The sequence below is a fragment of the Astatotilapia calliptera genome, chromosome 6 (assembly GCF_900246225.1).
Source record: "Astatotilapia calliptera chromosome 6, fAstCal1.2, whole genome shotgun sequence".
NCBI classification, from domain to species: domain Eukaryota; kingdom Metazoa; phylum Chordata; class Actinopteri; order Cichliformes; family Cichlidae; genus Astatotilapia; species Astatotilapia calliptera.
The window spans coordinates 11,998,909-12,143,087 of NC_039307.1; the positions used below are offsets into that span (position 1 = coordinate 11,998,909).

Here is a 144,179-nt window from a genome sequence, read left to right on the forward strand (position 1 = left end):
GTACAGCCAAACTAATCAAATTATCTCAACAAAAATATTTTAGAGCAATTATGTTTGGTTTTACCGTGCTCAATATATTTATTAGTCCACCTGTGATTAAAACAAAGCAAAAATGTTTAAAAATATATTGAAAAATATACATGGATAATAATTAATGCAAATAATAATTTCATGTTTTATACCGAACTTTAGACTTGATTAATTTGTGTGCAGGTTCAATGTTCAACCATTAAAAACTGTTTCTGATCATAAATCCAAGTAAATGACTATTTGGCCACTTAATAAAAATAAATGTGTTTTAGTAGTATTAAAAATGTGATTTTGTACCTGATGGATACCTTGAAGCTACAGCTGTGTCATAAACCTTAGATTAGATCTTGGTCTAATAAATGTGATAAGCACTGTATACTGGCAATGTAAACTGATAGATTTGATCTTAAAACATCTTTGAAAAGCTACATTCATGAAAGAAGAGAGATGTATTTACAAAAAGAAAAGCCCGTGTATATTCTCACACCCGATTGTGTTCCGTCACAACACTTGTCTGTGTCTAATCCTTAATTTCAACACCAAATTAATCTAACTTAAGAAGGAAACCTAATCCACGGCCGCTGTAGATTCAGACACAGGGCACAGTAGACATGTGGTCAGCAACTGTAGCAACAAGGTCGGTGTCTGGCACACATTACACAGCCCTTACACCTGTGTTATATTTTCTTTTTGATAGCAATGATCCTGAATTACTTTGTGCCAGGGGAGCTCCCGCATGTCACCCATGCATGGCTGCCATTCCAGTGTAACATCACCTTGCTCTGGCAGCGCATTTAAAAGGTTGTGACCTCTTGAGATCAAGTCTTAGATCCCTCTTGTAATACTGCAGACCTCCAGAGCATCTCGGTCCACGGCGTTCGCCAGCACTCGCGTGGTATCTTACGTCAGAGTGCTTTCCCCTTTGAAAGCAGAGCACCAGGAGCTTTGTCCTCCACTTCATGACTCCACTTCTGTTGTTAGTCGTGATCTAAAACAGAAATATATTTCTGGCCTGAAGTTGGTGTGTGGGGGTGACTGCTAAGAGAAATCAAACAGGAATAAATTTTGACTTTCTCCAGCCATGACAGGTTTTCTGTATTTAAGAGCCAGTGCCTCTAAATCTAATTCACACTCTTGGCATAAACAATTGGAAAATAACAACCATTTATCCCACCTCATCCAGAACAGTTATTCCCTCTTAAATGTCCACAGCTGTAATAAAAACACCTGCTTATACCTCACCTCATTGTCAGCACAGCTCATCCGCCTGTCCCCCCTCACCCCGTGGATGCAGATGTGTCACATATTAACAACTCTGCATGCTCTCTGTCACCACGTCAGCTGACATACGTCAAAAAGCGTCACACGTACCTACCCACACTGACGTTCTCATTCCACCAATAGAAAAGCATGATCTGCTCTCCTCTCACACAGGTGTAAACAGCAAAGACAGCAAGTAAAATTCAAATCCATCCCATCCTCATTAAGCTTTACTTGGTTTATTTGCAGGATTCTCTCACGCCACTCTGGGTCAGGGACGAGAGCCTGCCCCAAGTGGAGGAGTTTAAGTATCTCGGGGAGTGGTTCATGAGTGATGGGAGAAGGGAGCGGGAGATCGACAGACGGATTGGTGCAGCGGCTGCAGTGATGCGGAGCCTGGTGAAGAGAGAGCTGAATGTAAAAGTAAAGCTCTCAATTTACCGGTCAGTCTACGCCCCCATCCTCACCTATGGTCACGAGCTGTGGGTAGTGACCAAAAGAACGAGATCGCGAATACAAGCGATGGAAATGGGTTTCCTCCAAAGGGCGGCCTCTCCCTTAGTGATAGGGTGAGAAGTTCGGCCATCCGGGAGGGGCTCAGAGTAGAGCCGCTGCTCCTCCACATTGAAAGGAGCCAGTTGAGGTGGTTCGATCGGGCATCTGACAAGGATGCCTCCTGGGCGCCTCCTGGGCGAGGTTTTCCAGGCATGTCCAACCGGGAGGAGGCCCCGGGGCAGACCCAGGACACGCTGGAGAGATTATATCTCTTGGCTGGCCTGGGAACGCCTTGGTGTTCCCCCGGATAAGCTGGCGGAGGTGGCTGGGGAGAGGGAGGTCTGGGCTTCTCTGCTTGGGCTGCTGCCCAAGAAAATGCTGCGGAAGAAAATGGATGGTTGGATTAATAAATGAGCCAGCATGAATAGCCAGATGCATGAATCTGCTGATGTCAACTTTATTCATATAAAATACTGACATGTTTATAAGCCAAAAACTTTGTGCAGCTTTGAATTTCATTTTTAATTAACAGATTAATCATCAGACCAGCACCACCTCTCGCCCGGCATCAAGCTTCTTCTCATAGTCAAACAATAAACACCATATCCTTTCAAGCCATCTGCTCACCCCTCTGCTCCCTGCTATCAAAATATGGAGTACAGTAATAGACAGATAATACCAGCTCCCATAATCAAGCTCCTTATCATAGAAAAGGCATAAAGCTGTCCGGGTATTTTTTCAGTCAAGTTAATTTGTTGTGTAACAGGTGCTTATTAACTGCAGTGGAGAGAGGAGGAGGGGGGAACCATGTGAAAAGATTGGCTCTGTCCTTGCACTTCATGGTGGTCCATCTGCCATGTAGGCCCAACACTCTGACTGCTTATTCCTCCCGGCCGCTCCAAAGTCATCCGTCTGTTTTAAGCGCCTGTCAGCTGATCAGTCAGTCTGTCATCTGTCTATTTGTCTCACTGTTTTTCCCATCACAGACATGTGATTGTGGTCTGTGTTAAAGGTCCTACATAAACATGTAACTGATCCAAAGCCTGACCTGAAGCCCCTGGACGTTGTGGTGAGAGATGAATTGCAGAAGGGTTAGAGACTTTTGCTCTCCGAAGGAGAAAAGAAAACTAATTTATTAGATCCCAGTAAGCACAGTGAGTATATCCTGCTACAAATTGTAAAAATAAATCTGGCTTTGTGTACATTCACAAAATCCTAAGTTATGGAAGTCCTGGACCAACATTTGTAATGCGGTAACTCTGCAAATGGATTTTTTGGATGGATCTTGGGATAAAGTGCAGATAATATAGCTACCAGCTACAACACCTCATTTGGCACATTGAGTTAATTAAATATCTCTGAGTAAGTTTACAAGTTTAGAATAAATAAAACACAAATACTAGTGAAATCTCCTACATACCTTTCTAATATATGTATGTATTAGATAGGTATGTAAACATGCTATAATTCTAAGGAGCTACTATGTAAACCCAAATTTCCCAATTTTCCTAATGTTGTAAATGCAGCCACATCCAACTTTTTTTAAATATTTTATTTTATAAATTTACTAAATGTACTGCTTCTTCTTTTTTTCAAAACATTTAATTTTTTTTATTTTATTAATATTTTTTTTTATGTTAGCTGATGATTTGAAATGGGTAGCTGACTTCCTTGATCTTAACCACGGGTAACTTATGTTGATTTTTGTTCTGCAACAATCAACTTGAACAGCTACTCAGCAAGCAGGGACGGATCTGATGGACTTTCACACAGGTGTGCGCATGCGCCTTTACCTGTTTCTCTGCAAACGAGAAGGTAAGGAAAAAAAGAGCTTATGTTCAGGCCCATATAGTCGTTTGAACAACTAACCTAACACTGTATCAGGCTTTAGTTTCATGCCTGTAACTTTGCGCATGTGTGCTACATGACTAATTAGCTACATGGCTAATGGCTAATGTATTGTTACAGGTGCAGCCACACCTCGAAAACCCCAAAGGTTTGTACTTATACTCTGGATAACTTTGCTTTTGAACATTTTGGCCAAGATTATAATTAGACTGGCACTTGTTATATAAAGTCACAGGTTTGCCGTATAAGGTTGGTGGTGGGGTTAACAGGGTAACCTGGGATCTGCCCCTGATGTTAACTGAAGCGAATAAACAAAGCACACTGTTGGCAAAATGTGAAATCCTAAACGCGGGATAATATATCTCTCACTCAGCAATAACAAAAAAAGAGAGATGGTTTTGTTAGTGACAAGGCAGCTTTAGATTTTTTAAGTCATCAGACAACAGCTGCCACTCACTCAAAGGATGGGATGTTGAGCCAGCAAAGGAATTTAAATGGTGACTGCTGCTACATGTCCAGCGGTGCCTCAAGTGGGTTGCACAAGGAAAATAACTGCATAATAGTATTAATTTTAAAAAGTCAAATCTGTTTAAGTACAAGTATATTCTAAACATTCAATGAATTATTAAATGATTATATTTATCAGTTTTTCAATATAATTTAATCATTTTCATCCAATTAAAATGAACATTGATACATTATTTGTAATTCCAAAGCCAGTGTGAGACATTGACCATCTGCCTAATCAGTAACTCTTCCACCTGTTGCCTTCATCAGTAAGAAAGCTGTAGTACTGATGTAATACTCTGGTTCAGATGAATTTAACAGTCTTCACAGCCTGCAACATAATGCATCCTGATGCAAAATATGGTAAAAAGAACAAAGGAGCGTGGAAGACTCCAGAATCCACTCTGGCTGCAATCCGGTGGATACAGCAGTGTGTACAGGTAAGACCATTTAAACGGACAGCATTTATAGAATGACTGTTAAAAGTCAGCAAGTGTCAATAATGTTAATGTGGGTTAGTAATACACCGAGTGCTAATATAACAGCTTTAAGATGCATTTGTAGATATTATTACGTGTTTTACCGTCTTTATGGTGCTAGCTTAAAGTTACGGTGTAAACGTTAGCTTATATTGGAGTAAAGCTGTTACTGGTTAAACGACGTTAGCACAGAAATATTAGCTTCTGTCATGACTGTAGGGCTGCCACAAACGATTATTTTGATAGTCGACTAGTCACCGATTATTTATGCGATTAGTCGACTAATCAGATCATCATCATCATCCAAAATAAACAAAAAGTCCTTCAAAAATAAAATGCAGCAACCATCACTGGACGTAAAACTACAGCTTATTGCACCAGCAGCATCTGCTCTTATATAACTATCATTAGCTTACAGCTTTAAGCTTTTAAGGTGCTAACTAAAAATAAAGACAAGATGATAGTTTATTCAATTTTAATGAAATTTGCAGATTGTTTCGGTAAAGTTTAATAAACTCCTTGCTATCTAAAATATAACAGGACACCGGAGTATATTCTCCAGCATCTCACACTTCTGATAATCAGCTGTCTGCTTGACATTTATTCAGCTGTGTAAAAACTATAACTTTAATCTCAGCCAAACCGATTTACTCAGGAACAAATAAAATACAAAAAAAAAAAAAAAAAAAGCCAAACAACAACATTTTTAATTTATCTAAGTGACTCATATATATTTAATAATTATGATTATTATAAGAAATATCAAACATTTAAGTGGATTTTCTGTTACACATATCGTGTTAGCCCTGCAATAAACTGGCAGCCTGTCTTTGTCCTGTATCAGCTGGGATAGGCTTCATCCTCCCGCAATCCTGAATTGGATACATTGTATTCCAATTATGTAATCTGATCATTTACAAACTCAAGGTATCTAATCAAAATGTAAGTAATAATTATAAAATGGGAAAGCAGAAATAAGTGTGACATAAATGTAAATGTGTGAGCTGACATAGAGGACAGCTACATGCAGTCTGAAAAACCTTTGTTGTCAAGTTTGCAGGTCTATCAGCACGAGACATTCTTACATAGAAGAGACATTAAAGTCTCTAACTCAGTGAAGCATTATTGGTCCCGTCTGTTTGGATAAATATAGTAAGCTGATGTATGTCCATTTATTGACACATTTTCTTAAGTGCTTATCCAGCTCAGGATCACAGTGGAGCTGCAGCTGGATATGTTCACTAAATAAACCTTACAAAAGTTAACAATAAACCTGCATCCATGTACGTTGTTGTCCACAGGATGAGAAAATCAAACTGGAAGACTGTGGAACATGTTAATAAATGTTTGTGTGTTTATGCCTGTGTCTTTCACAGGAGGCGCTGGAAGGTTTCCCTAATAGTTCCTGGTGAATCAAAGCAGAACCATAAAGGTTGCTGGACTGCATGATGGCCTTACCCCTGAGCAGTCATCCTGTTAAAGGAGGAACCAGTTAGAAGCTGTTTTCAAAGTAGCTGAGCAGATTTCATCTCAAGTAAGCAATTAACTGTTTGTTTATCTGTTCTGCCACTTAAAGAGCATTTAAGGACGTCGTTTGAGTGTCCAGCTGAATTAATTCTACTGGCTCTCATGGTCATTTGTTATTATAGACATATTTTTCATGTTCATCCAGCTATTTAGTAAATTCTATCTATTTAGTAATATCCGTCAGCTATAAAATGTAATATAAATATAAAAATATCTTAATATCTCCTGCCCTTTATGTTTTAATGATGTAAGTCTGTTATCGTGTTACATTAGCATTCCTCACATATCAATGAGATGCTGTACAGTACAATCCTACTGATGCAGCAGAGGGATAACGACGGCTATTCAACATCGTTACACGACACATTCGAGCTGCATGACGCAGACAAAGTGACTAAATCATCTTTTTTGTGGTTTATTGTCTTCAAACCAGAAGACAAAGCTGATGGCAGAAGTGTTAACTTGAGTCACTGATCATTTACAGTATTACAGAGTCTGGCAGTCTTTGCATGATGCACACTACACTGTAAGTTTCTAGCTGACTCTCAGGTGTGACAGGTGTGCCAGCAGGAAAGAGTAATAATAACCTGCATCCTGAGGTTTGTCATGCAGGATTAAAGGAGCCAGGCTTTGTTCACACAGCTAGGATTGTATTTTACACTGACCCTGGGTCAGTATAAGTATCATACAGTTTAAACGAAGCACTGAAACTTGCACATATTTATTACAGATGCACTGAAGCTAATCGAGATATTTGCTGTCAGTCTGTGGCTGCGATTAAACACTTTACTGGAAACTTTATTAACTAGTAACTTCATCAGTCATGACAGAAGCTAATATTTCTGTGCTAACATCGTTTAACCAGTAACAGCTTTACTCCAATATAAGCTAACGTTTACACCGTAACTTTAAGCTAGCACCATAAAGACGGTAAAACACGTAATAATATCTACAAATGCATCTTAAAGCTGTTATATTAGCACTCGGTGTATTACTAACCCACATTAACATTATTGACACTCGCTGACTTTTAACAGTCATTCTATAAATGCTGTCCGTTTAAATGGTCTTACCTGTACACACTGCTGTATCCACCGGATTGCAGCCAGAGTGGATTCTGGAGTCTTCCACGCTCCTGTTAGTGATCCTCCATCTGGATGGATGAGAACAACCTTCTGAACAATCTAGCAGGAGATGGCCCATATCTATGGGACTGATTTCTGCTAATAACGCTCATTGTATGGACTGATAACAGCCGAAGCGGGTGATTAAAGTCACCCAGTAGCTAGCTGTGCCATTACCCAGCATACATCACTCCCTCCATAAATGCAATAAACCATACAAAAGTATCGTTCTACCTGTTTTTCAGGTAGTTGTTTACATTATATAATTTATTGTGTTCAGTATACGTCACTACAAAGTGATTTCGGAAATATATAAATATACGGACAACAGGCTCTTCCGCGGCAATCTCTTCAATCGGAGGACCCTTCACGTCAATTCCTGACGCGAGGGGGGTACCCTGCGCGTCCATAAGTGCAGCAGAGGGAGCCACACATTTGACGAGTTGGGAGTGAGAACGTGTTGTCTAGGAAACTAAAATCTTTGGCTTTTGAAGGGATTATGGTTGCAGAGCTGAAACTTAAAGAAAGTGCAGATCATAAGCTTGTGTTGATTTAGAAAAACTTGTACTGTTGGAGGAGGCAGGTGGTTCAGTGTGCAGTGCTATGTGGAGGAACACCTGTTAAATATTGTCTAATCAGCCTCCCCTATTTATGTAGTAGCACAGTGGGAGCAGAGAGGAGAAGTGGTGAGTGAGGCTGGTGAGAGGACAGTGGGCAGAGCACTGTGAAAAATGCATAAAAACACATTGCGCGCTGCACAACCGTGTCTGCATCTGATGTTGACATCCCATGGCGGTTCTCACCAACTCGTTTCCGCATTACCAGGCAAAAGATAATAACTGCTAGTTAGGACCCTGAACCCAATTACCCTCAATTAGACTAAATCAGTTGTGGCTTTAAAAGTGCTTAAAAAAAACCTAGATTGCATTAGGTAGTAACTAAGTTACTAGTTAGCAAAACCTGTTACACCTGCCCAAATCACCAGCTTGAATAAAGTAATTCTTTTGACTTTTGAAGATTTTTCAGATTTCTTAGCATTTTGTCGAAATCTGCGTGAGTCTTTACTTCAGTTATGTTTGAATATACAAGTAATAATTATGGATACAAATACCGAGAGGTTTTTCCTGTCAGGGTTTTTCTTGGAGTGTGTTTATTTACATGGCACCAGTTGGCCTGGCAGGCAGTCAGACAGACCTTTACCACTGCTGGCTTGCTGCTGGATGCCCACACTAAGACTCTGTGGAACCAAATTTCACCAAAGTGACCTATGATCCTACCTGAAGGTCAGGCGTGTAGCATGCTTCAGGTGGGTGAATGCTGTTTTAATAGATTGCTGTGATCAGCACAACTTTTCAGTCTTTAGCTTAACCTGAATTGCTGACAAATCAGGAGCGGTCTCTTGTAGTAATTTGAAAGATTCAGGTATTCATTTTTGCTAAATATTCAGCATTATTTTGCGTTTCCTTTCCCAGAGATTGCTTATAAATACAACATGGGGAACATTTTTCATGACTTTAATGTTATGGCCTGATCTATGCCTTTTCAGTTGTGGCTAGCTGCTTGTGCCCGCTATGAGGTTGACAGACTCCTGAAGGTCAAATTCTCATGATTCATTAAGTGTATGAAGAAATTTTGCTGATTAATATTCAGAATTACTACCGTTACTAATGATGCTCGTTCAGTTTATTAGTAAAGATGATGAAAGGTGTTATTCATATTTCTGGTGGTACGTGTGCGTATCCAAATCAATTTTCACTTGGACAGAATTTGGAAAAGTACACTTAGCACATAGGTGCAAGTTAAGTGCAGTTTTAGTCAGTTTGTATTTACTTTGTATTTGTTTGTACAATTACAATAAGCAGCACCATTTAATTAAGTCAAGGCTTGACACTTACTCACTGCCAGGCACTTTAGGGGCTCCTCAGGTCTATAAAATGTTCACAAACACTCTCTGGATCACAGCTGTTTAAAGCTTCTCAGGTTTAGACCTCAGACCCCATGCAGCTTCCACCAATGGTGTTAGTGTCATTCAGGTCTATAAAACATTAAGCTGTTTATAAACTTGCCTCTGCTTTTGGCTATTTAAAAGACATCTTTTTATGTCCCGTACATACCAGTAACACTGAGAGATAGTGATCGTGCTGTTGTGTGTCACAGTATAAATTTAGTTCAACAATAAAATAATGCAAGCGCCGTCCTGCCACGAACAAAGGAATTTACAAGCTGTTGTCAGTGATCGTTGCAGGCTCATTCCTTTTTTAAGCTCGTTTTATGAGGTCATATGTTCTTTGGGTCTCCGGCCAAATGTTGATGACTGATTATAACTTCTAGCCACAAGGGCACCAGCATCTAAACTGTGAGTTCATCCCTTTTTGAAGTCTTTTTAGATGAAAGTGCCTGTAGTCTCTTAACATTTTTGTGTGCATGTGTTTATGAATGACCTGGATTTGTAAGCTGAGCAGCTTCAGTGCTTAAAAAACTCTCCTGCTATACCTTTATGACCTTTAATTAGGCAGCAACTGTTCTTCACTTGGGAAAAATACAAAGCCTTCCGTGGCTGTGTGAGTTGGGGGGAAAAATTGGGGGGAAAACGTTAATCCGTTGAATCCCAGATAGTCACAAATAATTTAAAAAGATATCTTAAACAGCTTCAGTCCAAACCACGATTAGCACTAATGCCCTCTGTGTTTGTGTTTGCTATTTGTGCTAGCTGGGGTGCACACAGTCAAAGAGATCTGCTGAAATAGATACGTTCTTCTCATGCAACGGCTGTAAGCACATTGGACCTTCAGTGTGCATGTGTGTGTGCCACATGTGGCAGCGAATGAATTTGTGAGCGCTTACTTGTCGCATACTATAGCCGGCTCACATCTGAGTGCAGAGGTCTCGCTGTAATGAGGTCAAAGGTAGAGCAACAGAATGAATTTAATTAAGAGTCTAAGTCTACTTAATGGCTTCACACATGTCGTCTTAAATCCTCTGCAAAATAAGCATTCCCGTCTTTACGGGAATGCTCGGCTCCACAGAGACATTCTCAGCTGCACTGGGAGAATTTTCTGAAAACTGATCGCTTGGAAAGGGAGTTGCTTCTTACTTAGCACAGTATTACTTGGGTATTTCGCAAATGGTATGGATGCATATGGTTGTCTTTGTTTCACTACATTATTGTGTCACAAAACTTAATGGTGATATTGATACGGAGAAGTTGTGGTGCCATTACATTTTCCATCCAGGGAGATTTCTACAAAGGCTAAACCACATGCCTGTTCCATTTATCCCTGTAAAACTAGAGACGCTCTTAGTTTTCTCATGACTGCATGCATGATTAAATATACTGCTCTGGTTTCAAATCTGCACGTAGAAGTTTGGGGACACATGCTGAAAGGTTAACCTCAGAGTTGTCCCTCATGTCTTAAACTCTGGTGCCTCAAGTGTGTTGAGGCATCCAGTCATTTCTTTACATTTTGCTAGGAAAATGAGAAATAGGTGCAGTGATTTATTGAAATGTATAGATATACACTATAAAAAAAAAAGTTTGCACAATTCTCACAAGCTTGAAAGTCAGTGTTTGGCCACTTTTATTCTTCAACACAGTCTGAACTCTCTTAGGCAAGAGTTCTTACTTCAGAAACAGTTCTCCAGGTTTCTTGAAGCTCTTCTTTGGATGTTGGCTGTCTTTTGTTTTTTCCGTTTTCTGTCAAAATGATCCAACACTGCTTCATTGACTAATCCATGACTGATAGTGTTCCACTGAGTGTTATTACTTCATGGACAGTGTTTTTGTGGACAAAGTCATATACTGAAAAATATCATTGCTGGTCAGATTACACGGTGGATTTAACTCTGACAGTACTTTTCCGTGTTCCTAATTCCATCAATTTTGACAAGATCCCCAAAGCCAGCGACTGAAATACGGCCCCAAACCATGACAGTGCCTCAGTCATCTTTCACAGATGGCTGTAGATACTCATCATTGTACCTCTCTGGTTTCATCACTCCATAAGACGTGCTGCCACTGATTTTCAGTTCGGTTCATGTGTTATTTTGCGTAGCTGGATATATTGTAACTATATATAATAGCTCTTTGTAAATCACATTGGTGTAGCATTGAGGATTATTTTGTAGATTCAACTAAAGAAACTGAAACAAATTGTATGTCTTTGTGACAGGCTGCTAGTAACAAAGCTAAATTGTCTGCTGTGTGTAGATAGACACTGGTTGATCCCTTGAGTTAGGTGCTTTTTTATGTTTGAATGACTGACAGGTCAGTAGGTCAAAGTGGTGTAACAGATATAAACACTTTAGTCTGAAAATGATCAGGTACAAGGACCGGACTGAAAATGATTGAAGACGGAAAAAGATTGTAATTATCTGAATATACAAAAACTGGGAACATGTAAAAAACATTTAATAAGTAACAAATGTGTCCAGAGACAGTTTGGCTTCCTTAACCGCTCTGACTGGTTGGTCATATATCGCTGTCCATTTGCCATTTTTACCCTGTAAGTGCTGTGACGTTGTGACTTGGACAGCACTTTGTCACTGATTAGGTCTTTGCGAGGCCTCTTGTTGTCACTCATTATCATCAAAAACCACTTTTCATCACTCGGCTTTCCAACCACAGCTGGCCACATTGAATATGACAGATCACTTGTCACTGTCGTCTCAGTTCACATGACGGTGCTAAAGTTAGCTCCTGTATTGGTGAATTGTGGGAAATGTGGTTTTATGCCACACATTTAGATGGATATATTCTGATTCCTTTCACCTCACATAGTCATTAAAACCAGAGTGCATTTTTGTATAAACAGTACACAGAGACTCAGATGGATAAAAGTGAAGTACTTTCACATGTAGGCGAAAAGTGATAAGCTATCAGCCGTATGTAGGTATTAGTTTTATAAACAGCATTCCCTAAACTGCTCCAGCTGCAGTTTAGTGGCTCTTTGGGTGTAAGTTAAAGTGCCCAACTTAATGTTTTAATGTGACTACATGTAAAACAAAGTCATAGCAATTAGCCTTTATTTTTTCTGTATTTCTAATATTGTTGTTCTGTTGTGTATAATTCTCTTGAGATAAAATTGCCTTGATGTATCACAACTGGAATAAATAAGAGAAAAAAGGAACAAAAATATGTTCATTAATCATTTTGTAATGAAAATAAAACTGGCTGTCAAGTCTTTGTTATTGTTTTGTTTTGTTTTTTGAAAGATTCAATACAGAATCAATACAGTTTAAATGTATTTCACCTCTCTTAACTGCCACGCTTATCATTGAGCCATCCAGGCACACACCATTATAGAAACCACTTCATGCTACAGTGGTATCTGCTTTCTCACAGCGCCAAAAATAAGTGTGGGGGATTGTTATGTAGAGTTGTCACATGCATATATACACTCACGCTTGCTTGCACACACGCAACGCATAGCGATAGTTTCCTGGCGGTTGTCGGCAAGGTGTGTCAGATATTTTCCAATTTTGCCATTCATCATTCAAGCAGTCAGTGCGAAGATGGAGAGAATGTGGCATCTCGTGGATGATTAGGAATTGCCTCCTGCTTTTCTGTGACTTGAATTTGATTGCTTGACTGTTTCTGTGCACTACAATTATTTACCATAAACGGCTGATCAGTCACGAGCAGCTTCCTTGAACAACCACGAGTGTAGCGGGTCTGTTTACATTTTAGAGTAACAGCTTAGCCGCAAGCTCCAGCTCCTTATTTTTTTCCTCCAGTTTTCATTGTGTACAAGTAGATTTATTAGGGCAAATCCAGATGAGCTATGAAACTCTAATCCACTTGTAAAAGCATATTGTGAAAGTTTTTCAATTATTTTATAAATTTAGGTTTCAAGACTTTGCTGAAAATCTTTGTTTCGTGATCAATCGGATAAAATAGCAGCTATATCAAGATGATATGTTTGTCTATGGGGAGACATGGTTTAGGTTTCTTTAAACAAACATCATCTCTCAGATTCTCTGACTCGTTTCTTGGAAACTTTTTTCTAGGTTTGTCTTCATAACTTAAATCCCCCTGCAAAATTACACTTTCCTTTGCAATCTAAATAAATACCCAAAAATCCAACCGTGCAGCACGTACAAGACCCGGAGGATTGATGTGTTGTCACTCTGTATGAGCCTTTTCTTAATGGTGATTTATTATCAAGCACACCCTACTTTCTGGCTGACAGATGTGAAACCTCAGCCTGTCTGACCATTGCAAAATGTTAATAATCTGACACTGTGTTCCAGGCCTAGAGACTGGATCTCTCCAATGATTCAGCAGCTAAATTGATCCCGACACCTACTGAGTGACTGATGGCATTCCCAGAACCGCAGTGCATGCCTTCATCAGCCAGACTATGCAAGCGTGCGTGTGTCTGTGTTTCTGTGTCAGTGTAGAGGTGATAATCAGCGGTGGCTGGAGAGACCTTCTCGTCCCTGTTGTTGTACTGCATGGAGCTGTCCTGGGCAGGGACTCCCTTTTAGTCTATTTAACTCACACCCCCCTTATGCGGTCCCCTGAGCCCACCTCTTCTGTTATTCCCTCTTTAACTTCACTCAGTCATCCTCCTGTTTCTCTTTGAACAGGCGCTACACTGATTTCCCCATCTCTTGCCCCTGGAGAGAATACAGGAAGTGAAGGGAAGTCTTGGAAGTGTATGTAGCATAGTTTATAGGGAAAGACAGTTGGATAGCCAAGGGTAAAGGGGGCTTTGCTGCCTTTGCTGCTGTCGATCAGGAGTAGCTGAGCAGCAGAGACCCCGCTGAAGTGCTCAGCCCCCAGTCTCTTCCTGCCTGTTGGTATTTCTGTGGCCGTTCAGTGAAGAGAAAGAAAAAAAAAAGACAAAGAAAAGCAGGCTGGAGAAAGTTGCCCTATCAAGATCTGGTGTCTTTGGTCTGAGGTGGTTACTTCTGAGGGGGGTGACTGGAAGGGTGTAAAGGCTGGGGGTGGTGCTAGGGAGTTTGTTTTGCCATGCAGAACGTTTGGGATCGGACAAGCAGCGTTGACAGTGACAAAACAGGTCATATAATAATGCTGGGAAAAGGACAAAGCAGTGGATACCCCCCTGAGACAACAAGCAACACCTTACAGAGGTAAGCGCAAAATCTGTAAACCGCAGAATCAGGATACAGTACAAACACATGCCAGGTGCTCACGTGGCTCTATGAAAAAAAGTCCACAGCACGTTTTTGCAGTGGTATCATGAATATCCTGAAAAAAAAGTTGTGATGTTGGAAAAATGTCTGCATCTGTCCTGTAAGGTCTTCTTGCATGAAATCGAATTTGATAACCTTAAATACGGCTATCTATAATGTGTCTTAGTGAATATTACTACAGTACTGAGGATTTTATACTCACCACATATATAAAAAAAAAAACAATATGCAACAATATAACAAAGTGCTTATTAAAATTTATTTAAAAAATATCTGCACTTTAAAGAGGCTCTAAGGTTCTTTTTTTGGAAAAAGCAATATAAAATTAAATAAAAGGGAAATTGTACAGTCAGCAGGTTTATCTGAATATACTGAGCTAACACATTTTCCCCTTTAAACATATCCAGGATTCATATTAAAAAGCAGAAATGCTGACTGAAAATAAACTATCGGCCTTGCTGTGATTTTTTTTTCCGCTGCTCATTCAAATCTGTGGTTGTCTTGTTCAAAATATTAGATGTGTTGAAAACAATCCCACTGTTTTTAACGTCACACGTTTGCTGCTGCTTCTTAAATTGGAATAAATTATATTTTGTAAACTACTTAACCTTTTAAAACCAAAACAATTAATTTAGGAAAATTAGCTGTTTTCAACATGTACTTTGTACCTAAGATCACTAAATTCAGTTGATAAACATATCCATTAAATTTAGAAAATTAGATGTAATTTGTAAGCCAAACAATGTGAAGTCACTGAAAGGTCTTATATTAAATTTGTCAGCAACACAGTATCACTGAGCTCAAGCTCTGCAACCCTACAATAAAACTGTAAAACGTATGTGATCATTTCTGTAACAAATCTTGATTATATTGATTATATTTTGTATTTATTGATGATTTTTCTTTGAATTACTGTACAGTGTGTGAGGAGACAACTGAGCAATTTGTCTTTAAATATTAATATGAATTGGTGGAAACGTTTATTGGGCAGAGAGTTTCTACTGAATGAATACATGAAAATTGTTGTGTGTGATAGTATCAGTAGCTACATTTTATTTGGTTAATTGCAAATCAGCAAAGTAAAAGAGTTCGATAGCACTTTAATGGACTTCCATTCTGCTGTTTATTTAAGATCGTCATTCAGTTAAGGATTTGTCGCCCTGCTTGCTGCCATCATCAAAACAAACAAAAACCCAACATGTAGTCAGACTGTGCAGCCTTAGAACGACTTTTTCTCGAGACTTATTAGTTACCTAAAAAGTATTGTTGGATAACCTGGAGAATCAAGAGCTGAGATAAATTATTAAAGGAAAAGTGTTTAAGGGAAATAAAGTCTAAATATTCCAAAACCAGAAACAAGCAACGGTAGGATTGTACAAATGTTCAAATTTAATAGATCATTATGCGCTTTCTTAAACATCGACCTGAGTGTTTTCAGTTACACTGTGACACGCTGAGGTCTTCTTGTCTTAAGTGCTATAAACATTTTCTTAATTCTCAAATATTCAGCCCAGGCATGGATATCATTCATTTAAACATGTCAGAAAAAATCTTTCAGATATAATAATCTGAATTTTGTTAGTTATGAGGAATTTGTACATTTGTACATAAGGCAAACTTTTAGCTCAGATATTTTTTCAGACTAAAATAAAATACACGATTTTTTACTTTTAGCTCTGGAAATGTCTGAACATGTAAAATAATAATAATAATTTTTTTTTTTTTTAATGGAGCAAATAGATTTTCCAGCGCTTAGTGAGTCTATGTGCAGGGTTTTCTCACTTGCAGTGACTGTTACGCATTCGAACTGCTGTGCAAACCTCTGCCAAACAAGAAAAGTTAGGGCTCAACAAAAACAAAAAAAATTCTGCCAGACTTTCTATGTTTCTGCATCACACGAATAAAGCTGTACAAAAAATAAACATGAAAAAAGCAACAATAGGAATGTACAATTATGTACTAAGATCATTATAATGCAGCAAATAAATATGTGCAGTAAGAAAAAGTATCTGCTCTTTGGGTAGTAGACTGTAACAAGATTGGTGAGACTTTTTGTTGTTGTTGTTGTTAAAAGCTGTCACCCCTTTAAGAAAAGAGCCATTTTAGCTGCTTTCTTAAACACCTACCAGGGTCTTTTCAGTTGTAATGTGACAGATTATCCCAGATATAAGACAGATATAAGGAATTAGTTCCATCAGGAAGCTTTTTCTTTTTCATATCACCACAGGCTACAATAAAATAAATGAATTTTCCAGAGCCTAACATGTCCACGTATGCAGTTTTCTGACTTGCCGTGAATGTATACGGACCACTGTGCAAACATCTGCACAATTAATAAGGAAACTGTAAAGTTGTAACATGTCGTTACAAAATCATTCAGCCAGAATTTAGGACAGGACCGAAGGATCCGGGTGACCAGACTGCATGTTTGTGGTGGTTTAGTGGTGAGTAGCCTGTGACGGATTGTCCTGTAACAGATCAGTTGAGCATGCTTGACATGCTTTGTCACACCATCTATGCATTAGCATTCATACCTTCCCTTATTTTGCCATTTCACTTTCCTCATCTTATGACTCTTTCCCACCTGCCACGGCTCTATATCACTGTGACAGCGCGTCACAGAGGGGAAAGTTCAGTGTCTGAGCGAATTTTACCTTGTACCACAGACCGTGCGGCTCCGCATCGGAAGTTGATATGTGAAAATGCAGCAGGAAAGTTAAAAGCCGGTGTTCTTCTATCGATGTGCTGATACTTTTCTTCAGTGCTGTGAAAGCCACATTTCAGAACAAAACAGAACAAAACTCAAAGGCATTACATGTTGTAATACGTTACGGTCTAAAACTCAGCTTTGTAAAGAACAACTTTGTCTTTAATGAAGTAGTGAATATATTGCATTTGATTTTTGGGTTAGTTGTAAAAGCATTTGCGTTTGGGAGTATCCATGGATTTATAAATAAAGCTATAATCATGTACTTATATTTATATAATATTTATTTGTTTGTTCACTGTAAATCAAAACAGCAATGATATAGTTTATTTTATGCTCCTCTTCTATTTAACGTTACATTGGTACATAGTTAAGCTCATCAGGACAGAGAATGTTCTGCATTGATAAACATGTACAATTATAATATTTATGTGTTTTGTTTTATTCGTCGACTGATCTGTGATCTTTTTTTGCCTGTCTAAATGTCTGTGTTCTCAAAACTTTTAATGTAATAAATAGCTTTCAGTGGAGGCAGTGTAAGTGTAAGAGGGGAGCCAATTGAGTTGAAGGACCATTTTGCCATGTGTAACCACGCTCGAGCCTTAGGGAAAGTATATAGCCACAGCTGTCGAAAGCAAAATATTGAAAATAACTATGTTGTGGTTCAGGGAAACAGAAGCATCCTCCAAAAATCCTCTGGAGATCTAGTTTTTGAAAATGAAGTTTCACAGATATTTACTCTTTCGGGCTGTCCCCCTCTGGTGACGTGTTGTTAACATCCTTTTTCTGTTGTTTAAATCTCATAGATTTTAAGCCATTAAACACAGATGTCTGAAAATTGACAACAATAGAAAACTATTGATGTGTTTTATCAAAGCAAATTCGCATCCTTTAGTTTGCTGCCAAGTGTGTCATGTTTAAAAGCGCTCTTTGCACCGAGTCGTTAACTTGAAGTTTCAATCATCCCTGCAATCCCCTGCAAGGTCATTAACGGGAGCTAATTTAGACTTTCGCACACTTTAAATGGATCTGGCCAAATGGCCGTCTGGACAGAGAAGTGTTGAGTGATTGGTGTGGTCGCTTTGCAGATCTGTGATTGTGCGGGATCCCTTTGAAACCCGTGATGTTGGTTGGCACAAGGCTGAGCAAATAAAAAATACAGAGTAGTTAATTTTTTTTTATGTTTTAAAATAACATTTGATACTAAAATACAGTCATCACTGTCCCCTCCAATAGATCTTGTCTCTCCTTAAGAAGACAGAAAAGTTGACAAAACAGATTAATTACGCTCGTCCTTCATTTTTTACCAGGAAGATTTGTCCTTTCTGTTGCTTACAGAAAATCTTAATTTCTAGTGTCACCTATTTGTGTCACGGGACCATCTACCTCCCCCACCAACACCTCAAGCATGTGTTCACTGCCTTGTTGACACGTGGCAGCAACTGTGGCTAATCCTGATGTTAAATGGTTGACAGTTGCACCGGAGAAAGTCTTCGTAGGTACAATGGCCGTGCTGGTGTCCACTTTCAGCCAAGTGTAGGTGCATCCTGTAATTGGATCATTAAATTAGGCTGAGGATGTTACCACAAAATGCACCATTAATATCAGCCCACGGCACAACAAAGAAGTTTCATTCTCTATAATGTTAACATAGCCTTTGTGACTTGTACATAAAGATCAGTGTCTCTAATGCAGAGTAATAAAGCATAACAGTAAAAACAAACACGTAACAGTTTATTTGGCTGGGCTTTACCTAATTTAAATGATTTTTAAGCTTGAGTACACCTTTTCTAAAGCTCTGCAATATTTCACTTAATTCGGCACACATTCTCTTACAGCACAAGCCATTGCCAAAACTATTAAATGCATATTCTTCAAGCTAACAGTCTGTGAAAAGGCCTTAGAAAAACATTGTTACAAGCAGGATTTGTGACATGCCACAATGGTGAAAGAAAGTTTAGGTGGTGGCAGACTCCAGCAGTATGCTGTAGCTTTAATGGCTGAACCAAACAGTAGATCCAAAGGCTAAATAAAAGACTCACAGAGCAAAAATCCAAAAATTCAGACAAGGAAGATTTACAGGAAATTTCGAAACAAGTCACAAGAAAATACTGGAAATTGCTGAGATAGTCTGACAGGAAACAGATGGCAGCATGGCTGTATAAAGAGTAATTAAGTCAAGGGAAACAGGTGTTGGGGGCAAACAGAAACCAAAGGAACACGTACAATAAACTGGTAGAAAGTTTCAAAATAAAACAGGAAATGATCATACGGAGTCTGTGCTGGTTGTGACAGTAAATTCATGTCTGTGGTTCTTCTCCTGCAGCACATGGGGTTATGTCCTGGTGGGAAAGGGTTTATAGGCGTTGAGTTGGTAGACTTAGCAAGGCTAACTATTTGGAACAATGGGAGTGGTCAGAGTTAAAGGGGTTTAAATGTCTTTACAAATGGTATCCACATTAAAAGACAGCAATGATAAAAGAGCATTGTCAAATATCTGCATCTGTATATATTTACCAATGAGATTTGCACGCAACTTAGACGGGCTTGAGAGGGATACACCACTTAATCCCGAAATCATCACAGTTTCAGTTTGGTTCTGGTGTCTCTATAAATGAAGCGGTAATATGACGCCGATGCTGTGATGGTCTTCTTAGCTGATGCAGAAAAAAATCACAGACGCAGCTCGAACAATATTAATAAAATGAGAGGCGGTAATTGTTTGTGACGTTTGATTGCAGTTGCTTGGATTCATCAGTAACACAGTATCAGCTGCACATTACTGAGAATCACACAGACTTTTGCTCTTTCAATGGATGGACTGTAATTCTAGCACCATGAGCACAAAACTGAGAAAGATTAGCAGGATCGCTCAGAGAGACAGTCATACTGTTAGGATGGTTACAGTTTGTTCAGCGTAGAGCTTAAAGTATCCAGTAGCTGTTTGAGATTTTTACTTTTTTTTTTTTTAAATTTGTGACTATTTCTTCTTGAAAATTATTTAGTTACAGTTACATAGCATAGCATGAACCTTTTGAGCAGTTGATCCTAGCTCTAATTACAAGAGGCAATCAGTTGTCTTTGGGATCAGCTCTTCATCACTACCTTTCCAGCTCTTAATGCTTAAATATATGAGCTGGCAGAGTTTAAAGGTCTCGATGTGAACACAATCTAAATTTAAAGGGTTGTTCATTTGAAACGGATGAAGTGTACTTCCCAGCGGGGGCTGCAACATTCTTTTTTTCGGATAAATTCTTCAACGTGTTTGTAAGATTTGCTCCGTGCATGTGAACAGTGACTGCTTTTATATGTTTGTGATGGTGCCTTTGTTGGGCCTGGGATAATATTTCACTATCCTAATATAAATAAGCCTTTGTCCATTTCCAAAAAACAAAAATGGGAAGATTATGTGAAAAGTTTAGTAAGGACACATTCTCGTCATGATCCACTGGCAGCTCATCAAACACTAAACTGGGCACTTTTTATTTAACGCTGACTATATGGCTTGTTTTCCATCTTTATGAGTCCTTGCATAATCACTGTTATTAAATAAACTATGCATTTTTTTATCAAACCATCTGCTGCTGGACTAGACATTCCTCCTTGTTATAACAAATTATGTTGGGACAACAGCTCTGCTGCTCTTCTGCAGATGTGGGGGTTGCATCATCAAAGTATTGAATACATTTTTTGTATCTTATGTCCGTGACAGTAATCAAATAACTTTAGTTTTTCATAATTTTGTATTTTGTTGTTCAGGTAGCGCGTAGGTAGTGTGCTGCATGTAAGCTTGGGTACGTGGGCACTTTGCTTGAATTGAGCATAATTAAACCCCACATTGGATTCAATGAGTCATAAATGAGTCAGATACTGTTTTAAGGTTTTGTCAATACTGCTGCTGCTATGCTATTTTCTTCTGACAAGGCTAACGCGAGTAGGAGGCCTCTGCTGCTTGTTGTCAATCAGTCGTTTAGTGGTATTTGTTCAAGATATAGTAAAGTGAGGGAAGAGGGAGGATTAAAGGCTAATGCCACAAGCATAGTTCATTTTTTGACGCTCTATGTAGTGTATAAAAACTCGACTGACAAATTTGCTGCTATCCAAAACCAGCAGTCAGAAAGTTTAATACCGAATGTGAAAGTTTTTCACAAAGTTAGACGATTTTACTATTAATGCTGAGCACAATATTGATTTGTTTTCAACTTTTCTCACATGTAGGGCCTTGACGGATAAAGAAGTCCCTGTCAAGTTAGCAGAGAGCTTTTCTGTTTGCAGAGGCATGCATGATTGGTGCTTACAGTAACCTGTTTTGCAGGTGGCAAAATTAATATTTTGGCTTTAGTAGTTAAAATGAACATTTACAGGATTTGTCAGCCAGTTATAGCACTGTTCAGCTGCAGTAAAAGCCTTCACTGCAAAATATTCGAAATGTCTAAAATCTTGGGAATTAAAATGAATAAGTTTGTCTTTCTCAGCCTTTAAAGCTGTAGTTTAACCTGGGAGTAAACTATTTTTCGAACCAGGAAAGGTCTGAATAGACTGGCTCTTCTGATTGTCCTAATTAATATAAATAAATGTCACCCTGCAGTGCAGCTACTGTATGTCAGACTTCAGTGCAAGGTCACACATTGCACACACACAGTTAGAGGAAGCAGCTCAGTTCTGAATTGGGAGAATGTACTGAATGCATGTTGCCCTACAGGTTTAACAGAAGGAGAGTACGGGTGTTTAAGTGACACATAAACCCACACAGTATCACACAGCCACTCTGCTTTGCTCTGTTAGGCCGGCATCAACAGCTGAGGCCAGTGGAGATTGTAGCACGTGTGCTCACCCCAAAGGCATCTTCCTTTCATCCACATAGTGAGCAGGCCAGAATCCAGGAAATCAAATTCTCTGTATACTTGTCATGCACAGGTGGAGCTCGCACACACATACACAGACAATACCTGCAGATAAGAACTTTATTTGTTGATTTATCTTTGTTCTATATGAGGACAGTTTTTTTTAAACGTTATGTCACATGTGCACACCAAGATTATGTCACTATGTCGTCCGTGGGTTTGCCAAGACAATCTAATCCTTTGTGAAGTGTACTTTAAAGACATACATACATTTAATCTCCATTTCATATATTTTAAAGAGATTTTATATCATATTTTGCTTGTTACAATCCCAGATATATCAATTTGTTTAGGTGTTGTTTATCTGTTTCGTTGTGTCTACGCACTTGGTGTGTGGGTGTATTTTTGTTATTTTATGTGTTAGCGTGCTTTTGCTTATGCTGTGTGACTATGTACTACTGTAGCTCATTATATACTTGTCATTATAGAGCAAAGTAATCTGGCACAACATATTACCAGCAATGGATTTGTTATTGCATGGTGCTAATGTCTGCTAATGCAGTCTCTTTGTATCGTGAAAAAGAGCACCGCTGAAAGATAAATAGGCGGCGTTGGGCGTAGACTGTTCTGTTATGTTAAGGATTTAGCCTAACCTTGTGCTTACGATTTAAAATTAGTTGGTTATGTAAATTAAAAGAGCTAGTCTATTACTGGTTGTTGAATTTGGACTTGAATTCTGTCAGTATCTGGGTAGGGATAAGCAAGTGGCCCCCGTCCCATTACCCGGGGTTTGGCTATGTATAGGTCCTTAATAGCAGAAATACCACACTCAGCTTCTCTGCGTTAAAAGAAGGGCTGCTCAGTAGAGAACACCATGGCAAGCAGAAGGAAGGCAAAAGGTGATAAATACCTTTGTATAATTATTTATAATCACCATATAAATGAACTGCGTGTGAAATTGGATTCATTCATCTTGACCGTCACAGGCAGTGGAGCGGTGCCTGATTGTTTTTGCTGGCTTTTTTTCCATCCAGGGACATGTTTACATGTCTGGCTGACCACAGAAAGTCCCCACAGAAAGTCAGGTGGTCTAGGCTTAAGTGGTTTTTAATGGTTAATATGATCCAAAGCGTACTAATAACTTTGTCAGGTTTTGGTTATGTATATAGTGAAGATGCTCTGTGTTTATAAGGTTATATGTCTCCCTAATTTCTAAACCAGTGATAGATATTTGGAAATAAATCTATTCAGTACTGATTTTAATGATTAATAGACAAAAACACTCAGTTGGTCTGCAGATATAGCAATATAACTGCTTTTTGAAGAAAGCCATCTGTTTGTGATTAGCTGGTATTCATGCTGGAGGTTTCTTCCTGCTAAAGGGGAGTTTTTCCTTCCCACTGTCGCCAAAGTGCTTGCTCACAGGGGGTCATATGATTGTTGGGTTTTACTCTGTATGTATTATTGAAGGGTCTACCTTACAATATAAAGCACCTTGAGGCGACTGTTTTTGTTATTTGGCGCTGTATACATAAAATTGAATTGAATTGAATTGAAGTTTAAAAACTGTAAAAGCTGATATGTTATCAAACCTCATTTGACCAAATTCAGGATTTTATATCAAAATTTAGCTTTTTCTTTTGTAACTAGTAGTTTGAACTAGTTCATGACCAACGTACTTTGGAAGCTACAGCTCAAAGTCTTTTCAGCATTTCTGACTATCACCATGTTTCCTTGAACTGTTGACATATTTTCTAATAGTGAAAAGCATTCAAACTAATGGAAGTCTGGAAACTATAACTCAGTTCAATTCAGTTTTATTTATATAGTGAAAAATCACAAGTCACAAGGTCCTTTTTGCTGTAAGGTACAAAAAGGAGTGCAGTATTTCATTCATAGAGACATGTTTGGACATTAGACCTGTTTACCTGTCTTTATGTTTATATATCTGCCCTTGTTTGCTGAATTTCACACAGAAGTTTTGGTGTAGGCAATTTGTGGCTCTTTGTATTGCCTTTACATCTCCAACTGAACATTTTAGTGTATTCAGATAAAGTTCTCTGAACATTTTTGATTATTAATGTCACTACTAATCTAGTTCCGTTCTCAAAAGTCCAGAAAATACAAAACAAACTTGTACAAAAAAACTTTCTCATTACAATTCACTCTATCTTTGTATTTTACCATGTGTTTTACCAAATGACAGGACTTTCATCTGTAAGGCAGCTCAACACTGTTCACACTCTTTTGACTATATGTGGAAATGAGTGACAGCCTGAAGAAGCTTGATGATTTGTGGTGGAATTAAGATAGAGTTGGACATTTAATAGGGTTGGCTCATGTTGCTTTTTGACCCATTTCTATTTGTTTCACCCTCACGAGGGGCGCGAGAAAGTTGGGCTGAGGGAGTAGATGACAGAAGCTGTTCTCAGTGTGGCACGTTCAGACCCTGGGATATGTGGAGGACACCAGGTGGGCAATATATAAATTATCAGACATGCCAGGAGAGAGGACTCTTATAGTTAGAGCTAATATACAACTTTACAACTCAGCAATTGTAATTGTAGATACAGTCTGCACAAATGTTAATGGGGAAATGCCTGATATCCACTCTGGAGTTTGGCATAGCAGGTGAACAGAACAGCTGATAGAGTATATATGTTGAGAACAGGTTGCTGTGTCAAGAAAAATGATGAATGCTCTTGTGTGGAAATGGAGGCAAATGAAAGATATCTTGCAATAAATACAGGACTTTGCTTATAACCCGTTTGGGAGAATAATGAAGTTTAGTGGAGTAGTTGTAAAATGGAGCCCTGAAGATGATATAAGGATTAAATAAATTTAACTCATTTGGACAAAAGCCATATTCAAATTTAAATAATTAAACAGTGTTTGATAAACTCTCCATCACAGAATAGCTTACTGTTTGAGTTTGTGTGTGGCTGAACTGCAGCCAACAAACAGGCCTCCAATGTTTCTGTGAGAGAGTGAGTAAGCACACGTTATCTGTTTATTATTATCTGTTTAGTAACATCATTACATAAATATTGTGTAGTACTATTAGATTATCTATAATACTGTCACAATTTAATTTAATGGGTAGATCTTTTATTTCATTATGACATAATGTTCAGTAAACATTCAATTCTTTTCTGTTAAAGATGTCTATGAATGATTTAATAAAAACATAACTAACTAAAGAAAAGTGTCCCTAATCCTATAGTTGTAATCAGATCACTTTTAACACATAAACCTTTACATTAAACCCAACATCACAGCTAGTTTGGAGTAGTTCTGGAGTACTTAGTATTACATATACTCAGTACTTATATGTATAAATATTAAGCAGTGGAGTTCTACAAAAAAGTATTTTTTGACTTTATAAGAGGCCAGTAAAGACTATAAAGTTTCTGTGACCACTTTTAATATTTAAGCTCCTCACAACTTTATTAATTATTGTCTTTCATCTTAAAATTAAAGGCTACACATGTTTAATGGGTTAACTTGACAACATCAGCACTCTAATTTATCCTTTTTTCAATTATTTTTTATTTTCCTGGAGATTAAAGTCACTTTTTGCCTCCCTTAACTTTAAATAGTGAAATTTCAACAATAAATCAAGATGCCTGAGCTACATTTACGCATTAAAATAACCCCACTTAAGTCACTTGGTAATTTGTCTACATATTGGAATGGGAGTGTTTCCCATGAGACCACATTACTACTAGTGAGAACCACTTTATCTGCCATCTAGCCCCCTTTGTGTTATCTTTCATGTAAGCATCAGAAGCATGGCACTTTGCCAGACTCTCAGCACCAGACCAGTAAATAAATATTACTTAAACATTTTATACAATTTAAAAACTCAAAGAAGAAGTATATGTATACTATTATCCTAAATATAAAACCATCCAAGCTTTTGGACAAAATTGAAAAAATCAGAAAAATTGTTTCTACACTCTGTAAAATAACATCGGAAATAACATTATGTATGCTACCAAGAAATGCTGAAGTCTTTCAGGCCCTTACACCAAGCTTTGAAAAGTTTTTGTCTTGAAGTGAAGTGGAAATGATGGCACTGCTGAGGGGACAGTACAAGTAATGATGTGTTCACACCAAATGTGAAGAGAAGTTTTGCCTTAGTTTATTCCCATGAGTACAGCTGCATGACTTGAAGTTTTTGAAACAAGAAATAATCACCCCTAAAAGCCAACGAGGAGTACCACTGAAAGCTAGAACCAAGTGGGATGATCGTGGCTCAAGAGTCGACAGTTTGTCTTGTAATTGGAAGGTTGCCGGTTCGAGCCCCGGCTTGGTCAGTCTCGGTTGTTGTGTCCTTGGGCAAGACACTTCACCCGTTACCTACTGGTGGTGGTCAGAGGGCCCGGTAGCGCCAGCGTCCGGCAGCCTCTCCTCTGTCAGTGCCCCTCAGGGCAGCTGTGGCTACAATGTAGCTTGCCATCACCAGTGTGTGAATGGGTGGATGACTGAATGTAGTGTAAAGCGCTTTGGGGTCCTTAGGGACTAAGTAAAGCGCTATACAAATACAGGCCATTTACCAAGTTGCAGTAACATATTTTCAGAAGTTACCATAACTTCCTGCAATTTTGCCCATATTACTCCAGGCACCATACTTGAGCTCAGTGTGTGATTGTGTATGAGGAAACTCCAATCCGATGGTTTTTCACATATTAACTATTTTAACTATCTTAACTACTTGCACTGGCCGGCACAGTTGAATAGTGTTTGCATGTAATCACACCACAAGACAAGGTACCTTCATGTTTGTTGTAAATGCACAATACATCTGCTAACTGTTAAGGATAAGTGTCTTGCTTAAGAGCATCCAAGTGGGGTAGTAAGCAACGGTATTTCTTTTATGTTACCACATACATTTTATACTGCAGGACTATATATCATCACATAAACTTTAAAATCTGTGTATATAAATTTCTGAGGAGGAGAATGCCAGTTCAGAAGCATTATATGGTAAGCTTTAACAATGTGATGCAGAAGCATGAATGACCATCATCCAGATGACCTCTTTTTAGGGGAAGACTTTGCTTATTTAAGCAAGATAGTACCGTCATAACAAAAAAAACAACAACAAAAAAAACAACAAAACAAAACAAAAAAAAACCACAAAAAAAAACAAAAGCTTAGCTGTGGAATCGGTAAATCAGAATGCTAAACTGGCCTGAAGTTCATTTCTGACATGCATCAGCGCGTTATGTTGCAAAAAATGCATGAGGCCCAAACTGTGGAGCAGATCCTTAATCAGTCACCCAAGAAAGGGAAAACATGTTGAAAACTACTGCAGCTGTGCTCCTCAGGTTCAAAATGCATACAGTGTGTTTGAACAAGGCTTAATCTTTCACCAGGATAAATGGCTCCTTTTCCAACTGTTGAAAATATGCTCCTGGCATCAAATTCAATATTAGGATAAATTTCCTCATCGTACATGTTTTTGCACTGTGTTCAGACAGATATAGAGTATACCATCCATACCACTCAATGCGAGGATTATGGCACGGCTGCTCCACATTTTTGGTAATTACCGACGTTTTTTATTCGTTTTTTATTCATTTTTTAATATTGCTGTCATGGTTTATCCACCAGTATTTGCATGCTTTCTCAAATGATATAAAAATGTGCATAAAAGTGGGAATTTAGCTCTGATTTTCAAGGGCTGTAGTTTAAATTATTTGCCTGTCATTAATTTTGCTCTTTTGTATTTTCAACAGAATCTTTTTTGGTATTGAGGTTTTACCTCTACTTTATAATTCTCTCTTAATTGTAAGAGTTTGATCAATTATAAAACTTCAGCCTTCTCTTCAAGTTAAGTCCTACTGATTGTCCCAAAGTGTGGAGCAGCAGGCATTCAGGACTCACAGTATTTTTGGTGTAGTGTTGAGTCACGGAGAGGTTTTGGGGCCTGGAATGAGTCACTGCCCTGTCTATCCGCACAGACCTTACATAACACTAAAACAGTCTTTTTTTTAAATACTCAACTTGGCAAACTAGGTCAGGTCATCGTCATTGTGTTGATGTAACATCTAACTTTTCTTCTTTTTTTTATCGGTGTGGGTAGCATTATTAAAAGGCTTTGAGCTCTTTAGCTTTAATAAGATGCTACTTTGTAGTTCATCTGTCGTTATAATATGTAGGTTAATGACAAATGAGTAGCTGAAAGCAAAAAGATCATCTTCATTTTGTCATTACACTTGACTCATCACTGCTATGTAACTCTTTGTACACATTCTTTTGTGCCATCATCTTATCACCTTTTTAGAAGCACATTTGTGTGTATGTAGATTGACTCACCCACACTAGGTTTAATTACAGCATAGATCTTTGATCACGCCTCTTCTTTACCCTCATCTGAAAGGTTGGCATAATGTTTTTGTATGTTTTCATTTCTTTAGCTTTGCTCTTGGTTTGAAACTTTGTTTGAGGGTGGTGTAAGATGGAGTCTTATTCCAGTCCACTCAACTCTGTGTAAGACCGATGGCTGTCATTGTGGGCGTTAGAGAAGACAGGGTATGATCGAGTGGTGATGGTGAGGTAGAATTGCAGCTTGGGTTTTTAATTTCTTTATCTTATTTCCTTTAAAATCAAAAATAATTAACCACATTCACAGTTTTAACACAGACAAAGTTTGTGGCTCTTCCTAGAAAATTTGCTAACTCCTTTTTGTGTAATGGCAACTTTGCTTTCAGGTGTTTACAATGTCCAACAATTACTCCACAGTGCTGTGTCCAAGGCAGAAACAATCATACGTCAGGCTGCTATTTCTGGCGTCTGCTATCATCCGCTCTCCATCCCCTATCACCGACTGACAGACAGGGATGATAAAGAGATGTCTGTGTGGATGTCTGGGATGGGGGAGGGAGGTGGCAGTGGTGGTGATGGGAGGTAAACAGTGGCTAAAGCACAGAACAGCCCCAAACAGGAAGAAATAATGAGATGGGGGTGTAGCTACATAGCAAGCAGGAGTTTGAGGAAGGGATTAGAAATCAAGCATGCTAATGGGCAGCCTAAAATATCCAGTGTCATAAGGGGGAGGTGACCTGGAAGATTTTTGCTTGTCACCACAAGGTCAGCATCCATGCCAAAGAGCTTCCTGCCAATTAACTTCCCAGCTAATCAATTGCACCACAGGGAGGTGGGAGAGGTGGTGGGTTGACATAATAATGGCACTTCTCCTTTTAATTTGTTCTCTCTGTTTTTCATTTGTCTGAGAAACACGGACTGTCAGCGCAGTGCACGAGGAAAAAAAAAAGTTACTCTGGTGTTTTTGTGTGTGGGTCTGGAACAGCTCAGACACAGCTGTCAGTGACTCATCAGTGTGAAGATAGCAGGGCAGTAACCTTCCTGACTCCCTGTGGTGTGTGTGGATTTTCCTGTTCCCCTTCACAGGCGGTAAACTGAAGACAAAACTCCCTCAGTCCGCTGAGGCGTTGTGTTCTCAGTAAAAACCTCTCTGGTTTATATGTATCTTTGTGTGTGTATGTTACACATAATTTCTAACTGCAGTGTGCTGCAATGCAGGCATGCTTTTTCATGTATATTTCTATGAGGGTTCTCTTGAAATGATGGTAACATTTTTTTTAAGTTGAAAACACACAGAGAGAAAGCTCCTAGTAGGGCTTAACAGCATATGGTACATTTATTTAAAATTGACCTGCTGTTTTTGTATTTATCACATATTTATCCCTGGAATTGAGCTGCAGGTTGGTGGAGCCTCTTACGTAATCATGTGTCTGAGCCAAGCGGTTTCAGCTACTCTTGCTTTAAGGACGCCTTTTTTCGGTTTTCAGATTGACTGCCATTCGTAAACAAAAATGTTTTGTGAACTATATTCCGGGCACAACCATATTAAAGAGACGGGCTTTGATATTGTACCGATCCAAGAGCATTATTTGAAACTTTGGTAATGTGAAATATTACAGAAAATAAGGAAAAGCATTAAAAATTTAATTTGAAGTTTCTGAAAGTTATTGTATATTGTGGCAAAACAATGTTTGCACGAACCCAGTAGACATTTCATAGTAATTTTTTTCATTAGTCCTCCCAGAGCTGTTTCTACCAGACTAAGTTTACAGTAGTTTTTGTAGCCTCGTGGCATCTCAGATTGTTTTTGCATTGCAGTTATCGTACCGTATGGTGCTAACCACACACAGACTACCTCAATAACTGCTGCTGATCGAGGCGCATCATCAGCCTTATGCTATCAGATCGTTTTGCATTCAAAAATACAGAGATGCGACTTTCTGTACATGCAACTGTATATTGTGCAAATCTGTGAACATATTAAGTCAGTCTTTGTAATATGACTATAATTCTCTGCTCCATGACTAATGTGTCAGTTTGTAAACACAATTTTTTGTTATTCAATATATGTGTAGACATATGTGTGTGTGTGCGCATAGCAGTTTTTTCAGAATTTCACACTGAAGCTTGTCACAGATGCTGTGTGGATTTTTTTGTCTTTGACTTTGATTTAGTTTATGCAACTGAAAGGAAAGACGTGTCTCAGCGCTGTGTATTTGTAGCTATAAAATGATAAAGTACAAGATGAGTAGTCTTAGTTTATCGCTTGAGTTTTATTAGTATGTATTACTCCAATGACTAAGCTCTGCAGAGAAATCCCTCGATGGTCATTACTCCAGGGCATAGCCAACCCATTCTGTCCACTGGCTTTGAGGGGGATTTCTCACTTACACTGGGACGACTGTCTCTTCTTTCCCCTTCGGTTCGTTTGTCGTTTTAGGGTTTCTGCAGAGCAGCTGTTGGAAAAGGTGGTAAAATCGCTTGCTTTCCCTTTTTAGGCTCATTTCTACTAATGGTTCTTTGAGCAGCCTGAGATGCCAGCAGTTTCCTGAGATGAGATATATTGAGCCATATGGCAGCAATGGCCTCTCTATCACTGTCAGCTTTGTGTTATGTCCACCGCTGTTTTACTTTTAGGGTAAAACAGTATGACTGGCTGTTTTATCCTTCTGTCGTCTTCACTTTAACTCTCATTTTTATTGCTGTGCCATGTGGTTTGTGTCTTGACTGTATTTCAATATCACAATGAGACAACCGTGTTAAGCCAATTTTATTGGTAAAATAAAAGGTGACTGAACCATTACTCAACATGCAGTTTAGACTATATGAGCTACAAATAGCTAATAAATTACTATTAATAAAACATGAAATTCATAGCAGATTATCCCTCTTTTTGCATGAGACCAATATTTCCAGTGAAAGAGAGAAAACAAGAAAAATGTCTATGTGTGCAATCACTTTCAATGTCTTTTGTTGAATTCGACTCCCAACCCACCCATAGCAAGTGAAGCTATTGAATTACCTTGTATTTAAAATACTAGTAAATGCCCATACTGTTGGAAAAATGATATATTTAATCACACTGTGAGAAGTAAAAGTGGTAGTAGATGTTTAATTGCTTAAATTTTGGGCAGTTTTAGCCCATTTGTAGGTAGTTTGTAGGCATTTATCATTCAAATTGGACAAATGAGATGCTAATGTAGTGATCTTAAAGTAGTGGGTGCTTTAAAAGCATTCATTTTAGCCAATTGCTATGTTCTTGTCAGGCAACACAATGAATTCATTTTATAGTACGTTTAATTCCACATTTATGGATGTAAATTATAGATGTTGTTGCTACCAAGTAAAAATGATACGAAGCTTTTATAATGTGTTATTGGTGCATGAGTGCTAAAACAGGTTTCTTTAGTCTGTTGCTAGGCAGTTGCAACAGTTTCTGATACAGATAAGAATCTTCAGGGATTGTAGCTCATCCTTTGTACCAAGTTTAGTTGTTGAACTCCTGATTGTGTATGAGGACTGTCGCAGACAGACAGAGATTTTGCATATTGCAATACGATCAATACTCGTAGCTCTCCCACCCATTTTGTTTGTGGGCGATTGTGGCTCAAGAGTTGGGAGTTCGCCTTGTAATCGGAAGCTTGCCGGTTCGAGCCCCAGCTTGGACAGTCTCGGTCGTTGTGTCCTTGGGCAAGACACTTCACCCGTTGCCTAGTGCGCCCCAGGGTGGCTGTGGCTACAATGTAGCTTGCTATCGCCAGTGTGTGAATGTGTGTGTGAATGGGTGGATGACTGGATATGTAAAGCGCTTTGGGGTCCTTAGGGACTAGTAAAGCGCTATATAAATACAGGCCATTTACCATTTTTTACCATTTATTTGATCTTTGTCCAGTTTTGTGCAGTCACCTTCCTGCAGGGAATCCTGTGCATGCTTCACTTGGTTTGCAGTGGTTTACTGAATTACATTGCTGGTTGGACTATTTATCGGCTCTAAAGGAATTTATTGAATCATTAATGGTGCATTTCAGCTTAGTTTGAAAAGATGCAATTTTATAAGGTAGGTCAGGAAACACTGTGGCTTGCATTAGTGCTACTCAGGGGTAGATGGAGTAATTTTAAAAGATGATGGGAGGTGAGAAAGGAGCTGCACTGCCATTGGCTGAGAGGTCAGAGACTGGGATGACACAGCTGGGTGCAATTGATATTTGTGAGGCTGGCAGAAGTGACAGATGGCAAAATGCAATGCTGGCTTTGGAAGGAGATGGAGGAGAGTGGGAGTGAGGTAAGACCGTGGAGAGAGGGTGAAAGGAAGGAAAGAGAGAAGGAATGAAGGAGGGGTTGTAGGAATCATCGCTACATCACGTTGCGCACCAATATAGCTCTGATGTTGCTGACCACAGTCAGGAACGACTAAACTTACGTGTTCCTTACTGTACCCCGCAGTTACACATCAACAGAAGTAATCAGTAAGCTTGTGGACATGTTAAGCTTTATTTTGATGTTTACACTGGGAATTTCACAAAGAAACATGAATGTGGTACGGCACAGCAGCTTCCAGTGAAAAGTAAATTTACTGTCTACACCCAGACAGCAGCTATAAATAACTATTTCAGAGCAGCAGAAAAAATGGCTGGTAAAGCTCAGCTGTCAAAGCCAACACACACCCCCATTCCTCATATTACTTCACCTCTGAGTCTTGTGACAGTTCCTGTGCTTGAATTCCCACATTACAAATATTTTACTAATCCAGTTTAGACAGGATTAACTCGCCAAGAAGAAAAAAAATACTATTTGGGCTGACTGTATTTCTTACATAGTATATATCTTTATTTTAATTAAGGGAAATGGATCATTTTTTGTCTAACTGGTGCTAGTTTATGGAGTTTAGACTTTCCCTATGAGGTTGCCTTCCTTCTTTTCGCCAGCAGCAGCTCTGACAGCCAGCTGGATCGCTGATGTCACTCTGTCCAAAGCTGACTCACCTGGCCCTCAGCACTCAGCACCCAGTTTGACACTCAGTGTTAGCAGATCCCAGGTAACCGAAGGGCTTTTCTTAGCTCTTGTCAGCACTGCTGAATCAAAACTAACCACAGAACATCCGATAGACTAGAAAAAATGGACAAGTGTTGATAAAAGTTTGGCATTACAATTCATGGGTTACTTGTCATAGGTTTTTTTTTGTAAATTTAGTGAATAGCGAGCACATTTTTTGTCATCAGTTGGCTAGTAAAAAATTTTTTGCATTCGCTTTAAGCAGGTGTCCCTTTAAAGTCCTTAAGTGGGCACCATGCCATGGGGGCTTTGACAACTAATTGCGGATTTCCTGCTAGGAAACATATTTTTTGGAGGGCTCTTAAAAGTCCACAGTTGGGAGACAGCTGTCAAGTAAGACTTTTGACCTGCATGTTTCTCCACGACTCCAGTATCCTACCAGCCTGTGCTTGAAACAAGATCACCTTCAGCTACCGTGTGCATGTGAGAACTAACTCTCTTAACGTGTAGTTGCATATCTCCTGTTCACTTTTGGTGTAAGTCATTGATTTAAAGGTTTGTTTGTTGCTGATTATCCTGGGCGGGGTGCATGCGATTGAAGTTGCCCCACAAACTTTAGTTTACATTTTAATATGACTTCATAAAACCCTGTGACTGATCCCCTGCATAAATCTTACCATTTTACAAGCATCACCAGAGAAACATGGTATGGATCAAAGTGATGCCTTTGAGTGGATGTGTCAGCTTTACGGGGGTTGCGATGGGCCAGACCCTATGTCTCTGTGGCCGAGATACCTCACCCGTCGCTAGAAACCTATAAATCAGGAACTACCGTCTGTGCCAAATGTGGATGAAAGCAAGCTGACCCCGCTTCCTAGCACATATCTCACCATGTGACCGTCTTTCGTTGCTTGATAGGCTGCAGCTATGTGTCTCATTTGTTGAAAAGTTAAATTAAGGTTCTGGAGTGTCAGTAACGATTTTTGCCCTATTAGGAAGAGCAGAGGTTACACGTGCTCCTCTTGATTAGTGTCTTGAGTCATGCATTCAGCAGTATCCACGTATACGCATCTCTCCACATTCTGTCTGCATGTCACATCTGTGCAAGGGATTGGAAAGCCTTTGTTTCCCATTCCAAGGCTACCATACCACCATCATGGCATTTCATTATGAGGCACACTTTCTAAATCACTGCCTGCAAATGTAAACACTGTATGTCATATTCTAGGAACCTGGTAAGGACCTGTTAATTAAAATGAAAAGAGTGCCCTCATATGGCAAAATGATGAATCCTTATCAGACCACCTGGGGCTACATATGTTGATATGTGGCACCACCTAGTGGACAGCAGAAATAGTTTTTTGTAAGGAACCTACCTTGTAGGTCTTTTTACTTTTTGTATGGACAAAAATAATGTCTCTTTTTAGTCAAAATGTTGTAAATTATTACATTTTATGGTAAAGATTGTGTGTAAGTGGAATTAGGCAAAAAAGATGACAACCCTGTCGGTTGGTACAGTCATCAGGAAATTAATACAAGTCAGTGAAGCAGTAGAGACATGATTTAATGTGGATCTAATCCTAAACTGCTAAAGAAATTTCTAATCAGTAAAACAAAAAAATAGAAGTGACAAAAAACATAATTAACGTTTTGATAATATGCAGAATAAACATTACTTTTGCATTTTAATGGAATTAAAATCGTCTGTGAATAGAGGAATAACATAAATACCATTCACAACCTTTTGTGTGATACTTCAGGCTTTTCCGTGTACTTTCAGCTACAGTTTTTAAAAAGTCTGATTTTCTAAGTTGTACCACACTTTAAGAAAACAGCATTACAAGACATTGCAGCTGCAAGTACTTACAGAAAACGTTCTGAAGCTAAATCAAAAACTAAAGGAGACAAAATAAAATCTATGTTTAGTATAATTATCAGTTTGCTTTCTTTCTTCACTAACACACAATTTGTTTTTGCATTAGTCTGCTGGATCCAGTCAGAAAATGCAGTTGATTTAAATGTGTTAGAAAACAGTACTTGAAAGATATTCTGCAACTTTATTTTGGTGAATTTTAATAATAATAATAATACGTTTACTACTACCGGTATTAAAAAAATAATTGTTTTTTTTTTTCTTGATAGTCACAAAGTATGGCAGTCAAACAAGCAGCTTGTTCTCTCCCTGCCATCTGGTTGTGACGCTAACAGATGGAGTGACTATAAATCTCTCAAACTGAAGGCTCCTTGGGAGTTGAATGCATGTATGCTTAAGTAAAGATTTTATTTGCAGCTGTAAAAAAAATGTACTGACAGCACTTTACATAAAACCCCAATAAAAAAAAAGTAGGCTTACATATATTATGTATGTATGTATTATATATGTATTTTAATGTATATGTTTTTTGTAAATTTTATTTTATCTACAGTAGGCTGGAGTATAGTGTCGTGTTTTAAACATGTGTTTTGCCTGACAAGCGATCAGGGGAGGACACAGAAATCTCTTTGTGGTTCAGTCAGGAAAAGAATCTAATGTGAAAATCTGTCAAATCAAATGTACATGACTACCCGTGGTGACTTCTTATGAAATAGGAAGCGAACAAAATGCATTATGTAATTCTAATGATCTGGTTTTAACTACATGAATGCATAACAACACAAAAAAACAAAAAACAAAACAAAAAACCTCCCAAAAGTAAATCAAAAGACAAATGTTGTGAAAGTTTTATTTTTTGTACATGCCCAGACAGCACATTTGTAAAGTGAAAACTTATATATAATTTTTTAAAATGTGCTTAAATATGTATCATTTTTTATAAATAGAGTTAAGTTGTATAAATATAAAAACAAATTGCAATATTATAGTCATGTAGCTGTAATGATGAACAACAAATAATTATTATTTTGTTTTATTTACATCATAAAATAAAAAAGACAACTTTTATTGTAGAAATGTAAATGTATTCAATTTTTTCAGTGTTAATAAATCTTACAACAACAGCTTTTCTGATTGCCGTGAGTTTCACGCATACTTCACTTGTTTTCCTGGTATCTTTTGGAGAAAGCAGAAATTAGAGACAAGTCTTTTCCAATGAGGTGTTTTTTAGGCAAAACTAATTTTTCGTATGTGCACATTATGCCTTGATCCTTCCCCATATTTCAAGAAGCTAATGTTTTTATTGTTAAAATCACACCATATGCATACCCTTCAGATTGGAGGTATTTGAATATGCATCTTTTTTGATTTATCAAATGTTTTGTTTGGGTTTTTTTTGGGGTTTTTTACATCCGTGTTTTGCGTCGCAAAACTTCCTGATTGTGGGTTTGCTGGTGCGAAACACGTACGAGGTAGTTGGTTGGTAGTCTTGTGACAGCTTTTACTGTTTTTTGTGACTTTGAACCTGACACTTGACTCCACACCAAACTTTACAGCTGCTATTGTGGAGGCAACAGATTCAGGATTGCACTGCATTACCCAAATGCCTTCTCTGTAAATACTTTCTCCTCCTGTGTGCTGGTCTGCCCTGTCCTCACACACACATGCCAACCACTTGTGACTTTTCATCACACGCGTCTCTGCCTCTGCCTGTCCCGTTAACACAGGGAAGTAGCGTCACTCACGCTGGGGTAAAGACCTCTAGCAGTGATGTTATGTTAGTGTACATGTGCTAGCATTAGTCAACATGTTAGTGGACAAAGATGCCGTCTCAGCTGCTGGGCAAAGGTCAGATTATTAAGAAGCAGTGCAGAATTTAGCGTCAGAGGTGTAACTCGGACCTTCACTGCCTAACTTTTCAAGGTTTGTGCATTTCTTCCAATACGTCAAGGTTTGCTTGTCAGTTTTGGCTCGTTGGGTGTATAGCATCAAGTGTTGTCAGCTGCACGGAAGCAGGATTTATAGCTAATCGTGAAGATGCAACTGTTTTGGACAATGTTGCATTTTGCTGGATGTTTTACTGGACTCAGCGGATGACTATTCTTGAACCAAACTGGACCTGAACCCTTCCTCTAATTTGTTACTTCCTCCGATGAGGCTTTGTAGACAGACCAGATCAACGCTCAAGTTTTTGACTATGATGCTGTCTTGCGAGTTTTGCAGAGAGAATGTGGTTGTTGTAGTTTGACATGTCCCCCAAACGACTGTGTTATTATTGTTTTTAAAATAGAACAGGAAGCAACTATCAGTCAAAGTTGCTTGGCAGCTGTTTTTGGCTGATTTTTATGAATCTGCTGCTTTACGTATGCTTCTCATAATACAGTATGCACGAATGAAGTTTCAACTGGACATTAGGATGTGGTCTTGTATTTGTATAATGCTTTGTTGAGCTGAATTTAAAAGGAATCAGCGCTCCAGGTGCAGAATAGAGCTTATCTGACTGCTTTCTGAATAAGGAAATAGATGGGTGTTTTTTCTTTTAACATTCATATGAATTTTTCACTGAAATAATTAGAAATAATTAGATTCTTGAACTACAGTGAAAATATGGGGGAGGACATCATAATGCACAACGTATGTGCCCCTGTCCACGGGGGGGGGGGGGATTTTCTTAATAAAATGGATTTGTATTGTTTTGGTTATTGGCATTTTATATTGGTTTATGTTATTAGAAACATCATATTTTCTGTTGTTAAGGAATGTATTTTCATTTGATTTTAAAATATGCTGATGACACTCAGCCTTTAACCTCTTTTTATTGTCCTTTTTTTTCTTTAGCAAAAAGGTCACTATGAGTCTTTATTATGTTTTTGTGACAGCTTATGGTTCCCTATCAGAAAAAAATGAATAAGTGAGCATGCATAGTTAGCAGCAAATTAACTTGTAAATGATGCCATATGAGAAAGTAGACATTCTTGTTTGATACCATCTGCCATCACTTTGCTCCGTAAGTTTATAAACAGCCGTAATTCTGATGTATATTCTCTCTAATTATGTATTTTTAAAATTAAACCTTGTGGGACGAAATAGAAACCTGTACATGTATTTATGTAGCTAAGAACACATGAAGCTATTCTGAAGACTGAGCTAATGCTGTCTGCTATGAATCTGTACTGCGACTCTGACTGTGAGAGGCTGTTTTCAGCGCGTCACTCAGAGCAGGGAACTGTAACAAATACACACCAAAAAACACACTGGCACACCACCTGAAACAAAATAAGAACACATTACGGCAGATGATTCAAATATATTCTATATTTGAATATTCAAATATAGAATAGAAAAGAATAGAATAGCCCTTTATTTTCAAAATAAAAATAAAACAAATTGTGGGACTGGGGGCGCTGTGCAGCTGCATACGTGCCGCCATCTTACATTTATATAATGTATAATATCAATATTATATTTGTATTTCATACACGTGTGATGTTTTTATATATGATTTGCAACAGTTTTCTCTTTTGGATACTATAGTACCAGAGTGTGTTAGGATTGAAAATTGCACAGGCATGTTTCAAATCTAAGCTCTCTAGTCCATTTGAAAAGTTCGATAAATTGGTTATTTTAAACAGAAATGCATGTTTTTGTTTGTTTTTCTGTTTTGAATGATTTGTCTTCAGATTAGATTTGTTTGTCACTTTATAACTTCCTATTTACGTTTCCTGTCCATTCCTGTAGTTATTAAATATTCTTGATATTCTTTTCCACTTTTCAATTAAATATAGAAAGTCACATTGAATGTTTATTCTATCTATCTATCTATCTATCTATCTATCTATCTATCTATCTATCTATCTATCTATCTATCTATCTATCTATCTATCTATCTATCTATCTATCTATCTATCTATCTATCTATCTATCTATCTATCTATCTATGAGAAAGCTACAGAAACATATATGTATACATACATAGTGTTAAACCCTTCCCTTCCACAACTGGTTGAGGTTATTTTGACGCCTATATTCCCTATCGTCATAACAAGATTAGTTTGAAGTGTCTGGCACACTGTGCCAGGAGCCCAAGAGTCCATATTAGCCTATTAAGGACACTGTGTATCATGATGGCAGAGGGCAACTCTAGTATTTATAGCTTTGAGTCATAAGCTGGAATGGTGTAAGTGTATCTCTCCATCAGCATGCTTATTCACTTAAGAAGAACTGGGAGCTGTGAATTGTCCAGGATGAGCAAAATATCATACGCACAGGTATTATAACTCCACAGACTGTACTGGATTACTTTGCTTTGTATATGTTGCAAATACATAAATTATTTATTAACAAAGTTCCAAAGAGCTTTACAGACAAAGAACAATAAAAACTGTTGACTAAATTAGGGTAATAAGCCAAAACACTGAGTATGACCAATTATTGGAAACAGAAAGTTCTGCTGATGAACTAACTCATTGTGATGTACCACTTTGGACACATAATAAGTTAAATGAATGCTTTATTATCAGATTTGATTGAACTAGTATTTTTTTATGATTTGATGGTGTTATACATCAGCCATTACTCTTATACTGTAGAAAATACACAACCTTTAATACAATATTTCAATACAAAGTGTACTACAATATTCTCAAAGTCCAAAACAAACTCACGATGTTTCATTTGGAGAGGTGGGATTTTAGGACCACAGTATATACAGCAAGATGATTTATGGCTCACTTGAAGTGTGAGTGATGGATATGATATGACAAGTTTATGATGTGGCGATGTAGTCACAAGACCATATCACAACTGAAGAAGCCAACAGGATGACAGACATGAAGGTGATAATCCTCTGCAAGATTCTGTTTCATAAATTAATATTTGAAAATGCCTTTTGACTTTTGTTTGTTTAGAACAACCAAAATCCATTTTATAATCTCTCACTTCTTAGGCACAGTACTACCTTTTATGAAAAAATTGCAAATAATCCAGATTCAAATGCTTCATAATTCAAATGGACCTACACAGTATAAACATTGCCACTAAACATTCAAATGCTGTCGCTTATTTGTCTCTGACAGAGTATTTGCACAAATATTGAAGCAGTGGCCAGGCAGGCCGGTGTCAAGGGCTTAACATAGATAATGTGATGAATAGTCAAGTCGACTAAGTTTAGCTCTCGTGTAAGAGCATTCATCAGAAACTGAAAAGGCTGGCTAGTGAAACAGGGTCATGGCACCTGTGGGTTGTGTTGTTCTATTACAACAGTTTGTGTTGTGTTGTTGTGTCTGTAAATAAATAGCTCAGGTGCTAACTTTCCAACATCTTTGTCAAAATTAAATGGAATTTATGTTTTACATGGATGAATAATGTTAAATCAAATATTAATATGCAAATATTACGATTAAAAATCATACAGGACTTAATTTTCCTACAGCTCATTTCAATGTTTGTGTTTTGTACTTGCGTTTGAACTCTGGCTATCCAAACTTTGATTTTTCTTGCTTTTCCCAGTGCTTTTTCTTTGCATTGTGATGCTATAATATCAGGAGGTGGAACATCATTTACATAAGTAATCAGCTGATTGAGGTCTACAAAGCCACACTGCAAGATCCCAAATCCTCAATGAGTTAAAGATAATACCCTGTGAATGCAAGGCTGCGGCCAAGATGGAGAGTAAGATCTAGAAAGTCTAATCTCTTTCTTCAGTTTATTTCTTATAGCAGACAAAATTGAGATGATAGCTGCACTGACTAAGACCCAGAGGGACATTGGGATTGTAGGATCACGTGCTTTACTGAGATAGTTTTGCAGGAAAATCTTCCAAACTCATACTCAGCAGTTTTCAGATCTAACAGGCACACAGAGGCAGACTGGCAAGAGGAAATGTGTGAGGATTGCAGTACTTGTGATGTAGGATTAACAGATGATGTTATTCTAGACATGTTAATGTGAACTGCTTGCTGCGAGGCTCCAATCGTGTGATTGGTCAAGGGAGTTCACATGTGTTGCTGCTGCTTACATCCCGTTTAGGGCAGATTGAGAATGTGAACGCATAAGTTGTATTCAAACGGACAATACCTAACTTCTTTAGGAGACACTCATGATACACACTGAGCTCGCTTCATATGCTGTGAGTAGGATATCACAGGTTGCTAATGGAGGTCTGCAGAGACCTTTTAAGGGTTTTTCTGTGTTCTGTGAGCATGAACATGAAATGAGCTCCCAGGTTAACTGCAAAATGGAGCAAACTGACTTATGTGGGGACAACACAATCAGTACCAAGACAGTGTGATTTTTAGACTTTATCAGCTCTTTATCACCTGTAAAAGCTGCTAAATATGAAGAATTGAGCCTTCAGAAATTGACAAAGAGACATGACAGGGAGATTTTCAGGAGATGTGCAGATGTGTCAGTACACGTGGCCATCGTCATGGGAATACCTCAGTGGATTGTCTTCTTACCTTTCTGTTTCATCCTTGCACCTTGGACTTAATTAAAGAATACATGACATTTCCTGTGCTGTCAACAATGGACTGGAGATGTGTTAGTATTGACCATACTGGATCAAATATATGCTGCTTTAGATGGATATAACATTGCTTTAATTATGCTAGTATATGTGCCATAGAGATGTAATAAACTTTCAAAAGGTTTCAAAATTAAATTGATGAACAGGTCTTAACAGGTTAAAACATAGTGTCTGTGTCCATATGCACACTGATTAGCCACAATGTTTATACTGTGTAGGTCCTGAAAAACAACTGTGACCCGTTGGGGTATGGAAATGAACCTGGCAGGAGACCTGATAGTTTTAGGTTGGGACCTTTGGGAATTATGTTTGATTTAAGACATTGTTTCAATGCATAAGCAGATGGGAATCTGCTTATCAGAAGCAAAATGCTGTGTAATTACATTGTTTGGTTTGCCATAATCCCAGCAGCAATGACAACAGGCTAATGGCAGTGCTAAACTCTCATTTTCTGGTTTATTGCTTGTGAGATTTTCCATGTGTGCAGATATTAGCTGTGGGGCACTTAAGTGTGTAAAAATTTAAAGCTGAAACTTTGAAACTTTAAATCAGCCAATATCAGCAAGAAAAGGAAAACTGTGAAGTATCTGATAAATCTTTCTTTGTAATGCCAGCGATATATGGTATTAGTTAGTGTAATGAAAGCTAATCAGAAATTAGCTGCCGGTGGGCATTAAGCCAAGCACAATATCAGTGCTTATTAAGCTGTTGCAAAGGACTGTGCAAACTGTGCAAAATGTGTCATTATTTGGTATCAGTACACAACATTTGCAAATCAAATTTTTAAAAAAAATGCTCTGTACACAAGACCCTGTGTGATGCAAACTGTAGAGAATTGGTTGTTACTTATATATAGGTGTGGGAAACAATATGTGTACACATATCAATCCAGGCTCAGGGGGTTGGGAAGCGCATCTGTAACCGGAAGGTCGCTGGTTCGATCCTCGTACTCTCTGCCCTGGTCGTTGTGTCCTTGGGCAAGACACTTCACCTACCGCCTACTGGTGTGGGCCAGAGAGGCCGATGGCGCGATATGGCAGCCTCGCTTCTGTCAGTCTGCCCCAGGGCAGCTGTGGCTACAACCGTAGCTTGCCTCCACCAGTGTGTGAATGTGAGAGCGAATGAATAGTGGCATTGTAAAGCGCTTTGGGTGCCTTGAAAAGTGCTATATAAATCCAATCCATTATTATTATTATTATTATTATTATTATTATTATTATTATTATTATTATTATATTGAGCCAGTATTGTTATCAGAGTAATACTAGCAAGATTGAATCGATGGTTTAGTGAAAGCTGTGTTTTATTTTGTGAACTAAATATTCTGGAAAGTAAAAAATGCTTTAGTGATATTTAAAATGTGTTCAGAATTTGCAAACTGGTGATGATTGATGTCATAAATCATGACACAGCTCTCTGCTCTACATAAGCTGCTTTTTAAGTTAAAAGTATATATATTGGTTTTTGGTATTAGCAAAACTCACTGTGTCTTTACTTGGTATTGGATTGCTACCAAACCTTGCAGTATTGCAAATCACTAGTAAATAATTATGAAGCTATAAAAGAAAATGGTCTGAAAATATCATACAAATCACAGTATTGGCCACATATTTTATTAGAAATGAAAAACATGTGTAATGTGTAATTGACACTTTACAGACAGTTGTAGACTAAATCCACCATTTTTAATGAAGAACAGAGCAAAGATCTGTTCTGTAGCCTATAAGTATCAGTTAAATTTGCCCAAATCTTCAGAAACAGGCTTAGAATCATAGGCAAGGTTAATAGATTAGATCTTTGAGGTTCCTGAAAAACATCTGTGATCTTTTGTACCCTGCAGCATCACTTCGGGACCTTTGGACGGTGTTGACAATAAGGGTCTCCAGTTGGGTGTCCAGCTCCCAGGCAGTTCGCAGACAGGTCCTCAGCAGCAAAACCAGCAGCTCCTCTTGACTCCAGCCAGCCTCCAACTCGCTCAGCTCCAGGCCCAGCTTACCCTCCATCGCCTGAAACTGGCTCAGGAAGGCAACACAGCTGCTGCGGCCACTGTTCTCAATCAGGTTCTCTCCAATGTCAACATGTCTCAGCCCTTGTTTAATCAGTTACGGACTTCAACTATGGTTGGAAGTCAACAGAGTGCCTTCCCCACAGGAGTGCTAGGTTTCCCCTCTTCAAATTCAGCCTTGGGAGCCTTGGTCAGTGGGGGATTCAACCAAAATTCAGGCACTGTTAGGCTGAACCATCCTTGTGGAGGAGACGCGATGGGTCAACAGGGCAATGAGTATGGGAAAAAGTCTGGGTCGACTTACCCCTCTGACACAGACAGACGACTTCAGTACAACTTATCTGGAGGGACATCTGCAGCATCAGCCACTGCTGGTAACGGGCTGTCCACAGTTATCAATACTCAGGCAAATAACATGACCAATGTTGGTCTTCAGCGAGATTTCTATAGACAGGATATGCAAGTACAACAAGCTGGGTTTAGTGAGCAGAAAATGAACATTTTTAACTCAATGGGACATAAAGAGCAATGGCAAGGTCAAACCAACTTGTCTCACACCGGTATGGTGGATGTGGGTTCTAATCCTCCCCCTGCGTGGACACCAGCTGGACAGCCGGCTCGGCCTAGGACTGAACTATATAACCCAGAGGAGCCAACCCATGATACGAAGTTAAACTGCAATAGTGCAGCAGTTTCCTCTTTTGGTTCAAGTGGCATGCAGGCTTTAGGACTCTACCAGCACCTGCACGGAAAAGAGGAAGCTTTATCGTCAGGTACCAGGACACTTCAGCCTTATCAAGTCAATGATTACCATGCTGTTACACCCACTCAGCTGCCACACCAGTGTAGCATTTGTGACAAGAAGGTCTACAACCTAAAGGTGAGCAAATTGATGAGTGTAAATCTTAGCACGTGACCATTATATGAATCTATGCATTTGTATATTTGAAACAGGAACAGAACAAAGTTAGTTTTCTTGAACTAAAACACAAGTTTGTGTGTTGCTTGAAGGATTTTACAAAATTTAAACAAGTCCTGACTTTCTGAATGAGCATTAAGCAGATATTAAGAATAGCTAATATACAGTAGTTAAGTATTTTTGTTCGATGGCCTCTAAGTCCATGATGGTGTCTCTTTAATTGGTTTCAGCCATGAGGTTATACAAGGGGTAGCTAAGAGCCACTAAGGGAGGGCAAGTATTGGGCTTCCTGTGTCTAAGCTGTTTGAGTCTACATGTTCAGACAGTGTTTATGTGTGTACGTGTGTTTAGGACTGGGAACAGCACGTGAAGGGAAAGCTACACCTCCAGAATCGAATGTTGTATGCAAATGACAGGTGAGTCATTTACAACTCCAAAAATTCACTGCACACAGTCTAAATTAGACTATCATTGATGACTGAGGACGTTCAGTAAGCCTCTGTGTTGATGTGATTTGTTGTGGTTTTTGTTTTGCTGAGTTTCAGACTTTTTACACAGCTTTAAAACGATGTCGATCAATTCAGAGCAAACCTCTTTTAGCAGTTGGAAATATGTTAGTTTCCTTTTCCTTACTTCTTATGCAGCTGTCTTAATCTTTCTCTGAATATGAGCTCTGTCATAAGATATGAGCGAGCAAGGCAGGGGAGAGGCAGCTAAAATCAGCCGTCTCTGATTGTTGCAGTTCAGCGGTGGTATCAGCTGGAGCTACTCACTATGCTGTCAGCAGGCCTTCTGATGGAGGTCTGAACCCCGCAGGAACGAACCACATAGTCTGTTCTGCTGCGAGTCAAGGTAGGATAACCCACCACCAACACCACCAGCTGTGTATCTCCTTACATTAGCACAAAGTGTAAAACATCAGTCTTAACTCCTGCTGTAAGAGTGATATTTTACTCATCACTTGATTATGAGAAACGGGGTATTTTTAGGACATGAGGCAGCATGTTTTTATAGTTGAACACTTCTTATTTTAACACATTGAAGTGCTGCGTGCAGTTAGCGTGAAGTGTTTTGAAGTCCTAAAACAGTGCTGCACCGTGCCAAGTCATCTTTTTTTGTACATGCTGGAGGAGTAGCAGTAAACACAACAAAGCCGAAGACTTCTACGCGCTGCTTTTCTGACAAACTCTCTTGATCCTATTATATATGCTTCATGCATTCACTTATGTATAATTACTAACTACAAACTGCCAACAAGCCCATACAGCATTAATATATATTAATTACCTAACACAATTTTTATTGGATGAGTAATCTGTTAGAAGATCTCTGTCTCAGTATTGTATTCCCATTGCTTGGAAGGGTGGTGAAGAAATGTCTTTAAATAAAATGGAAACAATGTGTTTTGAGCTACCCAAGACTGGGTAGCTGTTTGAACTATGCTAGTACTGTGTGCCAATTTCCAATAGTTCTGAGGTCATTCCATCATAGTTACAGCTCCTATGGCACATTCAACTGATTTTAAATTTAGACAATCTTCTCTTTAGGGTTTAAATAAATCTGAAGCTAACATTTGGATATCTATTGTGGAGGCACTCTGCACTTAAGATTAAACCATCTGGTTTAAATAGTTTTGGAGCTAAAATCCAAGTGATTGGATGGTCCCTTATGAGCAAGTATTTACACAACAATGGGAAACAAGAGCTCTCGTGTAGCAAAAAGAGGCCTCTGGCAGAACCAGGCTCAGGGAAGTTCAGCCATCTGCTGCAACTGGCTCAAGCATGAGGGGAAAGAGACAAGAAAACATAATCACCACGAGTTAGCTAGGACTAATGCCTGCACGATTCTCACATCGGCCAAAATGGCAGAAATCTGCTTAATCAGACACCATGTGAATGTTGTGGTGCAGAGAAAACTGCAGAATGAAGACTCATCAAACATTTTCATTCTCAGCTGCATCTCCATCTGTAATATCTATAAAGCTACAGGGCTTGTGTGAAAATGGGTTATGCAAATGAAACTGCAACTACATCTGCATCACAGTGGAGCATCATTACTGTTTCCCAGATGTTTCTCAAGAGTGACGTGTTTAGCAAAGCCTTTTCTTCCAGCTAGGTGCTGGTTGGGGCAAAAAAAGACTTTGAACAAAGAGGAAATTAAGAAAAAGCAACAATAAAAAAATATATTAAACATTTTGAACAAAATATTTAACAGTTTGAAAATGTACTTTACTAAAGCAAAGTTCTTCCCTCGCACTGGGTTTACTGTTTCAGGACAGTTGTAAGTTCCCATATCAAATTGTTTCCACAGATGTATCCTCAGGAGCCAGTATGTCATACTTGCCAGCTACAGCCATGAAGACTTACCCCACGCCAGACACAGGATTTGCCTCACACCAGCCAGAGTCAAAGGTCAGACAAATGTTTGGGTTTTTTGGATTGGATACATGGTTCTTTGTTAGAGCTTGCCCAGAGCACATAAATCAAATTTTAAGATAAGTTGGAAAAAATGCTAGTGACAAAGAAGCAGCTGAAATTCTTGATTTTTCACTCCCTATAAAAAAAAAAATATATAATTCAAATTTGATTTTTTAAATTACATTTGAACATCCAACAGTATGTTCAAAGGGCTCTTATACCTTTGACATGATCTCTTCATTTAGTTTTTCTGAGCATTTATTCTGCTACACTTCTTTCATGTGACATTTAAACATCAAGAAAGAGTGAATAAGTAAGAATCAACACCAAATGTGTGCTGCTTATTGAATGGACTCAGTTCACCTTGTTGACAGACGCTCAGGCCCAACACCAAGTTTCATGTTAGCGCTCTTCCACTGAACTTTAATAGTTAGAAGACTACTTCCAAATCTATCAAGCGCATGAATTACGAAAGCCCTAGGTTTAAAAAAGAGCACAACAGCAATAAATACAAATACATACATAGGAACATTTATCCAGATTTACTCAAGAATACATTTATATTTTAAGAATAAGAGATTTTTTGTAATTGCTTGAACACTTTTTCTTTTACTTCTGTTTTCTGGTTATGCACCCTAATATGTAAAGACACTTAGATTTAACCTCCTGATGACACTGAAGGATTCAAACATAATTAATATTAGCAATGTAGAGGGTTACCAAATGGGTTGCAAAAGCAAAAACTAATCCTAACACTGATTTTAAAGTATTTCTAAGAGTATAGATGAAGGATAGTTGTCCTAACTGTGGTCCTGCAGTGAGTTTGCCTGAGCTAAAGAGCCTGTGTTTGACTGGGGTTAAAAAAACAGCAGCTGTTGATAGGCGTCCATCATGAAGACAGGTCTCTTGAAAAGCACAGTGCAGATGATGAGTGAAGAGAAAGGACACCAAAATTAGACCCAGCAAACGTTCGGGAAGCCTACACTTATGACTAGCATGCAGCTTTCAACAGTCTGCGGGCATCAACACACACCCAGTGCATGGATATGTATTAATATGGTTACACAAACACACTATACAGACTCGTGTGCTCTATACTTTATTTTAGCTTCAGTTTTTTATAATGCATAAAGCATGGCATTCAACTTGTTAGATTATATTTTCTCACTTTCTATAATTTCCCTTAAATTTTGAAGTTAAATTTGTAACTTTAAATTAAAGTTAATTTGTGACAAATTCAAAGTCAAATTCAAAGACAAGACAGGCCGATCCAGAGATGGATGCCTTAATGTTTAAACTAGATTCCTTCGCCGCTAAAGCCGCTGTTTGTTCTTTGTTGCCAGGGTAACTGTATAACAGAATGCTGAAGTAAGTGATGGAAAAAGCCGTGTGCGTCTTTGGTTGGTTTTTGACAAAGGATTTGATTTTATTAGCGTGGAAGTATTTATAGGGTGTGCTACATGAGCTAATGTTGGTTGCAATAAACACACACCTGTCCAAGCCTAACATGTGAGGTTTTATTGTTTTTAAAGCCCTGCGAGATCCCAGGGATCACACAAATGCACACACGCATACAAGTTTTGATATTCTGTGTCATTTTTAGTGTAACAGCAATTTAGTTGTTAGATATGCACAGAAAAAAATTAAAAAGTTACATAAATTGTTTTCATTAATTTCACTTAACTAAATAAAAAAAATTGTGGTTGCAGTTAACTGAAATAAAAAATAAAAACTACACTTTAGTAAGTGAATAAAAATTTTGAAAAGCGCTTTTCACAGGCAAGAGTCACAAAACCAAAATGCAAAAGTGCACCATTTTACCATATTAAGGCAAAAACTACAATAAAAACTAAGCATTTAGAAGTAACACAAATTAAGCTGATATGGTCGCTTTAAAAGCAAACGGGAATTAAACTGAAATGTGAGTAAAGTTTAATTAAAAATAAAAAATAAAAACTACAGTAACTCAGATACAAACCAGACTAAAAGGAAAAAAAAATTACCAGTATAAAGATGAAAGCTATTTTCAGCTGCTCTATATTCAAAAGGGGATTTAGGTACCACCAAATGTTGGATCTGACACTTTTTCACCAAAGTCCCTCCAGACACAGCCCCATCCAAGGCTCAAACCAGGGATCTTTTGCTTGTGAGGGAATTTGTAAACCACTACACTGTGAAGATACCACAACATATAATAATGTGGGTTCATACATACATTAGAAGCATGCACAACTTTTGTTCTTCTGCACTGCAGTGTCAGCTGTCCAGCCTGAAGTAACACAGTAGCTTCTTTCGACAGAACTCGAACAGAGATAAACACAGGATTACAGCTAACCGCTGCATGGAGCACAGACCTAAAGACCCTAGGGCCACACCCCCCAGGCAGCAGTGTTAAGTTTCAGACTGGTGAGAGACTGGTAAAGTGATCTGAGGAATCGGCTTGTGAGCACTCTGCGTAGGAACGTGGGGAGAAACTGTGAAACCAAACTGACCGTCTTGCAGCATGAACCCTGATTTGTAAAAAAAAGCAGACGTATCCTCAGAAGAGATTCCACTGCAATTTACTGAACACATTGCAAAGCTATATTTTTAGGACTGTTTCCTTTCGCTGAATTGTAAGAAACTGTAAGAAACTCGCAAGGGTTTAATTAAACAATTTCAGTCAGCGTTGATTGCCAGTTCAGTTAAAAGATTATTTGAAGTCCTTCCATTCCTGTTCTTTATGTATTTGTGCATTTTAATTGTTGATAATTAAGTTTTAGTGAACACTGAACATTACCAAAGGTCTTCTGTCATTTATTCAAATTATTTTTTTTAAATAAATAAACCACATTAAGGAGGTCCAGGCTGTGTGTAAAGTGTCTCCTTGTGAGTAGTCAACGACACGGCATAACTCTGCACTTCTGGTTTGCGGACCACGGAAACGGCTACTGTTCAAAGCCTGAGCCAACCTTGAAAGTGATCTTAATGCTGTGGTCAAACTGTCTGGCCTATCAGACACAGGCCTGACTTTTACAGGTCACACATTTGTGACTAAAGCAAGCAGCGACTGAGCCTCTTGTTCTCACTAATATCCCAGGGACATAAACAGCCTATTCCTGGATCTGTTTATTGAGCCCATCCTGAACTGACCTTTATGTGTTCTGGTGGTGGAACTGGCATGTGGCTGTTAATAGAATTATCATAATTGCATCTGAAGTTGTTAATGTCACTGTGCTGGCCAGAAACTATTAAGTTATAATATCTTTTTTTTTTTTTTTTAATAGCATTATCAAATGTTTTTTTTGTTGTTGTCTAAAATATAGTCACATGGCACATGTTGTGTTTGGGCTTTTTGTGTATGCACAGAATATGCACCAAACTGACATGTAAATTTTAAAGGTTACTTTTTACGAAGACTTATATACACTCTAGATTCAAGCAAAGTAAAGTCTTTGTTATTGTTGGGCTTTTCTTGGACAAAATTAAAAATGCTCCGGGTCGAATCGAGACCCCGGTCTGGCTAACACATGGAACTGTCGGTCAGGTTTGTCAACCAGAGACACAGAAAGAAGAGGAGGGGTGCTGGAAAAGTTGCAGTTGCAGCACAGTGGTTGCAGAATTAAGACTCTGTGATATAACAAGTTGAATTTATAACTGCTTTCTGCAGTGATGTCAAAGGAACATGACGGCATGTCACCAGCTAGTCTGATGGTGAATATAGCGCTTCGTATTTGCAAGATGCAATACGCAGGATTCACTCTTCTCCGTCACAGTAAAGAAGGTGCATAAGAGTTGCAGGTATCTGTATTATCAATTACAATATATCTTATGTGGTTTTAATACTAAAGTTTTACGTGTTATAAAACTCTATTTGATGGGTTTATCAAACTCTAAGTATGTGAGAATTACTAAAGGAAGCACTTTAGCTTCCACTTGTCTTCCTTCTCCAGCTTTATACCGGAGAGAGCACGTTCTCACAGCCTTATCAGCCACTCTCTAAGTCCTCATTCCCACAGCCCCAGTTTTACATCAATGCAGCCCAAAGCACCCAAGGGGCACCATGCAGGGGTCCAGAGACAGGCTCCAATGGTCTCCATCCCCAACGACGATCGTGGGAGTGGTCGTCACACTTAAAAAGGGTGAGGATGAAAGACAGAGAGATGATCCATGGAGGAATGGGAGCAGCGTGGAAGATGATTGACCTAATGCTGGACATTACAGAGCATACAATAAAGCCCTGTGGGACACCAGATGATCGAAATAAGGGATTCGATTTATAACGACATAGGATTTTATAGCATCTATTTGTTTATACAAAAAAAATAGTATAACCTCATCTGTATTGTTCCTGGAGTCTAGTTTCTAGTGTTTTTCCATAACAAAAGAGGGTATTGTGCCTCTGTATTACCCCCTCTCAGGTCAGATTTAAAAAAGGAATTACAAGTGGGTGCTGAGCAGTGCAGGTCACAATACTTGACAGCCTGGAGAGATGTGTGTGTCTGGGCCTAGTAAACTGACATGTCTCTAATGCCAAAAAATAACAAAATGTAATTTTTACTGCTGGATGGCTCCCAAGGATCTATTAATAAATGCGCTAAGGTGGGCTGTATGAAGGAGGGAAATTTACACATTGTTTGTTTGTTAGTGTCTTAGCAGTCTTAGACTCATTTTACACAGTATGCATGATTTTCATATACTGCAGAGATTGACACAGAGTTTTGAAGATATGTTTTTTGTTATCAGCCAAAATTAGATGATAGGATCGATAACAATTCCTACGCCTAGCTTCACATAATTCCGGAAGGAAGGAAAAAAAACTTCTTGCTAAGATTTGTCAAAGGGGAAATTAAAGCTATGAAATGTCATGTGATATCTTTTATATTTACCTTTGAGACGCTGGGTAACTGAATTCCATGGCTGACACCTGTCTTCAGTGTCTGCATTCTGCATTTGGGAAGTCGTGTGCTCATTGTGGGACACACTAAAATTGACACATAAACACAGCTCTCTGTATCCTGGTCATGGTTACAAGTGCTGCAAATAGAATAAAGCTATTTTAAAGTTTGACGATCTAAATAAAGATCAGATAAAGTATTTAAAGTTGCTCAAAGATTGCATTTTTGTTTCATATTTGCAGCCATTTCCGATCAGAAACACCTCCGTCGGTCGAGTCGTCCACATATGCAACCTCCCTGAGGGCAGCTGCACAGAGACTGATGTCATCAACCTGGGAATACCCTTTGGCAAAGTTACCAATTACATTCTCATGCGATCTACACATCAGGTAAAACAAAATGATTATTTATCAGTGAATAGTAACTTGTTGTTCATGTTTATCAGAAACTGTTTAGGTCTCAATTACATGTCTATATAAAAAGAAAACTATACTTTTGGCCATTGCTCATTCAGATCAGTACATTCTTTGTTACATTAGTATAAAAAGGTAACTTCTGTGCTTAAAATGTGCACCATGCAGGACACATGGTTACAGTTTTCTTTATTTTAGCATTTATTGATTGATTGCAGCTGCTTGTCATACATACAGTTGACCGCTGGGGTTTTAATACCTGTGGCAGGGTGTTTAATTATACCCCGAACTTAACTTTAAAATATATGAAGCATCTTGCTATGTTTGCACAGATTTCTTTAGTGGTTACCGCCAGAAAAGTTGCGGATTGGATGATTACCTTTATATGGAGCACATGTGTAAAATTTCAATGATCTTTTTTTTTCTTTTTTATTATCTGCATCTTCTTTTCTGCCACGGCTGTTATATGATACCAAACACTTAGTCATAACTTACTGGCTGTTTAACTACCAGTACTTGACAGCTCACTTAGGCTCCAGGGTTTCGTTTAACAGACCTGCAGCATTCATATCACCCCTATCAAATTTAAAGCATTCACTCTAAAATCACTGTATTAGTTGCAAAGATTAAAGAAAATGTTTCAGTGAATTATTACGTTAATGAAATACGATACTGGAGGATGATGATGTTCAGATTTTCTTCCATCTACTCTGTCATCTGAAACGTATATATGTTTGAGAAGATTAGCCCTGAAAAAAGAACCTCTCGTAACAGGGTTCATGTTTATTGCAACTTTCTAACATTGTATTCCTCCATCAGGCCTTTCTAGAAATGGCATATGTGGAGGCAGCTCATGCCATGGTTCAGTACTACCAACTTACTCCAGCTATGATTAACAACCAAAAACTTCTAATACGAATGTCTAAGAGGTACAAGGAGCTGCAACTCAAGGTAAAACTAAAGAGAAACATTTTCAAAAATCAGTTATACACTCTGTTGGGCATTTACTAAACCCATAAGTCTTTTTAATTTAGAAACCAGGTAAAGATGTTCAATCAATCATCCAGGATATTACCTCACAGCGGGAAAGGGATGAGATGCAACAACATGAACAGTAAGAAAACTCAAATGTTTGTTTTCATGCAGCAGACTTCTTTGAGTTGCTAATGGGGAAAATGCAATCTCAAAAACGTGCATCTTCTCTTCCTAGCTTTGTACCAGAGCGAGCACGTTCTCGCAGCCCTATCAGCCACTCTCTAAGTCCTCATTCCCACAGCCCCAGTTTTACATCATGCAGCTCAGCCCACAGCCCCCAAGGGCCACCATGCAGGGGTCTGGAGAGAGGCTCAAACGGTATGGGCCCCCACCGGGGCTCATGGGAGTGGTCGTCACACTTAAGAAGGGGTGAGGATGAAAGGGAGAGGGATGATCCGTGGAGGAATGGGGGCAGCGTGGATGATGATCGACCTAATGGTGGACGGGCGCCTGACCGTCGAAAGACCTACCAAAAATCCTTAGATCATCTTAGTTTCAGATCTACAGATGAGCGAGGAGGTGGAGGAGAAGGGATGAGGGGCAGAGACTGGCACCCACGAGGAAGCCCTCAAGGCTCATCCTATAATTCGTACAGGAACATCGAAGAGGATTTCTACAAGGAACAAGTGTACAAATCAGACAAGCCGCTCAGACCTCCATACCAGCGACATGACACAAAGCCAAAGAGGAGGGATGGTGATGACTACCACTCTAGGTCCAGGCATTCAGAATTTGAGATGGCTGATCAGACACTTTGCAGAACACCTGAAAATAAGAGGCAGAGTTCACCAGGCAGGGGCAGGAGTAAGAAAACAAGCAGGAGGTACACGGCTGCAGAGAAAAAAGAGAAAGAAAATGCTACTGAAAATACTGTGAGTAACTTCTGTAAATGTACATTGTTTATTTACATCTGCCAAATATTTCTTGTAACTAAAGAGATTGAATTTTTCAGGACCGCGAGTCAAAAGAAAAATCAGTTTCACCTCAGCGAATCAGTAAGACAAAAGAAACTAATGAAGGTGGTAAAGACAGGGACGCTGTAAGTAAACATGATGTTTATGACACCTTATAAGCTCTGGTTCCAGCTGGAAGTAGGGTATTAAAAACAATTTTCTTGACCCGTTTTCTTAGGAGAAGGATCGGGAAAGTTGTGACGACACAGATGAAGAGTGTTGGTATCCTAAGAACATGGAGGAACTGGTCACTGTAGATGAAGTGGGAGGAGAAGATGATTCCATTATTGAGCCAGACCTTTCTGAGCTGGAAGAGTTTGCATCCTGCCCCAAAGACTCAGCAGGGGAGCCATCAGTAGAGGAGTCTATATTGCCGTCTTCCTCATCCTTGGAGGTGCAGCCAACATCTAATGAGAAATCTCCAGAGACTGAAAAGTCTTGTGGGGATGCTGGAGACCAGGCAGCAACAACTGTAACTGAGAAACAAGAGACTGTTACGACTTCAGCCAAACCAGAAGAACAGAAAACGAATCCAGTGACTTCTGAGTTACCAGTTGCTAACCTTAGTGAATTCCCCAGTGAGGAGTTTAAAGCTGCATTGAAGGAGACATGCTTTGAAGGTAGTGAAATAGCCAACAACGGGCCACCAGGAGAGACTATGGAAAATCACATCTGTGTATTAGAGGACAGCAAGACCCCAGAAGTAGGACAGGTCATGGAAGTAGTCAATAATGGAGTGCAACACCAGGATGATGTTCATAAAAAAGGTACTGCTTACAAGAGAACATTAATGTTCATTAAAAAAACAAACAAGTGTAGCTGTTAAGCTTATTTTGTTAAACTTATACAGTTTTGTTAATCATTTGTTGGACAAAAGCATCTAGCTAGTGTGAGACCTGTAAAATTATTCCTCTTTCTGTACCTCATTAGAATAAGTCACCAATATGGTTATAAATGTAATTAGAGCTACGTGATGGGTAACCTGAGAAGATTTTTTCTACAAGTGTTTTATTTAGTTGTCTTAACCCAGATACAAAAAACAAAACAAGAAGTAAGTACGTTTCTTTCTCATAACTCATATGCCTTTCATAGACTTTGAGGCCCGCTCACCATCTCGTGAACAAGATAGAGCTGTCAGTGAACACGGCATTCCTTTGGGTAAGCATAACACAGTTTTGTTACCATGTTACTGTTACTGTTGAACTGATAAAATCACTGAAAGCGAGCGGTTCTCATTCTAAAGTTTTTCCAATAATTCGGAATAAAGTCCACAACCTAAAAAAGTCACCAGTAGAAGACTGGATGTCTGGGTAGATAACCCACTAAGTTACAGCAGTATCAAATGAAAAGTAACACCTTTTTTCTAATCTAGTCTAGACTTCTTACGTGTGACATTCTGATTAAATTAAAAAAAAAAAAATCTGCTGCTCAGATAAAACACACAACAGGGTATGGTCAGCTTCAAATGCATTTGCACTACTGGAAATACTTTAGGTTTAGGTGAGGGAGCCTGCACAGAGCACGCAGGAGAAAGGATTTTGTACTATTGAGCTGGCAATTTAAAAATTGTTTACCATCAGATTTCATTGCATTAGAAATTCACAAGCTCACACACACCTCCTCTGCTCCTAACGAGTTTGTTAATAATTAACAACCTCATTCTGATCAACTGCACAATTGTTTGTAAAAGATTTACATTTAATTTAACCTGGTTGTATGTTAGAGGCCAGTTAACACCCGTTGCTGTTAAAAAAATGTATATCCTGATGGTCAGAGAATAAGGTTTGAAACAGAAGTCTCAGCGTGCATCCTCATGCTTTTGTCTGCTCTCAGTTCTGAAAATTCTTTAGTCCATATATTTCAAAGCAGTGTGCTTAAAACCTGCTTATCACAGCTATATTTATTCATTATCGTGGACAAAAGCTGCGGGAGTCTTGAGCCCATAATCTTAGTCCCAAAGATAAAGTATTATCTTTTTCACCATTAGTAAGGGCACTGACAATCTGTTGCATTAGCACTCTAATTGCCTGGAACTGCTTGGCTACTTGCTGACCTATTTCTGTGAGCAGGTTGTGAAATGCACCCCTGAGGGATCAGTATTTATATTATCATTAGAGCTAGAATGACGCAGCCAAAGCACATGGCCAGTTTTCAGCCTGCGGTGCAGAGACTTACTGTACAAAAGCCCTGGAGTGGCACAACAACAACAGAGCTCAGTGCACAGTGCACACACACAAGCATTGTGCAGCTATTTCTGTTGCATGTGTGTCCAGAAAAAAACCGTGTGCATAAACACCAATGGAATACTGATAAGTCTTCTGATTGTTTCCATCTTGTTCGTTTTTTACCAGCCTGAAAGTGAAAATAGGTGTGTGTGGTGGATGTGTTTTCAATTCAGCTTGGCTCCTGTTAGTTTCCAGCTTTTAAATTTAGTTTTTTTTTTAGCCTTTTTCTTATTTGTAATAAATGTGGATCATTGTGGGACCCAGTCAGAAACAAATTTACAAAGGTTTCTGAGTCACTGTGTAACAAAGCCTCAAACAACCATTTAGAACATTCTTAATACATTTAGCTTTTAGTTATTTAAGAGCACATTATCATTGCGCTTATGTTTTATATATGTCCAGCAATCATTTTATTCCCGCTAACTAAAAGTGTTGTTGTTGTTTTTTTTAGTTGTTTTGGTTATAAATAATTCTTAAGAGCTTGAAAAGAAGGCGACTGGACTTCTTTTAAAGTCCAGAACTGAAGAAGCCTCATGGATGAGAGGTGAAACATCTTCAAAAAACTTAAAGGAGTCTAGTCACCTTCTCTGCAAGCTCTTAAGATTACAGATGACTGAGAACCTATACAGTTATGTTATACATAATTAATCCTGGTATTAAAAATAGGGCTTTGCCGTGTCTTTGAGTCTGAAATGAATGCAGTGGGCAGACTATAAGAACTCACTGCCAGCAGGGTATGATCGCTTTTATTGTTAGATAATATAATCCCATTCTTTCAATTGAATTTAACCGCACAAAATCAGATTGTGATTTTATTACATTACCCTTTGGAAATCTATCATCGAATGTCCAGTAGAGTTATATTGGACATTAAACAGCTGTTGCCTTGCCAGCTCCATTCAGTCTGCGTGATGTCTGATTGTGCCCATGTGCAAATAGCTCAGATAATTGCCCGATGGAGTCAGAACAAATGATTAGATGTCACGTGTCCTGCTCCATACACTTGATCCAGGTTCTCCCTCGGCTAAATCAAACAAATAGATTCCCCTGACATTGTTCATGACGGAAAACTACTTTAGTTTCTGGGTTTTGTTTATTATAAGACATTTTGCAATGAGAGTGTAAAGTTCCTTAATCCCACTGAATTCATAGTTGTTTACAACTGACATACAGAATATTCAAGCAACTGTTAAGGTCTCCACGTACCCCATCACTCCCAGTGTGCTTTATTCAGTGCTCATTGGTCCAACCATGTTTAATTTTTAACCAAGCCTCTGTTTACCTTCAGCTACAACCCATCTGGTGCCCTTAAATCTGTTACTATAACCTATGCAGACGGGGGGAAATAGAACAAATATTAGAAAGCAGAAAAAAACAAAACACGTCTGGACAAGATACATTTGGATTAAAAGACAATAAATTTTAAAACCTTGTGATGTTTGTTAGAATAAAGAATACTATGTATTTTCTATGGAGAAAAAGAAAAGAAAGGATGATGGAGACTATGAGTTGAAAGAAGTCAGTACAGGAAAAAAACATTTACAATTAAAGTTAGTTCAAAGTTAATTTGGTATCAGGGCACCCGGGGGAGAGAGAAGAAAATGTGTAATCTGAGACCAGCAGCATGATGGTTTCAGTCAGCCGCAAAACCCACGAGCCAGTCCCAGTAGAGTAGTTAATTTACGTTTTATAACTGACCTTCTATAATTGTTTTTTTTTTTATTATCTAGAAAAAATGTATGCAAATTTGTAGAATGACTCAAATTAGTGGGATGAGGCTTGACTGTGGTTCTGGATCAAAATCCTTCTAAAAAAGGTTTCATTATTAAATACCATGCGAGTCTCGTCTTTTGACAAGGATTAAATTGTAATTCTTGTTTTCGCTCTCTCATAGGAGTGGAGTTTGTTGTGCCAAGAACCGGCTTCTACTGTAAACTCTGCGGACTTTTCTACACCAGTGAGGAAACTGCAAAGACCACTCACTGCCGCAGCACCGTCCATTACAGGAACCTACAGGTACAAACTGCGAGACGGCACACACCTCCATTCTTTTATCCAGTCTTTGAGAAATTAATTATATGAACACATCAAGCCTTTATGGCGGGAGATAGTGTATCTGACATAAACCCGTGTGTGCTGGCATTCCCGCATGCCCATATAAAGTCGATCTGTGTGACGCACACTCCTTACTGAGGGATTCATTAGGCCACATCAACTGTGGCCTTAACGAAAGATTACACCAGCTGTTTTCAGCCTAGAGAGTAATCTCTTTGTTCCACAGTCAGCACGTGCATATTATATTAATTTGCCTTGCTTTTGTCACATGAGGATAAAACTTATTTTTCTTTTCTTTTTTTATTAAGTAGGATTCTGTTCTCCAAACAGGATTGCAATGATAAAAATGACTTATCTTTATATTTTAATTCAGCACTAACCCCACTGCAGAGGCTGTGTTACCTATCAATGCATGGAGCAAATGATTCATTCAGACTCCATTGCTCTCAGAAAGATGTTCTTCACAAAATTTAGTTTGGAAGACATAACAGATATTAAATGATCAGATAGCACAAAGACACTTTTGGCAATAAATAACTCTTTTGTCTCTTTTGTTTTCTTTTGTTATTGTTTATTGAGAGAAAATTTGCTAATTCGAGTTCCTGAAATGTGAGGATTTACTTTTCTAATGGGCGTTTGTGGCTTGACAAATCGTTGAACCCATTTTCTAAGTCTTTCTAAGTTTCTAAGTTCATTTCATAACAGCTCAAATTTAAATGACAAAAAAAAGTTTTTAACAAAATCAATGGATCGTAATCGTAAATTGAAATCGAACATAAATATACAGCTTGCTGTCACGTCCTAACGCGCACACATACGCACGAACATAGGCATCGCATGTAAACTTGCGACTGTATTAGGTTTCCCGTTATTGGCCAGTCAGCACCGACCCATCTTACATTTCCCTCGTCCTTTGCAGCACAGCTGAAGCGAGGTCGGGGAGCGTGTTTCCTTCACATTTGATGCATTACATTCCAAGGAGGAAAAAAACAGTTTTAAACAGTTGTGCTGTCTGTCAAAGCTCTGTGTGTTTAGCAGTTTGTTTTGTTTGATTTTGTTTTGATTCTTGTTTTACTCTTCTCATCTCGAGACAGTACAAAATAAATGATTTAAGCCATCGTGCTGACACTTCTCAGAATGAGGCTGGATTTTTATATCAGCATTTAGATTACTTTAATTTTACTGAGTATAATGTGTCTCTTCCTGGGATTATATCGATCAATTGTGAAGTGCTTTCCTGTGAAGGGTGTCTGAAGAAAAACCAAAGCATGGATGGGTTTTAGGGCGCTGAGGGATGTTCTGGAGCAAGACCGACTTATGAGACGGCTAGCACACAACTTGCAGGTATTAAGCAGGTATCTGCTTTGATTTCTTTTTAACAGAAATACCTTTCCCAGCTGGCAGAGGTCAGTCTATCGAGCATGCTGACCGAACCTCCAGCTGCACAGTGACGATACTTCGACCTCTCACCTGCTCCAAAACGAACATCAGAGGAAGGATTTCCTAAACGATCCTAAAGCACGGATAATGCCATACATGGAACATGCGGACAAATACAAGAATGCTGATGTTTATGGGAGAGCAATGTTTGAATGGCGCAGGCAATAGAGGCTTTCAGGTTTGTACATACATGAAGTGAAATGTATAGTAAGGTTTTAAAATTTAACTTCAATTTTATCATTTTTCTTACAGTTTACTTTAATGGTTTGTGTGAAATGAAATTAAGTTATATTGTTGGAATAAAAGTGCATTTACATTTATCTTAAATTATCTAGAAAAAAGTCTTTTACAGTTTGTGTTTTGAATTTTGTCTCGTCATCACTGAAACAACTGGGACAGACTTAGGTCTGCTAAATTACTTGAATATGTTGGGTATTAAGTTTATGATTTTTTTTTTGTTACAGAGCCTGAGAGCTATGTGTATTTAAGAAAACTGGACAATAACAACAAAAAAACCCAAAAAGCATTTGTGGCATTTGTTTTTTTCACTTGTGACATCATCAGTGAGGATGTTTTCTTCATCTGCTTGTGTTTTATCTTCTCGTACGTCTTTGTGACGTGAGCTCTCAGGGCCACTGTGTTTTTTCCCCCCCTCGGTTTAAAAACTGAGGCAGATTCTCAGGTTTATTGTTCTTGTTAAACAAATTTCACTGTATAAATAATAAAATTAACATTTTTATTTATATCTAAGGCTGTTTTTGTTTTGTTTTTTCCCTTTCCCCCCCACATGCGATTGTGAACTTCAGTATCCGTCAGGGAAAACTATACGTCCTTTAGATTAATAATGTTTCAGTGATACAAAAGATCTTTATTTTCTCTTTTATGTTGAATGTAATTCATAGGACAATCCCAGTCATATTTGCCAAGACATGTAATGCCTTAGATATGAAACTTCAACTGGACCATGTGTTTAACTTAAACATGAACTGTTTCATGTTACGACAATTTGTTACGGAGGGATTATCAAGCTCACACTCTGTTTTTGTATACTGTGAATACTGATCCTGTGACTTCAGCAATATAGTATTATTTTTCTTTGACAGACTTCTTGACTTTTTGATGGAAAACACTTGAATAAACCATGTGAATGTCTCAAATTAGCCATCTTCCTTTCTTGAACAAAAAACAGATTCGATCATTTTGCTTTAGCAGCTTTTTTGTGTGTAATAACCTTGAAAGGCAGCGCTGTGAAAGAGCTCCACCAAGTGTTGAGGCAAAAAAAACCCCCACTACATCCATGTAATTCTGCAATAAATCTACTGCTGTAAACAGAAATGTAAAACCCAGAGAAAGTTTTTAAATGCAGATGCGTGTTTTTTATTTCATCATTATTTGTTTACTGTGATAAATTTGAATCTGCTGGTTACTCACAATATGCAAAAATCCGGATCGCACTACAAAAACTGGAAATGCTGTCAATTGCAAAAATCCTTTTGAGTGACCTTATAATGAAAATGTTGTAATGATAATTTAAGTTTGTTCATACATGAGGTTTTCAGAATTTTAGTTATTCACTTAAAATACCAATTTTAAAAATGGAAGATTGGCCATGTACCCCACTTTTCAACTACATGTATTTTTTTTATAACGTTTAGTGAAATTATCATTACATTAAATTAAGTATAATATTGCCATGGTGGAAAAAAATCTGTTTTTAATATCAATTAAACATCAGTTGTCCCAATGTAACTGGTGTTAACATACAAAACGTTTTTGTTAAAGTAATGCATCATCCCTTTATATCAATAGGTCTGGAACTAGAAACTGGAAGTGAGATATACAGTACGTAATAAATTTATTAGACCACCTGACATGAAAAAAAAACCAACAATAAAAAACATAACACATTTTTTGAAAGCTGTCACAGTCTTGTTTAAAACTAAAAATTATATTGGTATTTATTAGCCATATAAAATGAATTCATGTTTCTACACTCAAATCTTAGCCAGAACAAGTATAACATTCAATCACTTAAACCAATTTTTATGTTCAGAAATGAAAGTAAGGAATTATAAATGTGAATTATAAAGTCTGGTGGCCACATTTTGCAGACTCTCCAATACTGACTGTAACTTGGATAGCCTCCTCCTTTCTGAAGCCTCTGTCAGACAGTCAAGCTCCACACCCACAACGGTACTGGCATTCGGATTAGTGTACTGAATCTGTTATTTTTCCACCACACTCAGTGTAATGCCCTAGCACACAACAGCAAAGAGCATGGTACTGTCCAGCACAAACTCATAAAAGATCCTGAACAGCTGTAGGGGAGACCGGGGATAGTTGTAACATTTTTGACATTTCTGTCTGTAAATTGAAGCTCTTTTAAGGTAGTGGATTCAAAATGTAATGCAAAGTATTTACATGTCTCTGCTATTAAATAATGCAGCTATTTTCTCTGCAGCACAATTACCCATTGCATGGTATGGTCTCAAACACAAAGAGTGAAATGTTACAATTAACCCCATAGTCTGGGTTAGTTGTAACACATCCTGGGGTAAAATGTAACACAATGAAATAAGGGTACTAACAAAACATTAACATGTAATCTTTGTTTATTCAACACATGAATGCACTTACATCCATTTATGTAGCTATGTGTGTGTGTGTGACAGAATGCAGAAATCTAGCTTTTGAACATATTCCAACCCCCCAAAAAAGAAATATTATGGAATTTTCTGCAACTGAATATTTCATTAATTTTGGTTGGTCTTCCTTGAGTTTGGCCTCATTGGCTCAGTGGGCATTATAACTTACAACTCTTGCACCAATTTTGAACATAACAATGAAGCTGAAAAAATGTAGTTGTTCACCAGCATCGCAATTCCATTACTTTTTATCATGGCTTACCTTGGTGTGGTTTGCAAAGTGCTTCAGAAAGATGAGGGAATCTGTTTCTTGCACCCATCCTGACTTATTTCCACTACCAGTACTTCCTACTGGTCCATCTCTGACACAGTGGTCTGCATAATGTGGGAACACAAACAGTGGAGGAATTGTGTTGCCAATGGCATTAACCGCATATACAAATGCGACCAGTGAACCTCTCTCTGCTGATGTCGTTGCCCCAACTTGTTTAATATAAGTTAAAGTAATAGTGTGGCAAGTTGTAACATCTGCATTATTGTTACAACTAACCCAGACTGTTGCTGTTACAACTGACCCAGACTCCTATAGCCATGAACTAGCTAACATTACAGCCAACGGCTAAAACATTAGCACTAAAGACTTACACAGAATATATCCCCATAGACATACAAATAACATAATTTAAGTTTGATGAGTTTAACTGCAAAGCAGATAATGCTATCACAAATTGAAATAAAGTAGAAAAACTTACTTTTTGGCATACAAATTACTTTTTTTCATGTTAAATTGTCTGTGTTTGACAAAATGTGCTGATTTTTCACGTGTGATAGCAGAACTGAATTGGGCATGCACAGGATGAGTTACATCATTTGAAACTTAGCCCTGATTGGAGAAATTGGAAGTGTTACAACTGACCCACGTTACAACTATCCCCGGTCTCCCCTAAAAGGAGCTCAGTCATCTCTGAAAATAGAAACAGAGGCCTTCTGTGTTTTTGATGAAGTCCAGTTTATTGTCATGAACACCAAAGTATTTGTAATCATCTACTTTCTCCACACAGACCCAGTGGATGAAAATAAGGGTCACTGGTGTTCGTGGCTACCTCATCCACAACCACTTTTTAGTGTTTAGTGTTTGCCACATTAAGATGCAGATGGTTTTACTCACTCCTTGTGACCAAGTTGTCCACCACAGCCTTATGCTCTTTTTCATCACTCTCTGTGATACATAGAGAGGTTGATGAGGAAGAAGGGCCATTTAATGGTAGAGAATTTATGCATATTTTGCATTAGAAACTGTCAAAAAGCAAAAGTTTTAGCACTAGCATCTCAATATTCTTCCTCCATTATTGATTTTAGACGATTTTGGTGAAAATAAAAGACATTTATATAAATTTAGACATATACTTTAATCTTTATTTAAAAAAAAATACAAATATAAATGTATAAAGTACCACACAAATAGTTTATATTTTAATAATGTCTTATCCTAGGCTATCGATAATGTAACGTCAATAAGACCATAGCTTTATTATTATTATTTTTGGAAACCTGCATGTTGCAGCTGCCAGTACATGCATTTTTGCCAATAAATGACTTCTATGTATAGAAAGTGCAGCTCCGCGACATCGCCGACAGAGGGCAGCACTTAATAAAGCACACGGGCCTCACAGAAATTGCGAGAAGGAAATCCGTGTTGCATGCTGATTGGCTCTTTCTTTAAAAAACCTTTCCCCCAGCCAATGAGCAAAGGAAAAACATTGGCCTAAGTGCCAGCGTTACCTGTCAGTAAAACAAAAACAACAGTGTTCGTGTCACAGTTTGGAGCTTGGACACAGCAGACGGTCGGAGATTTTTCTGTTGTTTTTTTTTTTTTTTTTTCCAATGCTGTGATTTATATGACAGCGTAGATAAAGATATTAGGATTTTATAGATGTATTTCAAGATGGAGAACGAGCTCGCGACTTTGCAATTTGACATTATGTTTAATTGACGTTCGGGCTTCGAGAAGAAGAGCTAGATAACCGTTAGCGACGCATAAAACGCCTACAAAAGTGCGGATATTGGACGGTGTGGGCGTTTTATTCGTTGATACGCGCACGGAGATAGATTTTTAAAGCAGTTACATCTCCTAGCAGTGAATATTTAAGCTAATGTAGCGTTAGGCATTGTTTATCAACAGTGCGACTTTGAATGAACAGGGGGAGGGGGGAGGCGTGGTGTTACTGAATCTTGTCTGGGCTTGTTATCGACGCACGTCCACACATAAGGTGACAGTTTCTTGTTCGTTATTGCAGGTATCGCTTGAAATTCTGTTTTTGCGCCGTTCTGTCGCAAAAGCTTCTTTTCTACTGTAAATCATGGCAGCTGACTGCGAGGCCTGGCTGAACGCAAACCCCGTGGGTAAGTGTGAGCATTTAGAGCCATTTAAGTATTGTGCTTCATCAGCTGGATAGGATGTGGGGCAGTGGGGTTTTTTTTTCATGCGGAAGTGGGTGAAAGTATGTTATCTTGCACTGTGTACAGATTCGGTTACTTTTTTTTACTCCCCCTCAGCTGTAGTCTGTGTTTAAGTGCAGATAGAAATTAACTGCATGCATGCATATTGTCAATCAAATCAAACCAAACACTAACTCACCACAATTTTCTCTTGTAAACCAACAGAGATTGGAGACCTGAGTGACTCTTTTGTATCTGGGGAGGAAGACAATGGAGGTTTCATTATCGCTAATAAAAATATTAACAACGAGATCAATGGCAACTGGGTGGCCTCCTCTAGCAACAGCATCCATGAGGCACGTCTGAAGGCCAAGGCCAAGCGGAGGCTGAGGAAGAACTCCTCCAGGGACTCTGGCAGGGGGGACTCGCTCAGCGATAATGGAGATGTGGTTAGGGGAACTTCAGTGGCACCCACAAGTCCCAAGAGCAAGCTGTTAGACAGAAAGTCCCGGCTCGGGAAGGGCAGAGGCCTCCCAAAGAAAGGTAAGAGCATATTATTAAATGAAGAACGTAGCACAGTTGTAACCAAAGCACGGTCGTTATCAAAGGCATGTGAATGTTTATCAAAGAGCCATTTGTATTTCAGATTCCCGGACTTCAAAGGGAAGGTGCTACATCCACACATTCATGTAGTGCTGTCATCCATTCTTGTTGTTGTTGTTGTTGTTGTTGTTGTTTTTATTTTATGGAAGCCATAAACCAATTAACAAGTAAACAAATGGCTCCGACTCACTTGTATCCTTTTTTTCCCCTTGTCATCTGCTCAGCCAAGCCTTTCTGGAAATTTCCAGGCTTCTTTGCAGAATGGTGAATGCCCCCCTTCCCCAAAAATAGCATTGTAACATAATCGTTCGTTGTAACTAGTTTTGTTAATAGGAGGTCTAATTTATTTATTTTTTTTGTTGTGAGAAGGTTAAAATAAAAACAATCCTGGTACCATTTTGTGTATAATGTACCACTAACTGCTTTCGTTGTTGATATTAATGCACAGGATGTGACATGAATAGTCCATCTTTAAGATAACTATTGGATGCACAGGTGCTGTTTAAAGTTACAGTCACAAGGCTTATAGAGCATCTGATTTCCCGTGTTTTTGTTGTCTATCTATTTGGGTGTAAAGCAACATTAACGCTATAGATAATTATGCTATTGAAAATATAATTTTTTCAATCAGCTGGAAATGTTGCATAATGGCTTCTCTGACCTGCCAACGTTTTGCCTCTTGTATAGGTTGTATAGATAATTGTTGATCTATAAGTAGATGAGAGTTTAGCAAAGTGTCAGCATTTTCCAATCCTTCGGCCACCTCTCGCTGCAGATCTTCAGTGATGTCAGCATACAGTTCTCGGTTACAGTATGTGTCCCTGCAGACTGCAGTACAGTTCAGGCACTTGACTCTCCCCATGGGCATGTCTAGTTTCTCCCTGCGCAGAGCCTGCCCTCTTTTGTTTCTCTTTCTTTTTTTTCCTCGATTGCGTAACAGAACTGCCACACTATCAGAGCCTGGCAATTTGAGCTTGTAGCTTTCCTGCATGAAAATTTTATGCATTTAAGGTTTGGAAAAAGTGTAATGTTTAAATGCTAAAGCTTGGCGGTTTTCACAACCAAGGTGGACTCTGCTAAATATAGTGACATGTCGTATGCCACATACTGGGTGGGAGACTAATGGAGGTTTTAAGGGATGTCTCACAAGCTGCTTTGGCATTCAGCTTCTTAAACCGTCTGCAATCTGCCAGTGCTGACCTCAGAACTGGCAGATGTTTGCTGCTTGTGTCTACACAGAAAATGTAGCCTGGGAAGCATGTTGGCAGCAGCTTCAGTTCTCTGCATGTATCTGCATAGGGAGTATTTAGCGAGTAGACCCCCATATACCAACACAGTGATGCATGTAACATACAGGAACTTGACTGGAGTGAAGTGATTTTTGGATTGGTACAAATTATGCAGACAGATTGATTAAATTTAGACTAAATGCTAATGGAAAAAAACAAGAGTATTTTTCCCTTTTTTTATGACTAGAAGCCCATTTCTTAAAGGAAGTTTGTACTCTATGACCAAAGCAAGTCAGGATATTCAGGAAACATGCAGTAAATGAAGTATCAGTAGCTGTTTTAGTTCAAAGTAGAGCACCAAATGCATTTCACATTTTAAGCTTATGACTAAATTCAGTCCTGTTGTCAAACCTGTTTGTACACTTGATAATGAAACAATAAGATTTGCCACTACATGTGGGGCACTAAAGCTTTTAAAAGAGAAAAAGAAAGCACTTTGACAATGTCACGCATCACAATTCATATTGTCACTGCCCTTTGTCTCCAGGTGGGGCTGGAGGAAAAGGTGTATGGGGCAGATCTGGTGAAGTTTATGAACCAGAGGCAGTAGATGAAAGAGACCCCAACTATGATGAAGATCAGGTAATTGTTGTGCTGACATCACCTGGATTATTATTATTATTATTATTATTATTATTAACACAGGCTCTTCTACAAATGTAAAAAAAAAAGGATACATGTTCCACAAACAAGTGTGACTGAAGTGCGATTCTGCTTTGTCAGGAAAACTGTGTGTATGAGACGGTGGTCCCCCCGTTGGATGAAAGGGACTTCGAGAAGACTGTTACCCCCATAGTGCAAGAGTATTTTGAACATGGAGACACAAATGAAGTAGCGGTGAGTGTTACCAAGTTAATGTAGATGCATACTGGCAGTTGAGGTGAGCTACTCTATTACAGAAGCTGAGATCAACACACAATAAAAAAAAAAAAACAAAAACAAAAAACTGATATTAACACAACCATGAATTCTAAGACAAGTTGGTGTCCTTTTCCTTTTCCAGGAGCTGCTTGCAGAGCTGAACCTGGGGCCTATGCGGAGCGTGGTGCCCTCACTGGCTGTAGCACTGGCCCTGGAGGCCAAAGCCAGCCACCGAGAGCTCACCTCCAGGCTGCTGGCTGACCTTTGTGGGCCTGTTTTATCCCACGGCGACATGGAAAAGTCTTTTGACAAACTCCTCAGAGAGTTGCCTGATTTGGTACTAGACACACCTGGGGCTGCTCAGGTGAGTGTTTGGAGACAAATGTGTGTATACTTAGTCCCCAGATAGCAACTTATTCTGTTTGTGTGTTTTCTAGTTACTTGTTTTTTGAGGATATGAGTCCAAACTAGGTCTTTGCAGTTAAACAAAAGAACTTCAGTTATAATTCTGGCTTTCAGCGATAATTGGAGCAAGATAATCGAGATAAAACAAGTGGTAAAGGACATTTAACAAACTGACTTCCTGAAGAATAATTATTTCAAGTCAGTCCCTTTAAAGAAGATAACAGTTTTAACACTCGTCAGCTAGAAGTATGCTTTTTGTTTGAAGTGTTAACATAGCTTGTGGTTGAGCACAGGGGAACAACGCTGTGGGGTTTTTCTTTTCTTTTTTTTTTCTTGTGTGTTGGTGTGCGAGAGAGAGCCGGTGTGTTTTTTAGAGCTCTTTCCCTTTCGGCCTGCACAGACATGAGATCTGTGGCTATTGTCTAACTGTGCTCGCAAAAAGCAAGCTCAGCAAAGGACGCTAAAAGGGTTATTCTGCGTACTTCCCCCCGCACCCCTCCTCTCGCCATCTCATTGGGTCTCGCTGGTCATGTCTGTCCCACTCTCCAAATTCTCAGTGGGTTTAAAGGGACATTATGATAGCGCCCTGCCCCCACTTCCTTCCCTTCGCGCTTTCGCTCTCTCAGTTTCACACACAAGCCCGCACACGCCCCCTTACTCCTCATTTGCCTGTCGGTCTAGACACAGCAGTGGGTCAGCTGAGATGTAGCTGCCTCTTGTCTGTACAGGAACAATGAGCAACAGTGAGCCCAGGCTTTGTGGAGGCCAGAAGAGCAAAGGCAGCTCTTTCATTTTCCTCATACACGTGCTCACACTACTGTAAACAAAGAGACACGTGCAAGTGAAGCAACAGTCAGTCATCTGTCCAGTCAGTGTTTTTGTGGGGCCTCCAAACTGAAGCTTGTAAACTACGAATAATCTTATTGTTGCAGGCTGTGGAAAGCCGACTTTATTTATGCCGAAAATAAATGACCAGCCAATCATATCTCCTGATTTAGTGGGTTAGCAGCTCTAAGAAACAGGAACATGGTGCAAGAGTGTTTAAAATTATTTGCTTTTTTCCCATCTTTGTATCTCTCTTTTAGTTGGTGGGTCAATTCATTGCACGAGCTGTAAGTGACCAAATATTATCAAAGACCTACATCGAAGGCTACAAAGGAAAAGTTGACTGTGAATATGCAAGGTATGTCATTCTTGGACTCCACCACAATAGCTTAGCATGATGAAACAAGGAGTTTTATTCTTCTCCCTTTAAATAATCTCTTCTAATTTGCTAGCCTTAGCAAACAGAAGGTTTGTGGCAGTAGGTGGGGAGCTGTTGGCCTGGTATTACCACATTAGGAACATTTCTCTGCCGTCAGAAACAGAGCAATTAATCTGGCGAGTCTGAAGCTTTTGGCTCACAGGGATTACTTGTTCATACACTGACCTCATTATTTTAAACGTTGACCATGTTAAATATGAGCACCTAACTATAAATAATAATGAGCGTAATAATTTCTGTTGAAAGGATCAGGGTACATGTTAAGTTTGTATTTTAGCTATACCATATGTAATTCAATACGAAAAACTATACAAAATCTGTATTTCAGATTTTGGGTTAGATCAAAGTTTGCTAAATAAATAGGCAGTAAATATTTTACAAAAATTTTCTTTGGGTTTTACTCTGGAGCTCGAATAAAATGATAGCAAAAATGTTTTTTTTTTTTTTTTTCTGTCTCAGAAAATAAATTTGTATAAATCTCTTGAAACTCATAATATTTGCCAGCTGTAGCCTATGTGGGGTAATAGTTAGGATGGACGGTTGAAAATTTAGTTTTTTATTATTGTTTTTTTAAATGGCACAAAGATGTCCAAATCATTAACTTTGTTTTTAAAAAGTTCATGGAGTCAAAAAGGAATAAGTTTGTTTTGTGTTTTTTCACAGAAATTAAAAATGTCTTCATATATAGCCAGATCTTTTAGCAATAAACTGATTTCAAACCCACAATAGGTTGCTTTTATTATATTGCTTTAATGGTTAGTTACATGTTTGTCTGCACCATTTGCATTTTGAGAGATCAGGGTAATTATAGCTGTTGGAATAATGCAATAAGTCAATGTGATTCATGAGAAAAGAGGATTTAGTTTAGCCTTGTGATCAGCTGTTCTTGTTGTCCTCTAATTGGAGAGCAGCAGGTTAACACGAACAGTATTGTTTAAAACGTTTTTGCCAGTGATGTGAGGATGCTTTCAAAAATATTGCCATTTATATTGTTTATCTAGAAACTGAATAGAAGTGTGCATTTATAAAAAAGGACAACAAAACAATATCTAATAAAAATAAAATGTTGGGATCATGATTTGCTTTTGAAACTGCACCAGTTCTCACAGTGTACAAGGTGTTTGGGGCAGGTTGGTTGAATGAAGACTGCCTCAGTGCCCATGTTTTTATGTAATCCCAGACTGACTCTTGTTTTTTGTGATCAGGGCTCTGTTAGGACCAGACCATCTGTTGCAGGACTCTTCTTCTTTTTTTTTTTTTTCTTTTTTTTTTCCTTCTTCTTGTTAAGAGTTTGTACTACATGTTGCCTGTCTAATTTGTATCTAAGAATGCAAATGTCCAATTTTCCTTGCTAGCTTGCTATTTGGAGAAATGTAGATTGAGGGTAGAGGATTTAAAGTTCCCAGTGAGGAAGTGTGCATCATGTGTGTTGCCTCCAGCACGCTCTACTCAGGCACCACCTCTTTTAAACATTACAAGCAACTCTCCAAAACAAGGAGAGAGAGTTTAGGTTAAAGTTTTATAAACCTTGTGTGTATCGCTTTCTTCTCAGGGCGGCTCTGGACCGAGCAGCTGTGCTACTGAAGATGAGTATGGGTGGGCTTCGCATAGATAGCCAATGGGGGACAGGTGGAGGCCAGCAACCAGTCATACAGCTCATCAAAGAGGTAGGTTATATGAAGCAGAATCAAGTACACTCTGAAATGAAAGCAGTTTTTCTGAATTGTAATTGGTTCTTATTATAAAGCTCGAATAAAATTGAAGCAGCACTGTACAGTCTTCATCATGTATTTGGGGGGGTTGTAGAACTTCTTCCTAAAATGCAAACCGTGCCATGTTGATGAACCGGTCCTGCCTGGTCTCGTTGTTGTTTTCAAAATAGCAGTCATATGTGGGAGAAACGTTAAGAGGTCTGAAAGCGAGGAATTGGTGAAGTAAAAGTATCCCAAAAAAACTTTTCACAACTTTTGAGCAGTTGTGTGTAAAATCGTGGCTCAAGAGTTGGGAGTTCGCCTTGTAATCGGAAGGTTGCCGGTTCGAGCCCCGGCTCAGACAGTCTCGGTCGTTGTGTCCTTGGGGCAAGACACTTCACCTGTTGCCTACTGGTGGTCGTCAGAGGGCCCGGTGGCGCCAGTGTCCGGCAGCCTCGCCTCTGTCAGTGCGCCCCAGGGTGGCTGTGGCTACAATGTAGCTTGCCATCACCAGTGTGTGAATGGGTGGATGACTGGATATGTAAAGCGCTTTGGGGTCCTTAGGGACTAGTAAAGCGCTATACAAATACAGGCCATTTACCATAAAATATGTCTGTTTTCATCACTTTCAAGTGAAATTGGAAAGCAGATGGCAGCAGACTTGCGTTTTGTTTTTCTTTGTGTAGCTCTTTGTTACTGTATGGATATTGCCATAACAAAAATTCTCATTTGTATTCTGTCATGCCAGATGAACCTTCTTCTGAAGGAGTACATCCTATCTGGTGACAGCAAGGAGGCTGAGCGATGCCTCAGAGATCTTGAGGTTCCCCATTTCCATCACGAGTTTGCCTATGAGGTAAATTCATGGCTACATTTGATGTAGCAGCAGACACATTAAATGCAGTCTAAATGTAAAATGTTATAAAACTACTGAAACATTTTATCTGTTTTGAGGGGATTTCTTTAGCTTTACACCCTTAATGTTGCATTGTGTGGTCTTCAGTTAAATTAAACACAGGATTGTGAATGTTTCTCGCAGGCGATAGTGATGGTGTTGGAGTCTAATGGAGAGAAAACTTTCAAAATGGTTCTGCAGCTACTCAAGTCACTCTCTGTGTCCTCCGTGATTACTGTGGACCAAATGAGAAGGGTATGGTGCCACCTGGTGTGTGAATGATGCACTGCTTTTTTTTTTTTTTTTTTTTTTTTTTTTGTAGGCCTGTAAAATGGTTGTCTTTTTATTGTAGGGCTACCAAAGAGTTTACATGGACATCGCTGAGATCAACATTGATGTCCCTCGTGCATACTTTATCTTGGAGCAGTTTGTTGACAAGAGCTTCAGCATGGGAATCATTGATGTAAAGTTGAGGGATCTCTGTCCCTGTCGGTAAGCACGCTGGTTTTCACACACATCTGACACTCATCTCCAGAGATGTGCTTCTGTTTTTGTTAATCATGTTGTTGCTCTCATCTTCTCTCAGGGGCCGTAAGAGGTATGTCAGCGAGGGAGACGGTGGTGTTGTCAAACTTGAAAGCTACTGAGAAGACTTTGTGTGCCATATTACCCCAAAAAACATAAAGCTACTTTTTTACTTGCATATTTTTCAAAGTACCTGAAAAATGGTTTTTCTCCTTTCTAATGGTCAAAAGAAGGTACATTTCCAAAATTGAGGTAAGGGTAATTTAAACAAAAATGCACTTGTGATTGAAACTAAAGTAGATCACTCTCTCCAAGGTGTTTCAATATAAACATTTACATAAGCTAGCTCTTAAAGTGCCACACCTCTCCGTGTCAGTCATTCCACATTGTTTTGTACAGTATTTTCTTGTTTTCACTGCCACTCCTTTTGTGTTTTCTAGAAAGCAGTGTTTGTATTGACATGACTGGTTTGTGTCAAGAGCTTTATAAAAATGTATTAAAAATAAAATAAAAGGGAGTTTGTTGGTTCAATGCAATACTGGCTTCCAAACTAGCTACTGTTTCTATGCTGTGCTAGGTTTTCAGTCTTTAATCACACATCCGTGGCACGAGTTCTGTGCAAAAACGAATACCAATCAGGTAACTTCACAAAGTGGTGTGTTAAGAGTGTTTATTTTTATATTTGGGGAATAAGGAGTGTGAGAGACACCCTGACGTTCCTTGATTGTTGATTAAATCACTATGAAATCATTTCATCTGTTTTTGTCTGTTTAACACACAGTACTAACTGCATACTGCAACTTAAATAAGCAGTTATCTGAAATATAAAATAATAATAATAATAATAATAATAATAATAATGATAATATAACACTTTAAAGTAGTACCTAAGTAGCTCACTACCCCTACTGGCAAGTAACAGATATAATCTTTGCTAATTCCATGCTATAGATCATTCAACAATAACCACAGAACAGCAAGACTTTCAAAAGGGACAAAGAGGGATTAAACACTTTTTTTTTTTTTAACTCTGTAACGCCAGATTCCCTCCAAGTCCATACAAATACATTCCAGTGCTTGGAATCAGTGTGTTTGCTTGATCCATCTGAAGGACTTTTGCCAGTTTAGGCATTTGTTTTTTTCCAATCCTTCACTGGGTATCTACTGTAGTTGCTCCTTCATTGCCAGTTCCTGTTGTTTAACAGCCTCTTGAGCCTCCATTTGCATTTTCTCCAGTTTCTCAAGGGTGACTGATTTGAGTGGGAGCAGCTTTGGCTTACACAAAACCATAGTAGGGACATCTTCCATGGAGAGCTGTCCTGTGAGGTGCATTCAAACAATCCACAAATGATTAAATTTTAATTTAAGCATAAATGAAAATATTATGTAAAAACCTAGCATGTCTGCTATTTCTCATAAAAGTCTGCAGCACATTAGCTGTGAGAAATGTTCTCTTTACACTTTAACCTTTATAGTACTGCAAACAGAGCTACTGTTCTATTTAAAGGAGTTTCAAATATACGATGCTACATCTATAAACTTATATCTTTTCAACCACTCCGGAAGAATTCAACAATATTTTTGATATCTGGTCAACTAGTTACCAATCTGGCATCTTACACATCTGATTGTGAGCCACTGAACAGCTTGTTCTTACTAACAACCCGTACACCTTTAACTAAAGAAAAGCAATATTGTCCCAAATGTTGACCCGAATTATATTTTTAAGCCAGAAAAGACTTTCAGGAGAGACCACAGAGCATATCTTGATTAAATCTCCAAGCTATTGTGAAATTTCAGTTCACTTCACGTGTTGTCTTGAGAGACACAAACAACCTTTTGTAACTACTGCTGTCCACATAGCTTTGGTACAAACCTTGTTTAGGCAGAACTTCTCTGAATATTGATTTGATCTCTGGCATGGTGTCCTCTGAGTGCTCGCTGAAAGGTAAGCATATTTGGACATTTCACGACTTTTTGACACATATTCATAAATTCCGAATAGTTTTTGCATCATTAAATGCTCTCCGCTCGAGAGGGAATGCAAAATTCAAGGAGCCTGTTAAGTTTTATAGTGGGTATTACATAGTTTATAATAAACTGGTCAGAAGGTTAGCCACAGGTCAGTACACAGTGCTAGCTAGCTAGCTAGCTACACTAACGATAGCTTTGCTTTTAGCGAACGCTCTCTAATCCAAAGACACAATGTCTCACCAATGCACAACAGTATAAACAAATCAATACTATTCACCCACTCGGGCATGTGTAAAATGGAAATCTTTTTCTCACCTTCAGCACCAGGTAAAGATTACAGTTGTCAAGCCAACGCGTCCGCAAGAATCACGTGATTTTCTTCTGTTGTCTATTTAATTTGAACAGTGTTTTACTGGCACCTATAGGCAGCTAGCAGAATAGCAAAACTCAATAACTTGAATAATGTTTGACGCTATGAAGCAGGCTTTACAGGGTCATTGAGCGTCTTTTTGTACTTTTATTTTTGGACAGAACATGTGTATGGATGAGAGAGACACATGTGTGACAGTGTAGCTGTAAGGAGCAGAGGTAGATGAGTTTAAGCATATTGGAGACAAAGTTATAGAGACAAGACTGCTGCCAGGCAGGAGTAAAGAAAAGAAGACCAGAAGATTTGTTGATGTAGTGAAGGAGGACATAGTTGGTGTGACAGAAGAGGATGCTAGGCGTAGGATGTGATGGAGGCAGATGATCCACTATGGTGAACCATAAAGGGACCAGCCAGAGAAGGAAAATAATTATGTGCACTTATTGCACTGATATAGGTTGGTAATGTTTCTGTATATGCAGAGAGATGGCTTCTGGTTGGCTTGAAAATAGCTAAGGGGTGTGTCGAGTACTCACATTTTTAAACAAAAAATATTAGATCTGTCAGGGGAAATTACTGCAGATGAAAAGCATTATTTCACCTTCAGAGTTTTGTATATATTTCAAGTATTTTATATATGTTTCAGTGGGATATAAAAAATGAGTACCTTAAAATACAATTTTGAATGAATACTTGACAGCGTTATTAGTTTGTAGTATAACCACTCTCAAGTACGGATGTCATGGTTGCAACAAATATATAGATGATTTTGTCTGTGCATAATCTCTTTCTTCTTATTTTTTATTGCCACAATAAACATGAAGTGAAAATATGTTCTAGAATGATCTACTCTCACTTAGGATCTATATGAAACTAAAAATATTTTTAGAGCTAGACAAGTTGTTTGATATATACAACACAAAAACTCAACACAACGATGGGTTTTGGATCTTTTATAAACTGCTCAAAAAAATAAAGGGAACACTTAAACAACACAATGTAAATTAGGGCCCGACATCCACAGGTGTTAGCACATTCAACTTTGTAAAAAAAAAAAAGTATTTAATAAGAATATTTCATTCATTCTGATCTGGGATGTCTTATTTTTGTGTTCCCTTTATTTTATTTTATTTTTTTTTTGAGCAGTGTATTTCCACTGTCATCTGTAAATTGTATTCACTGTAAATTAAATGTGTAAAGATAACAAACTGTATATAAAACATGGACATGACCACTGGTTTTTGTACTCCCCATTATGAAAGCTAACATAAGCATTTTGTCTGCTGCCATGTTATTGTTTTTGAAGCCAGAAGTTATCATATAGAATGAAAGGGTGGCATTATCAGTCCCATCCATAACTGTGTGGCCTCTGCCCCCTCGCATCACTAGTAAGTTATTGCAGTAACAATCACACTCATGTTAATTATTTGGTTAACAGTAGCTCCGTAGTGGATCTACAGCAATTGCACTAGAAATGGTTTTGTGGGGCATGGGCTTATGCAATTCGGAATGTTTGGATTAACCCCCATATGTCTAAATTAGACTAAAAAAGAGGCAATTTTTTAGCTTGTGCAACAAGGTTTAAAAGCATGAGCTCAGTCAAAGATTGCAAAACAAACTGCAGCCTTTATATATTCTGGATTCACAAGTATCCTAGTGTTTGGTGAGTTCATTAACCCATTTCTGCAGAGAAAGTCTCTCATATATTGTGCACTAAGCCATAACTACAGATATTTTTGCACCTTTATAGCTCTGACTATATTTCTCTGTGATTGTACCATGCTTGTATTGTTTATTATGCAGATGGGTTCATGATGTGGTTTAAATTAGATTGCTGATGCTTGAATCTGTCTTGTATTTGTAAAGGTGGCCCAGTGTATAGGTTATAATTATAGAATTGCCTGTTGTAGTACTGTTTTAAATGTACATTGAACAATTTTATTTATTCATTGGATTTTATTTTGCATCTATTTTGCAAGTCTACACATTTTGCTGTGTGTATTTTAACATGGGAGCGAATAACTTTTGGACACAGCCCCAAGTGGTTGCAGGTTTGTTTGTTTTTTTACACTTATGAGGGGGCGTTTTCAGGAGCTGAAAACTCAGAAAACTTTCATAAGTGTAAAAAAAGAAGAAGAGACATGACATAAATTAGAAAACAAATCCGCTTGCTTTTTTAAGGACATTCATCTCTTTTTAGTTGTAGAATGTATTTGCACAGTTTTACAGTTAATAAAAGTCAGAGATTTGTATGAGTTCGTTTTCTTTTTTTAATTTTCTTTTCAATACATTGTTTTAATGCTCCGGTTTGTAATCAATCATTATTATTGTCTCAGATTGATTTTCACAGATAAATGTTTGTAAAATAATGGACGTTTGATTGCATTTCAAAGTCTCGTGATAACATTGGTTAGGCGTGTGAATGACGCAGTTTGGTGACCGGGGGAGGGAGGGGAGCAGAGCAGCAGTGTAGGAAAAGAGGAGGAAGCAGCAAGGATGGCGGAGTCACACCTCTGAAGGTAAAGCAGTTATTTTAGTACATTAACATTGGACGTTTTTATCCCCACAGCACGGTAACGCATTGCTCTAGATGTAACGTACTTGTCAGCCTCTCGTTAAGGCGTGTGTAACAGCGATGTGTCATTTTGCGGTGGCGAGTACGAACGCACTCTTTTGTTCAGCTTCGGAATGGCCGCTGTTTTTCACTGTTTTCTTTTTTCTCGGCTCATATTCACAACGGGAACGGCGCTTAGATTCAGCGTTACAGGTTGTCGGCTCTTCTGTGGCCTTGCGTGGCTGCTCGGGTCGGGATATCAGCTGCCTTCACGCCTTCACAGGATGTTCTCTTTGGGTATCTGCTACCCGTATGCACTCAGCTGGCTACAGCAGAGATTTCCCCCCCTTCGGTCGGGTCGGTCTACGTCCGACAGCCGCTCCGCTCGGGCCTGCGTTACACACACACACACACACACACACACACACACACACACACACACACACACACACACACACACACACACACACACACACACACACACACACCTCTGCTAATGATTAAGCTAAGCGCTGGGTGTGAGTATTAAGGGCAAATCTCGACACCCTCTCTGCACGGTCTAGCAAACACCCACCAATGGTCCTTTATTTCATTATGTGCTAATGACAGCTGTTTTGATTTTCCTTGTTTGGGGAAAAAAAAAGTACCGTTAGCTTGTAAGCTAAGTTGCTCGCTAGCTGACGGTAGCAATTTAGCAGTCTGGTTTAACTGACGTTTGCCGTGCCGTTGACGCTCAGCTTAGCTGTTTTTATTTCCTGCCTTGTTGTCAGTCGTCTTAGCAGGTTGCAGTTTCTCCCAGTTTAGAAAAGACTTTGAGACGTGTATTATATGTCTTAGTTTTATAAGTGGCTTAGCTAACAGAAGACATTTTAGCTTACTCGAGTTGGTTTACGACAAATAGTTGTCTAGCTTGTGCAGTTAGGTTAACAGTCACAACGTAGCATTATTAGCGTCAAGGTGTTACACTCACATTACTGATAATACACTGTCATACCCATATTAGGTGTTCATATCATGGAAATTGGGTGATATTGAAATGCGACTTCTCGACCTGGTAGCTACCGTTTCTGTCGGTAGTCTGTTTCCAGGGGTTTGCCATTTGCACACGTAGCCTACATGACCCCCCTCAACCTAGTGGGGTCATGTGGAGTTCTGTTTAGTGGCAACAGCGATAGCTGCCACCTCACCCCTGTTGTGCAATTTTGCGTCCTTCTATCATACGGAGATTCTATATTGACAGGCCTCAACTTACTGTGAAGTACCAGCAAGCAGATGACTGAATATTTCTTGAATCTGACTCTGAAACATTTCTTTGCTTCGGACGTGCTTTATTGCATTCTCTAATTAGCTGATATATCGGCACATGTATCATCTGATCCTAAAGGGATTATAATGGACAAACAAGGGAGAACAGTTCCACTCATGCCTGAATGTACTGACATTAGCAGATGGGCCCAAGATATCCTTAATGGATAACTTCATTAGTCTATGTGGGAAGTTCAAATAGCACTTTATGGTGGTGTTGTGGTTGTGTTGATGGACAAATGCATTAGCTTTTTCTGCAAAACCTTGCTTGAGTTCAGCCTCATATTTACATTGGCTAAACAAGTAGTTTCAGCTTACACACAGTCACACATGAGCATATCAGTCAGTTGTGAAGGGTGATCTAAAGGCTCATCCATAATTTACCGTTCTGGTCAAACAGGTTTGGCTGAGTAGTTGCATAATTTCACATGAGTTATGTCCTTTGTTGACTTATTAGGTTTTCCAGTCATACGTATCTAGTTAAAATTGTCTTTCTTTTGTGGATTTTGTAGGGTTTAGCTAAGTAGTTGAACGATTGCTTGGATGGGGTTGTAGGCTTACTGCAATGTTAACACCCACTGGGCCATGTTTGCGTAGCAGGAGCAAGTCGGTTTGAGTTTATCCTTGGTACACTAGACTTTCTTGGTCTGACTAAGCACACCCAATACCACAGCATTAACAGTAACCTAGTTCTGACAACCGACCAAACCTTTTCCGTATGTGTGTGGTGTCTTCAGGTTGAACAGTCCCCCAAGAATTATGTTGTCATTTTACATGTTCTATGGCTTTTTCTTAGACTTCAGTATGTGTACAACATGTTTAGAATGAGGTGTAAAATAATAACAATAATCTCTGTGTATACTAGAGCCTTGGGGCTTACAGATGAGCCAAGTAAGGTTTCACTATGAGGATTAAGCCTGGGATATAGAACCTTTTGGTTACACATAACTCAGACCACATAACAACATATTAATTGCTAACCTGGTTATGATTTGTCTGTTTTCAGTGTCTGCTTCCTGAATATAAATGCACTTTTTTTTTCCTGTTGTTTAAGAACAAATGAACCCTTATCCAAGTCTTTTTAGAAAGAGATTGTCTGCTGTAATGTGTTTATATTAACACAAAGGTACTATAGTGAGCCATGGGGTAACAGATGCTAAAAAAAACTAGCTAGCTTATTGCTAACTGCTGACTGGGAAATTATGGCTCAGCAGGAAATCTGCTCTGTAGCTACATCATAACCACAAACCCTTCTGAAACTCTACACCATAACCTGACGTGTACCTTCCTAGAAATGTAACTACACTTTGCGTCGATGCAGCAATATCTCTTGTGCATTTCTGGCTACTTTTTCACCGCAGGTTTTATATTTATCATTGAGAGAATAACAATCATTGTCTCAGTAATAAAAAATAATAAGCATAACATCAATATAAGGAGTCACAGATTTCAGCAAATTGCTGGATGTAGATTACTGAAACTATCAGAACTGATGTGAGGGAATGTTCAAAGTGCAAAATTAGAGTGATGCACATAGAGAAGAAAAGTTACACTGATCATTCTACATGGTGTCTGAGTTTCTTTACTTTTAGGAGCACCTTGGGGGACCTGTTGTTGTGACTTAGCATTATTTAAATACAATTAGGTTGACTTGGATAGGATAGGACATTGTCTTACATGCTAAACCAGCTGAAGACCTACTCTGATATTAGTTTACAGTGGAGTGTTTTAATTTATGTAATATTTATTGTAATAAGCCTTAATAATATGTATATAATTTCTTCTGAGAGATGAGTTTAAATGTTATTTGTTGAGAAAGTTTATGTTGAAAAAAAGTTTTCAAGTAACAGCAGTTTTCTCTAGATATCACTGATCTTTTTTTCATTCAATAAGATGACCTTATTTGATAAGTTATTTTTCTTTTTGGTGCAAAATGAGATTTCAGGCATATCAACACTGCCAGAAATGTTATCTTAAGGTGGAGTCACTTTGCTATCAGTGTGTGATTCAAATGGTTCAAGTTGGCAATTGCATGCAATCTTTTTATGCTAATACAACAATTAACTGTGATAAATGGTCAAAAATCAAATATCTATTGCTATCACATATTTGTATCATTTATCAGAAATTCATATTGAACTGCTACATTTACACTCAACAACTTTCCTAATAAAAAGGATTATAACCAGAATACATCCAGCTCAAAGCCAGCTGAGTCGAGTCTCCTGGAAACGCATTCAGACTGGTGGTAACATATTGGCAATGTGTCTGCATTTATAGCTTAGAAATTATTTGCAAACCTTTAGCAGTCTCACTTGAGTGATTGCAGTAAGTCTAAGTAAGACTGTGACTGTTTGCAGAAAGGTTGCCTCCTATCTGGCCACCTGTGCAGTTGCCTTGCGATCAAAAGTGGTTGTGATTGTGAAACACTCTCAAAATCTGAGCAACCATTCAGACACTACAGTATGCAAAAAAAAATTGATGCCATCACCAATTTTAGTAGATGCAGTGAGGTTGCTATCCTATTTTTACTTGTGAGTGAGCTGTTAGCTTTTTCTGAATTAGGAGGTAGCTTTGTCAAGCTGAGTGTGTTCAGATTTGTTTCCTTGTAGTTTCCTTGTAACAAAATGTAATATTGTTGGGCTAAAATTATCTCAGGATTGGTGGTGCACAAGAGTATTTTAATTTCTGTAATACATTATTGATATTTGGTGTCCCTGTATCGATAGGGTATTGGCAGTCGAAATATCAAAATCTCTCATATTTGTGTCAGTTTTTCTCCCACCCGTATTGGCTATAGCATATCCCCACTTGAAAGGTTGGTGTCACATATTGTCAGTCTTTAGTATTTGAATATATGTATTGCTGTTAGATTCTATTTATCATCATTTATCATTGTGCAGGAACCTAGCCAAGTGAGGGGCTTTTGAATGCTGCCTGCTAGAGCCAATGTTAAAATGATCCAAATTGAGCAGGACTCCAGTATTTATAGCCAACCATTACATTCATGCAAATAGGGACTTGCCTTAACCTAGTGGCTGAATATCTTGAATCTGTGGTTGTTCAACAGCGCTCTTACCTGTTGGTGCTTCTTCTTAATGTGTTCTGTTATTATCCTTCTGAAGTGATAATGTATTTGCTCATTTAAATATTAAGCCACTTAGTGATTTTTACAGAAACCACTGCATTTATTTGACACATACAAATCATAATACCCTTGTTTTGCTTAGGGAAATGTTTTACTGTCATTGCTACTGACAATGATGATACGATAATCACAAATTCAGGGTTTATCCTGCATACAAAGAATTTTGGTCCCACCAGAGAGGTTTTGGTCACGATTCACAAAAATTGCGGAAAAATCTTCACCTGTAAACTGTAAATTGCGAATTCTAGAGCCATTTTTGCTCCAGGATTTGAATAAAAATATTTTTGACTGTTTCATTCATTGAAGCATAAAATGCATTCTAGTTGATCAGATTGCCATAAATGAGACACAGTCTTTGCCTTATCTATGAGGCAACTGTTCTTTGGTGCTTAGTCCCAAGGACAAATTAAGCAGAATACCTATGAAATAAAAGTATATTTCTCCTTAGTTGACTGTATTCAGGTAAAATCAAGTGGAGCAAAGCTCAAAGGGAGGGGACAACATTGCTTTTCTCTCTTGGCTTCATTTTCGTTTTCTTTTACTTTTGTATGTAGCCTAAATGTTGGTCTTATGGAGCCAGGAGTTGCCCTAATCTCTTTCTTGTGCTTCAACTATATCAGCAAGAGACCAGCCAGTGCCTCGGACACGACTAACTCCACTATCAGCAGCAGAGCTTGTGGCATTCTGACCTTTGTCATCATATTCAGGATTGTTTTGGCAGCTGTCTTCCAAAAATTTGGGGTTGATATTGGTTCATTTTTGGATTAAGGAGCATCCACAGTTGTACTGGAATTTCATTTCCAGTAATGTGACAAGTTACCTTAAACTCTTTTTTTATCGGCACACACATGGTGAACCAAAAAAAGCAAAGGAGTGGAGAAAAATCAGAGAAAGTTTTCTCCATTCATTTGGATGTAGCAGGAGAAATGTTTTGTTACACATTCACGTGACTTCTTCAGTCTCAGTTCACTGTAGGTTTCCCCAACCTTATAAACAGTACTTTCGCATAATGACGAAAACTAGCACCACTGACTAACAGTGAGCCATGAGCTCAGTTTCACGATCATTACTATGCAAATAGTCGTGATCAATGCTCATGTCTACCATTCACAGAGACGAGAGAAACAGATTTAAATGAAAGCAGAATGCATTGGACTCTTAACTGCACTGATTTGAAATCAGTGTGCATATTGTGTGCATAACATACAACAACTCTTATAAGTCTATAACTGCATTCAAATCTATACAGATGATTTTTTTTTTTTACTTGCAGTTTGTTATAGCCATAAAGAAGTAAAAGGACAGGTACGGAGAGTACAACCATAAAAGGAAGTTGCTTGCACAGTTTGGTTTACATTGCTCTAGGAGTTGGACTGGCCTGGGTATTCTCATTTTCTTTAAATATGTAGTACACAGGTATGCCTGTTAGAGACAGTATTAGCTGTTTAACTTATTTATGACAGGGAAAAAGAGCAGTGGATACATCATTTTATTATTTACAGAAACACACTACAAGGCTTTCTCTCATGTAAGGGGTGCTACTATTGACCAAACATTTCTTTTACCCAAAAGGTCATATGACCTGTTGTTGTGGGAACTTCATGCTTTGAAAACCACTTCTAAAGATTACTCTCAGCAGTCCTAACCTTTTCACTTAGCTCTGATCCTGAGCCAAACCTGCCTCTCTTTTTGCTGCAGCTTAGCCTGTACTAGTGCTGGAGAGCTTACACAGTCATCAAGGTGCACCAGCAAGAGGCTAAACAGAGACGGCTGCCAGAGAGAGGCTGTCTTAGTTTGTCACATAAAGATCCAAAGGACTGTGTTTTGTCTGGGAGTATTTGAGACAAGTACCACACATGTATATTCTTTAACATCCGTTCTTGTTTGCTCTGGACATCTAGGGCATAAGTATTGCCTCAGGAGTCAATATGATCATTTCGTTGTAAATTTTGTATGGGGTGGTTAAGTGGGGTGTTAGACTTAGAACAATGCAATGTTTGTTTTGTAGTTGGTGTGAGGTTATGCTTGAGTGAATTAAACAGATTTCTTGATCTGGCAGAGCACACTCAATATCTTAATTATAATGACAGCATATGAAACCTGTTTTTTTTAAGGAAGAATATTGTCAGTGTATCTTGTTTAAATGCCAGTGAAACACAATAAGAGAAACATGTTCCGGCAGTTTTCTAGCAATGTCACATGTTCAGTACAACAATGAGTCTACTATAAGTAGTTAACTTAAGTGGGTAGATATCAGCTGAACAGCTAAAACGGTATAAAGTCAACCTTTGCTGACTCTTGACTTGTTAACCGTAGAGCTGTAGTAGCATCCATCATCCTCCCCCCCTTGAATAAAACATTTCACCTATCTTACCCATCTCGCCTGACCTCTATTCCATACCCTTCTCACACAGCTGAGACAGAAAAACCAGATGAAGAAAAAAGTCACAGCTCCAATCACATAAGTTGAGAGACTGGTCTGCAATCTCCCGGTAACCAGTTATGTCTGATAAAAGATACAGAGGAGGTGGGTGGAGGGTTGCTCAACCGGCTTTGACTGGTTGCGTGAGGTTTCTGTGAAATTGACTAAGTATTCCTTACCATTGGCAAGTGGTTTCAGGAGGCTGCTTGCTTCTATCGCCAAGTGAAATTGGTTGCAAAGAGCTATACGGTGCTGCATTGAAACCCTCTGTGCAATTGCTTTGGTCAGTAGGTTGCTGTGGTCACTTGTAGTTTGTATGAAATACACAAATATGTCTGAAAACATTTGCTGACCTTCAAGCGGTTGTGAAAGTGTGATACAAACTCGAAATGGACAGTTTTTTTCATTTAAAATAAAAGTCCTTAACACTCAAACCACCATGTTTCAAAAATTGCAACTTTTTACTTTGAGGGTGAGTGGTCTGAATTTCCTATTTGTATTACACTCGTTAACAGCAGCAACCTGCTAGTGATCAAATCAATCACCCTCTTTTCAGTTCTTGCAAATTCACACACTGGCAGCCAGCAGCCTGTTGTCAGACGGTCTGGGAATACACGCTTCTCCCTAGCAGCCAGATGTTTTCAGGGGATCACTGCCTGGTTTCTAGACCTAGATGACTAAGGCCTAATGAGATAAGATAGAAGAGCATCTCAGTAGTCACATTAAGCTCTAATTCAAAAATCAGTACGGCGGTCAGAAATATCCTCCTGTTTTCTGTCAGTAGATGATGATGGTTCGCTACAGCTGCTTCACTCACATTAATTTCGTGCCTTTGCAAACCCAGACATCTCTGTGTTGCATGTGTTGATTCTATGGAGAAATGATAGTGAAGGCAGATCCAATTTATTAAACTTTCATAATGATGATAATGGTAATAATGATTTAATGCATTAAAGAGGAAATGCAATAAAAATTACCTATGCTATCGCCGCTCATTTTTACAATCTTTGATCTCGACATTGTCATATATCAGCACAACTCTAAGGAGCATGTTTACATTTTATTCTCTTTTTTTTCTCAGTTTTCATATACACATATTCTGATCTTTGCCCACTACTAGGGCTGCCACGATTTGTCGACTAGTCACGATTACGTCGACTATCAAAATCGTCGACGACTGATTTAATAGTCGACGTGTCGTTTGAAGCTTTGTAAGATCGCAAAAGACGCAGGAATAATAGCAGGATTTAAGAGTGTAATAACGGACTGAAACAGAAGATGGCAGCACTGCATGTACAAGGATTCCAGCTGCCGTTAAACCCCGAAGAAGAAGAAGTAGCTTTGTCCCAGAATTCATAGCGCGGCCCAGCTTAGTTTCCAACAATGGCGGTAGCTAGTTAGTTTTAATATTACTCTTATTATTCTTTCTGGGTCACAAAATAAACGTTTAACATATTTTCAGGCGAGAATGTAGCTGTGTAAACCTCAAATATCGGCTCAGTTTTCGGAGACGTCTGTTACCCACTAGCTCGATAGCTAGCCGGGGGCTAGGTCACTAGCGCCGTGAGAACACCGGACTCCCGGCAAATTGTTTTCAAACCCACCGCCGTCTTTCGCGACTCAGGTTAAATATATATGAGTCACTTAGATAAATTAAAAATGTTGTTGTTTGGCCTTTTTTTTTTTTTTTTTTTTTTTTAGTATTTTATTTGTTCCTGAGTAAATCGGTTTGGCTGAGATTAAAGTTATAGTTTTTACACAGCTGAATAAACGTCAAGCAGACAGCTGATTATCAGAAGTGTGAGATGCTGGAGAATATACCCCGGTGTCCTGTTATATTTTAGATAGCAAGGAGTTTATTAAACTTTACCGAAACAATCTGCAAATTTCATTAAAATTGAATAAACTATCATCTTGTCTTTATTTTTAGTTAGCACCTTAAAAGCTTAAAGCTGTAAGCTAATGATAGTTATATAAGAGCAGATGCTGCTGGTGCAATAAGCTGTAGTTTTACGTCCAGTGGATGATGATCTGATTAGTCGACTAATCGCAAAAATAATCGGTGACTAGTCGACTATCAAAATAATCGTTTGTGGCAGCCCTACCCACTACAAGAGGACTAAAGATTTATTTTAAATGGTAATGAGAACTGCATTCTTTTAGTAGGAAACACTTTTAAGATTCATCATCAGAGTAGAAAATATTTCTAAACATTTTGTTCTTAGAAGTTCTTTCAAAAAGGGGTATTTCTTTTTGTCAGAACTGCCAGGAAAGAGTTAAAAGAAACAAAAATTGTGTGAGAAAGTGACTGACAGCTAGTTAAAATTTACTGTCAAAATCCAAAGTGTTATATTTGTAAAGTGTAAAAATTGCCAATTTAAACAAAATTTCTGTTTTTCTCCCACAGCAAACGTCGAAGGAATTTTAAAAGAAAAAAACAAACCTTCATTAACCTTTGCAACGGGAAAGAGCTTCCATCCGAAGGTCCTGGGATCGTGTGCTGTTCAAACACTTAAGCATGTGGCCTATGGATGCCACAATCCAGCTACTTCAAAGGATTTTTTCTCCCATGGCATTTTAACAAAGGGACAAAGTATCATAAGTATCCAAAAAGTCTTTGGATCCAAAGGCCTTTATTCCAAGGGTAATTGTAAATGTGTGGGCCTGCACAGGAATGTGTTTTTTAAAAGCCTCTTTGGCTGTCTGTCCTGTTTTTTTGGAATAAGTGACCTGACAAGAGAGACTCCCATGAGCAATCTTGTAGGTTCCCCGATAACGTCGACATGAGTAGTACTTTAGGTAAAGATAAAGAAACGAAAGAAAAGGACCCCAAAGGTGGTCCGGCCGGCTTAGTGAAGGATGGGGGCAAAGACCCGAAGACCAAAGGGAAAGATGCCAAAGAAGGAAAGAAGGACACCAGCAGCTCAACACCAGGTGTTGCCTTCTCCGTTGACAATACGATAAAGCGGCCAAACCCAGCAACAGGTACACGCAAGAAGTCCAGTAATGCAGAGGTGATCAAAGAGCTTAACAAATGTCGGGAGGAGAATTCGACGAGACTGGATTTGTCCAAGCGGTCCATTCACACTCTGCCCACTTCCATTAAGGAGTTGACACAGTTGACTGAACTCTACCTATACAGCAATAAGCTGCAGAGCCTGCCAGCTGAGGTGGGTTGCCTATCAGGCCTGGTCACTTTGGCCCTCAGTGAGAACTCCCTGACCAGTTTGCCTGACTCCCTGGACTCCCTGAAGAAGCTTCGAATGCTTGACCTCCGACATAACAAGCTAAGAGAGATACCACCAGTCGTCTATCGCTTGACATCTTTGACCACGCTGTACTTGCGCTTCAATCGCATTACAACAGTGGAGAAGGACATCCGAAACCTATCCAAACTCACCATGCTCAGCATTCGTGAGAACAAGATCAAACAGCTACCCGCTGAGATAGGTGAGTAAAATGGAAATGAATTTTTCAGGTGAAGGAAGGACAAAAGACAGCCTTTTTTCACTGACTGTAAGAAGATTCCAGTGTAAGGGAGTGATTGACCATGGATTTGAAATATTTAGCTGTATTAATTTTCAATCAGGGTGTACGTTGTGATGGCCATTTTTTTAATGTATATGATTCTACAACACCCCTATACACAGTCTCCTTCAGCTCCAGCAGTACTACATAGACCATTACTAAATTCCAAAATCCCAAACTAATAACAGCGTTGTAATTGTCAATGTTCTCTCTAACGTACTGTAGTGCATTTAAAAATTGTTGCTGTTAACTTGGCTGTTCCAATTCGGGGGAAAAAAAATCTGTTCTGCACATTTAAATCTGTATTTTAATTCTCTTTATGTGGAATGAGACAAAAGGCTTAGAAGTTGTCAGTGAGGCCAGTGTATAATATTGAAAACACCCTTGTTGAATTAGTAGTTTTTGTATTTTGTATGCATCTTCTTGCAGGGGAGCTATGCAGCCTCATTACTCTGGACGTTGCCCATAACCAGTTGGAACACCTACCGAGGGAGATTGGAAATTGCACACAGATAACTAACCTCGACTTGCAGCACAATGAGCTCTTGGACCTCCCAGAGACTATAGGTAATATAACTACATCATTTGTATTCATCAGTTTGTGAATCCAGCTACATTTAATAATGATACAAAAAGACTGCAAAAAATGTTTTTGGTTACTATTTCAGGAAACTTGGCAAGCATAAATCGCTTAGGTCTGAGGTACAATAGATTGTCAGCTATTCCCAGATCTTTAGCGCTATGTCGAGAACTGGAGGAGCTAAATCTTGAAAACAACAACATTTCAGTGTTGCCAGAGGTAAGTAGACCATGGATTTTTATCACAAATGTAATATGATATGTTTGTGGTCTACTTGTGAATATATCCAGTGTAAAACCCAACCGCATATACCAACAGCCTTGTCCTGCTCATATGATTCCTGCCATGCTACTGTTTCTGTATTTGGCCAGGGTCTGCTGTCAAGTTTGGTCAATCTGACGAGTTTAACACTGGCAAGAAACTGCTTCCAGTCGTACCCTGTGGGTGGGCCATCCCAGTTCTCAACCATTTACTCTCTCAACATGGAGCACAACCGTATCAACAAGATACCCTTTGGCATCTTTTCCAGGGCAAAAGTGTTAAGCAAGCTTAACATGAAGGTATAGTTACACGCTTGTAATACAATATACAATTAATATCTTTTGGTTAAATTATCTCCATTTTATCTGCTGTTGTTTTATTTTTGCCAAAGTCTGGTGGTAGTAAGGTATCACAAGAGGATAAAACGGGTGAATATTAAGCCTGGTTTTTACCGCAGACATATTTGACTTGTCGTAAAAAGAAAGGTCCAGGTGGACAATGGCTCTGTTATTGTCAAGTGTTCCAGTAAGCTGTGACTGTGAGCCAGCATAAGCAATACTAGGAGGCTGAAACTGAGGGAGCTAAATTGAATTTGAACATTATTGAATCTGTGCTGTGACATGTTAAAATATCTTCAGAGAAGAAAAACCACAGGAACATCAGGTATTGAACTGAAGCTTTGTTATACCTGAGCAATATGGAGTCACATACAAAAAGTTATGCACTCCTGTGAATTCATAGAAAATTTTGATATTTAACAAAGCAACAAATCAACATTCTGCACTTTTGGAAAGTTTGCTTTTATAGTAGTTCTAATAAAAGTGAGGTAGAACGATAAAAGTTCATGGAATCATTAAATATATCGAAGTCAAATATCTGTTACGTGGAAAAAAACACACGGTGAGTACTCTTAAAGTGTCATTTCAAAAGAATATGTTTTATTGTAAGAAGCATATCTAATGTAATCCATCAGTCTGCTCACCCTATTTTGTTGACTCACTGAATAGTCAGTTATATTGCTAATAACGCTTTTCCTTTGTCTTCGCTCAGGACAACCAGTTAACAGCACTGCCTTTGGATTTTGGTACATGGACTAGCATGGTTGAACTTAACCTGGCCACCAATCAGCTGACTAAGATCCCAGAGGATATCTGTGGTCTTGCTTCTCTGGAGGTGAGTCTTTCATACATAAATGTTGGGTGATTTTTTTTTTTTTTTTTTTTTTTTTTTTTTTGATTTTTTTTAGTATCTCAGCACAATATCTAAGAGATGATATTTGGTACAGATTTATAATAAATTATGAACATTGGGAACTTATCTTTGAGGCTAGTGATTTATTAAATAAACTCATATCAGCCGCTGTTGCTTTTTCTGGGTTTATTTTTTGGTTTAATTGTGATGTTTAATTGTTTAATTCTGTGAATCATTATATTTAATAGTGCCAAGCTGTCTGATTGTTCCTTATTAAAAAAAACCCTCATTGTCTTCACAGGTGTTAATTTTGTCCAATAATCTTCTCAAGAAGTTACCACATGGTATTGGGAATTTGAGAAAGTTAAGGGAGCTTGACTTGGAGGAAAACAAGTTGGAATGTCTACCTAATGAAATCGCTTATCTGAAAGATTTACAGGTAAGCCTACCATTGCTAAAATTGTCTGGTTGCTCTGATTTCTGTTGTATATGAATCAGAATCAGTTGTTTTAACAATCTTAAAAACTGAGATCCTAATCCTTTATCATAGAAATCACTTTAGTTTTAAGGAGCAGATACAGCACAGCCTGTCTACACATTAGATAATCATCCACAGTTGGTCTCCAGCTGGTAAATGCTGTGGCATACAGTGGAATCAGAAGCCTTTTTACAGTTTCATTGTGCTGTCTCTACCTTCGTTTCAGAAACTGGTGTTGACAAATAATCAGCTGACTATGTTACCCAGAGGAATCGGCCACCTCCTCAACCTGACTCATCTGGGTTTGGGGGAGAACCAGCTGCAACACCTTCCGGAGGAGATTGGTCAGTACTCCTCTTATACCCATTCTGAAAATCTCCTTTATGACAAAGAAAATACATGTAACCATTATTTTTTTCCATAAAGGCTAAGCGTAACCATTAGAGTTCAAGAGCTTAACAGTCCACAGTATGTGCCACCTCTGACCCTTCCTCCCAGTGACTGGACCAATCTGGATAGCTTTGTTAGTGTTGCGTTAAGCCAGAGATTAAAATGAGTGGGGAAAGAAGATAAGGTTAGTGTATTTTTAGAGTGTTTAGGCAGAGAGAAGAAGTAGGTTATAGATGTGGTATAGAGGTATTTGGATTTTCTTTTGAAGCAGTAACAGTGCAACATTTATAGTTTGTAAGACTTAAAATTTGTATAGCTAATGAAGATTGGAGGTTTTGCCCTTACCATCTTAATGGCCATTAATGATTTTTTCTGAGCTTGGTTTAATTTGGCCTTTCTAATATGAATGAATTATGTTGTTGCCCTTCATATTCACTAACATGTGAAGCCTTTCAAAAGGACACTAACTGGCAGTTTGTATTATTACTAGTTGCAACATTAGGTATCATGATCAGTAAAGTTTATTGCAAAACATTAAAAGGAAACCTCTTGCAATATAAATAAAATACTTTTATTCTTGACGTGGTAGTTGCTACAGCAGCTTTGCACAGTTTCATTCTTAATAATCCTGGATTATCTTTAACTGCACTTAGGTGCCCTGCTTTTAGCCCAAGTTTATTCTCATTGGCTGTCTCTTTGAACAATAGATTGGTGATGCTGTTTTGCTCAGAGCCAGGGGTGTCTAGCGGAGATGACCAGAACCTAATCTGACCTGAGCTTTTGGCGCGCTGGAATTAATTGCACTTATGCGTACCTCATTTGCTATTTCATGAGTGCTTAAAGTGCATCAAATCTAATATACTAAATAAAGGAGCTATCATTGAAAAAAAATTATTTTATTGACACAGTTTCCCTGGATGACAGTATACGCTTAAACTAACACTGCATAATGTCTGTCCTCAGGCACACTGGAGAACTTGGAGGAACTGTACCTCAACGACAACCCCAACCTGCACAGCCTTCCATTTGAGCTGGCCCTCTGCAGTAAACTGTCCATCATGAGCATAGAGAACTGTCCCCTCACCCATCTGCCACCCCAGATTGTCGCAGGAGGCCCTTCCTTCATCATTCAGTTCCTCAAGATGCAGGGACCATACCGTGCCATGGTCTGAGCCAAGAGCAGCTCAATGCCAGTCCTGATTAACTGCAAACCCTCCACTTGCTCTGCACCCTTTTGCCTGCCCACCCTCATTATGTGTATCATACACTGTAAAGAAAACACACTCGTCACAACAGGTGTCGGTGGGGCAAATAAAAAGAGGATACTGAGGAGGAAAATGTTTCTTTTTATCATCCTTAGGCAGAAGCAAAGCAAACCTTTGGAGACTTGACTTCTGTGTTTCTCCAGTTTATCACGGTCATTTTAGGATGCCAGTCCATCACCCGTAACTCGTCTTTCATTCCGAATCATACAAGAGGAATTATTTCCATCTATTTGCCAAAACTGAAGATATATAAAGTTATATATATTGAGTAACTGTGAGCTAAGTGGCAAGTCTTTCAACCATATAAACCATGCTCCCATTGCCAATGTATTTATGGTAATTACAAGCATCTATTATGTGAGCAAGGATACAATTGTATGCAAAAACAAACAAAAAGTCTTTGGAACTTTTAATTTACTGCTGCTGCCGTGATTTTTAACGTCATCTTGTTATATATTCTTTTGACTCTCCCATTTTTAAAACATTTTTTTTAAACCTCATCTTCCCTTGACATAAATTGTGTTAATTGCTTCTTGACTATAGAGAACAAAGGTCTAATGATGGTGTTCTTTTTTTTTTTTTGGCATTTTGTTTTGTTTTCTTTTTTTAACCTTTTAATTTTTTTTTAAATGTGCCTATGTCTAGAGTGAACCAGTGGTTTATTTCTAAACACGGTTGACCACAAGAGTACAAAGACATAAATTATTTCGGTAACTTTTTTTTTTTTTTTTTAAATTACTGCTGTTACTTTTTGTTTTTACTTTTTTAGGGTCTTTTTTTAAAATAAATAGCAGCAGGAGATAGTAAATGCATACATAGAGAAATGCCAATCACACATGCTTGAAAAACAGAAGCAACTTGGACTTTTCTCCAAAGCAGGCAGTGCTGTGGGCCCTGTCTATATTGATTTTATGTGACAAAAAGGTATTGAGAAACATCAGCGCATACATAGGTGATGGGATAAATGATGTTTTTATATATTAATACAAATACTGGTTGTTGCCTTGAGTGCAATTTTTAGTTATGTTTACTTGTTTGATATTATCTTCAGTGTTGGGTTGCATAGCGGTCATCCAGTTGATCATTGACCAACATATCAAGCGTTTTTAAAAGACGTTTTGAGCTTCTGGAGCAAGTGGTGAGTGTATGAGAGTTTAAAAAAAAAAAAAAAAAAAAGAAGAAAAACATTTATAATAAAACATTGGCCGGTAACTTCTTGAAAGTTCTTTCTTTTTTCTTTTTAAAAGATGTCTTTAATTTTCTGTAGTTTGTTTTCACAGGGTCGAGTTAAGAATCTTAATAGCATCATGCAAACTATTCCCTTGATTTGTATTGATTTGTAACTTAACTTTTTTTTAAAGATATCTTTGTTGTCCCACACTGTCCCAGCAATGCTGCTGCTTGTATGCACTTTTTATTTGCATTCTCTATATTAAGACAAAAAAAAAAATCAGTAGTCTCTCATTGATTATTTTTGAATGGGGGCATTTTGTTTCAGAAGTATTTTATTTGTTAAACGGTTGTAAATTTGTATCAATTAAATATAAATGCTGAGTTTCACTGGCTCAAAATAAATGGTAACTTTCTTTGGGGAAGGTTTTCCTTTCAGTCGCAAAGGAACCTGCTCTCTTGAACTGTAAAAAAAAAAAAAAAAAAAAAAGGTCTCTGGGTGTGAGACAGTTTTAATATTCACATATCCTGCTTTCTCTGTTGCAAGCATAACAGCTAACTGCATTTCAAATGAGCCCAGTTTATTTTAAATCAATTTGTTTTGGGGTTTTTTTTTGTTTGTTTTTTTTATTCAAAATGATAAAATGTGCTTTCAGTTAGTATTATCTCCTGTGACTGTGCATTTTAAGAATCCAACAAAAGGAAATCAAACCAAACCTTTTTTGTTTCCTTAAGATGTTTTGCATCCCAATTCTATATTCAATCATGGATCTTTTTTTGTATTGACATGTGTGGGCCTACTTTCTCTGCAGCAGCTTGGTGTGTTTTAGTGGGTTGTGTTGGCCACTCTTCTCAACAGGAAGCCCAAGTGACGTGAGCACCACAGCTCACGTTGGAGTTGGGTCGGGTCAGGGTTGGGGGAACAATGAAACGCTGCTTCTAATTTACCAGCAGAACCTGTTGCTGCTTTTCATGGACTTAAACATATGCTGTTCCGAGACAGAGGGAGCCGAGTAGGGCAGGAGAAGGGAAAACGATCCACTCCCAAGAACGATAGAGACTTCACTCGAAAACCTGACAAGGGACAAATCCACTGACCTTTTCGGTTAAGCATCAGGCCCGGTGGTTTTCACACAGATCAAATCGTTCGGACACAACGATGAGACAACACAAGGTGCATATTTGAGCTTAACGCAGTTACAGTACAAGACTGTCGGAAAAAGACAAAAAAAATTGTAAAAAGGGCTTTCTGTGTTCACGCTCAACAACACACCGGAGGCATTGCATTCCTGGGTTTTATATAAAAGCTTTGGAAGTTTCTTTTGTTTTGTGTGTGTATTTACTTTTAGCTGTAAACAATTGTGTGAAAAATGCCTTCAACGAGTACTCAAAAGTGAGATGTGCATTAGGTATGCAGCGTGAGCGCTGTGACCCATTTTTACATTCAGTCTCTCTGTTTTACTTTATTCATGTGCCATTTTGCAAGGCTGAGAATGCCAGGGTATGAAGAGACGAGATGACGGGAGGTGAGGCACGAACTGAGCGGGGCTGATCGAGTGGAGAGCATTTATCAGATCGTGGAATGTAGTTTTAATGTTCTGAGGAGGAGATGGAGATCACCGACCTGTCCATTCAGTTCCAGGTGCTGACTTGTTGCTGCAGGTGGTGATGATGTATTGCGTACTGGTGCATCCAAAATAATTGGAGTATTTTGTTTATTTTTCTATCGTTTGTGATTTTAGGCCATCGAGAGCATCACAGAATCAGTCATTTTGCTCCTTTTGCTTTTTTGTTTCTGGATCATAAGTCATCATTTTCTTGCCTTGTTATTTTGTACAGGAAACAAGCATGTTGAACACATTTGACATGATTTGTCTGGGTCAGAATCGGGCGTTTTTGCATAGAAGATTTCGATTTAGTGGCTATTTGGTGTATCTGCAAATGCTCCCTTTTTGTATATTGCAAAGGGTGTCGAAGCATTGTGTGGCAATGCTTATCCTACTTAATCTACATTGACAAGCAGCCTTAATGGTCTTTTTTTATGTGTTTGTTTGGCTATTCCTTGTGTCTATGGCCACTGACTGTACTTGATGACAAGCAACTGGTTGTTACAATGTAAATTTGGGTCTAGTTTCTTCTGTCTTATTTTTCCTTTTACTCTGTACAGTAATCTGACGTTATGGTAGGCTCAGTATTACAAAATCTGTAATGTGATGAGTTTTTCAAGAAAACAGAGAGCGCAATGGAAGATGATGCCATTATGCTACCAAGTGGATGTGCATTAGCTTACGTCTCCCTTGTCTTTGGCATTAAAAGGGAATTCCACCAACACTGACTTGCATTGTTATTTTGCGAAAGAACAACGTATTTATTTTTTTAATATCTTATCTCTGCAGTTATATCAGGTTTAATTCAGGAGTTTTGCAGAGAGACTAAACTTAATTTCTTAAAAATAAATCTATACTGAGATTAGGTAGTTTTGGACATGTTTTCAGAAACACAACAAAAAAATTCCAGGTTTGTTTCCACATGAGGGAACATGGATTCATAATTACTCATCTTTTTTGTATATAAACCGAGTCAGCTTTGGTGGAATGGCCCTTTAATGTGAAGCTGTCCAATCTTTCCCAGTGCATACTTATCTGAATCGCACCCAGCCACTGACACATCCTCCTGTAGTATCTCCATACATTTACTTGACTGCCTTATGTGCACCAAGCAAAACCTTTATGACCGCTTGATTTAATCCACAAAAACAGTCATTTTTTCTTTTATTTCCTTTTTACGCCAGTAAAGAGATGCGGGTCCTTGGACATAACAGATTTTGGATGAGTTGTTTCTTGACTGGACGAGCAGACGCAGACATGACTACCTCTATGTGAGTCTTCATTGCTAACCAGTGACCAAGATCCAGTCTGAGGTGTTTCCACCTGTGTACAGCTGTGTGTTTGAAACAGGAAATCTGGACCAGCAATTAAACAACAGTCTGTTTTACTAAGCACCCCCACCCCCCTCCGATGTTTTATTTGTTTGGATATATATGCCTTTATTAAGCATTATTTGGCAATTGGAAAAGAAGAGAAATACACCGACTCTTGTGCTTGGTTGTAAATGACAAACTTAATCAATGCCGCCCCATTGTAAGAAAATTATTCTGATACCAACTAGCTGCAGAGTACTACTTTGCAAATGAGTGAAAATGACCATGTTTGGTGATGTTCTGTATGTACATACATCTTTTTAACTGTAATAAACTGAAAAATATTTACAAATTCATGTGCTTGTATTTAAATTTCACATTTTTTAGAGTCAGGATTCCCCCCCCCCCCCCATTTTTCTATCGTTTTGTTTCCATTTTGTATTTCAGACAGACATCACAGCATGGGAATATTAAGTTAATATTAACGTTTCCCTAATGTTAAAGGGTAACAGTAATCAGAAGTTAAAAGAGACTTGAAATTAATAAGCTGTTTTTTCCCCCACCATGATGAAAAAACATGAGAGCAAATCCAAAACATCCACATGATTTATTAAAGGAAAGTGCAAGTAAAAACTCATCGTGCTTAATCGTCATCAATCATCATGCTCTGAAAATCAAAACTTACTATAGGCTACTCACCTTTAAAACACAACATCAATAATTTCTAAAATAGCAGAAACCAACCAACCAAATAAACACACAAATTTTTTTTTATGTAACCACAGTGGCAATTTTAAGAGGTGGTTGTGCTGTTAAAATGTGGCAACAGCAAGCAGCTGTACAGAGAAACAGTTCCAGTTAGTGGGACATGCACTGGGGCTTCATCACTGGTGGTGTGGGACTTTGCCTTGATAAGAAACTTTTGTAAGAGCTAGTAGTTTCTTCAATAACAAATCATTAAGATTTATCGTAGCCCAAAATGCAATCCGTCTAAAAATACAAAGAAAGAAAAATCTATTTATTAATTTGTAATAAAAGTGTAACGCGCGGCGGACACTAAAGCGGTCGCGCCAGAATGTCACGCTAAAAAGAAAGATTCTTTAAAATACAAGGGGGAGCAAGCGAGTCAGATACCACAGGCACAGAGAGGGAGCAGGTCTGATCAGAAACAGTTTATTACTAGGCCAGGGAGCACAAATAAAACACCCTTAAAATGTACATAATAAAATGTTTGCTCTCTACTAAAAACAATTCTAAAACCCATAAAACTACCATTTTCTACATTCACTAAAACCCCCCCTGCTATAATTAGGCCACATGTTCATTATGGGTCCATCAGCAGGCCAGGAATTCCTCCTTTAGAGCAGAGTCCACGCCAGCCCCGTCTTCAGCAAAGAAAGAGCCACCCATCTTCTTGTCCTTCCGCTGGCCCATCACTTCCCAGCCCGGCTTGCGTTCTGCACCCGAATCCATGATGCGACCACCGCCACAGCTCCCCTTGCATCGGTGTCCTGCAACATAACAAATAGGGGCCAGAACAATGGTCCCAGAAGCGGCCCTGGCTCATGGCCATGGTGACCCTCTCCCAATCCAGCTGCACCCAGTAAACAACAGTAGAGACCCTACTCACAAATGCGGGCAGAGGTTTACCTCTGCCCTGCTGTCAATCACACGCGTTGTCTCTTACTGTTGCCGTTCCATGAGGTCAGGACTTGGTCGCCACATCACACTGGCCGTCTTGCATTAACCTTCCAGTCTGGGACCTCTCTCCTTCGGTGCCCAGCTAGCCTGTTTTTAAAAGGTCTTTACACAGCTGATAGGCCACCTCTGGACACACCCCTGCCTCAGCAGGTGGTCCCTATCAGCTAATTTGTCCCATGTGCAGCCAGTCCACAGTGGATAAAAACCATGTCACATAAAACACTAAAAACCATGCAATAGAAACAGAATAAAACCATGCAAATAAAACACTCATAAATAAACACTAAAAATCAGAATAAAAACAATATACAAGATAAATACAAATTTCCACTGTGTGACAAAAGTACACTCTTCTAATGTTCTAAATGAAATAAACAAATGTTTTTCCACTGGTTCCACTTAAGCAGTGGAAGCAGTCTTTGTGTGTCACCCCCGGGGACGATTTCAGCACTCACTGCACAACACGTTTCCTGTTTGTTTTGCATCGCTGCTGACCTGTGCCAGAGCTGAGTCTGTTCTCATTCACAGCTCATCTTGGAAGTGCTGATGTGATTCATTATTCACCTGTGCAGAGAATACAGCTGCAAACGCCACTGATGATAACGGAAAGAAATAGGTTGCTCTAATCTTAAGTATTGCCCGCGGTTTGTCTGCATCCAGCATTTCTCACTTGTCAGGTTGATGACATGCAGCATTGCCACAGATGTTCTCACCATATATCTATAATTCACTTTCAGACTGGCTATTTTCACCTTGCCTTTGAGGTTAATACGGTTTCATTTATGCTACATAATGTGTAACGAAAGATGGTAAAAGAGCAGCAGGTGCATTTTACACAATGTTTGTTTGTTTGTTTGTTTTTTTAAGTAATCACAGTCTCTCTAACGGCCTGAAGCTGTATCGGTGTCATCAGTCCAGTGCAACACCGCCCCCTGCTGGGGAGATGAAATTGTTTTCTAACTTAAGCTCGAAACGGGGTTTTCTTCTTTTTTCTTGTCTTCATTTCATCTTTTTAAATAAATCTATAATAATACTCACATGATGTCACCATGGAGCTACCAACACCATCTGAAAATCAACCCGATCAACCGAGTTCATCGTCTCGTCTAGTTACGCTCAAGTATGTACTGTGGGAGAGTGCTGTCTCCCACATATCTGTCTTTAGCAAAGGAAATCATAAACTTGGGGGAAAAAACACTGAGCTCATTGACCTCCTCCACTTCCTCATCGTCTGTGTTGTCCATAAATATCTTTTTTCCCACGGAGCTGGTTCCCGAAGCTGGGAGGCTCTTGCTGGAGACGACAGGTGTCACTGTATCCTTGCGCTTTGTGCGCGCCCTCATGCATCAACCGGCGCCACGAGACAATGTTTACCCAAAAACAGTCAGCCAGTTCCCTGTACGGCTGCTATCATTTCACCAGCCAGGACAGATAAGAGTTGGATTGTCAGGCTTTTTTGTGGGTCCTGCCTGTGAGCAGCGATTCGCAGGTGGGCACTTTGAATATTCACTGACTTCCCGTTAAAAGCTTTCCGCACATTTATCGGATAGTTTGTGGTTTATGGCTTCAACAGAAGACACTCACAGAGCAACCAAAATTTCTAATAATCCATTAAGCTATTGGGTTACATGTTTCTGACTAAAATCATGTCAATTTTCTCTTCCACATCTTGTTGCTCCTGCTTTGGAGTGAACAGGGTCAAAGACACACTTCTGTTTCCGTGATCCAAATCATCAAATTAACGGTGAATAGAAAATAAAAGATCCCCGGAAAAAACATCAGAAAATTTGACACTACATGTAAGCACGTGACTGTAAAAATCAGTGTATTATTAGCTAAAATTACAAACTAAAATATGGTTGGTTCATAATTAGAGCTAATTATTAAACCCACTGAAGTCGCCATTAACTGTTGCAGCTTTAGTTTGTTTGTGAGAGACGAGCACAACTGAAGTCAAGATTATCACAACACTTTTTTCAGTGTGTCTGCTGACTCCTGCATTCTGAGCGCGCCCGGCACACACTGATGATAAGCAGCGTACTCTGTGTCCTCTCTTCGAGATTTCCCTCCTTCGAGTCACCCTGCTGGAGCGATTTTTTTTAGTGGAACACAAACAATGCATTCAGCACAGTTTCTGTGGTAAGAAAGACTTTCTGAGAAGAGTCTGGGAGTTTGGACCATAATGAATCCCCCAGTGGATGAAATCTAAAGAAATGCTAAAAGTGTCCAAACCAAACAAAAGCGCAGGCTTCTCCAGCTATAAATTGTATACATAAAAAGAGGGGATTAGCATTTGTGGGGTTTGCGAAGTCTTGTGAGATTTTTGATCTAATGTCAGAGGAATACTGCCCACACTGTATGTGTCAGATTTAGGAAAATAACTACTTTCTAGTTGACTTAAGTAATACTTAAAACTGACTCTTTATTACTCTCTTTTTAAATGTTCCCTTGCTGTCTTAGATTTATGAAAAACATTTTCCGGCTTCGGCGCACTGTTGGTTTATTTTAAAGTTCAGTAAAGATCCAGTCTTTATCCTTTTTTCATACTGATAAATATGTTTTTAGTGTTAAATTGTTGCAGCTGTTGTGTGATTACCTGGCACATCCTTAGTCTATGGACGCAATGCATCATATGACAGGTAAATATAGTAAGTAAACTGGACTGGGCAGAGTAATGCAAGCATCAGGTGAAGTTAAATATTTGAATTCAAACATCAGGTGAACTACTGAACAGAGTTCATGACATGTAAAGAGACAAAGGGTTTCTATTCATAGTTATAGTCAAATTTCTGCGTGTTTGGGTGTGACTCGGAGTGACTGTTAATTAGGAGGTTGAGAGATAAGGTTTGTCATGATGTCAGAATGCTGAAAAGGAATATTTGGGCAGGTTTATTTCAGGTCACTGGGTAACTTTTTATCACTTTGCAGGATTTGTCTTGCAAAGTGGATTGCACAGTGACTCCTAATAGGCTTGTATTGTGATACATGTCCCACTATACAACTTTTTCACAAGAAACAGCTTTCGATTCTCATTACATGGCAAGACAGTCACACAGGACACATTAGAAAATAAATAGAAAGGCAAAAATATGTTTGATATTTATTTAATTTGAACCATTTTAATTTAATTTTTAGCTTTATCCTCATTATCCACTTTTAATGCCCTATAAGTCAGCAGCCACCATGAGATTACACTGAAGAAGAAAACCACCTGCATGTTTGAAGAAAAATATTACTTGGCAGCAATCTGTTTATATCACGAGATACTGATAAGATCGTCTGTGCCAATAAAAAAAAAGTTCTGCTAATCACTGAATTTGCTTCAATAAGTGGCCACAGAGAAACACACACACAGAGAGGACTCCTTATAGAACAGGTTGTATTTTTTTTAGATTCTGTTGGGAATACAGAGCTAATACTCTACATCTGCCTGAGCCTCTGCTACCATTGGCCACTTTGTTATATGTATCCTTCAGGCAAACAGGTCTGTGAGTCAGTCGGAGGTCCGCTCTCGAAAAAGTTTGGGGACTCCCTTGTGTGTTCTACATGGAGTGTGAAAGGTGGCCAAATAAATTAGGTTTGGTGGGTAATAAAATGCTTCTCTGATATCCACATGGTGTGTCCATGGCAGCTGCTTAGCAACAGAGTCTAGCAGCTGCACTGCAAAAAATATCTGTCCCAACACGGCCTGTACTTTACGCTTTCAATAGTCTCTTTTTGAACTGCAAAATGTGGCTTCTTACTCAGTGACCTGAATTAAAACCTCCATAACTTTGCCACAAAAAAGCGTTCTTTCTCTTGCAGTAATTCTGCCTTTAGTATCTATTTACTCTGGCTGTTTTTTCGTTTTAAAAATCAGGATCACGAGGCGTCATGTCAAACACCTGGAGCAGTAATTCTTGAAGGGGAACAAATTAAATTAAACAAAAATGTAACAACATCGCATGATCCAGATATACCTGTTATTTCGTTCAGAAGTTGCACAAGTTTTCTTTTCTTTTCATTTCTTTTCTTTTCCATCTCCGCCTCCCCGTTGCACTAAGCTTGCAGACCGTATTTTGTGTGCGATATGTTGCCAGGTAAACATGGCATGGCAAAACGCCAGTGTTGACACTCCGCGGAAGCACAGTGGCCCGGTGATGGGGACACTTTTTGCAGCGTGCGGAATATAAAGAGAGGGAGTGGCGCACTGGTTAACACTGAGGAGAGAAACTCCACACGCAGACAGAAGCACGGCAGCGCCCGGGATAACGTGATTAGCGCTCTATTAGGTCCGCTACTGAGCACAACTAGATGCAGCACAGAGATCATTGTGTGAGGAGAGAGAGAGGAGACGCAGAGGAAACGCTTCATCTGCCTCATGGAGCCTCTTTTCTTTCAAACGGTCTGCCTGAAGAAGTTACCCACTGACAGTTTTTTAATGCCTGTGCCTCTCATGCACTGGACACGTTGTGCCACTGCCCTTCATCTCAGGTAAGGCTGCTCCGCTCTTTTTTACGCTCTTTTCTCAGTGTTACTCCCTAATGTCTCAGACAGGTGAAATTAGTACATAAGTCATGTCATAGTTAAGCGAGAACAGAATTGTTAGCACTGAAGGATCTGATGTTTGTTTCTTTGTGTTGCCTCATATTTTCAGATGAACTGTCAGCCTTATAAATAATAAGGGCTAATTCTTGGAGGAGGCAGTGCACAATGAAAGAGAAAAAGCTGAGGAAAGCCCCAGAGGAGTGATTCATTTGCTTCCTTTCCTCATCCCTGCTGTGAGCTACAAGCTCTGTCCTTCCTGGTGGATGATATTTGTTAACCTCAGGTGAACTCAGATAGGCAGTGGGTCAACCTGCTCCAATGGAGTGTGCTATGGAGACCAACCAGACAGACATGAAAGTTTACACCCTCCAGATTGCCCTGCCACTCACAGTGCTGGTGGCGATCATGATCCTGTTGATAGTGTTTGGTAATGTCCTGGTGGTCATAGCTGTGTTTACAAGCCGGGCCCTGCGGGCTCCCCAGAACTTATTCTTGGTGTCTCTGGCATCAGCAGACATTTTAGTGGCTACCCTTGTGATGCCTTTCTCCTTGGCCAATGAGCTCATGGGATACTGGTACTTCGGTGGAGTGTGGTGTGAGATCTATCTTGCACTTGATGTTCTCTTCTGCACTGCCTCCATTGCCCACCTTTGTGCTATCAGCTTAGACCGCTACTGGTCCATCACCCAGGCCATCGAGTACAACCTGAAAAGGACACCGCGTCGCATCAAATGCATCATCTTCATTGTGTGGGTTATTGCAGCAGTTATATCCTTCCCACCTCTAATCACCATGAAGAAAGACAAGAATACTGAAAATGATTATAACAATAATAACAGTTTTACTAATGTTACTAAACCTTCGTGTAGGATCAATGATGAGAAATGGTATGTCATCTCCTCCTGCATCGGGTCTTTCTTCCTCCCTTGCATCATCATGGTTCTGGTCTATATTCGGATCTACCAGATTGCCAAAAAGAGGACACGAGCACCACCCGGAGACAGAAAGCGAAAGGATCTGCCAAAGGCTGCCACCGTCGCTGCTTCCAACCAGAAGCAGAACGGCATGGGGGATGATGAGGATCACGACAAGCTGAATGGCGAACAGGTCATCAAACTGAAGGAGGAAGTGAAACGAGGCGATGGTGCAGAGGATGAGAAAGGTGAGGCCAACGGGGTGGACATTGAGGACTCATCCTCCTCTGATCATCATATGCACAATCCATGCTCAATTAAAAAAAAATCGACCAAGGGGAAACCCAGACTGAGTCAAATCAAACCAGGGGAAGATGATGTCAGAAAGCGCGAGCCGAGCACCAAAGGCAGCCGCTGGAAAGGCCGTCAGAACCGAGAGAAACGCTTCACTTTCGTCCTGGCAGTGGTCATTGGAGCATTTGTGATCTGCTGGTTTCCCTTTTTCTTTACATACATGCTGAAGACACTGTGTCTGTCCTGCTGTGTCCCTGAAAAACTGTTCAAGTTTTTCTTCTGGTTCGGCTATTGCAACAGTGCACTGAACCCCATCATTTACACCATCTTCAACAACGACTTCCGGAGGTCATTCAAAAAGATTCTGTGCAGGAGGGACACTAGGAGATATGTATGATGGACTTGATCTTGTACATATATTCTTTTTTGCCATCCTGTACATAAATTGTAAAAGACATTGATCTTTGTGCATGGATCACCAGTTTGCTCTAGGTGTTACTGCTTGGAAAAGCTTTGCCAGGATGAGCTTCCTGTGCACTAGTGGGAAAAGTTTGCCTTTAGAACTTTCTGGCAGAAAATCTCGTTTTCTTTTATGCTTTTCTAGGTTTGAGCAACACAAATATTTGGTAAGATTTCAGAAAGATTGTTGTTTGGGTTAAGAAACATTCTATGAAATACAACAGAAAGAACTGAAGGCTAACTTCTCTCATGTCTTGCAGCATCTTTTCGAAACGTCTGCCACCCACAGCCTCAACATTGACCAAGTTCACACAAAAAAGAGGCTTAAAGTACCGAACACCACAGCGAGAACATGTTTTATTGTAACTGCTCTTTGTATTTTTATAAAAGAAACAAACACAGTGAAGTCCATGATATGTATTGTATTTTATGAACGTGTATTGTACAAAATGATCTGTCTGAATATTTGTCTCTATTTTTGTTGTTATGGATACAGTATTCTGCATTTTTTTATGATATGATGTTGATGACGATGACGGTTAAGATAATGATGATGATGATGGCGGTGTGGGAAAAAATGCAGACCCTTTTAAAGAGTAAATAAAGGCCATTTCCTGAAGCAGTCTCAAGGAGCCATATAAAACTTCAGACTGGTGATGACATGTTATAATTTACAGTATGTTACTGTGTGTTTACTTCACACAAACCACACTAGAGGCGTGTAATAAAATGGCACAAAGGCAGCACGAACAAAAGAAAACGTCTGAATTTGTTCTCAGAAAATGATCACAGGTTAAAGAGTTCCCAAAGGAGAAAATAAAGCGGTCCTACGTGCCACCCGTGCAAGGGTGTGAAAACCTTCTTGTACAGTGAATTGGATACTCCAACAGAAAAGTGCAAATACGCAGGTCTGTTGAATCTGACCTTTGCAAGAGATTAACAAAGAGCTTAGCTCTTAATGAGCCTGAACAGAACATGTGCAAATGTTCTTTTGCGCTTTGAATTAACAAAGATTGTGATAAGATGCTCGACTTTTTTCTTTTTGGGAAGATGTCAAATTAAATTACCCTTCTAATCTTTTTTTCCCATCCCAAGTCTGTCTTGTGGAGCTTTAGATTTCAGAGTTCGTTTTGGATGATAAGAAGTAACGGTTCATTTGCTGTCTTGTGCTACCACAGTATGCGTCATTAAATAAAGACACGCAGCCTGTCAAACCAGATCCTGATTGACTGGTTCATCTCTCTTTTGCTCTCTCTCTGTCTTTTCACTGTCTTCCCTCCATCAGACTTCGAAGAGCAGGTGAAAAAAAAACAATTGAGTAACTATAATCTGTGCATCGAAAACAGAGAGCATAGCTTTTCCCCGCAGAGGAGGAGTATGTAAATGGATTCCTTTTGACTGTCAGGAAGGCAGTTGAGCAGCACAGTCCTCAGAAAGCTAAATGGTCTTTTGGGAGTTTTTCTAACTGTGTATCCACCTTATCCAACACAGCCTGATGTACACTTATATTTAGCCGGGGGAGTGTTTCTCTGCACGTTTACAACATGTATAAGTGTGGTGAGTCTGTGAGAAAAAGGCAGTGCATGTGTGTGAGAATGTGCAAGTGTATTTGCAGCACATATAAACACAGGGGGTGAGCTCCCACTGGACAGACATGTTTGCAGTCGTGCTGATACTCCATGCTCATTTTAAATGTGAGGAGAAATTTTCTGGGAGATTTTGTTATGTTGTAGAAAAGAAAAGAAAACTTTACCAGAGAGATGGGTGTCAATAAAGGTTACAGAACTAATACATCAAAGTCAAGTCTTCTCAAATTCTGGTCACTTGTTTAGAAATGGACAGGAAAGCCAAGCTTTTGCTGTCAGTCTATTTGTAATAAATTCTCTTGCAGTGCTGTGTCCTAATTAATGCCAGTCACAAACTATGACCTAAATCAACATGTTTGTTGTTACTTTTTTACAATACCCAGAACAGAGAGTTTTTCATTGATTCCCCAGAGCCTGATTTAAGTCCTTCTACTTCCTGTGAGGTTGCAGGTTGAGAACATAAGCTCTTCATATGTTTTTGCTGGAGAATTCTCATAACAGAAAGATACACATTGATATTTGTTGTGAAATATCCATTGTCAAGAAAGAGTAGCCAACTCATAAGATTAAACATCAAGTTAAAACTAAACTGAACTTATTTAGGAAGTTTAGATGTTTTGTATCCTTACAAAAGTATCACTACTTACTTTTTGAAGTATTTCATAATGAAATACTCATATTCACAGAACTTTACAGTACATTGACAGAGTTCCTGGTTAGATCTAAAAAATTTACCATCTCATTCCTCCTCTCGGCCCCAACTAGTCCCAGCAGATGGCCGCCCCTCCCTGTGCCTGGTTCTGGTTTCTTCCTGTCAAAAGTGAGTTTTTCCTTCCCACTATCTCCAAGTCCTTACTCATAGGGGGTTGTTTGATTGTTGGGGTTTTCTCTATATTGTATTGTTGAGTCTCTACCTTGCAGTATAAAGCACCTATTATTGTGATTTGGCCCTATATAAATAAAATTGAATTAAATTGAACTGAACCATGCTATTTTTTTTTGCTTCTTCTTATAATTACCATAATATTGATTTTTATAAATACTGCATACTGTTGCTGGTGTATATGGACAGTGTGCACACTGCTATAGTAACATATATACAGTATATATACACTGATGTGGTGTGACCAGCATGCTGGTATGAGCTAATATTAATAGATACACAATCCTGTGTAACTAAAGTCATTTTGCTTAACATAAACATTAATTAAATTTCTAAACTGGGAATTACTGACATTAATAAGTGGGAAGGTCAAAACAAAACCAACATATTGCCCTGTAAATTGATATGGCAACCCTTTTAGTTGCTTATTTATGCAAACGGCAGCTGTGTGACAGGAACATGATTCAACTGAAGCTGGGTTGCGGAACAGCTGATGAACATAATCCAATATTTACTGTCGTTTTTGCTCTGTTTTTGGATTCTAGCTAACTCCTGAGAGAAATATCACTAGTTACAGTATCCATCTGCTTTTTGGCGCTGAGCAGATTGCAGTGCTTTCGTATTGTCACTTTATAGATTAGTGCTATATCAATTATAGCTGATTTAAATGTATGTGTCGTCGTGATATCCTCTTCCTTTGAGACAGAGCTGAAATATTGCACAGCAGGTCACAGGGGTTTGTGAATGGATACTAACTAATATATATGTGTTGTGTGTTTACCTCGTCTCGTCCTCCTGTTCCTCTCTGTCTCTCCCGCTGCACCTTTCACATCAACAAGCAGTAGTGATATCATTAGGCGGATGTACTCGCTGACTGCCTATTGGAGGAAGCCAGCTGTCGAAGTCAGCAGACCCTCTACACACATACACACACACAGACATAGACACACACAAACATTTAGCCTCTGGGAATCAGGGCATGGATCATCAGGTTAGAGTGCACATCCGTCTCTAAAGGCAAAGCGTGGTTCAGTGCAGCTACCACTGAAAATGACAGGAACAAAATGTCAGTATGCTTCGAAAATCCTACAGGACAAATAATCAGTGATAGATGGAGGATGCATGTGGGGATAAAGTTGCATTTTACTTGGCTGCTTTGTTTTGAGATGAGTGCTTATAAGTGGCCGTGGGAGGATGGGTGTGTCTGTGTGTTGTGCACATATGCTGTAGGTGGCCGGGGTGAAAAGGTCATGATGACAGCGAATGTTGGCTGAGGCACCCACGTACTACAACCTGTACAGCTTTTTTTCAGAGTGACATCCGCCTATTTGAGGTGGCTTTAATATACATGATTATTCACAGTGTTACTGATGACTCACTGTGTTTTTTTTCTCCTCCTACTTTGATTTGCCTGCTTTCCTTTTTGCGATTTCACAGGAGGCCTGTACTTGTCATCTTAACTACGATTTACACCACGAACAAACGACTAGAGAAGGATCATATTTTCTAGCAGTCTTAGCCGGCTGTCAGCTCCTCTTTGAGGAAAGAGAGAATTTCACAGGTGTCATCTAAAATGAAATTCCAGTCTCATTAACGACAAGCTGATTATCTGTCAGACTGGAGAAACAAAACAACGCAGGGCAATGGATATTTCCCTTGAAGAATAATTTGTCGCGACAAATCTATTTTCCAGGAACTCATTATGATTGAGTGCAATCAGCTCCCATCGTCCCAGAGACCACACAGCATTATGCAACGTGGTTATTAAACTTGTGAGGTACTTTGGTCTGCATTGGAGAAAGGATAGCATGCAGGATTTAGTGTTCTGGTCATGCACATAAAATTGTTGGCGCAGCAGATCAGTTTTCATGTGTCTAAAATATCTTTGAACAAAGTGGACTGGAAATATGCAGTCAAGGAAAGAAAAGCACAAAAGCAGTCTTAAAACATTTATACATTTAAGCTTCTACCATTTAAGAATCATACTGAGCCAGAGTGCACAAGTGTGCACATGCATCATCTCACTTTTAACAGCTGTGTGGATTTTGGCAGCAATTTTTAGCAACAGAATCAAAACATGTGTTTCTATTTTTTGCCAGTCAAACCCAGTTTTAGTAACAGTGAAATACAGCATGTAGAAAACCCCTCCTCATCAAAACAAAACAACAACAAAAAACAAACAAACAGAAAAATCATCCAATATGTAAATATATTTATTTATTATATAATTATCTTGAATACACAACATACCATGCAGTTAAATGCTCTCTGGTACAAACTAATATCATCTTACACTTTGTTTTTTAAATTAAATTAAATTAAATCTTTGTTTGTTTGTTTTTTACTTTTGTAACACATTAAATTTGATATTTTGTTATGATGTGCACCCTGTATATTCATTTCATCTCACCTGACTAGAGCCTAAACATAGACAGAGATGTTGTATTGTGATGCACACAAGTACAAGAGTTTTATTAACATAAATCAAGTTGCTTTACTTTGGTTTTAAAGTAAATAGTATAACAAATAATTAATGAATTAAAAATTATAATTGAGACAGAATAAATCGCCACAAGTAACAGAACATATGTCAGAGATGCATCATTACATCAGGGATGAAACTAGTTAAAAAAATCCACACATGTTCTTATTCATATAAATGCAATACAAGTAGTAGTAGATATTAGGCATGTATATGTTTATATACATTTATATTATATTCTATATTTCTTTTAGCAAGGTTTTTAAGTTGTGCAGTTCAACTTCCTCATCTCTGGAACGGAAATTTCATACTGTAAGTATCCAGTTGTGCTGCTATGCCACATACACTATTACAACGGTGTATGTTCATGTTAAACATAGCCAAAACGTTAAATAATTAGGTTGAGGCTTCAGACTGCTCGAAACACTCGATTTCTGGAATTTCTTTCTACTCATGGATCTGTGTGACCTGTGAACACCCCCCCCCCCCCCCCCCACACACACACACACACATTACATTAAAAACATCCTTAACATCCTAACAGCCAAATGTGTCATGATTGTGTGGAGCAAAGAGTGGTGAGGACCCAAAAGCAGACGCAGGGAGCCAAGCGAGTCGTTTTATTGTGGCTGAGTAAAGATGCAAATACAAGGGAAAAGGAGACCAATGCACTGCTAACAAACAAGGTGAAACTAAACATAAGAAACATGAAAAACCTGAGACTCAGAACGTACAGGATGACAAACCAACAAAAGTGGAAACACATGGGTACACAGCTGCAACAAATAGACATAACTGGGGAAGCAAAACTGAACACGCTGAACACACGACTGTTAAAATAAAACAGGAAACACATCGAGGGGGAGACTAAGACACACAAGCTTGACACTGGGACTGAGGGAGAAACAGAAAAGACACAAGACAGAAAAGGAACACCAAACATGGAGACAAGAGATAAAACATGAAGTCAAGAGTCACTAAACATGAAGTGTGGAACACAGGGGAGGCATGATAACAGAAACCAAATACAAACTAGAATAAAAAAAATAAATAAAAAAAAGTGGAAACACATGGGTACCGTGGCTCAGGGGGTTGGGAATCGCATCTGTAACCGGAAGGTCACCAGTTCGATCCCTGGGCTCTCTGTCCTGGTCGTTGTGTCCTTGGGCAAGACACTTTACCCTACCGCCTGCTGGTGTTGGCCAGATATGGCAGCCTCGCTTCTATCAGTCTGCCCCAGGGTAGCTGTGGCTACAACAGTAGCTGCCTCCACCAGTGTATGCATGTGAGAGTGACTGAATAGTGGTATTGTAAAGTGCCTTGAAAAGCGCTAAACAAATCCAATCCATTATTATTATTAAAATAAACCAGAATCCAAAGAGTCAAAGCCCCCAAAACACAAAAAGATTGTGTTAAGGACCCAAGACCACGAGAAAATGAAACAAGTAGCTGTTAAATTTGATATTTCTGTATTTGTAATTGATTTCCTGTGTAATCCATTCAGCACTCTCTGCGCAGTCTCTGTCCATGTGCATGTGTATACTGTCTGTCCAAGCAGAGCTTCCTGTTGAAGAGCTATTTAACCTGATGGACACACCACACGCACCTGTCACACATCAATCACAAGAGAACCAGCTGATAAGCGAGAGTAGCATTTTGAAGAAATGATGGCTGAAAAAGCTTCATGAAAGAATGTTTAACAGGGGTGGAAGATTAAAAAAACAACCAATACTTTTCCAGCCCCGCGCGAACTGTGCGGCCCGCTAATTATCACAGACAAAAGCAACAAATGGCTGATCTCTCTCTCACCATTATTTAAGGTCTTTGTGCTGGAAATTCCCATCTCTCCATGAGTGATTGACAGCCGAGAAGAATATCTGTACGGTGACACGGGAACAGCAGAGTGAATGGGAGGCAGAGAGGGCATTTGAAGTAGGTTGCTGTAGTGTCTATAATGACTGTCTAGTGTGTCCTGATGGACAGGCCGGTGGGCGTTTGAAGGAGATTATACCTGAGCACTCTGCTGTTTCATTGCTGCAGGCCTTAATAACGATGACTTAATGAAAGCAGTCGGTTCATGAATAGCAGCTTTTTATGTGCGGTATAAATTTGGACATGTTTGATCTTTTTTTTTCATGGTACCATGATTGTAAGTTAATAGCATGTGTTTTAGGCAGCTTTTATAATCACAATAACTGGAAAGGAAACATGGATGAACATTTTCTTATTTTGAAATTACAGCAGAATTACTTTATAGTGTTGATGAAAGAAGTTCAGGTTGCAAATGCAGTCACTCTTTTTAGCTTGTTCTCACTCTGAGGGTAACAAATGTTGTCACTTAACTGTTTTATAGTAAGCATTTGAACCTTTGTATGTTAAAGTAAAAAATAGCTACAAAAGTGCTTTAGAGAAGTATCAATAAAAAACAAATTGTCCAAGGACAAAGTGAATGCACATGAACCACACACACACACACACCTCTGAACAGATGACTTTTAAGCTATTTTTTTAAGGTGTGAAGAGAGGGTGGTAAGCTGTTCTGTAGTTTTGGAGCCAAGTCACATGATTATTTTACTATTTCCTTAGAAAGATACAGTTTAAACATAGATTGGATATAAATGTAGGTGCTGAGAAGTCACACATTGGTTTCTGGACTCCAGCAGATTGTGCAACACACAGACGCGAAGAGCTGCCAGTTAGTACAGGTTAGTAAAATAACAGAATTTCGCTGATCAGAACCAAACATAGAGTTCCTGGATGGGCTTCTGACTGCAAGTTGTAATATTTGAGAGTTTATGATACCTTCAAGCTTGCTTCATTTTGCAACAGGGCTGTAAACTGTACCCATGGGTTTCTTTGAACCCAGTATCTATGATGTAGTTCAATTGAAATTTCAATTATTGAAGTTAAACATTTGGTAAATTTATGCAGCAAAGAGCATTTTTATTAAAAAGAGAAAACTAAATTAGTAGCCCCCCTACTGGTGCATCAACCTTTCTCTTTATCAATGAATGCTAGGGCTTCTAATACCAATTGGAGTTAAATCTGAATCACAACTTGCCTCATAAAGCAGTGTGAGAATAGTGACACAAGGAATAACGCAATGAACCTAAATCCGCAGCTTCCCTAAATCTCATTAGTTTTCAGATCCAGAAGGCAGCTATTTTCTCTGGACCTGCTCCAAAAGCCTTCTGTCCAGTAATGTCTTATTGCCACAAGGCTGAGAGACAAATTTGGCAACAAGACGTTGAGAAAAACTGGAAGGTTTATCAGTGTAAAACCCAGATATCTCCCTTAGAAGTTGGTAGAGACCAAAAACTCAGCGTAAATGGGACATTCAGACAGAAACATGTCTTTAAGTCAGTGACACATGACTCACATCCAACATGTACTGCATGTTATTTATTATTGTTTTATTGAACAGATAGTGTTAGTTAATGTGGTTTTATCATAACTGACTGACATAAAGAGACAGTCCTGCCACTATAATAAAGCTTTTATGCAAAAGTGGCAAAATCCATCCATCCATCCATCCATTTTCTTCTGCTTATTCACTCTTTCACAGCATGTCTCTGTCCTTTCTCAATCCACTCACCCCCAACCCGTCATGGCAAATACCCGTCCATCCGTGAGATTGGTTCCCCTGGAAGTGTCACGGGGCCGAGTGGCCTGTACTGAACAGGACTCAGGTGCAGAGACAGCAGATGATGTAACAATTTATTAGGCTAAAGTGCAAAAAAGAAAACGTAGCAAAGACAAAAAAACCAATAAGACGTGGAGTTTGACGAGGCGTGGCCTGGGAAACATGGCTAGGGCGAGGGAATGAGGCCTGAGATGCGGAGTGGAGCTGAGCAGGGAACAGTCACACTGAAGAGAGAAGATAGAGTTAGGGAGGTAGTGGAGGCAGCTCTGAAGTGGCCAGTTGTAAGAGTAGCAATTCTTACTTGCAGTAGGGGACATGGAGTGTTGAGAGGGGGGTGATGAGAATCCAGGGGAGGTTGAGTGCCGTGGAAAGGCTGGCCTGAGATCCGGGGCTTCAGATGGAGTGTGATGGCAGGAGGGCAGGCAGGTGAGGCACAGAGAGATTTTCAGAAGGATTGCTTGGTATCCTGAGATCAGAGGTGGAGCGTGAGCCAAGGTGAATACAGCAACTGCAGCACAAGAGAGTCGTGTTAACAAGATAGATCACAGCAAGAACTTGAAGTACAAGGCCTGTTACCAACATGTGTCGATGACAAACTGGCAGTGAATGAACATCAACGTGTGGTTTAAATCCCTCTGCTTTGATTGCCTGCAATAGGCTCCAGGTGTGCAGGAGCTGGAGTTGGCCCTGCCCAGGGGCGGATCACAGGTTAGTTCAGGAGCCTTATGGAAATTCCAGCCACCCACCGCAGACCATGACAGGAAGTTTCTTCCTGTTAAAAGGAAGTTTTTTTCTTTTCCACTCCCTGTATTATTGTAAGTTCTTTACCTTACAATACAAAGTGTGATGAAGCAACTGTTGTGCGCTATATAAATAAAATTGAATTGAACTCATCCTTTGACTCACCCATTCTTACCCACCTATGTCCATGCCTGTAAAACTCAAGCTGTGTTTCTCCATAAGTGCTTTCAGGAAATACAGTCCAGAGAATAGGAGCCATGCTACTGCGTGGTAATTATGAGTAATTCAGAAGCATGGCATTTTATGTGCGGTTTAAGCAGGAAGCTTGCAAATCCCAGAAAAAGAACCACATTATAGGCAATTATCAGAAAAAAGGGCTGTGCCAGTGAGCATGTATCCAAATGGTGTAGATGATCTGATATGTGGGTGTTACGACCTAGATCTCATTTGCTTCATGTGAGACAGGTGGAACAAATATAATGAGGAGAAGAAAAAAGACACAAGAGCAATAAAAGTGAGCAAGTAAACTCCCAAGATTATTTGAAATTATGAAAATAAACAGCTAACAGAGATCATTGCCAAAGTTTTACATGCAGCAGGTATATGTGTATTTAGGAAACTGGCAAAAGGGAGAGAAGTGAGTACACAGGGTACCTTGGTGGGAGTCCATCTCATCTACATGCCAAAACCTCCTGCTCCGTTTTGTACAAGACAATCTTCAGATCTCTACAATAAAAGCTCTGCCCTGGTTGCATTCTGCCCAAACTGTATTCAGGCTGCCATCTTCTCATACGACAGCCTTTTTTGGTCTAAGCAGATGTGATTCTGCCTCTTCCCATCAATGAGAATAATCCTATTTCCCTGAGACAAAAGGCTCATCTTTCGTATCAGTGCCAGTGGTAAATTAGTCTGCGGCTCAGGCATGGAAAATGGACATGATAGCCCATATTTATAGGTGAATTGGGTTATGTCACTGGCAAACACAGATGGAAGAAAACCACTGGTATTCTCTCTGGAACATTCCCAGCAAATGAGAAGGCTGAGACAAGCAGTGTATACATTAAACAGTGGATCAGTCAGGGAATATGGGTCTGGAACCCCTGGGACACGGTGCAAAATTGAAAAAGTCATGACATAAACAGCTGTATATTGAAACATCCCATAATAGAGCAGCAGCAAATCACACTGACTGATTGCCTTCATCTTTTCCCTTCAACCCAAACATAGTGAATCTCAGGCTGTGTCCTTTAAACCTTTAGAAAAAAAAAAAAGAGCATGGCTTCTTTCTGAGGGTGCTTGGCCTACTCACAAGCCAAGCTTTAAAGTCCCCCAGTAAATATTTGTTATGTGAAATATGAAACATAATTAGTCAAGAAAAATCATGTAAGAGATAAATATTCCTTTGTTGTATTAAGGTAAATGTGGCAACGGCTGGACTTTGCTACCATGTAGACATTGTTCCTTTAAATGAAGTGATAAGACAGGCTTGTTGCAGCACTTTAGATTGCGCTGTACACTTGAAATAACAGGCTATTATTTATCAAAGAGAACACAAGGGATTGTTTAGAAAACCTGATATATACACTGTACGTAGTGCTGCAGTAAAAGGAGACAGCTTTCAGTTACACAACAGTCTTTTAACCTCACAGAGAAAAACAACAATGACAAAACAAAATAAAACCACTGACGCAACTAAATTTCCGTAATTTTCCTCTATGATCGCTGCTAAGGTTGACTCACACCTGAAAGGCTTTTTAAACTGTGTCACTGAATTCATAGCCTCCTTTCCCAACAAAGGTCAGCCTTAAAATTGCTCCCCGAACAAATCAGCAGGGAGCCACATAGTAACCATTCACATTACCATTTGTAAGTCTGTCTGTCTGTTTGTTTGCCTGTATCATCATGGCAAAAGCTGGTCCTGGAGACATCTACTTTGCAGGATCTGTTATTCATAAGTACCAGATTAACATTTTGGGAAGAGATCAGTGTGATTGCAAAACAAATTTCAGTGGACCCAAAGTTATTTCTAGCTGGAAACAGTTGTAATAAACAAGAATTATAATGAATTAGCCTCAGTTTTTAAATGCCAAAAAGATAATCAAACTTTTAGAGAAAATTGCATAGCCCAAATGTAGTTCTCCAGATGGCGTCAAATCTTGAAATCCTGAGGCAAAAACCTGCTAGAAATTCTAAACTCCTGCTTCAAACCTAAGGCAACCAAAAATTACATTTTGTTTATATAGCACCAGTTTATGGCAATAGTGTCCTCCTTTCTGCTGTAAGTTAAATTTCCTACAGTATAATGGAGAAAATGGCAATAGTAAAAGTAGGGAGAAAGAACTCCCTTCTGACAGGAAGAGGGGAGCTCTGGCAGCACTAAGCCCATCTGTTGTGGCTGGTTGGGTTCTGAGCAGAAGAGAAGACAAAAAGAGAGATTGAGAGGCATCTCATCATTGAGAGACAAGGACAAAACTCAAACTGCTGGAGTAAGTAGACAAAAGAGGCATATAAACACATCAGCATTGAAAGGCAGTAAGTGTAGAAGAAACGCTCGGTGCACCCCCCAGCAGCCACAGCCAATGACAGCATAACTCAGAAATGGTTTAAGGTCAATACATCGAGCCCAAAGTATAATCTTTACCTAAAAGGAAAGAGTAACGTCTTACTTAAATAATGGAAATGTCTCCCAGACCTAAACTGGGAGCTGGTTCTGCAGGTGAAGGGCCTGAAAGTTAAAGGCTCTAACTCTCATTCAACTTTTAGAAACAGCAGGAACCACAAGTAAGCCTGCACTAGCGAAGTGCTCAATTAGGATATTTATGAGTGTACTATGAATTTTTTAAGAAATTCAATTGTGGCTTTAACAAGGAGCCAACGAAGAGAAGCCAGTAAGGGAGAAATGTGATTTTTCTTTCTGGTATTGAGTGCTCTGTTAGTACTCTTGCCACAGCATTTTGATGGCTTTCCGGGAGCTTTCAGAACAGCCTGATAATAATGAATTACAATTGTCCAGCCTAAAAGTAACAAGTGCATGCAAAAGGTTTTCAGCATCTCTCAAAATTTAGCAATATTGCACAGACGAAAACAAGATCTCCTAGAAATCTGTTTAATATCCATGCAAGTTTCCCTACAGTGTTTCTGGAAGCCTGCACAATGCCAGGAGGAATATGTATTTGATTAGACACCATGTTTCCATTTTTTATGACCAAATAAAATAAGCTTCACAAACATGTTTAACAGAAATAAAAGAAAAATATGTATATATGAACCTAAAATATTGCACAGAAAATAAGGTACATAACTCTTCCTACCAGACTGATGATGACTCGGCTTTTGTACTACAGCTTTTGAGATAAGTTGTTTCAGTCTATTTGTGCATTCATTCTTAGTTCTAAACTGCCTGCCTGATGGTGGGAGCTTGAACAAATGGTGTCCAGGGCCTATAGTGTCTTTAAAGATTTTCTTAGCACTCCTCACACAGCAGGTGCTGTAGAGATCTTCTGCAGTACTAGAGATCTGCTTTCCAGATCTGTTTTGAATCCTACTCATTGTATTTCCCCTTTAACCTCTCATCCATCTGCCTCTTCCCTTCCCATCCCATGTGGATATGCTTTGAAGGAAACTGCAAAATGCCCAACAAAAACACATACAGTTTTCATGACAGACTTTCTGCTGCTTTCTGCTAATTTATTCCATTATTTAATTATTTAATTCATCAAACCTTTTAGGTGGGAGCTGGTGTAGAGCTCAAAAAGAGATGCAGAATATGAAAGATGAGACAAAAAAAATGGCTTCACGTGGCTAGCAGCGAGGTAGATAGCAGTAGGGATAGGGCCTGGCTGTGAATACTGATGGGATGATCAGTTGTTTCGATTGCACTAGTCAGCTAGTCAGCATTGGCTTGGAAAAGAAAAAAGAAAAAAGGGATGAGAGCTACGCTTTGGGGAAGATTACATCTGGCACAGGCTTGCACTCTTTCCTCATCACGTTTTTTTGGTTTTTGTTTGTTTCTGGGGGAATTACTCAAGCCGTGGGGGAGTTGTCTGAGGGAAATACAGACATCAATCTCCCATAACATGTAGGAGAAATAATAACACATCAAAGTCGTGCTCTCAGCATGCTGTTGGGAATTAGTCAAGAACAGCGAGTTTCGATGGTCAAAATGCATGTCTTCATATTTCGAATGCATGGGAAACAGTTCAGCACCTTTTGTCTCTGTTTCATAAAACATGTCAGGATCTCTCCAGGCTTCTCCTGAGAAGTCGATTGAGCTCAGTGAGCGGATGTTTACATTGTGGTTATCATTCACTGTAATGCATTATTAACATCTTGACAGATAGGAAGATCTATGTCTTATGACTTAATGTCTTACTAAAACTGCCACTAAACATGTTCATTTCAATCAATATCTCAGCTGTCAAAATGGACTTTGAATTAGCAGGGGGTGAGCTGCTGCGTAACAGTTCTCAGTCCTCATCACTTAGCACCCTGCTGAGTTATGACTGGAGCTGAACTTCTAGAATCTGCGTGTGTGTGTGTGTGTGCGTGCGTGTGTGTGGTGCCTCTTGCCCTCTCCACATGGAGTCTGTCCAGGGTTCCACAGTAGTCAGTTCTCACAAGATTTCACCCTTCCTGAGGGGATTAACGATAAACATCCAAGCTTATTCTGGAACTGCACACCCCCGCTCTACTGCCTCTTCTCTCATTTTCCTTTTAATTTTTGGGGTTTTTTTTCCATTTCATTTCATTTCTTCCTTCTTCTGTCCCAGTTTTGGATTTTTTTTTACCCCCCCTTCCCTCTTTACATTCCCCTCCATTTCTGTTTTCTCTGCTGCCCCCCCCCCCCCCCCACTTTAAAAAAAACCCCTGATCCTTCTTTTCTCCTTTCCTTTCCTTTTGTTCTTTTCTCTTCTATTCTCTTTTCTTCATCTTCATTATCTATTTTCCCCTTCCTGCACTCATTTATCCTTTTCCTGTCATTACTCATCCTCTCCATCTTCTCTCCTCCTCCTCCTTCTTCTCCCCCTCTTGTATCTGGTGACCTCTCCTCCCCTGTGACGATTTGACCAAGTGGGAACTTGTAGCACAAAAATGAAAACAACAACTCAGACGATAGGCAGGGTGGGGGGGGTGGGGGGTGGGGGTGGGGTGGGTGGGGGGTTGGCAGGATAAGAGACAAAGCGCCAGAAACATTTTGGAGTCACTTCTCATCGTGCATATAAATATACATGCACAAACAGCAGGCAGGTAGTTGGTGCTGTTTTTGGTGGGCAGAAAGGGAAATTCAATGTGAAGGACATTGTGAGTAATTTCAGAGACCTCCCGAAGGCTTCCCATCCATTCTCCCATCACAAGGGGATGATGAACATTCTGATGCAACACTGGGGAGATGCAAACAGAAACATCCATGAGCTGCACAATATTATTGCAGCATTTTAGCGCACTAAATCTGATGAAGTGGAAAAATAACAACAGGCAATAGTGGGTTACACAGGATAGCTCCAAAAAGATGATAATTAAGCCTTTTATTGATATTTGGAGCAGCTGTGATGAGAAAAAAGTGGGTATCCAAAAAGCAAATAAAATTGGGCATAAGAGGATGTGGAGGAATCTTCTTCAGGGATGGCGTGCGGTGATGTTTGATTGAAAAAAAGATTGCGGTGTTTACTCGGAGGAAAGTCTGTCTGTCATAAAATAAACGGAACGAAGGACAGAAGCCAGGTCTCACTATTGTCAGCAACGGTACAATAGTGTGTTTTTATGAAGTCTTGATTGAGTTCATTGTGTTATTATGATGTGTGGGGAATGTTTTTGTTAGCGTGACTGAATGTGTTCCTATCTGTGTGGGTGCTAGTGTGCTTCATGACTGTGTCTCTGGTTCTGCTGTTCTTTAGATGCTCAACTAAATCATTTAATTATCTTGACTGCCTAAAAATAAAATATATTCTTTTAAGATAAACCCCTTTATATTATTGCCACATTTCACTCACTATTAATGGATGCCAGTGCTACCCTGGCTGTTACAGGCATACTTCAATATTTTTTGGTTACTAACTTCAGTCTACAGAGTGCTTTTGGAATAATTTTATTAGACCCTCTACAAAAAACAAAATAAATAATAAAGAATAAATCACAAAAGCACTAAACTGACCAAAATTTGCAAATTCCAAGCCAAATGGTGACATCTGCTCTGCTACCACTTAAGACCTATTTGGGTTTTTTCTAACAATATAGGGTGGCTGGTTGCATTTGTTTTGTAGTGTGCAAAAAACAACAGAAACCCAAAGCACTTGTGCTCATTACACATGTGAAACAGCGCATTCTTAGTCTTTAGAAGCTTCACCCTCCCCATCCACATCTTTCAGAGTTTGGGTCCTTTGCTGGGAATCCCCAAACCACCGCAACTGTTGTACAGTAAATCTAATTTATTATAGCAATAAAACTGTAAATTTCCTAAGCCATTTTGAAATACTTTTATGTTCTATTAAAGGATGTTTACAGAAGCAGGAGATCTGTCCACAGTTAAAGCCAGGATAAAGTGCTGATTTTTGTAATGTGCCACCACATTACAAACACAAGCAAGTGAAATTGTCCCTGTCACCAAACCTCCGTAACTGTCTGTCAGCCAGGAGGTTTAAACTTTAAAATGAAGATTCAACTGACTGGTTTTCTAATGGGTTAATACTTCTAAACTCAAATAACACCTTAGAAACTGCTCCAAAAACATCCATTATGAAGTGGTGCATCACGTAATTTCATTTAAATGTCCACGATCTGCTGATAAAATGTCTAAAACTCTAGATTTGTGACAACACTACATTCACCCCATGATATGTGTCTATAATATGATTACAGCAAGAGAGAAGGCAGAGCTATGTGTTCTGATTTATTCACAGTTGGATCCGGCGTGAACATGCTGTGCCAATGGTTAGCAGTCCAAACACGAAGAAAATGGAGTGTTTATTTTTATTAATGGCAGTAATTTGTTGGTTATGGCTACAGTGTTTCAGGTTACAAAAACACACAGTTTAGTGCGACCTAGACCCTGAGGTCTGGTCCGTATTTAGACATTATTACTGCCTGCACTGTGCTGTGAATCCACATTACATTCGCCCCAACCTATTTGCTGTCTCCTGGTTTTCTCCCAAAGATGAGTAAATATCTAATTTACAGAAATGGTTTCATCATATGATGCTTTGGCCTTTGCAATTTCCGCTTGCCACTTGATGCATTGTGTTCCATTCATCCCTCTGAATCGGTGATTATTCCTGGTTAGTGTTTGCTCCGGGCATTACAGCCCACCCTTTTCACTCAATCTCCTCAAAGTGTACAGAGGTGATACTAATAAAAATACTTGTTATGTAAAAAAAGCTACCGCCACACAAATCACTCAGAAGCTTTGCGCCTAAATGGAAAAGTTGTTATGACGCACAAAGGCTGAGAGAGAAAAAAGAGGGGACCAGTCCTCCCACAGATTTTCACAGCTTGGTGCATCTTTAAATGAAATAAGCCATCTTTTTTATCAATTTGTGGCACTTTTAGCTATCACTGAGAAATGAAAAATGAAACAGAGAGCAAAAGAAGCAATAACAAGACTTTTCACAAGTTGAATTCCTGGAGGAGCAACAAAGCATTATTTCCTTTGAATACAGGTTTTGCTGAATAGCTTAAAGAATGCACACGGTTTGATAGGCTATATATCGTAAGCAGATGTTAGGTTTGTGAAGGTGGAATTTATTCCTTCCTACTCTACCTGTTCTCTGTATTTCAAAGCAGACGACTAAACATTACTTGCACATTCAAAGGCGTTTTTCTTCTATGACTCACAAACACATGTCAGACGTTGTTGCTGTTTGTGTATATACTGCCTGAGAGCACTTTGTTTAAACAGCCACATTAGCAAAGAACACGTAGTTATTGGAGCTGTAGCCCTGCGGTGGTAAATTCATACCCAACAGGTGTCCAGTACAAACAGTCTCACACTAAGGTTTACCGTGCCGCTACAGTTACTGGCAGTATCACTCATCAGTGTGAAATTAGAAAGACGATATCGCAGGCTTGGTATCATGACATTGCACCTGCGTTTTCTTTGCATATTATTGCACACAGCATATATTTTGGTTCTCGTGTGCTCTTTCACACCTTATATGAACCTTAACCAATTTGTGTGTCAATTATGGTGGAAAATAACATAAAATAAGCTGAAAATGCACAGACACGATCACAAAATGTGCATGGTTGGTATTTATATGAAGTCCATCTATCCACTTTCTTAACAGCTTGGACTGGAACCTGTCTCAGCTGTCACAGGGAACAAGGGGCGGTATAACTTGGATAGTGTACCAGGGGTTTATTTGATATGCTTGAATTAAGGCTCTCGCGATATCAGATTACCACTGCACAATTGCTTTATATCACTATAAAAAGAGAAAATACTACTACTTCTACTACTACTACTACTACTAATAATAATAATGCTATTCAAAGTTACCTTTACCTTCTGATTTAATTGTTTGGGATCAGTGTTAAACCTGGAGACTCATGATCTGCTGTAACTTTGAATGTAAGCCAGAGGGTGTTGCACTAGTCTGTCACACATTGGTTAATGAAGTTCCATTTTGATGGCAATTGGTATTACAATGTGTTGCAATCAATTATTAATCTTCATCATGAGTTGAAGTGAAATGTTTTTTTTCAGTATTTTTTGTGTTATAATTGTGTGCCAAGCTTTTTGTGATACATCAAGAGTGAAAAGCAAAACAAAACACAAGCCCCCCCTAAACAGCCTCGGTTCTTTCTCCTGCCAGATGTATTTTAGGGAGTCAGACATCCTTCAAGGTGGCCCACTAAGTTGTATTTCCATATTACAGGCAGGAGGACTGAGAAACGAGTACACGAAACAGAAAAATAAAGTAGCTACATCTGGATCTGGAGGATAAACAGATGCTGAATAGAATTAATAAAAACTAAAAATTACAAAACTAATTAGAAAAAGCTTCTGAAATAGATCAATTTCAGCTACTGGAAAACCCATCTTTTGTTTTTTTGAATGCGAATGAATCTTTTTTTGAGTCATTCTTTTTCTTGTTTTAAAGATCCAGTGATGGCAGGATAACAATGGAAATGAACTGAGAACAGTGATTGTTTGCTGATGCTTGGCTGAGACACTCCAGATTTGCTTTTATGACTTACTGCTAACCGCACATCCATATTAGACTTTGGTCCGAAATGTACTATCTTTGTACAAACCAAAGCCATACAGGTGGAGGTGAGTAAATATACCACAGAGACAATAAACACAGCTGATATATCTGACTTGCACTAAATTGTATCAAAACATTTTTAAGGTTGTTCAGTTCTGTTTAGATTTTTGTGTTAAAAACAGAAGGAAAAAAGAAAAAAAATTATGTGTTTGTTGAGAAGTTTAAAAAAACAAACAATATGCAAACAGGTTGATGTAAATTCTACAGTAACTTCCTGGCAGCCAGTTACTATAAAAAATGCTCACATTAAATTTACAATAAACACTTTTTAAAACAAAAAATGATTCTGCTGCTAAGTGGAATTTACGGCAATTGCTAATCTTTTTATTTACAGTGAAGTTACTGTAAATGTATAATTACATTAATTAATTGCATTTAATGTACTTATTTTATGTATTTTACTTATGTATTTTTTATTTCATTGTATTGCATTTTAATTTACACTTTTATGCTAATCACTGCTTGTATCCATCCATCCGTCTGATCCATTCTCTTCCACTTATTGAATTCAGAGATGCAGGGTCAGCTACCATAAGGCGAGAGGCGGGGTACACCGACAGGTCATGAGCCTGTCACATGGCCAACACCCATTCACCCTCACCCCCACCTGGGTGGTGGGAGGAAGGAGTACCTGGAGAGAACCCATACAAACACGGAGAGAACATGCAACTCCACACAGAAAGGCGCCGGTCAGATGGTGGATTTGACCCCAGGACCTTCTTGGTGTGAGGCAACAGAGGAAATCCAGAAGATAATAAAAAGTAAATGTAGGATCCATACATAATAATTGACATTTATTCTATATTTTTGTGACTCTGCTTTGTTTGTCGACACTGAAATGTTTTACCATTTGGACACAATGGAAAATGTTGGGTAAAGGTTTTGTGGTTTAGTGAGGAATGGCTACTATTCCAAAGGGCAAGGAAAAGACTTTTTCCCATAATGTGTCAAATATTTGGTTAAAAAAAGGAGAAAACCCCCCACAAAAGTTCAAATGTCGAAGCAAAAAATTGAATTAAATCCTCATAAGGATCTTAGACTGCACCACTGCTATGAAACGCTTTTGGTTTATTCCCATATTTCTTGTCTTTGTATGACCTGAGGGCCAACAAACATATTATAGCTGACAAACGCAATCTTTTCCATCATCATTTTTAACCCTCTATTCCATGGAACAGCTGACAGATTTTCATGTTAGCAGCTGCATGTCAATACTACAGCCTGTGAATAGAAGACTTTAAATGTCACAATAAAACCTCAGCTTTTTGTCAATATAAGAACATGCAGGAGATGATAGGGTTTCACCAAACAGATGCATGTGGCCTGTCATACCTTGAGAATGAAGTAAAGCTAATACTGAGACATTATGTGTGCTGTATGTGCCTCACAGCTGAAAGTGAAGCTGCCTCCATGCCACTGAGGAGACATTTAAAAAGGGCTAAATCTAATAAAACCTGAGCTGTGAAGACTCCTATTTGTCAGATGTGGAGTATTTCATTACCACAGGATGCTTTATCTGCCCTCGGCATCACTCATATGCATGTGAACCAAACCTGCCAGAGGTCACGTGATCGGAGAAATGCAGATAAATGCTGAAAGAGCGCAAGAGGGAAAACCTTTTATTGGCACATCAAGTGGGTTTTTTGGAAACGACTTATTAAAAGATATATGTGAAGTCTATAATATTCCGCTCTGCAAGGTTTTATTGTATTTCAATAATGATATCTGAGACTGTCGGATAATTTGGAACAAATGAAAGCACTTTTTGACATAAAGAGAAATATGAAAAAGTGTGATGTCTCTCGTAATTAAAGAAAGTTGGCAAAATTTCTGATTTCACCTTTCACTTTAGTCATTCATCAGCAAGTCTAGATAAAACTGACTGACCTGTTTTGCATAAATATTCAAATGTTCTTCCGTTGTAAAACTTGCTAGGAAATTATGACACCTCAGGGTTCACCTGAATTTGTCTTCTGCTCAGACAAGCCTTTGTTGTAATCCTCTCTCTGCTCCACAGACCTGATAAATTCTGCGAGGCAGCCTCTTCCTTTGCCCATTGATTTTCTGCAGCAGCTTGTGGTCTAATTGCCCTTATCAAAATCATGACCTGCTAAATGATGGCCGCCTTTAATCGCCTGCACCCTTGCCAGCAGCTATCTGACATTTAGTACAATTAATTAACGCAAAGACAGCAGGGGGTTGGTAACTGGTCCATTTGGCTATGGTGGTAGCTTTCTTTGCATAAGAAGGTTAAGCAAGGCTTCAGAATGGGGTGAAATTATTAGCTGATATCTTACTTTCAGAAATACTGGTCTCACACAGAGAAGATGCTTAATCAATATCGGCTGGTTTGAGTGGAGGATAAAGCAAAGAGTTGTATAGGAGTAATGGTAGAGGCTGAGAAATGATCTCCAACTGAATGTTTCTCCAACCCCTCCAAATGTCATTTTTTTAGAAGTAATTTATTTTATATAAAAATTGCCCAGTTGCTGACAGAAATATGAGGCACAATGGTATGCAATAAAAATAAAAGGCCTTTCATCTTAAATTACAGATGCCCAAACCCATTAAAGGCAGATGGAAGGAGGTAGGAAGGAGGTAGAAAGAAATCCAACAAAATAATCAAGTTAAAAAATGATAAAAGTATAAAATGGAAAAGGTAGAAATTTTGAAAACACAATAACAAGCTAGCAAAAACTGAGAGAAGAAACACACATGCCAGGAAGAAGTGATTATAAGGCACTGATATTAAAGAGGGTGGCAAAGAGTGAAAATACACAGGAAAACTAGTTTCAAAACAAAACTGGTAGTAACCAGAGGATAAAGTGAGTACAAATGATCTGGAACATATGGAAGCCCATTTCCACCACAAAAGAAAAAAAAGGATCCATCCATCCATCCATCCATCCATCTTCATCCGCTTTGTCCGGGGCCGGTGTTCCAGATCAACTGGCGTTTAGATCAACTGGCGTTGGTCGAACAGATGTGTGGCAGTCTTGCGTTTCAGTAGCTCCTACCGACAAACCAGCAAAAAAACGCCAAATGTGTCATCTGTGACACTTGTGAGGTTGTCTCAAACACACTCCGTCAGTCTTGATGCTGTTGAACAACAAAATGTTTAAAAATGTGGCGAGTTTACCTGGTGATATCCTCATGCGCGACGCGATCGCGAAAACAGCAAACAAGTAACACCACGCCGATGTTGTTCACAGGACAGCAAGAGTAAACGATCGGGAGACTCTTGTCGTCGTTATCGTTCCCCTCGCACGGTTTATTTCTCCGAATTCAGCGTTTTTGCTTCACAACTACAGCGTGCTGTTTACTTTGTGCACTAACATGGAGTCGAGTCAACCAGCGCCACCTCTGGCCAAGTGCCACAGCCTACAGCCAGATCAACCTGTGACACACATCTGCACCACGTTTGAATTCGTGTCATGCACATTTGTACCTTTCAATTGTGTCTGTTTGTGCGTCATGCAAATAAACCTTTGAAATGAATGAAATGATATCATGTATTTAATATCAGCCTACATTTGTACAAAATGCCAAATGACATACACATAAGAATCACCATCCTGATATCAATACTTTTGCCCATACGAAAAATGTCGTGAACACACTAATATTTCACCAGTGTTGTAACATCACATGTCGTTAGCGTAGTCTGTCTGTGTCTTCCCTCTGCAAACAAACATGTTAGAGTTGGTTGTGATATACAGTCTGCATAAGTGTGGTCAATCTAATAAACATTTATAAGGAGATGGCAGTTACTGTGAATGTACAGCAGTTACACAGTGATTAGTAATAAACAGTCAGACAATGACCCTGACAATCTCATTCAATCTTGCAGATTGCACCTTCTGTGGAAAGTGGTACCACACAGTGTGTGTGGACTTCCCCTGTGCAGAAGGCGACTACAAATGTTGTGGGTGCTAAATAAACAGAAAAAATTGATCCCTGTTGTCTTTGCTTACTGATTGTTTTTAGTGTTGACAATCCACATTGCTGCCATTGCATCTTTTAACATGTTTGTGGGTAGATTTGGATGTACCAGGGGTAAGTGCAGCCACTCAGCCTCTACTCAATGTGATCATAGCAGCAGGTGCAGATGTGTCACAAGTTAATCTAGTAGTGGGCTATGGTCATGTGTTAGTGGTGGGAACAGTCATATCCACTCACTCTCACTGGCTGTTTATTACTAATCACTGTGTAACTGCTGTGAATTCACAGTAACTGCCGTCTCCTTACAAATCTTCATTGGATTAACCACACTTATACAGACTGTATATAACTCCAGCCATGTTGATGAATTGCCTATATTGGCTGGAAATATTCATTTTCAGGGAAAAGACACAGACAGACGATGCTTACAGGATGTGATGTGACAACACTAATGAAATATTGATGTGTCATATTTGTCCAAGGCGTATTTCATTGTTATGGAAAAAGAGAATATTAAAATCATGATGACCAATTGGAGTGGTGATTTCTATGACTTTGTGTATATAATTTGGAATTTTGTACAAATGTAGGCTGATAATAAATACATGATATCATTTCATTCTTTCCAAAGGTTTATTTGCATGACGCACAAACAGACACAATTGAAAGGTACAAATGTGCATGACACGAATTCAAACGTGCTGCAGATGTGTGTCACAGGTTGATCTGGCTGTAGGCTGTGGCACTTGGCCAGAGGTGGCGCTGGTTGACTCGACTCCATGTTAGTGCACAAAGTAAACAGCACGCTGTAGTTGTGAAGCAAAAACGCTGAATTCGGAGAAATAAACCGTGCGAGGGGAACGATAACGACGACAAGAGTCTCCCGATCGTTTACTCTTGCTGTCCTGTGAACAACAGGTCGCGGGGGCAGCAGCCTAAGCAAAGAGGCCCAGACCTCCCTCTCCCCAGCCACCTCCTCCAGCTTATCCGGGGGAAAAGGATCCATAATTTCAAAATTTCGAGTTATTTTCTCAAAATTTCGACGTATTAACTTGAAATTTTGACTTATTAACTCACAATTTTGAGAAAAATAACTCGAAATTTCGAGTTAGCGCTGCCAATCAGTAATCTACGTGAATGACGTCATTTCCTTGTTACCCAGAAGCTGAAGCCCTCAGGTACAAATGCTACAGCTAAGCTACCGGTATTACATCCAGTCATGAATGCACAGATTGCTGAGTATTTTCAGCGTGGCTTCAAAAATGATGAAATCCTTGCTGAATCACATGGCCTTACTATCAGCAAACGTACTCGCGAAAGCCCCAAAGTGTTGCGATCCGGTTTTGAGTGCGCGTTACTCTGCGCCATATGCTTCTGGGTAACAAGAAAGTGACCTCATTCATGTAGATTACTGATTGGCAGAGCTAACTCAAAATTTTGAGTTAATAACTCAAAATAATTTTGAGAAAAGTAACTCGAAATTTTGAGTTATGTTTCTCCAAATTTTATAGGAACATAGGAACAGGATTCCACCATCTTCAGCTAATGAACAATTAAACAGATGCATTGATGCATTACCTGCCGGTCGAATGCATTAACTTGTGCTGAGCCAAGAATTGCTTCCAGCTGATAGCATGGAGACACTTTCTGAGTAATAAGAAAATAATGACATGACCTGCTTAGACCCTCAGCAGGTCAGCAGATCTTGTGCAGCACAAAGGCAAGGATTGCCTAGCAAGTTACTCTAGAAATATTATTTTTCATTTTATTTGTCATTTAAAAAATTGGAAGTTTGAAGCTTTTAAATGTGAAAGTGGATTTATACATGACGTATTTTTGAAGTTTGTTTTTTTTTCTTCATATTCTGTAAAGTGGAGTAAATTGGAGTGTAATAATTTTGTCTTGGAAAATAAATTAAATTCCAATCTCTAGCAGGTCAAAGGTAAGGCCACTGACTGTTGTGAACACCACATAAATCTCTTGTCTCTTGATGGACAGATTTGAGCTGCAGGTTAGGACCCGAAAGCATCACACACTTTCAGAATTCGAAACACAGGACAAAGTTTTATTATTGCTGGTAATCCAAAACAGAGAATAGCAGGAAACCCAGGGACGCATACAGTGCAACAGGCAGGTAGGGGAACAGCACAATGTGGCAATTCAGGCAAACTGAGGCTACGTATACACACGCAATGTAATGAGGGAAGTGGAGACATCTGGGCCAAATTAGCACAAGCGTAGATAATCAATACAATGAGGCAGGAGTGGAAATAGAACTGAATTAAATGTAGACGCTTACCAAAAAAAAAAAACAGGAAGTGAGAAGTAAAAACTAAACAGGAAAATGACACAGAATTAAACTTAAACAATAGGCAAAATGCGATTCACACAGAGGATATTAAACAATAAAGTGAGCTTGAAAGTCCAAGAACACAAAACACTGGGTCAACAAGGCAGGACCATTGCGGTTTCAGGAGGCAGGGAGTCAGCCCACAAATAAAGTCGCTAAAAACTTGTTGAATTTTCAGCCAGTTTTATTGTTATAGTGACTGCTCCTCACTTGTAGCAGTCCAAGGTCATCAGAGGATCTCATCTCACATCAGGCAGTGCAGCGAGTGTCATTGCTGTCACTTTGATCTGTGTTGCTTCATCGTTACTGGTGTAATGATCTGCGCCGAGTTCTTCAGAGCTCCAACTGTCGTTCATGTTCCCGTGGTACTGCTCAATTAATCATCCACGAGAATTATTACATTGTGAGTGATATTGGTTACGCAATTATTGACATTGTCATCACTGACATTTGTCTGATGACTCGATGCAAATGACAATATTTCTGTGAAAAGCTACTCACATGTTACTCTTGCGGGCATTGGACATGTGGTGGTGCATTAATTAGCAAATGTTATATTTGTCAGATAATAAATTATTCTGTTTCTTGCTACAAAGATTACTTAACCCCTTCATTCATTCATGCATTAATTATGACCACCAGAGGCTATTTTTGTGTGTGTATCTATACACAGTATATATCTATCTATGAAAATATCAACGTTTTAATACAGAAATTGTTTTTGAGAGATTTCAGTAAAAACCAACCCAAACTACAATGTGGAAACTTTGCACTTATAAATTGGTATAGCTTACAGAAAGAAACAGACAATGTCTCACTCTTAATGCACAATGCACAATAGTCTTAGCATTTCTTATAAACACATTTTACATTTGAATGGAAAGGATGGTGGTAATGCAAACTCTCAGCCCATCAGATGATTCAAACCTAAAACCTTCTTCCTGTGAGATGACATTGCAAAGGACAGCACCACTTATAAATTTCTCCCAAATAAATAACAGAGATAAATAACAGAGAATGAAGAGGAACTGAGAAAATATTACTATAGACAATCTCATGCCTGAGATTAACCACATGAGCAACAGTTAAAAGGCCACTGAAAACAAAACTAACCAGAGGGTAAAAACGAAGACAAATGAGATCGATTAGAGAGCGCAGTGCCCCCCGAAGGACAAAGGTTATACAAAAACTGATGTTTTGTGATGTTTTTATTACAACATACTGACGTCAACCTGCTTTTATTACATTACGCTGATGTCTAACCTTTGACCTACGACCTTTAAGTATTACATACCAAAAATTATACTAAAATGATTATCTTCATCCATGATTGCAGCAGAATTGGCTGAAATCTTTGGCTTATATAAGCTAAAGATATATTCATTCATCACTGTGATGCTGCAGAGTGTCGTATTGACAAAATAAAGAGTGTCTAGTACAGCTTTCTCTATGGCCTTTCATATGATATATCATAATCTTTTTTTTTCTTTTTTTATGGTTAACTTTGACCTTAGGGGTTAACAATGAAGGTCAAGGGCAAAAGCTTAGTCAACCTAGTTACTCATGTCCCTCAAGGCCTAGTTGTGATTTTTCCATATAGAATTTTGATTAATAGAGTTTTTACTGATTTTGACATTTGGTGTGACCTTGACCTTGATCCACTTTTCACCCAAATTAAATCAGCTCGAGTTGTTATTGGTATCTACAATCACAAAAAATTCAAAATGGTACATTGAAATTCGTGGACACTGAGCTGCTAACAAACAAAAAAGCCCCCACAAAACTTGACACTTTACTGCCACACGCACAACCTCCAAACGTGAATTTTAATCCTCCGTAAAAGAAGACCATGCAAAGAGATTCACAGGTGAAGTTTAAATCAGGGGACATGGACTCAAACAAATATACCTTTAAATCTGTACTAAACTAAACAGCTCAGCTGAGCCAGAATATTTTTTTGAATAATGAATAAGAAGAATAGAATAGAATAGAATAATCCTTTAATTGTCCCACAAGGGGAAATTTGGCTGTAACAGCAGCCAGAAAGGCACATATACAACAAACACTACACAGGACACAGAACAGAAACATACACAATTTTTCTTACATATTTACATCAAGGACAATGGTTACTATAAACAGAGAACTGTACAGTTATTAAATAAAATAAAATTAACTACAGATAAGAGGCAAACCAGGCTGTAGTGCGAATCGCTTGATTAAATTATTGCAGTTACAGCGCAGATGTAAACATCTATGATTGTTGGGAGCAGTTTTGATTGTACAGAGAAAACATAACTTGGTTGCTTATCACAAGGAAACTTCATGGGCCTCATTTGCATTTTATATTTAATTCTAATTAATTATTAATAATATTCACTCCAACGATTTTTACTGCACTGCTTCTCCTTTGCCTCGTGTCTAAGCATTATCACAGCTCTCAGCAACTATACATTTGAAACCTTTTTGAAGCATTAAGGGCGATTGTGGCTCAAGATTTGGGCGTTTGTCTTGTAATCGTAAGGTTGCCAGTTCGAGCCCCGGCTCCGACAGTCTCGGTCGTTGTGTCCTTGGGCAAGACACTTCACCAGTTGCCTACTGGTGGCGGTGGCACCAGTGTCTGGCAGCCTCGCCTCTGTCAATGCCCCAGGGTGGCTGTGGCTACACTGTTTCTTGCCATCACCAGTGTGTGAATGGGTGGATGATTGTGTAAAGTGCTTTGGGGTCCTTAGGACGAAGTAAAGCGCTATACAAATACAGACCATTTACCATTTTCATTTAAACTGAGCTGAAAAATAAAATGCATCACAGACAGAAAAAGAAAACTTCTTCTTCTATCAAATAAATCTCCTCTGATGTCAAATTTCTGAGTAGAATGAAAGGCAAAACAAATAAAAAAGCCACAGAGCAAAATCAGTGACAGTACTTTTTTTAAAACCAAGTGTAACCCATGTGAAATACAGGGCTGCAAAATCCCTTTTTGTAATCTAAGGCTATAGCCTGTTATTGTCACAGGGGGGCGCTGTGATGCAGTCTTGTGTTCTGACGACCTTGCGTCTAGTGCGCAGGAAGTATTACCTCTCTCTTCCTGTGAGATCTTCCCTCTGATGGCGGTCAAGTACGTGTCGGAGCGCATGGAAAAAGTATCTTGGTATGCAATACTGCAACCCGGTTAATGAGACCAGATTGTTTTACGTATAAATGCTAATAAGGTACTCTTTTATTAGGCCCCGAACTCTGACCACAAAGGGAATAACGTCTGTCAAGTTATTTGTGTCTGAAAATCCCGGTGAGTCACGTGCTTTCGTTAGCTACCTGTTAAGTTAGATAATGTATTTCACTAGCCGATTCAGCTCAGAAACCTTTGAACAAAAACCAATCGGGAGCTATGAGAATCTGGCGTGTTGTTTCACTTCTCCTGTTGTTCTTTACAGTGTGTTATAAGTGTTGAATGCTTTGAGCTAAACGATGCCGATGCTAGATGCGATGCTAGCTGCTAATAGCTGTTAGCCACCCCACCCCGCTGAAGCCATATTCCGATCGGGGAGGTATTCAAGTAGAAGCAATAGCTCTGTTTATATTAGAATGGTTATGTCTTAATAGATATGAGCATATTTCAAGTTTAATCGTGTTTGCACTGAATTAAGTTACATTTGCTTGTCAGCCTTAAGGATGAATGTCACTTTCATTGCTATGACTGTTTACATTACAGTTTAAGCTGCTGATGTTCTTTGTTGTGATATAATTTTGATAAAATTGTTGATACTGGTACAAACAAGTTACTGTAACTCTTGTAACTTGGTAAAGCTAAAGGGAATGCCATTTGTGATTAATACATTTGGAAAAGAAGTTAATGAGCTCATGTTAAGAACACAAAATGGGAAAAGAAATTGATTGTTCTGCACTGTTTGTGTAGATTGGTTTTTTTGAACTACTAGAAGGATTCTGGAGAACCACTGACGGCGAGAACAGCCCAAATGAGATCCTGGATGATCGTGAAATGGTGTGGCCAGCCATGCGATCGGATTGTGGGATTTGCCTGAGAAACTGATTCAAGCAACCCTGGATTACAGATAAGCCCTATGCACTACTTTTCCTACCCGGATAATAGGGTTTGCACACTGACAATTCCCCTACAGTACACCTGTTTGGGTTTTCAACGACTTTAAGGGACAATTCAGACTGGACAATTCAAACTTCACAACAGGAACACTTTAATCTGTTTCATCCATTCCCAAGAGCTCTGATACTGTTCAGTATAAATCTTCCATTTAAATGTCTTTATTTTGTTTTGTTTTACATGTATTCACCTTTAAAAATGCACTATTAGCGTGCAATTTGGGTTATTGTGTTGTATATGTGTATAAATGGTACTGAGGCAATAAAGGTCCCAGTTATTCACTTCCAAGCCAACTCCTTTTGTGAGTCTCCAAAACAAAACCTCCTCCTGAACCTAGAAAGATGTCTAGGGTCTCTATTTGAAGTGAGAGTGTACTGGTCCTGAGTAGAGGCGCTACACAAAACGTGGCGAGCCAGCCAGGAGGTTTAATTCCTTTTATTTTGGAAGTTGAGCAACTGGTGCTTTCATGCCTTTTGGGTCAAATCATTACAATTGTCCATGACATTCTGGGTTGGAGCAATAAGACAACATGGATGTAATCCAAAGTGAAGGTGTCAAAGTACCTAACTCTGTCCTAGTAGGAGGGTTAACAGGCGATGAGGTTGACAATGAGGTTATTGATTACTTAGGGCAGTTTGGTTCTATTGGAAGAGTAATCAAAGTAACTAGCACAGAGGCACAGTTTAAAAACACAGCCATTGTGGAGTTCCAATCAGGTGAACCAGTCCAGTTCCTTAAGGATAGCTTGCCTTGCAAAAGACAAAGCCGTAACCCAAGTGTTGTCCATCATATCCAGCTTCTGTCTGCGCTGTATGCTGCAGACAGGGGTTCATGTTTAACCCATTCTTACCTAACTGAACTGAAAGGGCTTGCTAAACTGAGTGGTGCAGATTTTGAGAAGGTTTTACTAGATGAGCTGGCCAGAATGAAGAAGTCCACTGAGAGTGATCCCGCAGTTGGACCAAATGTAACAGTGCCTAATCAGAATCTGCAGCTCACTAGTGACACAGACCAAGATGAACCAGCCATCATAGAGCATCAAAGTCCTCTTAAACTGGGCAGTGATTTAACCCACTTGCCTGAGCATGACTCTCACTCATCCTCTCCAAGTGTAGAAGTGACTCCCTCGCACAGAAAAACCACTATCTACTTACCACCTGAACAGCTCACTACACCTGAAGTACAGAGAGTAGTAGTTGAGCATGTCATTAAGAACAATGAAATGCCTTCTCAAGGTCATGCAAAGCTCAGGCCCTTCTCGGGGAAAACCCCTTGCTCTACTTTCGAAGCTGATTATGATACGTGGCGCAACAATGTTGAATTCCACCTCATAGATTGTACCATATCTGACAAACATATGGTAAGGAAAATAGTTGAGAGCCTTCTTCCACCAGCTGCTAACATTGTAAAGCACCTTGGTCCTAACGCTTCTCCCCATGACTATCTCAGCCTTCTTGACTCAGCGTATGGTACTGTTGATGATGGGGATGAGCTTTTTGCCAAATTCCTGAGCACAAACCAGAACTCAGGTGAAAAGCCTTCTGCCTATTTACAGCGGTTGCAGATAACCCTGAGTAAAGTCATTAAAAGAGGTGGCATCACTACAAATGATTCAGATCGCCAACTGCTTAAACAGTTTTGTAGAGGTTGCTGGAACAACAGCTTGATCACAACCTTGCAGCTTGAGCAGAAGAAGGACAAGCCACCTTCATTTCCAGAGTTGCTCCTCATGCTACGTACTGAGGAGGACCGGCAAGCGGCAAAGTCCAGCCGAATGAAACAGCACTTAGGCATTTCTAAACCTAAGGCACATTTGAACTCCCTTGAAGTAGGAGAGTATGTCACTGATGATACAGACGTATCAGCTGTTAATGATAGGCTAGTGCCTTTTGATGCACATAAGTTAGAAAGGAAACTTGCAAAGCTACAAGCCCAAGTGGCTTCACTGAGAGCATCAGCTATTGACAGCTCAAGCCAGAACTCTGACAAGCCAAATAAGAAAACCAAACCTAAGTTCAAGATTCTTCCTAAAGAGAAATCTGACCCAAGTGAGACTAAGCCCACTAAGAAGCCACGCCCATGGTACTGCTTCAGGTGCGGCGAGGATGGTCATATTGCTCCCTCTTGCAGCAATGAACCAAACCCTGAACTAGTTGAAATGAAACGTAAGGAGTTCAACCAAAAACTACAAGTCTGGGAGGAACAGAATATGTCAGCTTTAAACTAAAATCAGTTTCTGGGGAGGGACTACCAGGAACTGAAAGTAATCATGAACGTCCCAAACCGGAACCTCAGAGCAAAGTATCTTCTCTCTCTCGTGCAGCACGACCCCAGATTAGGTTACCCAAGGGACTTGTAGGACAGAAATGTACAGCAAATGTTACCGTGTCGGGAGTCAATTGCAGTTGTCTCCTTGACACTGGGTCTCAAGTGACCACAGTGTCCGCTTCATTTTACAACACCAATCTTTCAGAACATCCCATTCAGCCTATCAGTGGCCTGGATGTTGAGGCTGCTAGTGGCCAAAATGTTCCTTACTTGGGATACATACCCATCAGCCTTAAGTTTCCAAAAAGCTTTATTGAAACTGAGCCTGAGGTTTCTAGCCTTGCTTTAGTAGTACCTGACTTACGCTCTAACTGTGACTTGCCTGTGCTGATTGGGACAAATGCACTTGATGTTCTGTACGACGAATATTGTCAAGGTAAAGATCCCAATGATTTGTCGTCGGTCTATGGCTACAGGCAGATCCTCCGTACACTCAAGGTCAGGAGAGAGATAAACCTAGCCGGAAACGATGGCTTTGTAACTCTTAAGGGCAAGGTGCAACACGTAGTACCAGCTCAAGGGAGGGTCCTCCTTGAAGGCTGTGTCAGATCCAGCAGTGCTGGTGAATGTGCCATTGTTGAACAGCCAACGACATCCACCTTACCAGGGGGAATTTTTGTGGAGTGCTGTCTTGTCACTTTGCCCAAGAAGCATCCTCATAGGTTACCTATATGGGTGAGAAATGAAACTGAGCATGACGTAACACTGCCTTCTAGATGTGTCATTGCAGAGCTCCATAGTCCTGCAAAGATATATGACGAATCACCCATTTCAACCAAAAATGATGACACTGTGAAATGTTGTAATGTTACTGCACAGCCAGTTGATGAACCTGCTCACCCAGATTTGACATTTGACTTTGGCAATTCTCCCCTCCCGCAGGAGTGGAAAGAGAGGGTTACCCAGCGTCTAAGTGCCTATGCTGATGTTTTTGCCCAGCATGATTTGGATCTTGGACATGTATCTAAAGTGAAACATCACATAAACTTAAAGGAAGAAGCACCCTTTAAGCAAAAGTCCAGGCCAATCCACCCAAATGATTATGAAGCTGTGAGGAAGCACTTGCAAGCACTCCTTGATGCAGGAGTAATCCGTGAATCAGAGTCCCCTTATGCTTCACCGATTGTGGTGGTTAAAAAGAAGAATGGAGAGGTCCGTCTTTGTATTGATTATCGTAAGCTCAATGCGTTAACAATACGAGATGCGTACGCACTTCCAAACCTTGAAGAGGCTTTCTCAGCCCTTGCTGGATCCAAATGGTTTTCAGTAATGGATCTCAAGTCTGGTTATTACCAGATTGAGATGGAGGAATGTGATAAGCCCAAGACAGCTTTTGTGTGCCCCTTGGGATTTTACGAGTTTAACCGTATGCCCCAGGGGATCACCAACGCTCCCAGCACCTTCCAGCGCTTAATGGAACGGTGTATGGGCAGCCTCAATCTGAAAGAAGTTCTGGTGTTCATAGATGACATCATCGTGTTCTCCAGCACTTTGGAGGAACATGAAACCAGGCTTCTACGTGTCCTTCAGCAACTGAGAGAATATGGGTTGAAACTTTCTCCCAAAAAGTGCTCCTTCTTCCAAAGTTCTGTGCGATACCTAGGACACATCGTGTCTACCAAAGGTGTAGAGACCGATCCTGAGAAGGTCAGAGCTCTCAAAACCTGGCCAAGACCCCAGACGCTCAGTGACCTCAAGTCTTTCCTAGGCTTTGCAGGGTACTATCGACGGTTTGTGAAGGACTATTCAAAAATTGTCAAACCCCTGAATGATCTTACCAAAGGCTACCCACCATACAGGAAGGGCAGAAAGGTGACACCCGGTCCTAGCGGATACTTGAACCCTAAAGAGCCTCTTTCCAGCCGTTGGACACCTGCTTGTCAGGAAGCTTTTGAGGTAATCATAGAGAAACTGACATCAGCTCCAGTGCTTGGATATGCTAACCCAAAATTACCATACGTCCTCCATACTGATGCGAGCACCTCTGGGTTAGGGGCAGCCTTGTATCAAGAACAGGATGGTGAAGTGAGGGTTATTGCCTACGCAAGTAGAGGACTTTCACCCAGTGAAAAGCGGTATCCAGCTCATAAACTGGAATTTCTTGCATTAAAGTGGTCCATTGTAGAGAAGTTCCAAGATTATCTCTACGGGAACACATTCACGGTTTTAACGGACAACAACCCATTAACCTATGTTTTGAAGTCAGCCAAGCTTGATGCTGCCAGCTACCGCTGGTTGGCCGCTCTCTCCACCTTCGACTTTAATATTAAGTATCGTGCTGGTAAGAGCAATCAAGATGCAGATGGCCTCTCTAGGCGGCCACATGATACTGTGGATGATGACTATGCTTCTCTTGAAGAAAAAGAGCGAATGAAACAATTCGCTTCCCATCATCTCTCTTCATCTCCCAACAGACAAGATGTGACAGCTGACACATTCAGTGTCTTGTGCCACCGTCATCTCTTAGGTGAATCTGACAATAGCCTACCTTCTATCACTTTGGTAGAGTCCCTTGCTCTACATACCGATGCGGTGCCAGACGTCTACGCAGATGATGGAACATTAGGTTGTTCTGTCATACCTACCTATAGTGAGGTAGAACTCCAACAACATCAGAGGTCTGACCCAATTATTGGGTATGTGGTCAACATGTTAGAAAATGGAGGTGAAGCAAATTCCAATCCTAACTCTGCATCCTTAGAGCTTAAACTAATGCTCAAAGAGTGGAAACGTTTGGAACTGAAAAATGGTCTCCTCTACAGAACCCGCAAATCAGGTGAAAATGTCACCTTTCAGCTTGTCGTCCCTGAGTCTTTAAGGTCCACCATTCTCACTTGCCTTCATGACGACATGGGGCATATGGGTTTGGAAAGAACCCTCGACTTGGTTAGGTCAAGATTTTATTGGCCTAAAATGGCAACTGATGTAGAGAGAAAGATTAAGTCTTGCGGACGTTGTGTTAGAAGGAAGACCCTTCCTGAAAGAGCAGCACCTCTTGTGAGTATCCAAACAACCCGTCCCATGGAACTCGTATGCATGGACTATTTATCCTTGGAGCCTGACAGTCACAACACCAAAGACATTCTGGTCATAACTGATCATTTCACCAAATACGCTGTTGCTATGCCAACAAAAGACCAAAAGGCTACAACAGTTGCGAAGTGTCTTTGGGAGCAGTTTCTGGTGCATTATGGTTTTCCTGAGCGCCTGCTTAGTGATCAGGGCAGGGATTTTGAGTCACAACTCATTAAAGAGCTCTGTGCCCTAGCTGGTATCACGAAGGTGCGCACCAGTCCTTATCATCCACGGGGAAACCCAGTTGAACGGTTCAACCGAACTCTTCTTGGCATGTTAGGAACTCTACGAGACAAAGAGAAAACTCATTGGCGCGATTATGTGAAACCACTAACTCACGCCTATAATTGCACCAAGAACGAGACCACTGGGTTTAGCCCATACGAGTTAATGTTTGGTCGCCAGCCGAGGCTTCCCGTGGATATTGCATTCTGCCTGCCAGTTAAAGATGGCTCTCCTACATCTCACTCTCAGTATGTGAGAGCTCTGAAGGCTCGCCTTCAAGAGAGCTATCAGATCGCTGCCAAAAACTCTCAGAAGGTTGCTGAACGGAATAAACGCCGTTTTGACAAAACTGTCAGGGAGTCAACTTTGGAGAAAGGTGATCAAGTACTAGTGCGGAACCTGCGACTTCGGAATAAACACAAACTTGCAGATAAGTGGGAGTCAACCATGTACAGAGTGGTGGAAAAGATGGTAGACCTACCTGTGTATGTTGTACAGCCTATGAATGGAGATGGTCCTATTCGAACTCTTCACAGGGATCTCTTACTCCCTTGTGGTGACTTATCTGAAGCTGAGGAAGTTGACCAGGTCAAGCCAAAGAGTTGCAGGCCAAGAACGAGGCGCAGTCAGCCTCTGTTACTGGAGGAGCAATCAGAATCTGAAGACGACTCACCTGTCTATCCTAGGCAGTCTTCTGTCATTCCTGGAAAGTTGGTTCAGGTGTTTGAAATCCCGAAGAGACGACAGCAAACCGGAAAAACAGTACCGGAGGGTAGTTGTATACCAGCTACGCCAGCAGACTGTGTAAACCCTCAGCCTCAGAATGAGCCTTGCAGAGGCAGCTCCCCTTTGCTGCCTGCAGAGCCTGTAGGGGTACCTCCTGAAGTAGCTGAAGGAGAGGAGCCAGATGTTGTGGCTGAGCAACACCCTACTGAAGACGATGTAACTTTACCAACTATGACTAATCAAAAATCAGCTGTGGCCGAAGACAGCATTGATGTACCGTCCATTGATGTAGAGGCTCCTATAGCTACGGAAACCATTGATCTGAACCCACAAACCCCTGAGGTAGCTCTGGAGCATAAGGAAACTGTTGACAGTGGAGAAAAAAATGACCATGTTCGTAAGTCAGAAAGGACACGTCGACCACCAAGGCGCTTCCATTATCCTGAGTTGGGAAATCCCTTAATTTCCTTTGCGCAGAGCCTCATAGAGAGCTTTAACCAAGCACTTTATACAATAGGTGACTATGAGAGTTCATCTGTAGACCACAGCGTGACGCATGAAGGGGCTCATGCTGGGTCAAAGGGGGAGGGTGTAACCCATGTGAAATACAGGGCTGCAAAATCCCTTTTTGTAATCTAAGGCTATAGCCTGTTATTGTCACAGGGGGGCGCTGTGATGCAGTCTTGTGTTCTGACGACCTTGCGTCTAGTGCGCAGGAAGTATTACCTCTCTCTTCCTGTGAGATCTTCCCTCTGATGGCGGTCAAGTACGTGTCGGAGCGCATGGAAAAAGTATCTTGGTATGCAATACTGCAACCCGGTTAATGAGACCAGATTGTTTTACGTATAAATGCTAATAAGGTACTCTTTTATTAGGCCCCGAACTCTGACCACAAAGGGAATAACGTCTGTCAAGTTATTTGTGTCTGAAAATCCCGGTGAGTCACGTGCTTTCGTTAGCTACCTGTTAAGTTAGATAATGTATTTCACTAGCCGATTCAGCTCAGAAACCTTTGAACAAAAACCAATCGGGAGCTATGAGAATCTGGCGTGTTGTTTCACTTCTCCTGTTGTTCTTTACAGTGTGTTATAAGTGTTGAATGCTTTGAGCTAAACGATGCCGATGCTAGATGCGATGCTAGCTGCTAATAGCTGTTAGCCACCCCACCCCGCTGAAGCCATATTCCGATCGGGGAGGTATTCAAGTAGAAGCAATAGCTCTGTTTATATTAGAATGGTTATGTCTTAATAGATATGAGCATATTTCAAGTTTAATCGTGTTTGCACTGAATTAAGTTACATTTGCTTGTCAGCCTTAAGGATGAATGTCACTTTCATTGCTATGACTGTTTACATTACAGTTTAAGCTGCTGATGTTCTTTGTTGTGATATAATTTTGATAAAATTGTTGATACTGGTACAAACAAGTTACTGTAACTCTTGTAACTTGGTAAAGCTAAAGGGAATGCCATTTGTGATTAATACATTTGGAAAAGAAGTTAATGAGCTCATGTTAAGAACACAAAATGGGAAAAGAAATTGATTGTTCTGCACTGTTTGTGTAGATTGGTTTTTTTGAACTACTAGAAGGATTCTGGAGAACCACTGACGGCGAGAACAGCCCAAATGAGATCCTGGATGATCGTGAAATGGTGTGGCCAGCCATGCGATCGGATTGTGGGATTTGCCTGAGAAACTGATTCAAGCAACCCTGGATTACAGATAAGCCCTATGCACTACTTTTCCTACCCGGATAATAGGGTTTGCACACTGACAATTCCCCTACAGTACACCTGTTTGGGTTTTCAACGACTTTAAGGGACAATTCAGACTGGACAATTCAAACTTCACAACAGGAACACTTTAATCTGTTTCATCCATTCCCAAGAGCTCTGATACTGTTCAGTATAAATCTTCCATTTAAATGTCTTTATTTTGTTTTGTTTTACATGTATTCACCTTTAAAAATGCACTATTAGCGTGCAATTTGGGTTATTGTGTTGTATATGTGTATAAATGGTACTGAGGCAATAAAGGTCCCAGTTATTCACTTCCAAGCCAACTCCTTTTGTGAGTCTCCAAAACAAAACCTCCTCCTGAACCTAGAAAGATGTCTAGGGTCTCTATTTGAAGTGAGAGTGTACTGGTCCTGAGTAGAGGCGCTACACAAGATTTGATTGGTTCATATTGGTTACATGAGAACTGATATGAGCTAATAGAAATGACGCACTGGGGAAATTAATATGACTGTTCCATCCTAATATTACAGTCCCAGGCTTGACACTGATGCGGTGCACACGTTTGTTCAGAAATCCAGGCATTTGAAAACTCTGCAAAATCTCATCAAATTTTTGTAGATTGTTGCAAACGTTGAACAGGTGTAAGTAGCAATTAATGCTTCATTAGTTGTGTGTTTGTTTCATCGTGTTCTGGCTCTGTCGGCTTCTGCTGCTCTCCATCTGTCATAAACAAACATATTTCCCCTCAGGTGTAAGTGGCCTCTTGAGTTATCTCTGTTTGTGGTATCTTCAGGTGCTACATTTATTCTGGTCAAATTTGTTCTTTTGATCTCTTTTTACTGTTTTTTCCACTGTTTGCTAGCTGCACGGCTTCATTATGCAGCAGTCTGTCCCACTCGCCCTCGCTGAGTGTTTAATTGGTCTTTTATATGAATCCCAACATGTTTCTCCAAAATGAAGAGAACATTTTACTCCTCAGGGCATGGCAGTTTGTTTTTTAATCTAGTAGCCCGTGTGCTTACAAGTTTTTAAGCATTAGCATTTGTATTACAATGAAAACAAATGCTAAATTCACATCTGATACTTGTCTGAAGACAGGTGCTGTGGCCAACACAAATGCATTGTCACAGCAGCTCGCGGCTACAAATTCAACACAGATGCTGGCATGGCTTGCCAAATTCAACACAGATGCTGTTAAAGTTTGATTGCCTGCTGAAAGATGTAATCATTCGCCACGTTGCATCTCGCTCCTCTCTGAGCAATTTTAGTCTTGCACTGCTAACCAAGGATGAAGCCAGTCCTACTCCCAATCTTTGTTTGAATGTTTCATAAAACTTTGATTTCTAAAATCCCTCATTGCACAAAAGAAATGGAAAAATAGTCCCCATTGTGCACAGTAATATTAGGGCAGGCATCAAGTTAAAAGCTGGAAAGAAATGGATAGTTACAGTGCACAGTTAAAATACAGCCAGGGAAAACCGTAAAAACAAACCACACCAATGCATAGGACTGTAAGTAAAGTTGTGCCTTTTTTAAAAAAATAAATAAAGACAAAAACAACAAGCAAAAAAAGACCAAACTGAAAGCCAAGCTACTGCTCTGGAAGCTGAAGTGACTAGATTCGAGGACCATCTGCCAAACAAACAAAGGCATAAATCAGTGTTTTGACCAAAATGGAAATCTCTGGTCTCTTTAAGTCACCACTAAGTTAGTGGAGAAAAACAACATTAATGGATGATGGTGCTTGGTGAGTCTTTTAGCCTCTTTTACTATTTTTAACTCTTTTCATAACCTAATTGTTTTAGTCGCTGATCATTGTTTTCATGTTTTCTGTGTCATTAAAGGAGTGGCAGATGCTCTCTGTGATAAACCACCCACCTTTTAAAGAAAATTATCCACATCGTTTGTCTAAAATCAGACAGGCAAATGCTGCTCAGTCTAAATGGCAATTTCGCTTTGCAATGTTGGCTTCAAACCTTTTTCTGTTGCTTTCAAGCTTGTTAACCAAATTAAGTAGAAACACATCAGAAAGTTTAGACTTTTCTGCTGAGAGTACATCATGTTGCCATTTGGCTGCAAGGGCTGGAAGTGGGAGATTTATTAATGCCACAGGAGCAACCAAAACCAATTGTTTATTGCCTGCATTGGGACCGAGCCTACATGAGTATACTAACAATGAGGAGACATGCTCATAATGCCACTGAAACAATTATTGTTTTCTCTTTAGCATGCAAAACTTCATGATGTTCAGTAGCTATTACCTGGGGAAACAGCACCCTAGTATTCAGAAATTTCTCTTGAATTTAAAATAATTTCAGTCAGTATTCAACTCCTTCAAAAGGATAACTGTTAATTTACACACAAGCTGAACGCATGTTCATGTGTCCCCTGTGCATGTGGCACAAATTTCCGTGCTCAGTTTGTTTTGAATTAGATTAATGGCTTTAGTGAAGCTCAATATGTCTAATATGGCCTTGCTGAGGATTGCTGGAAAAACAGAAGAGACATCCAAATGCCTTTTAATTATGTCAATATATTTGTCTTTGTGCTTTGGCAGGAACTTTGTCTCTTTTTCTTCATCAATTTTGTTGACTACCTTATGCCTCTTTTTCTGCCTCCCTGTATCTTTCTCTGTTTTAAAATTCAAATACTTGTAGAACATGAAATTTTGTTATTAAATGTTCAGCTTCAGTCACTAATCCTTTTTCACTTCACCTGCACATTTAGTGCAGTTTTACACATTTAAATTTAAAATAAATTTTTAAATTTTAATACTGGATAAAATGAGCATTTGCCCCATCAAAAAATATTCACAAACGTAATGATGACAGAAAAGTTTTCAGTAACGTGTGCAAATTTGTTAAAAATAGTGCTGTCAGCGTTAATCTCGTTAAAATGATGTTAACGCCATAACCGTATTAATGCCATTAACGTGTTAGCGAGTTATTGCGGATCGCCCCGTGCATGGGG

The 144,179-nt window shown here is 39.2% G+C and overlaps 5 protein-coding genes and 1 long non-coding RNA gene across 10 annotated transcripts; 5 read left to right on the forward strand and 1 right to left on the reverse strand.

The window, feature by feature from the left end:
* Positions 1-13,681: 13,681 nt before the first annotated feature.
* On the forward strand, positions 13,682-61,195 carry rbm20 (RNA binding motif protein 20). Of its 4 annotated transcripts, XR_003272611.1 has the most exons (16): positions 13,682-14,365; positions 43,544-44,588; positions 44,979-45,043; positions 45,370-45,479; positions 46,938-47,038; positions 50,977-51,165; positions 52,164-52,310; positions 53,154-53,285; positions 53,369-53,448; positions 53,545-54,241; positions 54,322-54,408; positions 54,501-55,089; positions 55,415-55,480; positions 58,442-58,563; positions 59,985-60,220; positions 60,507-61,195. XR_003272611.1 is itself a non-coding variant. In XM_026170334.1 (15 exons), exons 1-15 carry the CDS (start codon positions 14,244-14,246, stop codon positions 60,051-60,053), a joined length of 3,621 nt encoding a protein of 1,206 aa, XP_026026119.1. In that variant the 5' UTR covers positions 13,682-14,243; the 3' UTR covers positions 60,054-61,195. The 4 variants fall into 4 exon arrangements, 3 of the variants coding, with proteins under 3 accessions (XP_026026119.1, XP_026026121.1, XP_026026120.1); XM_026170334.1 differs by having other exon boundaries at positions 59,985-61,195; XM_026170335.1 differs by lacking the exon at positions 13,682-14,365 and adding an exon at positions 21,628-22,052 and having other exon boundaries at positions 59,985-61,195.
* A 3,231-nt stretch (positions 61,196-64,426) lies between these two features.
* Positions 64,427-73,409, forward strand: pdcd4b (programmed cell death 4b). 2 transcript variants are annotated; one of them, XM_026170337.1, is made up of 12 exons: positions 64,427-64,531; positions 64,985-65,090; positions 65,352-65,669; positions 67,506-67,600; positions 67,742-67,855; positions 68,022-68,243; positions 69,370-69,467; positions 71,101-71,215; positions 71,988-72,095; positions 72,279-72,404; positions 72,487-72,626; positions 72,721-73,409. In XM_026170337.1, exons 2-12 carry the CDS (start codon positions 65,048-65,050, stop codon positions 72,779-72,781), a joined length of 1,440 nt encoding a protein of 479 aa, XP_026026122.1. In that variant the 5' UTR covers positions 64,427-64,531; positions 64,985-65,047; the 3' UTR covers positions 72,782-73,409. The 2 variants fall into 2 exon arrangements, with proteins under 2 accessions (XP_026026122.1, XP_026026123.1); XM_026170338.1 differs by having other exon boundaries at positions 64,428-64,531; positions 72,279-72,389.
* A 4,025-nt stretch (positions 73,410-77,434) lies between these two features.
* On the forward strand, positions 77,435-95,621 carry shoc2 (SHOC2 leucine rich repeat scaffold protein). The gene is made up of 9 exons (XM_026170339.1): positions 77,435-77,519; positions 86,837-87,879; positions 88,387-88,524; positions 88,626-88,756; positions 88,909-89,097; positions 89,849-89,971; positions 90,291-90,428; positions 90,694-90,811; positions 91,821-95,621. The coding sequence occupies exons 2-9, from the start codon at positions 87,213-87,215 to the stop codon at positions 92,027-92,029; spliced, it is 1,713 nt and encodes a 570-aa protein (XP_026026124.1). The 5' UTR covers positions 77,435-77,519; positions 86,837-87,212; the 3' UTR covers positions 92,030-95,621.
* A 6,506-nt stretch (positions 95,622-102,127) lies between these two features.
* adra2a (adrenoceptor alpha 2A) lies at positions 102,128-106,637 on the forward strand. Its single transcript, XM_026170340.1, has 2 exons — positions 102,128-102,386; positions 102,550-106,637. The coding sequence occupies exon 2, from the start codon at positions 102,759-102,761 to the stop codon at positions 104,043-104,045; it is 1,287 nt and encodes a 428-aa protein (XP_026026125.1). The 5' UTR covers positions 102,128-102,386; positions 102,550-102,758; the 3' UTR covers positions 104,046-106,637.
* Positions 106,638-112,761: 6,124 nt separating this feature from the next.
* Positions 112,762-113,361, reverse strand: LOC113023248 (uncharacterized). Its single transcript, XR_003272528.1, has 2 exons — positions 113,003-113,361; positions 112,762-112,925 (listed from the first exon to the last, which is right to left on the reverse strand). It is a non-coding gene; the product is annotated as an uncharacterized LOC113023248 (long non-coding RNA).
* Positions 113,362-131,830: 18,469 nt separating this feature from the next.
* Positions 131,831-135,363, forward strand: LOC113023897 (zinc finger CCHC domain-containing protein 18-like). The gene is made up of 2 exons (XM_026170342.1): positions 131,831-132,148; positions 132,225-135,363. Exon 2 carries the CDS (start codon positions 133,647-133,649, stop codon positions 135,342-135,344), a length of 1,698 nt encoding a protein of 565 aa, XP_026026127.1. The 5' UTR covers positions 131,831-132,148; positions 132,225-133,646; the 3' UTR covers positions 135,345-135,363.
* Positions 135,364-144,179: the final 8,816 nt, after the last annotated feature.

Bases quoted from the DNA above. Each gene is read 5' to 3' on its own strand.
- rbm20 (XM_026170334.1), top strand. From the start codon at position 14,244: ATGCAGAACGTTTGGGATCGGACAAGCAGCGTTGACAGTGACAAAACA. The intron at 14,366-43,543 runs GTAAGCGCAAAA...TGTACCCTGCAG, and splicing joins ACAAGCAACACCTTACAGAG to CATCACTTCGGGACCTTTGG. The intron at 52,311-53,153 runs GTAAAACAAAAT...TTCCTCCATCAG, and splicing joins TCATGCGATCTACACATCAG to GCCTTTCTAGAAATGGCATA.
- pdcd4b (XM_026170337.1), top strand. From the start codon at position 65,048: ATGGCAGCTGACTGCGAGGCCTGGCTGAACGCAAACCCCGTGG. The intron at 71,216-71,987 runs GTAGGTTATATG...CTGTCATGCCAG, and splicing joins TCATACAGCTCATCAAAGAG to ATGAACCTTCTTCTGAAGGA. The intron at 72,627-72,720 runs GTAAGCACGCTG...ATCTTCTCTCAG, and splicing joins AGGGATCTCTGTCCCTGTCG to GGGCCGTAAGAGGTATGTCA.
- shoc2 (XM_026170339.1), top strand. From the start codon at position 87,213: ATGAGTAGTACTTTAGGTAAAGATAAAGAAACGAAAGAAAAGGACCCC. The intron at 88,525-88,625 runs GTAATATAACTA...TTACTATTTCAG, and splicing joins GGACCTCCCAGAGACTATAG to GAAACTTGGCAAGCATAAAT. The intron at 90,812-91,820 runs GTCAGTACTCCT...GTCTGTCCTCAG, and splicing joins ACACCTTCCGGAGGAGATTG to GCACACTGGAGAACTTGGAG.
- adra2a (XM_026170340.1), top strand. From the start codon at position 102,759: ATGGAGTGTGCTATGGAGACCAACCAGACAGACATGAAAGTTTACACC.
- LOC113023897 (XM_026170342.1), top strand. From the start codon at position 133,647: ATGGATGTAATCCAAAGTGAAGGTGTCAAAGTACCTAACTCTGTCCTA.